This window comes from Rhinoderma darwinii, chromosome 6, assembly GCF_050947455.1.
Source record: "Rhinoderma darwinii isolate aRhiDar2 chromosome 6, aRhiDar2.hap1, whole genome shotgun sequence".
Lineage (NCBI taxonomy): Eukaryota > Metazoa > Chordata > Amphibia > Anura > Rhinodermatidae > Rhinoderma > Rhinoderma darwinii.
In genome coordinates, this window is record NC_134692.1 from 147,233,067 (window position 1) to 147,340,566 (window position 107,500).

A 107,500-nucleotide genomic window follows, 5' to 3' on the forward strand; every position below is an offset into this window, starting at 1 on the left:
GTGGAGGGTGGAGCGTGACGTCACTTCATCGCCAGCTGAAGCGTTCTGGCGCGAAAATCTTGTCATTGACTGAAAGAAACGATCTGAAGGAGGAGTGTGGCGGAATCTGACCGGAGAGAGAGAGAGAGAGAGAGAGAGAGAGAGGCGGAATCTGACCGGAGGAGAGAGAGGCGGAAACCGAGAACTTCTGACACGATAGGAGCGGATAGACTGAGGCGTCTGTAGTTGCCAAATGACTCTCCATGGTGAGTGCCCCCAGAAATGTCGCCTGAGGTCACGCTCTACCGGTAACCGGGATCACCGACACCCGGGAAGGTGGAGTAATGGGGAGTGACACGTTAGGGGGGAGGAGTAATGGGGAGTTGACACGTGAGGGGGGAGGAGTAATGGGGAGTGACACGTGAGGGGGGAGGAGTAATGGGGAGTGACACGTGAGGGGGGAGGAGTAATGGGGAGTGACACGTGAGGGGGGAGGAGTGACACGTGAGGGGGAGGAGTGATGGGGAGTGACACGTGAGGGGGAGGAGTGATGGGGAGTGACACGTGAGGTGGAGGAGTAATGGGGAGTGACACGTGAGGTGGAGGAGTAATGGAGAGTGACACGTGAGGTGGAGGAGTAATGGAGAGTGACACGTGAGGGGGAGGAGTAATGGAGTGACACAATATGAGGGGGAGGAGTAATGGAGTGAGGGAGAGGAGTAATGTGGAGTGACACGTGAGGGGGGAGTAATGTGGAGTGACACGTGAGGGGGAGGAGTAATGTGGAGTGACACGTGAGGGGGAGGAGTAATGTGGAGTGACACGTGAGGGGAGGAGTAATGTGGAGTGACACGTGAGGGGGAGGAGTAATGGAGTGACACAATATGAGGGGGAGGAGTAATGGAGTGACACAATATGAGGGGGAGGAGTAATGGAATGAGGGGGAGGAGTAATAGGGAGTGACATGTGAGGGGGGAGTAATGGGAAGTGACACGTGAGGGGGAGGAGTAATGGACTGAGGGGGAGGAGTAATGGACTGACTGACACGTGAGGGGGAGGAGTAATGGAGTGACATGTGAGGGGGAGGAGTAATGGAGTGACACGTGAGGGGGAGGAGTAATGGAGTGACACGTGAGGGGGAGGAGTAATGGAGTGACACGTGAGGGGGAGGAGTAATGGAGTGACACGTGAGGGGGAGGAGTAATGGAGTGACACGTGAGGGGGAGGAGTAATGGAGTGACACGTGAGGGGGAGGGGTAATGGAGTGACACGTGAGGGGGAGGGGTAATGGAGTGACACGTGAGGGGGAGGGGTAATGGAGTGACACGGGAGGGGTAATGGAGTGACACGTGAGGGGGAGGGGTAATGAGTGAGGGGTGAGGAGTAATGGGGAGGGGTAATGAGTGAGGAGTAATGGAGAGTGACGAGTGAGGGGTGAGGAATAATGGAGAGTGAGGGGGGAGGAGTAATGGAGAGTGACACGTGAGGGGGAGGAGTAATGGAGAGTGACACGTGAGGGGGAGGAGTAATGGAGTGACACGTGAGGGGGAGGAGTAATGGAGTGACACAATATGAGGGGGAGGAGTGAGGGAGAGGAGTAATGGGGAGTGACACGTGAGGGGGGAGTAATGTGGAGTGACACGTGAGGGGGGAGTAATGTGGAGTGACACGTGAGGGGGGAGTAATGTGGAGTGACACTTGAGGGGGAGGAGTAATGTGGAGTGACACTTGAGGGGGAGGAGTAATGTGGAGTGACACTTGAGGGGGAGGAGTAATGTGGAGTGACACTTGAGGGGGAGGAGTAATGTGGAGTGACACTTGAGGGGGAGGAGTAATGTGGAGTGACACTTGAGGGGGAGGAGTAATGTGGAGTGACACTTGAGGGGGAGGAGTAATGTGGAGTGACACTTGAGGGGGAGGAGTAATGTGGAGTGACACTTGAGGGGGAGGAGTAATGTGGAGTGACACTTGAGGGGGAGGAGTAATGTGGAGTGACACTTGAGGGGGAGGAGTAATGTGGAGTGACACTTGAGGGGGAGGAGTAATGTGGAGTGACACTTGAGGGGGAGGAGTAATGTGGAGTGACACTTGAGGGGGAGGAGTAATGTGGAGTGACACTTGAGGGGGAGGAGTAATGTGGAGTGACACTTGAGGGGGAGGAGTAATGTGGAGTGACACTTGAGGGGGAGGAGTAATGTGGAGTGACACTTGAGGGGGAGGAGTAATGTGGAGTGACACTTGAGGGGGAGGAGTAATGTGGAGTGACACTTGAGGGGGAGGAGTAATGTGGAGTGACACTTGAGGGGGAGGAGTAATGTGGAGTGACACTTGAGGGGGAGGGGTAATGTGGAGTGACACTTGAGGGGGAGGGGTAATGTGGAGTGACACTTGAGGGGGAGGGGTAATGTGGAGTGACACGTGAGGGGGAGGGGTAATGTGGAGTGACACGTGAGGGGGAGGGGTAATGTGGAGTGACACGTGAGGGGGAGGGGTAATGGAGTGACACGTGAGGGGGAGGGGTAATGGAGTGACACGTGAGGGGGAGGGGTAATGGAGTGACACGTGAGGGGGAGGGGTAATGGAGTGACACGTGAGGGGGAGGGGTAATGGAGTGACACGTGAGGGGGAGGGGTAATGGAGTGACACGTGAGGGGGAGGGGTAATGGAGTGACACGTGAGGGGGAGGGGTAATGAGTGAGGGGTGAGGAGTAATGGAGAGTGACGAGTGAGGGGTGAGGAGTAATGGAGAGTGAGGGGTGAGGAGTAATGGAGAGTGACACGTGAGGGGGAGGAGTAATGCAGTGTGACACGTGAGGGGGAGGAGTAATGGGGATTGACACGTGAGGGGGAGGAGTAATGGAGTGACACGAGGGGAGGAGTAACACATGGGGGGTGTTTTGGGTTGGGTGCTCCGGTCTGTGTTCTGATGTTTGGCTCCTCCCCTGTAGGTTCGGTCTCCCTCGGAGGACTCGTGGTTTCTTGTGGGGGGTGGAGTCATGCCGTTGCCGGGAGATGAGATGGGCGACTCTCTGATGACCCGCACCCCTATTCCAGTGCCAGAACATTTTAGCCAGGCAGAGCAGAGCTTCTCACACAAGAAGAGGGGCCGAGCGCTCTGCTACACTCTACCCCCAAGACCCCCGGTGAAGAGCATCCCCCCGATCAGCCGTATCTTCCCTAATAAGCAGCGTTCCTGGAGTCTGCCCCGCCCCCAGAGCGTGTCCTTCCGAAGCCCCCAACACAAGCAGCCGGTCAGCCGACTGTACGACCACAGCAAAGAGGAGACCTTCTACAAGCAGTGTTTCCAGACCCTCTGCAAGCTGGGGAGGGGGTCATTTGGGGAAGTGTATAAGGTACGAACGAGGAGCGGGAGAATTAAGAACCTACACCATATGTGACGAGTCGGCACTCGGGGGACGTGCTGGGCAGGATATGGCGGGGGATGTGCGGTGCTGGGCAGGATATGGCGGGGTATGTGCGGCGCTGGGCAGGTCATGGCGGGGGATGTGCGGCGCTGGGCAGGTTATGGCGGGGGATGTGATGCGCTGGGCAGGTTATGGCGGGGGATGTGCGGCGCTGGGCAGGTTATGGCAGGGGATGTGATGCGCTGGGCAGGTTATGGCGGAGGATGTGCTGGGCAAGATATGGCGGGGGATGTGCGGTGCTGGGCAGGATATGGCGGGGGATGTGCGGTGCTGGGCAGGATATGGCGGGTGATGTGCGGCGCTGGGCAGTTTATGGCGGGGGATGTGATGCGCTGGGCAGGTTATGGCGGGGGATGTGCGGCGCTGGGCAGGTTATGGCGGGGGATGTGCTGGGCAGGATATGGCGGGGGATGTGCGGTGCTGGGCAGGATATGGCGGGGGATGTGCGGCGCTGGGCAGGTTATGGCGGGGGATGTGATGCGCTGGGCAGGTTATGGCGGAGGATGTGATGCGCTGGGCAGGTTATGGCGGGGGATGTGCTGGGCAGGATATGGCGGGGGATGTGCGGTGCTGGGCAGGTTATGGCGGGGGATGTGCGGTGCTGGGCAGGTTATGGCGGGGGATGTGCGGTGCTGGGCAGGTTATGGCGGGGGATGTGCGGTGCTGGGCAGGTTATGGCGGGGATGTGCGGCGCTGGGCAGGTTACAGCGGGGGATGTGCGGCGCTGGGCAGGTTACGGCGGGGGATGTGCGGCGTTGGGCAAGTTACGGCGGGGGATGTGCGGCGTTGGGCAAGTTACGGCGGGGGATGTGCGGCGTTGGGCAAGTTACGGCGGGGGATGTGCGGCGTTGGGCAAGTTACGGCGGGGGATGTGCGGCGTTGGGCAAGTTACGGCGGGGGATGTGATGCGCTGGGCAGGTTACGGTGGGGGATGTGCGGCGCTGTGCAGGTTACGGCGGGGGATGTGCGGCGCTGGGCAGGTTACGGCGGGGGATGTGCGGCGCTGGGCAGGTTACGGCGGGGGATGTGCGGCGCTGGGCAGGTTACGGCGGGGGATGTGCGTCGCTGCGCAGGTTACGGCGGGGGATGTGCGGCGCTGGGCAGGTTATGGCGGGGGATGTGCGGCGCTGGGCAGGTTATGGCGGGGGATGTGCGGCGCTGGGCAGGTTATGGCGGGGGATGTGCGGCGCTGGGCAGGTTATGGCGGAGGATGTGCGGCGCTGGGCAGGTTATGGCGGGGGATGTGCGGCGCTGGGCAGGTTATGGCGGGGGATGTGCGGCGCTGGGCAGGTTATGGCGGGGGATGTGCGGCGCTGGGCAGGTTATGGCGGGGGATGTGCGGCGCTGGGCAGGTTATGGCGGAGGATGTGCGGCGCTGGGCAGGTTATGGCGGGGGATGTGCGGCGCTGGGCAGGTTATGGCGGGGGATGTGCGGCGCTGGGCAGGTTATGGCGGGGGATGTGCGGCGCTGGGCAGGTTATGGCGGAGGATGTGCGGCGCTGGGCAGGTTATGGCGGGGGATGTGCGGCGCTGGGCAGGTTATGGCGGGGGATGTGCGGCGCTGGGCACGTTATGGCGGGGGAAGTGCGGCGCTGGGCAGGTTATGGCGGGGGATGTGCGGCACTGGGCAGGTTATGGCGGGGGATGTGCGGCGCTGGGCAGGTTATGGCGGGGGATGTGCGGCGCTGGGTGTATTTGTGGTCATGGACAGGTGATTGTTCTGGTGATTTGCTGTTCCGGGATGTTCCGTCTGATCCGGGTCGCGGTTTGCCGGGTTTCCTCGTGTTCTTCCCTCTGGTGGGTGACGGGTGTTTCCTGTTTGTAGGTGCGCAGTCGGGAGGATGGCGCGGTGTATGCAGTGAAGAGATCCGTCTCCCCTTTTCGTGGTGAATCTGACCGGCTCCGCAAGCTGCAGGAGGTGAGGAAACATGAACGTGTGGGGGAGCACCCTAACTGCCTGCGCTTGGTGCGGGCCTGGGAGGAGAAGCGGATGCTGTACCTCCAGACGGAGCTGTGTGTCTGCAGTCTGCAGCAGCGTTCGGAGGAGGTGGGCGAGCCGCTCCTACCGCAACAAACCTGGAGTATAACCTGTGACCTCCTGCGGGGCCTGAAACATCTCCATGACCACAACCTGCTGCATCTGGACATTAAGCCCGCCAATGTGTTTATCTCCTTCTCTGGGGTCTACAAGCTGGGGGACTTTGGTCTGATGGTGGAGCTGGATGGAGCAGAAGGCAGTGGAGAGGCCCAGGAGGGAGACCCGCGTTATATGGCTCCAGAGCTGCTGGACGGGGTGTTCACGAAGGCAGCCGATGTGTTCAGGTGAGAGCTGCGGGGACGTCTGTGCGGTGCCGCCCGTGTCTCCTGACCCCTCCTCATGTGTCTCTCCTCATGTCTCAGCCTCGGGATGACGCTGCTAGAAGTGGCATGTAACATGGAGCTCCCTAAGGGTGGAGAAGGCTGGCAGCAGCTGCGGCAGGGTCGCCTCCCAACAGAGTTCACTTCAGGTGGGTGCTTCTTCTTGTAGTGCTGCCCGTGTGTGATAGTGACAGCTGGGTGCTGCCTGCGTGTGATGGTGACAGCTGGGTGCTACATCTTGTAGTGCTGCCCGTGTGTGATGGTGACAGCTGGGTGCTACATCTTGTAGTGCTGCCCGTGTGTGATGGTGACAGCTGGGTGCTGCCCGTGTGTGATGGTGACAGCTGGGTGCTTCGTCTTGTAGTGCTGCCCGTGTGTGATGGTGACAGCTGGGTGCTTCGTTTGTAGTGCTGCCCGCGTGTGATGGTGACAGCTGGGTGCTACATCTTGTAGTGCTGCCCGTGAGTGATGGTGACAGCTGGGTGCTACATCTTGTAGTGCTGCCCGTGTGTGATGGTGACAGCTGGGTGCTGCCCGTGTGTGATGGTGACAGCTGGGTGCTTCGTCTTGTAGTGCTGCCCGCGTGTGATGGTGACAGCTGGGTGCTTCGTCTTGTAGTGCTGCCCGCGTGTGATGGTGACAGCTGGGTGCTACATCTTGTAGTGCTGCCCGTGTGTGATGGTGACAGCTGGGTGCTTCGTCTTGTGCTGCCCGTGTGTGATGGTGATAGCTGGTTGCTGCCCGTGTGTGATGGTGACAGCTGGGTGCTGCCCGTGTGTGGTGGTGACAGCTGGGTGCTTCGTCTTGTAGTGCTGCCCGTGTGTGATGGTGACAGCTGGGTGCTGCCCGCGTGTGATGGTGACAGCTGGGTGCTGCCCGCGTGTGATGGTGACAGCTGGGTGCTGCCCGCGTGTGATGGTGACAGCTGGGTGCTGCCCGCGTGTGATGGTGACAGCTGGGTGCTGCCCGCGTGTGATGGTGACAGCTGGGTGCTGCCCGCGTGTGATGGTGACAGCTGGGTGCTGCCCGCGTGTGATGGTGACAGCTGGGTGCTGCCCGCGTGTGATGGTGACAGCTGGGTGCTGCCCGCGTGTGATGGTGACAGCTGGGTGCTTCGTCTTGTAGTGCTGCCCGTGCTCATTCATTGTATTCATATTCTGCATCCGATCTAGAACTGCCCACAGATTTCCTGAAAGTTCTGTGTGGGATGTTGGAGCCAAATTATCGCTGCCGGGTGACGGTGGACTGGCTGCTCTGTCTTCCGGTCATCCATAGGGCGGAGAGGTGGAGGAGGATGACCCTGACTACAAGACGAGTCCTCACTAAGATACTGACCATCTTCCAGGTGAGGCGTCCGGTGTGGCGGAGCCGCTGCGGCAGCCTCTACAGCGCAGTCACAGCCGTGGTTGGGAATTGGTGGCATGTTCTGTGTGGACTCTGCGGCGCCGTCCTCTTATGTTTTTTCTCTTGTTCCTCGACTCATGTGTAAGATCTTCCCTTTTCATTCCTCAGTTTTTACTGTGGCTTGTCACCTTGGTGGTCCATGTCCTGAGGCGTCCAGTGATGCGGCTTTTACACTGGAAGTCGAGCGCTTCTCTGAACTCTCCACCCTCTTCTCCATCTCCAAACTATTGCTTAGAAAGCAGCTTCTCCAGTGACTGGGAGGATGAAAGTCTTGGGGATGACGTCTTTGAAGTGCCACCAAGTCCTCTGTGCTACCCCAGGAATATCACCTACCACGGAGAGGAGTTCCCCCTCAGGTACGTGATCTGCCCCTGTAAGATTGATACCTAAGCGTCTAATGGTGCAGCAAGCAATAGTCACGCTGCCAGTCCTGCCTTGGTATATTGGGGACCAGTATGACGTGAACGTTCTTGAAATAGGAGGTTCAGTAAATAAATGCGCCCTGCGAGCTCTTCTCTACTAATCGCTCTTGTTTTTGTTCAGTAGCAGACATTCTCCAGACCTGCTGCCACGGCCATCTCTGGGCAGCACCTCCACCCCCTGCAATATGTCTCCGAAATACAACCTGAGGCAGAGGTAAGTGACATCTCACCTGGGGGGGGGGGTTCCGCTCCAATACGTCCCCTGCAGAGCTTCACAGTCGTGTGAGGTTATTTATGAAAAGCGACTGAAAGCCACGAGGGAGCCGGAGTCACCGGCGAATCTACCGGACGCTGTACTGAGGAAAGATACTGCCGCAACCAAGCATCGGCACATGAAGCCCCGTTCCTCTCGCTGGATATATTGGTCACTGTCAGTTTTCTGCCGCAGAAATGTTGCAATCGGGGCAAAATCTTTGCATCCTTTGCATTTTTATGCTGATTTTGCCATTTAAAAAAAATAAAAAAGGGCAGGGCTTAGTTGGAGTGGGTGGGTCACTGGCGGCTAGACAAATCTATAGCGTACGCCAGGCACTGGCGTAAATGACAGCGGCAATGTGCGGCTCGCTCATAGCTGGCGTAGATTTCCACTTCTGGTGCACGGACAGCCACAGATGCGCCTGATTTAATATGACGGGCGTGTGAAACTGCAGCCGTATAGGGGTTGTCCCCCTTTTTGAAATCCTAGTATAGGAAATCCTAGCCTTTTCTGATACACCTGAATATAAAATCCTTTCTTATATCGGTGTAGTTGCCTGAAACCATCGGATAAGTTATACGACATTGTAGGGAGTGAATTGAATGCAAGCAGATTTATTTTTGTGACCGAGTAGCTGGACTGTAAGAACACGTGATGTGTCATCCACAGACGAGGAGATTGGGTCAGCAGGGGTCCGGGTGCTGAGACCCCACCAACAGACCGTCTATGTGAGCCATCTTCAGGCCGATCACTGCTCCGCTTCATGTGGTGGTCTCCGGACCCCACCCATCAACGTGTCTGAGCGCAGTCTCTTATTGGGCAGCGGTGGCTTTACAGCCTTCAATAATGACTGCGATTTGGCAATTTTCGATAGTCTGTTACCATCCTGTACTGTAAATACTCGCAGGAGTGCTGAAAATGATTGTGATTGTAAGATCAGCAAATCAGTCACTCGATGATCGTGCAACCGCGAAACTGTCCACACCTTATCATGTGATCAACTTCAAATTATCGCCACCTGTAAAGCCGCTGGACATGTCCATCCCCCGCAGCCAGGTGCTTGTACTGTAGGCATTATGGAAGCGTGTAAAGTCTCCCTTATACAATGATCCTGAGCTGTAGTTATGGGGGGACTCCTGCTGATCATTTTTCCTCTGAGACCTGTTATGTGCGTTCTTCCTAGGTCGACTCGGACACCCAACGTGAGCCGGATCAGCCAGGACTCTCCATGTAGTGTGAAATCTGTGAGCCCGGACGGCAGCGGCAGTTCTGGGTTTGTGGACGCGGAGGCTCCTCGCTCTTCTTTTCTACCTCGGAACCTTCTCAATATATTTGACGAGGTGTCGGAACATTGATCGGCTGATTTCTTCATGGACCGTTTTCTCGTTGACAATCTGCAGCGTGTAAGCGATTAAGACATAAGATGTCGGTTATCGCTGGGGTTCCCTAAGGCGCCTCTCCAGGACCTGAATATAGGATGAACTCGTGTCTTGTGGACGTGAGGAGGGAGCGCCATAATCCGCTACTACAAGGTTGTGCTGGGAAGAGCCGCTGTTTCCTCTAGTGTAAGGGATGGAGTCTGACAGTCCCTTGGATTTTCTTTCTTGTATGGAGTAGGTTCTGTGCTCCCGTCTACTGGTAAGGCTGACTTCAGACCCCGCTGGAGGTGGAGTAACATAAATCTCACATGATGACCTCCGTTCTGTCTTGTTACTTTTGTCCTGAGGGGAAAGGCGGATATTTCATTAAAATTATTTTAAAGTCTCTCCACTTTGTTCTTGGGTGAGCGTTGTGCAGGGACTTGCACGGATGAGGGATTTCTGGAATGATTTGGTAAAACACCTACGTGACTCGGTGTCGCCTCCTGCCTGTGCCGAGTGGTGATGCGCTGCTGCGGTTACAGATGCAGGACTTTGGGGTGGGGGGGGATTTATATATTCAGAACCAAACACGTTTTGATAAAAGATTTATTATTGCATTAGTAATACTGGCCTCGTGCAAAGCCCTGCTCAGTATGCTCCAGCCACCCCAGGAGGAGCAGGTAAAGGCTCCTTAATCTAGAAGAGGTGTAAGGCAACTAATCCTCCTGGGCACCCGACAAAAGGGAACTACAGGCTCCTCTGATGCGGAGGTTGGTGACTGCGGCATCTCCATAGACTGGTTTCCTGTAAGAATGCCTGATGTACTGATCTGTAGACACCGCACGTGCCGCCGTCTCTGGATGATCGTTATGTTTTGGGAATCCACCTTTATGTAAGAAAAGATTTCTGCTTTTGACCTGTCCCTGAATTTGGAGGCATTGTGTGAATGCATGTGCCAAGCTTGTGTGCTACCCTCCCCCTGGGTGCCAGCGCTGCTGCCCTCCTATGACTGGAGCATATCACTGTAACAGACCATAGAGGGAGGAGCCTGTGGTATAAGCATCATCATCATCATCATCCTCCTCCATCATCATCCTGCCCATGAGCTGCTTGTGGCTTCAGCATCATTTCATGACCATCACCCCACCTTACAATCAGGGACCTGTTCTAAGGACGTCCTTCTCCAGACGTTTGTCATACGTATCGCAGAGCACACAAGGGTGTAATACTGATATGTAATACCTCCCTGGACATCCCCCTTCATATTAGTCTTTATAGTAGTCAATAATAAATACCTCTGCATCAGTTATTAAATAAACCTAGATCAATGTTATATTTCAAGTTTGGTTTTGCTGGTTGCACCCGTGTGTTCGGCTGCGTATCTCGTTGTCTTCGTATCGGCCGATGCATCACGTGTGCTTCACTAAACCTTGGAGGGGGTCCGAGCGTCACTCCCGCGGACATGGGTAACTGCTTATCCAGAAGAGGTCAGAGGCTACACCCCAGTGCAAATATAAGATGCTGATCACTACCAGGACGTGCATAATCTGGTGACTGTTGCACCAGTAGTCAAATTTTCCAGGCCGTAAACGTTCAGGAAGGCGAGAAACGTTAATTATGCCTCCGAGTAGGGCCAGACTGTCCATAAGGAGGTAGCAGCGTAGTGAGGATGGATGGCCAGAGCCCAGTCCTGCCCAGCGGAGATAAAAGAAGAAGAAGCGGAAGGCAGCTTGCCAGGCAAACGAGCAGAGGCGACTTATGTTGCTGTGAGCGCTGATTGCGCAGAAGATCACGTAACTAGACAAACCGGTGTATGCCAGGAGGGCCAGGCTCCGCGTGTAGGGATGGCAGAAGAGCGTGCAGTAAATGATGGGGAGAGCACCTGTCAACAGAGAACATGTCATAAGAACTGGCAGATTATACAGCCCTGACTCATGCAGAATGTCACCCCCCCCCCCCACACACACGTGTTACGAGATAGAGGACCGTTTTAAATCTCCCACTGCTATCACATCTGAGTGCCCTACAGATGGCACCGTGCCGTGGTGACTCCCCCCTCCGTATGCTTCAGATTGGTGCTAACCAGAGGAGATTTGAGTCTATAAAGAGAAACCTGCACAAAGGTAAAACTTACCCAAAGTGTTGACAAGGCAGATGCCGCACATGTCAAGAGTGAGGAGCTTGTGGTAGATGCGCGCCCCGCCATGGTGGTTCATGAAGAGATGATATAGCACACTGCCCAGCTGGGGGCTGACACAGGCCAGGTAATGGACCACACCGAGCCACGGTACAGACAGCTGGCGCCATGGGATTTGTAGAGGGAGCAAGAACAAGAAGCCGAGGAGCGGGATCCCTGAAAAAGAAACGTTACAGTAAGAGCTGATGTGGTATATCGGCTAATTTACTAATGTCACATATATTCCGCCGGCGACCCTCTTGCCTGCACCAGAGCCGACGCAGCCGCAGGAACGCTGTAAGAAGCAGACGTGTGTTTACATCTCACGCCACAAGTGAGAACGGTGTATCCGAAGCCCAGAGCCGTGTCCAACATGATCTCACTAAGTGCACATGTCCTATCACGCCTGTAATCTGAACCCCAGTCTTATTTACTGCCCGGAGGTATCACAATACAGAGAGCATGCCAGCAACGTTATACACCAGGCACCCCCACCACTGACTGATCGTGTGTTACAGCAACCAACATGGCAGCTCCTGTAACAATACCCTCCTAAGGCTCTGTTTACACCGCGCACTGAAAATCTGTTCCATATATCTGACTGGGGTTAAGCAGCATGTACATGATATCTGCCACAACTTACCCTTGTAGTCTCCCTGCAGCTCTAGTATTACTATTCCTACAATGCCCACTGTCCTTAATACAACGGAACACCTTCACCAAATGCTGCTTAATATAAAAGACCACCCCGACCAGCAATGCAGATGTGTGAAGAATGACGCCAGCTCGGGCAGATGTGTGAAGAATGACGCAGACTCCGGCAGATGTGCGAAGAATGACGCCGGCTCCGGCAGATGTGCGAAGAATGACGCCGGCTCCGGCAGATGTGCGAAGAATGACGCCGGCTCCGGCAGATGTGCGAAGAATGACGCCGGCTCCGGCAGATGTGTGAAGAAGGACGCCGACTCTGGCAGATGTGCGAAGAATGGCTCCGGCAGATGTGCGAAGAATGACGCCGGCTCCGGCAGATGTGCGAAGAATGACGCCGGCTCCGGCAGATGTGTGAAGAAGGACGCCGACTCTGGCAGATGTGCGAAGAATGGCTCCGGCAGATGTGCGAAGAATGACGCCGGCTCCGGCAGATGTGCGAAGAATGACGCCGGCTCCGGCAGATGTGCGAAGAAGGACGCCGGCTCCGGCAGATGTGCGAAGAAGGACGCCGGCTCCGGCAGATGTGCGAAGAATGACGCCGGCTCCGGCAGATGTGCGAAGAATGACGCCAGCTCCGGCAGATGTGCGAAGAATGACGCCGGCTCCGGCAGATGTGTGAAGAAGGACGCCGACTCTGCACTGGACAATGTGCTCATCGCTCTCATCCTCAACTTCATTTACACTCCGCCAGCTCCTCTGCCCACAGTAAAGTGATGATCAGAAGCTCTTGTTGCACGATTTTCAACCTGTTGTTCCTCTCTCCTCGGAGTAAAGACTCATGACCCTGTGGAGCAGATGTCCCGCCCATGTGTCAGAGAGACCTCTCACCATCCATGGTCAGCCTAAAGCTTGCCCTACATGTCGCAATAACTGGAGATTAAACGTGACTCACCATAATAATAAATTCTTCCCATTAACTAAGACTGGGGCTTCAGACTTCATCTAATGCTGGAGTAATATGTGCCTAGTTTAATGTGCGGGGATAGTCCAGCCTAACATGGAAACGCACATTCCCCATCGCCCTCAGGCAGCACATAATGGTTAATCTGCTTCTTCCCAGCTCGGACAGGAGAGAAAAAAAAACCACAGCGTGACGGTAACTTTATATGTGCCAAATGGCATTGTCTTTATGCCAAGCGTCTAATTACCGTTCCACAAAATTGTGCACCTTTTACACTGTGGCCAAAATCTGCAGCGCAAAACAGTAAATTCTGTGCAATTTTGCGGAGCGTTAATTAGCTGCACGGCCAAAACAAAAAGTGCCATTCAGCGAGTGAAGTGACCCTCAGTCTAAAGCATTCATCAATTATCCTAACTGGCACGCACGCTCTATAAAACACCACGCGACAGTAAAGAGCTGTGTGTTTTTTTTCCCATCTGGACAGTTTTATGTTTAGGTTTGATTTTTTGTGGCGCGCCCGCTTGAGTGGAAACCCAGACCTACTTTCTCCCCCTATGATTATTTTGACGTTTGCGGCATCCCTTTTGGGCAGGGTATGGCACTTTTTAGGGGTGAAGTTTCTGTGTTGGCGCGGAGGGCTACCCGAGTAGAGTGGACATAAAGTGCGCATCCCACTGACACGGCCGTGATAATCGTGGACTCTGCTCATACCGGAGGACATTTGGTGCATGTGTGGTGTTAGAGGTCGCGATGCTACTGTGTCTGTGAGATTCTAAGAGTTAAAATGACACAGGCGGCTCCTATGATGGCTGGTACACTGCCAGGCTGCACCTCTCCTCAGCGTTTCATGTAGGATGTCATGAGGTCCCCAACTCTTCTGTCTCTACCTGGCTTATGTAATACATTATGTAAATCTGCCTGATGAACAAGCCGGTCCAGCTTTGAAACGCATTGCACGTCACAATATTGATAAAAGGTTAACATTTGTATGACTCCAGAGGATCTTCCTTAACACCGAAAATGGGAACAGCGCCTTTGTTAAGGGTCATTTTGCGCCCTCTTGTACTCAGAATATCCTAGTGCATCTCAGCATTTGATATCGCTGATACTCTATCTGGGACAAGTTCTTCACCCAGAAAGACCCGTGGCTAGCAGTCCCCCGAACCAGCGCTTGGACTCATATATATATATATATATATATACACACACACACACACATATATATATATATATATTTTGGAGTACCAGGTTGTCGTGCCCCCAGCATGACACCGCCAGGTGAGTGTACACTTCTCACTTTCCTGCCTCTCCTATTTATCGTGAGATGATGCCCTATGTTGCGCCATCGTGTGCTTTTTGTCTTTAAAGTGATTTATATCTTTCATCGAACTTAGATGCCCTCAGCACGATGGGGGAAAGAAAGGAGGATGTCCAGACGCATCAAATGTGGAGCCTTTACCAGACCAATAGGACATATATTTGTGCACTCTGTCAACCACCGGAAGATGCTAGGGTCCAATAAGAAAACAAACATCTTTTTGTTGGTTTAAATCTCAAGTCCTGGAAGCGTTTCAGGAAGTCAAAGACGAATGTAAAAAAATTTGCTAAACACAAGAGCATTAATGTAGAGGAAGGCGATTCCTCCTCAGTGGTCTCGGATTTCTCCTCTCCACAGTGGACATTGCCTCCGACTCTTCAAACTTGGGTGTGCCAAAGATTTCTACTTATTCAATAATGGGGAAAGCTGGTGCCTTAGGTAAAGCCGTAAAAGAGGCCATGGAATATGAAAGACAATAGATCGAAGAAACAACAATAATTCTATATTTTAAAAAGTCTGGAGATGTTTTTAACCCGACCCTCCTAGCCTTAAAGAATCTTTTCAAATAGACTGGTCTAAAACTGAACAGAAACCTGACCTGGGTCACAGACTAAGTTCAGTTCATAAACTTGACCCAAAATCTATGGAAGATCGGAAAGCTCCTTTTAAGATGGATTTGCTGCGGCCCGTGTATTCCCTGTCCAAGTTGTCATTATTAAAATGGACAGTACGGCTGAACTGCTGCGGAGGAGTTACAGGTTTTCTGCAGCATCTTGTTGGGCAGCTTTAGTCTCTGTTCCAATTGCTAGGGCATTGATGGTTTGGTCAAGTCAATTGACAAGAGACCTACAGATGGAGTTTCTAGAGCGCAGATTTTGGAAAGACTTCTAAATCAAACTGGACTTTCCGGTCATGCTCAAGCTTAACTAAGGCCATGGCTCTACTTCTGATAGATGGGCACTAGAGTGGGCTGGGGATATCCCATCCAAGAATCATTTCTGTGCTTTGCCATTTCATGCTAGCAGTGTTTTCAGTCCTCAATTAGAGAAGCTTCTTAATGTGGTTTTCTCATCTCAGCCGCTTATGGAATATCTACAGGATATGCAATAAATGTCCGATAGATGCGGGTCCCAAAACGTAAGACCCACACCTATGTCTAGGATGGGGCCCCCTGACCCCCGTCTTACCTCGTCCCGCTGTCACTACTCTCCGGCCACTAAGTTACGAGGTGGCTGGGAGTTCGGAAACATTTGAGCTCAGAGAGCTGGATTTTTTTTACATACTCCCGGTTATCTGGTAACTCAGTGGACAGTGAGCAGCAACATTGGGACGAGGTAGGACAGGGATCAGTGTTCTAGGGATAGGTGGGACCTGCATCTATCAGACATTTATGGCATATCCGGTGTATAAGTGTCAGAGATCAAAATACCCCTTTAAGTTCCTTAATAACAACAAGGTAGTCACTTTTTCTCAACCAAGATATAGGACTTTTTTGTTCCCAAGCAAGGAGGTCACCAGGAAAAAGGCGTTTCAGATTATCAAAGGGAAAAAAGGAGATTCAAATGAGCGGAATAATCCCGAAAGTTCTTCCTCCTTCAAAAACAAGCCTTCAGGATCTCAGCTGGAGGTCTTATCACCAGTCATTCTCCCCAGTAGGGGCTCATCTTTTAGGGTTTTTGTCAAACTGATGTGAGCCTAATACCGACTCCTGAGTTCTGTCCACCATCATGAGGGGCTATTCTCTGAAGTTCCAGTCCTTCCTTCCAGATATATATTTTTTAAATGTAGGGAATTTTTCTGTGGTCCATCAACTTCTACAGGAGTTTGTAGAGAAAGGATTTCTAGTAGAAGCCACGATCCGTTAAAGGTAATCAGGAGTGTATTCCAGAGTCTTCCCTGTTCAGAACAAGATCAAGGCTGGAGGCCGGTCAGACCTAAAGGTCCTTTTACACGGGCCAATTATCAGGCAAACTGGCATTAATGAGGTGCTCATTCCCGATAATTGCCCTCTGTAAACAGGGCAACGATCAGCCAATGAACGAGCAAAGGGCTGATTATTGTTTATGCTGCAAGAAATATTATCGTTGTCAGCAGAACATCTCCTTGTGTAAACGACGTCCTGACAAGATAGAACTATATGGGGACGAACGATCATAGTAGCGAGCACCCGTCCTGAAACGTCACTGATCATAGTACCGAGCACCCGTCCTGAAACGTCACTGATCATAGTACCGAGCACTCGTCCTGAAACGTCACTGATCATAGTAGCGAGAACTCGTCCTGAAACCTTACTGATCATAGTAGCGAGCACTCGTCCTGAAACGTCACTGATCATAGTACCGAGCACCCGTCCTGAAACGTCACTGATCATAGTAGCGAGCACCCGTCCTGAAACGTCACTGATCATAGTACCGAGAACTCGTCCTGAAACGTCACTGATCATAGTAGCGAGCACTCGTCCTGAAACGTCACTGATCATAGTACCGAGCACCCGTCCTGAAACGTCACTGATCATAGTACCGAGAACTCGTCCTGAAACGTCACTGATCATAGTACCGAGAACTCGTCCTGAAACGTCACTGATCATAGTACCGAGCACCCGTCCTGAAACGTCACTGATCATAGTAGCGAGCACTCGTCCTGAAACGTCACTGATCATAGTACCGAGCACCCGTCCTGAAACGTCACTGATCATAGTAGCGAGCACCCGTCCTGAAACGTCACTGATCATAGTACCGAGAACTCGTCCTGAAACGTCACTGATCATAGTAGCGAGCACTCGTCCTGAAACGTCACTGATCATAGTAGCGAGCACTCGTCCTGAAACGTCACTGATCATAGTAGCGAGCACTCGTCCTCACACGTCACTGATCATAGTAGCGAGAACTCGTCCTGAAACGTCACTGATCATAGTAGCGAGAACTCGTCCTGAAACGTCACTGATCATAGTACCGAGCACTCGTCCTGAAACGTCACTGATCATAGTACCGAGCACCCGTCCTGAAACGTCACTGATCATAGTAGCGAGAACTCGTCCTGAAACGTCACTGATCATAGTAGCGAGCACTCGTCCTCACACGTCACTGATCATAGTAGCGAGAACTCGTCCTGAAACGTCACTGATCATAGTAGCGAGAACTCGTCCTGAAACGTCACTGATCATAGTACCGAGCACCCGTCCTGAAACGTCAGTCACTGATCATAGTAGCGAGCACCCGTCCTGAAACGTCACTGATCATAGTACCGAGAACTCGTCCTGAAACGTCACTGATCATAGTAGCGAGCACTCGTCCTGAAACGTCACTGATCATAGTAGCGAGCACTCGTCCTGAAACGTCACTGATCATAGTAGCGAGAACTCGTCCTGAAACGTCACTGATCATAGTAGCGAGCACTCGTCCTCACACGTCACTGATCATAGTAGCGAGAACTCGTCCTGAAACGTCACTGATCATAGTAGCGAGAACTCGTCCTGAAACGTCACTGATCATAGTAGCGAGAACTCGTCCTGAAACGTCACTGATCATAGTAACGAGCACTCGTCCTGAAACGTCACTGATCATAGTAGCGAGCACTCGTCCTCACACGTTACTGATCATAGTAGCGAGCACTCGTCCTCACACGTTACTGATCATAGTAGCGAGCACTCGTCCTCACACGTTACTGATCATAGTAGCGAGAACTCGTCCTGAAACGTCACTGATCATAGTAGCGAGCACTCGTCCTGAAACGTCACTGATCATAGTAGCGAGCACTCGTCCTGAAACGTCACTGATCATAGTAGCGAGCACTCGTCCTGAAACGTCACTGATCATAGTAGCGAGCACTCGTCCTGAAACGTCACTGATCATAGTAGCGCGCACTCGTCCTCACACGTCACTGATCATAGTAGCGAGAACTCGTCCTGAAACGTCACTGATCATAGTAGCGAGAACTCGTCCTGAAACGTCACTGATCATAGTAGCGAGAACTCGTCCTGAAACGTCACTGATCATAGTAGCGAGCACTCGTCCTGAAACGTCACTGATCATAGTAGCGAGCACTCGTCCTGAAACGTCACTGATCATAGTAGCGAGCACTCGTCCTGAAACGTTACTGATCATAGTAGCGAGCACTCGTCCTCACAGGTTACTGATCATAGTAGCGAGCACTCGTCCTCACACGTTACTTATCATAGTAGCGAGCACTCGTCCTCACACGTTACTGATCATAGTAGCGAGCACTCGTCCTCAAACGTTACTGGTTACTGATCATAGTAGCGAGCACTCGTCCTGAAACCTTACTGATCATAGTAGCGAGCACTCGTCCTCAAACGTTACTGATCATAGTAGCGAGCACTCGTCCTCACACATTACTGATCATAGTAGCGAGCACTCGTCCTCACACGTTACTTATCATAGTAGCGAGCACTCGTCCTCACACGTTACTGGTTACTGATCATAGTAGCGAGCACTCGTCCTGTAACATTACTGATCATAGTAGCGAGCACTCGTCCTGAAACATTACTGATCATAGTAGCGAGCACTCGTCCTCAAACGTTACTGATCATAGCAGCGAGCACTCATCCTGAAACGTTACTGATCATAGCAGCGAGCACTCGTCCTCACACGTTACTGATCATAGCAGCGAGCACTCGTCCTCACACGTTACTGATCATAGCAGCGAGCACTCGTCCTCACACGTTACTGATCATAGCAGCGAGCACTCGTCCTCACACGTTACTGATCATAGTAGCGAGCACTCGTCCTCACACGTTACTGATCATAGTAGCGAGCACTCGTCCTCAAACGTTACTGATCATAGTAGCGAGAACTCGTCCTCAAACTTTACTGATCATAGTAGCGAGCACTCGTCCTCACACGTTACTGATCATAGTAGCGAGAACTCGTCCTCACACGTTACTGATCATAGTAGCGAGCACTCGTCCTCTCACGTTACTGATCATAGTAGCGAGCACTCGTCCTCACACGTTACTGATCATAGTAGCGAGCACTCGTCCTCACACGTTACTGATCATAGTAGCGAGCACTCGCCCTCACACGTTACTGATCATAGTAGCGAGCACTCGTCCTCACACGTTACTGATCATAGTAGCGAGCACTCGTCCTCACACGTTACTGATCATAGTAGCGAGCACTCGTCCACACACGTTACTGATCATAGTAGCGAGCACTCGTCCTCACACGTTACTGATCATAGTAGCGAGCACTCGTCCTCACACGTTACTGATCATAGTAGCGAGCACTCGTCCTCACACGTTACTGATCATAGTAGCGAGCACTCGTCCTCACACGTTACTGATCATAGTAGCGAGCACTCGTCCTCACACGTTACTGATCATAGTAGCGAGCACTCGTCCTCACACGTTACTGATCATAGTAGCGAGCACTCGTCCTCACACGTTACTGATCATAGTAGCGAGCACTCGTCCTCACACGTTACTGATCATAGTAGCGAGCACTCGTCCTCACACGTTACTGATCATAGTAGCGAGCACTCGTCCTCACACGTTACTGATCATAGTAGCGAGCACTCGTCCTCACACGTTACTGATCATAGTAGCGAGCACTCGTCCTCACACGTTACTGATCATAGTAGCGAGCACTCGTCCTCACACGTTACTGATCATAGTAGCGAGCACTCGTCCTCACACGTTACTGATCATAGTAGCGAGCACTCGTCCTCACACGTTACTGATCATAGTAGCGAGCACTCGTCCTCACACGTTACTGATCATAGTAGCGAGCACTCGTCCTCACACGTTACTGATCATAGTAGCGAGCACTCGTCCTCACACTTTACTGGTTACTGATCATAGTAGCGAGCACTCGTCCTCACACATTACTGATCATAGTAGCGAGCACTCGTCCTCACACGTTACTGATCATAGTAGCGAGCACTCGTCCTCACACGTTACTGATCATAGTAGTGAGCACTCGTCCTCACACATTACTGATCATAGTAGCGAGCACTCGTCCTCACACATTACTGATCATAGCTCCTTGTGAAAGCAGCAAACAAGCGCCAATCATCCCGCTCACGGCCCACATCCGCCATGTAATAAGATCTTAACCTTCCTCAACAAACTCAAATATGGAATCAATAAGTTATCATTCCCATTCCCTACAAGGGTGACTGGATGGCAAATATCAAGCCGGAAGATGCTTACCTGCATGTGCCATCTCTTCAGGCCCACAGAAGTTTCCTCAGATTGGCCGCCGCTGAATCAGCTCCGAGATCCCTCCAATTTACGTCTCGGCCATTCTGACTGGTTGCACTGGCAGCTTTCCTCAGAATGAGGGGGCTGCATCCCATACCCCAGGGTGTCCTCACAGGAAGTCCTTCTAAGTCACTTAGTCCTCACCATCAAGATATTACCAGCTACGGTTTTATTGTGAATTTCAAGAAATCCCACCTGATTCCAGCGAGGAAGTTTCCTTTCCTAGACTTCCCTCTTATTCAACTCATGATTGCTGCATAACAACACGGCTCCGACTTGCTGTATGGCGCGGTTTTCAATTTGAATGTTAATGACCGCGCGGTTTTGCTGCTAAAACAGCAGTTTACCCGCAAATTCAAGCAGACATTAACAATCTATTTGAGAACTGCGCCAAAGAGTAGGTCGCCGTGGCCGCTTAGTGTACCATTACCCTCACTGTCTTTGGGAGTGTCTTATTTGGAGTGATTAGGGTAATTGTAATACTAAAGAAGCGGAATATTAACCCTTCATGTGCTGCCTTCAGACTCACGGAAAACTGATCATTTATCATAGGGACGTGCGAATACAGCAGAGCATGCCCACTACCACTCAGCACATATACAACACCCGTAATCAGGGGTGTTTGCTGCTTCCCTATGTTTGATATTTGATATTAATATGTTTCTCAGTTGAATCTAAGAAGTTGTCAGGAGACTCAAGGCTGCAGATAAGAGACAAGAAGATGTCAGAAACTCGAATCGGCAGGAATCTAAAATGCCAATACACGTGGGGTGAAAGCGGACCATTCAAGCGAATGACCCTCACCAAGAACAAAGCGCATAGTATTGTCCATACAGTCAGCCACACTGACAAGCTTCCATGAAAGTAAGGGTCACGGGCGCACAAGGCTCATTGATGTGCGGGGGAGGGGAGGCTAGCCCGTCTAGTCCGAACCCACAGAGGAGATACTGTACCACAAATTACTGATGGTTACTGCTGACTATGATAGAAAGGTTTCAGAACACGCAGAGCATCGCAGCTCGCTGTATATGGGGCCGTGTCGCTGCAGACCGGTCAGAGCGCCCAAGCCGACCCCATCCGCCATCCAATGCGTCTACAATGGGCACGTGATCATCAGAACTGGAGCAATGGAAGACGACGCCTGGTCTGATGAATCATGTGTTACATCATCTGGACGGCCGGGCGCGTGTGCGTCACTTATCTGGGGAGGAGGCAGCAGCAGGATGCATTATGGGAAGACAAGCCGTCGGCAGGGTAATGATCTGGACAGTGTTCTGCTGGGAAACCTTCTGTCCTGACATTCATGTGGATGTGACACATACCCCCGACCTAAACATTGCTGCAGGATAATGGTCCCGCCACGCCGCAGGATAATGGTCCCGCCACGCCGCAGGATAATGCCCCCGCCACGCCGCAGGATAATGCCCCCGCCACGCCGCAGGATAATGCCCCCGCCACGCTGCAGACATTGTCCAGGAATGATGAGGAACACGACAAAGACTTCAAGATGACTCCAAATCCCCAGATCTCAATCTGATCATCTGTGGGGTGTTCTGGAGAAACGTCCGATCCCTCGAGGCCGCACCTCACACCTTCCAGGATCTGCTGCGGACACATTCAGAGCACTGTGATGCCTCCCGGCCGGGTACGCTGCTTGGTCGGGCTGGAGCTGCTCAGGTTCGCTTTGCTGCATGTTGGGATTTGTAGTCTTCTGTTCTGTAGGACACAGAACTGAGGGAAATAAACGGGTGGGGCTGGCGGGACAATGCAGCAAACTGTACACACTGAGCCCACAATGCTTGGCCTTGTTTGGGGACATTTCTGTAAAACCCTTTGAGTCTATGGGCAGCTTCAGCCACGAATGTCCCTGCAGAACAGAGGGGCCGAGGTCAGGCGCAGTATTTACGCTCTGCACACATGCCAGGGATCGCTATTTACACAAGGAGTTCCCCGGGAGCTCATTCACAGGCACTTCGCTGCCTCACGCCCTCTGATAACGTGGCGGCTGGGAGCAGCCAGATCATTTGATTGCCATTTCTATATCATCAGGGTTGCCGTTTCAGCACAGGCAGCATGGTATAGAGAAGACTATGGTTACATCTATAGGTGTCCCTGAGACTGCAGGTGACGTCCCTCCAGCACTGAACTTGGCTTTTGTCAGCAGCAGGAGATTTGGGGGAAGGGGATGAAGCAGCTGAGTAAGCAATGTTCTCCCATCTTCCCAGCTCAATCCGCTTTTAGAAATTCCTCTTATGAGGAGCCGAGTGGTCACCTCACCGGAGAAGAGAGCCGGGCGGGGGTGACGTCAGTGGCAGCCGGGGAAGGTCATTATACGTAAGAACATTATAAGATTTGCATTAACAAGACTCTACCTGGAGCAGTGAGCGGAGCGAAACACCACAAGGAGCGCCTGAAGGTCACGCTGACGCCGCCACATTCCTACACCAGACGTATGCTGGATGTACATGGGATAAGGGGGTATTACTATCTGATCCCTAGAATATGCTATCACTTTATGATGGTCGGTGTCCACCGACCCCAAGAATGAAGGGGCTGAAGCTGGTTTAGCAATGCGTCCACTTAGCTGTTCTTCACCTCACAGTTGTGCCCTGGCCACCCGCAGCGCAGGCGGCTGCAGCACGGCCCCGTTCAAGTGACTGTGATTGGCTGCAGCTCCCATCACGGCCGGTGTGCAGGGAAAATCAGTGCTGTGCCCCTTTATTCTCAGGATCGGTGGGAGTCTCAGGGGACAGACCCCGACCCCTCATAACCTACACATAAGCCATCACTTTATATCATGGGAGTACTTACATATGATGCCACTGAATCAGCCTCCACTTCCACGGGACAGCATGAATGTGTAGATTTGTGAACCCCCCCCCCTCTATCACTGTCCTAAAAGCCAGAAATCTATCTGTGATCGGTCGTCCTGGAATCCAGGTCACTCATAAAGAGATTAGGACTTAGAGCTCCTTAGACGACCGTGCCCCATACTCACCTCAAAGCTTTTAAAGACTTTAAATTCTTAGGTTAACCCTCGGCTGTCGATCGCAGGTCTGGAGCCGCTCTGATACAAGACGATACTTCACTTTAATGTAGAAGTTCCCCTTGTTTGTTAGGGGAGCACGGTCCTGAGGCCGCTTTCCTGGGCAACCCAATGAAAGAGGAGTGAATGATGGGTAATCTATCAATATGTGGCCATGACAGGACAGCTCCATCGGCCGGATCTGCCGGAGAGGCTCGGTGGCCGCCTCTCCATGACATTGGTCCTGTGTGTGACGGAGCTCAGGGCACCAAGACGCTCCAAATGTATTATCAGTGGACCAAATGTCTGCACCCTGCCGACCCGGCTCCTTCCTGCAATCTTCACTAACACAAGGCTACAGAATCCAGCACAGGCACAATCCTAAACCAGCAGCCGCTGACAACACTCCAAAAGAGAAGAACAAAAGTCAGTGACAAACGGTGGGCTGGGGTCTGAAATCCATCAAATGTTATCAACCATGTGAGGGGACAGTTCTCAGCACCACCCGTCTCCCCAGCTGAAATATACTGTCCGATGTGAGCACTGGCCGTGTATAGCAACAGGGACATGAGAGGGATGGGGACCGGCCGTGTATATCAACGGGGACATGAGATGGATGGGGACCGGCCGTGTATAGCAACGGGGACATGAGAGGGATGAGGACCGGCCGTGTATAGCAACGGGGACATGAGGGATGAGGACTGGACACATGTAGGGTGATCATGGCAGGAACGCCGAGCACTCATTATGACAGACATGAGAAAATGCAACTCAGATGGGATATGTGCGGTGTGGTGTGATACATGCAGTGTGGGGGGATACATGCAGTGTGGGGGGATACATGCAGTGTGGGGGGATACATGCAGTGTTGTGGGGTGGGATATGTGCAGTGTGGTGGGATACATGCAGTGCGGTGAGGGGATACATGCAGTGCGGCGAGGGGGATACATGCAGTGCGGCGAGGGGGATACATGCAGTGGGTGAGGTGGGTGCAGCGAGGTGGGATACATGCAGTGTGGTGAGGTGCGACACATGCAGTGTGTCGAGGGGGGATACATACAGTGGGTGAGGTGGGTGCAGCGAGGTGGGATACATGCAGTGTGGGGGGGACACATGCAGTGTGGTGAGTGCAGTGAGAGGGGGGAAACATGCAGTGGGCGAGGTTGGTGCAGTGAGGTGGGATACATGCAGTGTGGTGAGGGGGGTGGTGCAGTGAGGTGGGATACATGCAGTGTGGTGAGTGCAGTGAGGTGGGATACATGCAGTGTGGTGAGATACATGCAGTGGATGGGGGGTGCAGTGAGGTGGGATACATGCAGTGTGGGGAGGGGGGGTGCAGTGAGGGGGATACATGCAGTGTGGTGAGGTGGGTGCAGTGAGGTGGGATACATGCAGTGTGGCGAGGTGGGATACGTGCAGTGTGGTGAGGGGGATACGTGCAGTGTGGTGAGGGGGAGACGTGCAGTGTGGTGAGGGGGAGACGTGCAGCGAGGTGGGATACGTGCAGCGAGGTGGGATACGTGCAGCGAGGTGGGATACGTGCAGCGAGGTGGGATACGTGCAGCGAGGTGAGGGGGGTGCAGCGAGGTGGGATACATGTGGGGGGGGGTGTGCAGTGAGGTGGTATATGTGCAGTGTGGTGAGTGCAGTGAGGGGGACACGTGCGGTGAGGGGGGGATACGTGCGGTGAGGGGGGGGATAGATGTAGTCTGGTGAGGGGGGGGATACATGCAGTGAGGTGGGATATGGGCAGTGAGGTGGGATATGGGCAGTGAGGTGAGTGCAGTGAGGTGGGATACGTGCAGTGTGGTGAGGGGGGGGGGATACATGAAGTGTGGTGAGGGGATACATGCAGTGTGGTGAGGGGGGGATACATGCGGTGAGGTGGGATACGTGCGGTGAGGTGGGATACGTGCGGTGAGGTGGGATACGTGCGGTGAGGTGGGATACGTGCGGTGAGGTGGGATATGTGCAGTGAGGTGGGATATGTGCAGTGAGGTGAGGTGGGTGCAGCGAGGTGGGATACGGGCAGTGTCGTCGGGGGGGTGGTGCAGTGAGGTGGGATATGTGCAGTGTGGTGAGGTGGGTGCAGTGAGGTGGGATACATGCAGTGTGGTCTGGGGGGTGTAGTGAGGTGGGATATGTGCAGTGTGATGAGGGGGTGCAGTGAGGTGGGATATGTGCAGTGTGATGAGGGGGTGCAGTGAGGTGGGATATGTGCAGTGTGGTGAGGTGGGTGCAGTGAGGGGGGATACATGCAATGCAGTGCGGTGGGATACATGCAGTGCAGTGAGATATGTGCAGTGTGGTGGGATATGTGCAGTGTGGTGAGGTGGGTGCAGTGAGGGGGGATACATGCAGTGCAGTGAGGTGGGATATGTGCAGTGTGGTGGGTGCAGTGAGGGGGGGATACATGCAGTGCAGTGAGGGGGGGATACATGCAGTGTGGTCTGGGGGGGTGTAGTGAGGTGGGATATGTGCAGTGTGGTGAGGCGGGTGCAGTGAGGGGGGGGGATACATGCAGTGCAGTGAGATATGTGCAGTGTGGTGAGGGATACATGCAGTGTGGTCTGGGGGGTGTAGTGAGGTGGGATATGTGCAGTGTGGTGAGGTGGGTGCAGTGAGGGGGGATACATGCAGTGCAGTGAGGTGGGATGTGCAGTGTGGTGAGGGATACATGCAGTGTGGTCTGGGGGGTGTAGTGAGGTGGGATATGTGCAGTGTGGTGAGGTGGGTGCAGTGAGGGGGGGATACATGAAGTGTGGTCTGGGGGGGTGTAATGAGGTGGGATATGTGCAGTGTGGTGAGGTGGGATATGTGCAGTGTGGTGGGATATGTGCAGTGTGGTGGGTGCAGTGAGGGGGGGGGTACATGCAGTGCAGTGAGGTGGGATATGTGCAGTGTGGTGAGGTGAGGTGGGTGCAGTGAGGGGGGGGATACATGCAGTGTGGTCTGGGGGGTGTAGTGAGGTGGGATATGTGCAGTGTGGTGAGGTGGGTGCAGTGAGGGGGGGGGATACATGCAGTGCAGTGAGGTGGGATATGTGCAGTGTGGTGAGGTGGGTGCAGTGAGGGGGGGATACATGCAGTGCAGTGAGGTGGGATATGTGCAGTGTGGTGAGGTGGGTGCAGTGAGGGGGGGATACATGCAGTGCAGTGAGGTGGGATATGTGCAGTGTGGTGAGGTGGGTGCAGTGGGGGGGGGATACATGCAGTGCAGTGGGATATGTGCAGTGTGGTGGGTGCAGTGAGGTGGGATATGTGCAGTAATGGATGAGATCTACTAATAAGCAGTGAGCTCTCGCAGGGATCATACAACGCATACGTGACTTGTCGGCTCACCCACCGTGTGTGTAGATGTTGCCCAGCTCATTGTGCAGGTAGAAGAGACTCTGCATACACTCCGCTCCGCTGGCCACCGGTCGGTATCCCGTCAGCACAAACTTATTAAACTGCAGGTGTGGGGGGGAGCTGGCCCAGTCCAGTAGCCGGGGGCCGCTTAGGAACGCCATGAAGTCACAGGACGCCTGATAGACTCAGTGAGAGGAGAGTGGTCTGATCAGCTGCACACGGTGCTCCACCTGGAGCTCTGCGCCGGGCCGGCACGTAGCACACTCACTGACTCCAGGCTCATCGCAGCAGGAATGCCGGGCAGCAGCCTCTCTGGTGTCCTGCCCCCGGCTACAGATGACACAGGTAACCTGCCCTCTGCATGGATGAAAGTCACTGCTCAGAGGGAGGCTCCGGCGTCTAATCCAACACGTCAAACTCTGCCGCCTGTAGATATGGAGACAACCTGTGAGCACAGCGTCCATCGCTCTCCTGCCACCTCCCCCAACGCCGCCGTCAGCTTCTTCCTCGATCACTGACGTATCCGACACCAACTTCTCGCATCACTTGTACCCGGAGAACAGGCGGCCGCCCACCAGCAAGTGCCCACTCCAGAGAGACGGCGGGAAGGGGGACCCCGCACCCATGTCACATCTACACCGCACCCCAACTGTGATACTGAGAGGAAGGAGGTCCCAACGGGAACGGGCGCTCTCTAATCAGACCTGAAACCACGGGACGGGGTGGGCGGGGGTCTCTTTTACTGGTGGTGTCGGTGGAGGTCTCTACGAGGGGGTCTCCTACTGCGTGAATCTCTCGCCGGTTGACGTCTCAGTCAGGGGGTCACTCGCCGGTTGACGTCTCAGTCAGGGGGTCACTCGCCGGTTGACGTCTCAGTCAGGGGGTCACTCGCCGGTTGACGTCTCAGTCAGGGGGTCACTCGCCGGTTGACGTCTCAGTCAGGGGGTCACTCGCCGGTTGACGTCTCAGTCAGGGGGTCACTCGCCGGTTGACGTCTCAGTCAGGGGGTCACTCGCCGGTTGACGTCTCAGTCAGGGGGTCACTCGCCGGTTGACGTCTCAGTCAGGGGGTCACTCGCCGGTGGACGTCTCAGTCAGGGGGTCACTCGCCGGTGGAGGTCTCAGTCAGGGGGTCACTCGCCGGTTGACGTCTCAGTCAGGGGGTCACTCGCCGGTGGAGGTCTCAGTCAGGGGGTCACTCGCCGGTGGAGGTCTCAGTCAGGGGGTCACTCGCCGGTGGAGGTCTCAGTCAGGGGGTCACTCGCCGGTGGAGGTCTCAGTCAGGGGGTCACTCGCCGGTGGAGGTCTCAGTCAGGGGGTCTCTCTGAGGGGGTCTCTCGCTCGTGGAGGTCTCTGTCAGGGGGTCTCTCGCTGGTGGAGGTCTCTGTCAGGGGGTCTCTCTGAGGGGGTCTCTCGCTGGTGGAGGTCTCTGTCAGGGGGTCTCTCGCTGGTGGAGGTCTCTGTCAGGGGGTCTCTCGCTGGTGGAGGTCTCTGTCAGGGGGTCTCTCGCTGGTGGAGGTCTCTGTCAGGGGGTCTCTCGCTGGTGGAGGTCTCTGTCAGGGGGTCTCTCGCTGGTGGAGGTCTCTGTCAGGGGGTCTCTCTGAGGGGGTCTCTCGCTGGTGGAGGTCTCTGTCAGGGGGTCTCTCGCCGGTGGAGGTCTCTGTCAGGGAGTCTCTCGCTGGTGGAGGTCTCTGTCAGGGGGTCTCTCGCCGGTGGAGGTCTCTGTCAGGGGGTCTCTCGCTGGTGGAGGTCTCTGTCAGGGGGTCTCTCGCTGGTGGAGGTCTCAGTCAGGGGGTCTCTCTGAGGGGGTCTCTCGCTGGTGGAGGTCTCTGTCAGGGGGTCTCTCGCCGGTGGAGGTCTCTGTCAGGGAGTCTCTCGCTGGTGGAGGTCTCTGTCAGGGGGTCTCTCGCTGGTGGAGGTCTCTGTCAGGGGGTCTCTCGCTGGTGGAGGTCTCAGTCAGGGGGTCTCTCTGAGGGGGTCTCTCGCTGGTGGAGGTCTCTGTCAGGGGGTCTCTCGCCGGTGGAGGTCTCTGTCAGGGGGTCTCTCGCCGGTGGAGGTCTCTGTCAGGGGGTCTCTCGCTGGTGGAGGTCTCTGTCAGGGGGTCTCTCGCTGGTGGAGGTCTCAGTCAGGGGGTCTCTCGCTGGTGGAGGTCTCAGTCAGGGGGTCTCTCTGAGGGGGTCTCTCGCTGGTGGAGGTCTCTGTCAGGGGGTCTCTCGCTGGTGGAGGTCTCTGTCAGGGGGTCTCTCGCCGGTGGAGGTCTCTGTCAGGGGGTCTCTCGCTGGTGGAGGTCTCTGTCAGGGGGTCTCTCGCTGGTGGAGGTCTCAGTCAGGGGGTCTCTCTGAGGGGGTCTCTCGCTCGTGGAGGTCTCTGTCAGGGGGTCTCTCGCTGGTGGAGGTCTCAGTCAGGGGGTCTCTCTGAGGGGGTCTCTCGCTCGTGGAGGTCTCTGTCAGGGGGTCTCTCGCTGGTGGAGGTCTCAGTCAGGGGGTCTCTCTGAGGGGGTCTCTCGCTGGTGGAGGTCTCTGTCAGGGGGTCTCTTACTGGCGGTGTCGGTACAGGGAGGTCTCTCTGTCAGGTGGTGGAGGAGGGGTCTCAGCAGGATGTGACGCTGTCCTCTTCCCCTCTGTGTCCTCCGGCCTCTTCTGACCGGCGCCGTCTCCCGGTGTCCTCGGCCGCTCCAGGCGGAGAGCGGTGTCAGGCTCCACCTCTGACCCCGCCTCCTCCCTTCAGCCGTCGCTTCTGTCAGTTGTTTTCCCGCCTACTGCGTGAATCGCGCTCATCAGCTATGCCCCGCCCATATGGAGTAATGATCCCGCCCATCGGTACCAAGGGCTGTAAAAATGAGCGGTATCCCAGCAACCAAAGAACACGCCTCATCTGGAGGGGGCGGAGCAAAAACGGAATCCCTACAGGAGGAGAGCTGCGGCGTGAACAGAGGTCTGTCACCGGAGAGGAGGCCCCGAACCCCGAGTCTGAGAGGAGACCCCGTACCCCAAGTCTGAGGAGCCCTCATGTACCCCGACTACAGAGGAGACCCCGTACCCCAAGTCTGAGAGGAGACCCCGTACCGCAAGTCTGAGGAGCCCTCATGTACCCCGACTAGCGAGGAGACCCCGTACCCCGAGTCTGAGAGGAGACCCCATACCCCAAGTCTGAGAGGAGTCCTCATGTACCCCAACTAGAGAGGAGACCCCGTAACCAAAATCTGAGAGGAGCACTTATGTACCCCGACTACACAGGAGACCCTGTACCCCAAGTCTGAGAGGAGACCCCATACCCCAAGTCTGAGAGGAGCCCTCATGTACCCCAACTAGAAAGGAGACCCCGTACCCAAAATCTGAGAGGAGCACTCATGTATCTCAACTAGAGAGGAGACCCTGTACCCCAAATCTTAGAGGAGCCCTCATGTACCCCGACTAGAGGAGACCCTGTACCCCAAATCTGAGAGGAGCCCTCATGTACCCCGACTAGAGAGAGGAGACCCCGTACACCAAGTCTGAGAGGAGCCCTCATGTACCCCGGCTACAGAGAAGAGACCCCGTACCCCAAATCTGAGAGGAGCCCTCATGTACCCCGACTAGAGGAGACCCCGTACCCCAAATCTGAGAGGAGCCCTCATGTACCCCGGCTACAGAGAAGAGACCCTGTACCCCAAATCTGAGAGGAGCCCTCATGTACCCCGACTAGAGGAGACCCCGTACCCCAAATCTGAGAGGAGCCCTCATGTACCCCGGCTACAGAGAAGAGACCCCGTACCCCAAATCTGAGAGGAGCCCTCATGTACCCCGACTAGAGGAGACCCCGTACCCCAAATCTGAGAGGAGCCCTCATGTACCCCGGCTACAGAGAAGAGACCCCGTACCCCAAGTCTGAGAGGAGCCCTCATGTACTCCGACTAGAGAGAGGAGACCCCGTACCCCAAATCTGAGAGGAGCCATCATGTACCCCAACTAGAGAGGAGCCCTCATGTACCCCAACTAGAGGAGACCACATACCCCAAATCTGAGAGGAGCCCTCATGTACCCCGGTTACAGATAGGAGACCCCGTAACCCAAGGCTGGGAGAAGGGCCCCAAGTTTGTGAGAGCTCTGTACTAATTCAATGGAGAAGCTCTATCCCCCCTGACTGCAGAGAGGAGACCCCGTACCCCAGATGTATGAGAAGAGACCCCGTACCCCAGATCAGTTCCCCCTCTTGGTCAGTGGCCTCCACAGATGATTATTTTCTGAGGGGTGTCTTGTACGTGTGACCCTGGAAGGTCTGGGGGGGGTCTTCTGGTTGCTAGAAGTCCAGTGACCCTAAACTGTGACCAAACACCCGACCCATAGACCCCCAGCGGACATGAGGAGGGGGCGGCGGGCCCTGCTGGTACCGGAGAGTGTGCAGACGGAGATGTACCCAAAGTTCCTCAGAGGTATCCCCCCCCAAAGAAATGTGACTGCGGGGGATAACAGACATCGCATCGTGACCACCCATACCATAATGCACCTGCAAAATAGTGACTGCATCTCTGGATGTGACTGGAGTATAAGACTTGATGTGACTGCATCTCTGGATGTGACTGGAGTATAAGACTTGATGTGACTGCATCTCTGGATGTGACTGGAGTATAAGACTTGATGTGACTGCATCTCTGGATGCGACTGCTTCTCTGGATGTGACTGGAGTATAAGACTTGATGTGACTGCATCTCTGGATGTGACTAGAGTATAAGGCCACTTGCACATGTCCGTGCCCGTAATCACAGTCTAATTACAGGCACAGCCGGCCGCTGACAGCCACCCGCGCTTGTGGGCTGCGCTGCCATTATAAAGACATAGAATAGAATGGGTCTAAATCTACGGCCGTGTGCATGGGGCAGAAGACTATGCGACTGCATCTCTGCATGTGACTGGAGTGTGTCTTGATGTGACTGCAGCTCTGGATGTGACTGGAGTGTGTCTTGATGTGACTGCAGCTCTGGCTGTGAATGGAGTATAATACTTGATGTGACTGGAGTATAAGTCTTGATGTGACTGGAGTGTGTCTTGATGTGACTGCAGCTCTGGATGTGAATGGAGTATAATACTTGATGTGACTGGAGTATAAGTCTTGATGTGACAGGATCAGTACATGATAAGTAAAGGTTTTACACAATCACTGGTTGTGACATGAAGATTTATGAGATTGTAGAGAAGTATTCACACACAGTCAGTGAAGCGTCTCTCCATACATAGAACGGGGGCAGTTGAGGAGACCTCCGGGACCTGCTCCGCCCGCTCTGTTCAAGGTGGAGGTCATTCTGGAATCATTACAGATGAGGATTTTTGGGTGATTTTGGGAATTTTTGTATCGGAGTCTTGGGGCTGATGATATCAGTGTGTCCTGTCGCTGATGATGACATCATTGTGTCCACGTCCAGTTCTGGAGCTGATGACGTCATTATGTCCTGTCCTGTAGCTGATGACGTCATTGTGTCCACATCTTGTCCTGGGGCTGATGACGTCATTGTGTCCTTGTCCTGGAGCTGATGAGGTCATTGTGTCCACATCTTGTCCTGGAGCTGATGATGTCATTGTGTCCACATCCTGTCCTAGGGCTGATGACCTCATTGTGTCCTGTCGCTGATTACGTCATTGTGTCCACATCTTGTCCTGGAGCTGATGACGTCATGGTGTCCACATCTTGTCCTGGAGCTGATGATGTCATTGTGTCCACATCTTGTCCTGGAGCTGATGATGTCATTGTGTCCACATCTTGTCCTGGAGCTGATGATGTCATTGTGTCCACATCCTGTCCTGGAGCTGATGACGTCATTGTGTCCATGTCCGTCCGTGCTCCGGCCAGCGTTGCGGTTGTGTGCGGTTCCTAGGGTCCGCGGGTTCCTTACAGCAGTGATTTCATGGAGGACTGGTTTACACTGGTGAGGTCTCCGCTCTGTGCATTCTTGTGTCTGTCCAGCATGGAGCAATACGAAAGTTCTGAGCTGCTTCTCAGAAGAGGAGAACACCAGCCGCACGCCTGGTACCTGAGCAACAAGAACATCGTGAGCAAAGGTCATGCCCGGCCCCAGAGACCTCCAGACCATACACACCAGATCGCCACCATAAATCAGGCCAAGCTTGCATCTTTATTTTAATGGGGAATAAGCTGGTACCAGACACCACTCGTAGCCGCTTATCTCCTGTGAGAACAAAGGATCGGGCATGGTGAAATCCAACAAGCCTAATTACTCTCCCCAACATCTGCCGTGAGAAGGCCCCTATGCACAGTACAGCGTCGACTGAGCCCACTGAAATTAACGCATTCGGACATAAGGATCGTCCAAAGATCGCGGTGTTATGACAGATAAGGAGTTCTGGCAGCCACTTAGCCCCCCCCCCCTTCATAAGAATAATTCAAGAGAGGTAGTCAGGAACGGTACCGGTCATTGATCTGAGGGCTATCTTGTGTGTATGATCTTGGGGGTGGTAGTACTTCATACATATAGTGACAGAACATGTCAGCGCTGTGCCCAAGGTTCTTACCTCCACATCAGGTATCCAACGCCAAGAAGCAACATAGACGAGCCGGCCGCCAAGAGAAGCCAAGCTGCGGAGAAGAAGGAGACGGGAAATGAGTATGACCTCCAATACTAGAGGAGACGTCTATGAATGTGGCCATGACTGTCTGATTATATAGAAATGTGCCCTCGCAGGGATAAGACACCTCGAATTTCACTTATCTCTGTTGAGAACTGGGGATAGAGCTGGTTATAATCCTTCTCACCCCAATAGCAGTCATCAGGGGACAATCAAGCGGACACCAGAGACGTGCGGCTAACGGCGGACCCCATTGATCAACATCTCATGTCTATGACCACTCACCATTCCTGGAAACCTGGTGCTCACTACTACTTTGAGCTGTATGACCTTTGTCTGCGATGGGGAAAGGAGTCGTCCCAGAATATGGCACCACAGATGACTGATGGTTTCCCAGACCTGAAACACAAGGAGACAAATAAAAGCAAGTTCTCTCCACCTGACTGCAGATCCCACAAGCCTCAGTCAGTGTCCAATCCTCCCCCCATGACGTGCAGAGCATGGCATCTACCTCTGTACAATATCACGTATCCTGGACCACTGAGCTCACGGTCAGATACAAAGGTCATCTGAAGGTGTTCCGATTGAAAGGTAATAATGTTTGGAGGTTCTTGTCCCCCTCGAATTTGAAGAAGAAGACTTCCGCTGTCTCCATCTCTCAGCTCTAGAACATCATTTGGATCTGAAATGTGAAATGACTGAAACTGTATCTCTATAGCCGTGCTGCCAGGGATGAGTATATCCCAGAGACATGAACTGTCTGCGCTGTATTCATCTGGGAAATCAGGAGAGTAAAGGACCCCAACGGGGGAGGAGAAATTTCCATGACACGTCCCGACCCATACTGCAGGGAAACCAGCACAACATAGTTAACAAGTGCGGATACTACACAACACTGCTATTCCCTGTGTCTACACACTCACCACTGTACACACTGAGCTTCCCGTCACCACCACAAAGTTCACTGGTCCTTCCAAAACAGATCTGGTCACACTGAGAACTACTAACTATCTGTAGAGCGGCCACATCAGAGGAACTGCCACAGAAGCATGCGTAGCCGGCCTCCACACCCGCATACTGCCAGGACAAAAGTAGGAACACACCATCTCAATTCTTAAGGTACTATCCATGACACGGGGAGAAAATATTATAGATGATAAACAGATGTATGGATGATATCAGGATGAGAGAAGACGCTGCACGGATGATATCAGGATGAGAGAAGACACTGCACGGATGATGTCAGGATGTGAGAAGAAGACGCTGCACGGATGATGTCAGGATGAGAGAAGAAGACGCTGCACGGATGATATCAGGATGAGAGAAGAAGAAGCTGCACGGATGATATCAGGATGAGAGAAGAAGACGCTGCACGGATGATGTCAGGATGAGAGAAGACACTGCACGGATGATGTCCGGATGTGAGAAGACGCTGCACGGATGATGTCAGGATGAGAGAAGAAGACGCTGCACGGATGATGTCAGGATGAGAGAAGATGCTGCACGGATGATGTCAGGATGTGAGATGAAGACGCTGCACGGATGATGTCAGGATGAGAGAAGAAGACCCTGCACGGATGATGTCAGGATGAGAGAAGAAGACGCTGCACGGATGATGTCAGGATGAGAGAAGACGCTGCACGGATGATGTCAGGATGTGAGACGAAGACGCTGCACGGATGATGTCAGGATGAGAGAAGAAGACCCTGCACGGATGATGTCAGGATGAGAGAAGAAGACACTGCACGGATGATGTCAGGATGAGAGAAGAAGACGCTGCACGGATGATGTCAGGATGTGAGACGAAGACGCTGCACGGATGATGTCAGGATGAGAGAAGAAGACCCTGCACGGATGATGTCAGGATGAGAGAAGAAGACGCTGCACGGATGATGTCCGGATGAGAGAAGACGCTGCATGGATGATGTCCGGATGAGAGAAGAAGACGCTGCACGGATGATGTCAGGATGTGAGAAGAAGACGCTGCACGGATGATGTCAGGATGAGAGAAGAAGACGCTGCACGGATGATGTCCGGATGAGAGAAGAAGACGCTGCACGGATGATGTCAGGATGAGAGAAGACGACGCTGCACGGATGATGTCCGGATGAGAGAAGAAGACGCTGCACGGATGATGTCCGGATGTGAGAAGAAGACGCGGCACGGATGATGTCAGGATGAGAGAAAAAGACGCTGCACGGATGATGTCCGGATGAGAGAAGAAGACCCTGCACGGATGATGTCAGGATGAGAGAAGACACTGCACGGATGATGTCAGGATGTGAGAAGAAGACGTTGCACGGACGATGTCAGGATGAGAGAAGAAGACGCTGCACGGATGATGTCCGGATGAGAGAAGAAGACGCTGCACGGATGATGTCAGGATGAGAGAAGACGACGCTGCACGGACGATGTCAGGATGTGAGACGAAGATGCTGCACGGATGATGTCAGGATGTGAGAAGAAGGCACTGCACGGATGATGTCAGGATGAGAGAAGAAGACGCTGCACGGATGATGTCAGGATGTGAGACGAAGACGCTGCACGGATGATGTCAGGATGTGAGAAGAAGACGCTGCACGGATGATGTCAGGATGTGAGAAGAAGACGCTGCACGGAGGATGTCAGGATGAGAGAAGAAGGCGCTGCACGGATGATGTCAGGATGAGAGAAGAAGACGCTGCACGGAGGATGTCAGGATGAGAGAAGACGCTGCACAGATGATGTCAGGATGTGAGACGAAGACGCTGCACGGATGATGTCAGGATGAGAGAAGAAGACCCTGCACGGAGGATGTCGGGATGAGAGAAGACACTGCACGGATGATGTCAGGATGTGAGAAGAAGACGCTGCACGGATGTGGTCAGGATGTGAGAAGAAGACGCTGCACGGATAATGTCAGGATGAGAGAAGACACTGTACGGATGATGTCAGGATGAGAGAAGAAGACGCTGCATGGATGATGTCAGGATATGAGAAGAAGACGCTGCACGGATGATGTCAGGATGAGAGAAGAAGACGCTGCACGGATGATGTCCGGATGAGAGAAGAAGACGCTGCACGGATGATGTCCGGATGAGAGAAGAAGACGCTGCACGGATGATGTCCGGATGTGAGAAGAAGACACTGCACGGATGATGTCCGGATGTGAGAAGAAGACGCTGCACGGATGATGTCAGGATGTGAGAAGAAGACGCTGCACGGATGATGTCAGGATGTGAGAAGAAGACGCTGCACGGATGATGTCAGGATGTGAGAAGAAGACGCTGCACGGATGATGTCAGGATGAGAGAAGACGCTGCACGGATGATGTCAGGATGTGAGAAGAAGACGCTGCACGGATGATGTCAGGATGAGAGAAGACACTGCACGGATGATGTCAGGATGAGAGAAGAAGACGCTGCACGGATGATGTCAGGATGAGAGAAGAAGACGCTGCACGGATGATGTCAGGATGAGAGAAGAAGACGCTGCACGGATGATGTCAGGATGTGAGAAGAAGACGCTGCACGGATGATGTCAGGATGAGAGAAGACACTGCACGGATGATGTCAGGATGAGAGAAGAAGAAGACGCTGCACGGATGATGTCAGGATGAGAGAAGAAGACACTGCACGGATGATGTCCGGATGAGAGAAGAAGACGCTGCACGGATGATGTCCGGATGAGAGAAGAAGACGCTGCACGGATGATGTCCGGATGTGAGAAGAAGACACTGCACGGATGATGTCCGGATGTGAGAAGAAGACGCTGCACGGATGATGTCAGGATGTGAGAAGAAGACGCTGCACGGATGATGTCAGGATGTGAGAAGAAGACGCTGCACGGATGATGTCAGGATGTGAGAAGAAGACGCTGCACGGATGATGTCAGGATGAGAGAAGACGCTGCACGGATGATGTCAGGATGTGAGAAGAAGACGCTGCACGGATGATATCAGGATGAGAGAAGACACTGCACGGATGATGTCAGGATGAGAGAAGAAGACGCTGCACGGATGATGTCAGGATGAGAGAAGAAGACGCTGCACGGATGATGTCAGGATGAGAGAAGAAGATGCTGCACGGATGATGTCAGGATGTGAGAAGACGACGCTGCACGGATGATGTCAGGATGAGAGAAGAAGACGCTGCACGGAGGATGTCAGGATGAGAGAAGAAGACGCTGCACGGATGATGTCAGGATGAGAGAAGAAGACGCTGCACGGATGAGAGAAGAAGACGCTGCACGGATGATGTCAGGATGAGAGAAGAAGACGCTGCACGGATGATGTCAGGATGAGAGAAGAAGGCACTGCACGGATGATGTCAGGATGAGAGAAGAAGACGCTGCACGGATGATGTCAGGATGTGAGAAGAAGACGCTGCACGGATGATGTCAGGATGAGAGAAGAAGACGCTGCACGGATGATGTCCGGATGAGAGAAGAAGACGCTGCACGGATGATGTCAGGATGAGAGAAGAAGACGCTGCACGGATGATGTCCGGATGAGAGAAGAAGACGCTGCACGGATGATGTCCGGATGTGAGAAGAAGACGCGGCACGGATGATGTCAGGATGAGAGAAAAAGACGCTGCACGGATGATGTCCGGATGAGAGAAGAAGACCCTGCACGGATGATGTCAGGATGAGAGAAGACACTGCACGGATGATGTCAGGATGTGAGAAGAAGACGTTGCACGGACGATGTCAGGATGAGAGAAGAAGACGCTGCACGGATGATGTCCGGATGAGAGAAGAAGACGCTGCACGGATGATGTCAGGATGAGAGAAGACGACGCTGCACGGACGATGTCAGGATGTGAGACGAAGATGCTGCACGGATGATGTCAGGATGTGAGAAGAAGGCACTGCACGGATGATGTCAGGATGAGAGAAGAAGACGCTGCACGGATGATGTCAGGATGTGAGAAGAAGACGCTGCACGGAGGATGTCAGGATGAGAGAAGACGCTGCACAGATGATGTCAGGATGTGAGACGAAGACGCTGCACGGATGATGTCAGGATGTGAGAAGAAGACGCTGCACGGATGATGTCAGGATGTGAGAAGAAGACGCTGCACGGAGGATGTCAGGATGAGAGAAGAAGGCGCTGCACGGATGATGTCAGGATGAGAGAAGAAGACGCTGCACGGAGGATGTCAGGATGAGAGAAGACGCTGCACAGATGATGTCAGGATGTGAGACGAAGACGCTGCACGGATGATGTCAGGATAAGAGAAGAAGACCCTGCACGGAGGATGTCGGGATGAGAGAAGACACTGCACGGATGATGTCAGGATGTGAGAAGAAGACGCTGCACGGAGGATGTCAGGATGAGAGAAGAAGGCGCTGCACGGATGATGTCAGGATGAGAGAAGAAGACGCTGCACGGAGGATGTCAGGATGAGAGAAGACGCTGCACAGATGATGTCAGGATGTGAGACGAAGACGCTGCACGGATGATGTCAGGATGAGAGAAGAAGACCCTGCACGGAGGATGTCGGGATGAGAGAAGACACTGCACGGATGATGTCAGGATGTGAGAAGAAGACGCTGCACGGAGGATGTCAGGATGAGAGAAGACGCTGCACAGATGATGTCAGGATGTGAGACGAAGACGCTGCACGGATGATGTCAGGATGTGAGAAGAAGACGCTGCACGGATGATGTCAGGATGTGAGAAGAAGACGCTGCACGGAGGATGTCAGGATGAGAGAAGAAGGCGCTGCACGGATGATGTCAGGATGAGAGAAGAAGACGCTGCACGGAGGATGTCAGGATGAGAGAAGACGCTGCACAGATGATGTCAGGATGTGAGACGAAGACGCTGCACGGATGATGTCAGGATGAGAGAAGAAGACCCTGCACGGAGGATGTCGGGATGAGAGAAGACACTGCACGGATGATGTCAGGATGTGAGAAGAAGACGCTGCACGGATGTGGTCAGGATGTGAGAAGAAGACGCTGCACGGATAATGTCAGGATGAGAGAAGACACTGTACGGATGATGTCAGGATGAGAGAAGAAGACGCTGCATGGATGATGTCAGGATATGAGAAGAAGACGCTGCACGGATGATGTCAGGATGAGAGAAGACACTGCACGGATGATGTCAGGATGAGAGAAGAAGAAGACGCTGCACGGATGATGTCAGGATGAGAGAAGAAGACGCTGCACGGATGATGTCCGGATGAGAGAAGAAGACGCTGCACGGATGATGTCCGGATGAGAGAAGAAGACGCTGCACGGATGATGTCCGGATGTGAGAAGAAGACACTGCACGGATGATGTCCGGATGTGAGAAGAAGACGCTGCACGGATGATGTCAGGATGTGAGAAGAAGACGCTGCACGGATGATGTCAGGATGTGAGAAGAAGACGCTGCACGGATGATGTCAGGATGTGAGAAGAAGACGCTGCACGGATGATGTCAGGATGAGAGAAGACGCTGCACGGATGATGTCAGGATGTGAGAAGAAGACGCTGCACGGATGATGTCAGGATGAGAGAAGACACTGCACGGATGATGTCAGGATGAGAGAAGAAGACGCTGCACGGATGATGTCAGGATGAGAGAAGAAGACGCTGCACGGATGATGTCAGGATGAGAGAAGAAGACGCTGCACGGATGATGTCAGGATGTGAGAAGAAGACGCTGCACGGATGATGTCAGGATGAGAGAAGACACTGCACGGATGATGTCAGGATGAGAGAAGAAGAAGACGCTGCACGGATGATGTCAGGATGAGAGAAGAAGACGCTGCACGGATGATGTCCGGATGAGAGAAGAAGACGCTGCACGGATGATGTCCGGATGAGAGAAGAAGACGCTGCACGGATGATGTCCGGATGTGAGAAGAAGACACTGCACGGATGATGTCCGGATGTGAGAAGAAGACGCTGCACGGATGATGTCAGGATGTGAGAAGAAGACGCTGCACGGATGATGTCAGGATGTGAGAAGAAGACGCTGCACGGATGATGTCAGGATGTGAGAAGAAGACGCTGCACGGATGATGTCAGGATGAGAGAAGACGCTGCACGGATGATGTCAGGATGTGAGAAGAAGACGCTGCACGGATGATGTCAGGATGAGAGAAGACACTGCACGGATGATGTCAGGATGAGAGAAGAAGACGCTGCACGGATGATGTCAGGATGAGAGAAGAAGACGCTGCACGGATGATGTCAGGATGTGAGAAGAAGACGCTGCACGGATGATGTCAGGATGAGAGAAGAAGACGCTGCACGGATGATGTCAGGATGAGAGAAGAAGAAGCTGCACGGATGATGTCAGGATGTGAGAAGAAGACGCTGCACGGATGATGTCAGGATGTGAGAAGAAGACGCTGCACGGATGATGTCAGGATGAGAGAAGACGCTGCACGGATGATGTCAGGATGTGAGAAGAAGACGCTGCACGGATGATGTCAGGATGAGAGAAGACACTGCACGGATGATGTCAGGATGAGAGAAGAAGACGCTGCACGGATGATGTCAGGATGAGAGAAGAAGACGCTGCACGGATGATGTCAGGATGAGAGAAGAAGACGCTGCACGGATGATGTCAGGATGTGAGAAGAAGACGCTGCACGGATGATGTCAGGATGAGAGAAGACACTGCACGGATGATGTCAGGATGAGAGAAGAAGAAGACGCTGCACGGATGATGTCAGGATGAGAGAAGAAGACGCTGCACGGATGATGTCCGGATGAGAGAAGAAGACGCTGCACGGATGATGTCCGGATGAGAGAAGAAGACGCTGCACGGATGATGTCCGGATGAGAGAAGAAGACGCTGCACGGATGATGTCCGGATGTGAGAAGAAGACACTGCACGGATGATGTCCGGATGTGAGAAGAAGACGCTGCACGGATGATGTCAGGATGTGAGAAGAAGACGCTGCACGGATGATGTCAGGATGTGAGAAGAAGACGCTGCACGGATGATGTCAGGATGTGAGAAGAAGACGCTGCACGGATGATGTCAGGATGAGAGAAGACGCTGCACGGATGATGTCAGGATGTGAGAAGAAGACGCTGCACGGATGATATCAGGATGAGAGAAGACACTGCACGGATGATGTCAGGATGAGAGAAGAAGACGCTGCACGGATGATGTCAGGATGAGAGAAGAAGACGCTGCACGGATGATGTCAGGATGAGAGAAGAAGATGCTGCACGGATGATGTCAGGATGTGAGAAGACGACGCTGCACGGATGATGTCAGGATGAGAGAAGAAGACGCTGCACGGAGGATGTCAGGATGAGAGAAGAAGACGCTGCACGGATGATGTCAGGATGAGAGAAGAAGACGCTGCACGGATGAGAGAAGAAGACGCTGCACGGATGATGTCAGGATGAGAGAAGAAGACGCTGCACGGATGATGTCAGGATGAGAGAAGAAGGCACTGCACGGATGATGTCAGGATGAGAGAAGAAGACGCTGCACGGATGATGTCAGGATGTGAGAAGAAGACGCTGCACGGATGATGTCAGGATGAGAGAAGAAGACGCTGCACGGATGATGTCCGGATGAGAGAAGAAGACGCTGCACGGATGATGTCAGGATGAGAGAAGAAGACGCTGCACGGATGATGTCCGGATGAGAGAAGAAGACGCTGCACGGATGATGTCCGGATGTGAGAAGAAGACGCGGCACGGATGATGTCAGGATGAGAGAAAAAGACGCTGCACGGATGATGTCCGGATGAGAGAAGAAGACCCTGCACGGATGATGTCAGGATGAGAGAAGACACTGCACGGATGATGTCAGGATGTGAGAAGAAGACGTTGCACGGACGATGTCAGGATGAGAGAAGAAGACGCTGCACGGATGATGTCCGGATGAGAGAAGAAGACGCTGCACGGATGATGTCAGGATGAGAGAAGACGACGCTGCACGGACGATGTCAGGATGTGAGACGAAGATGCTGCACGGATGATGTCAGGATGTGAGAAGAAGGCACTGCACGGATGATGTCAGGATGAGAGAAGAAGACGCTGCACGGATGATGTCAGGATGTGAGAAGAAGACGCTGCACGGAGGATGTCAGGATGAGAGAAGACGCTGCACAGATGATGTCAGGATGTGAGACGAAGACGCTGCACGGATGATGTCAGGATGTGAGAAGAAGACGCTGCACGGATGATGTCAGGATGTGAGAAGAAGACGCTGCACGGAGGATGTCAGGATGAGAGAAGAAGGCGCTGCACGGATGATGTCAGGATGAGAGAAGAAGACGCTGCACGGAGGATGTCAGGATGAGAGAAGACGCTGCACAGATGATGTCAGGATGTGAGACGAAGACGCTGCACGGATGATGTCAGGATAAGAGAAGAAGACCCTGCACGGAGGATGTCGGGATGAGAGAAGACACTGCACGGATGATGTCAGGATGTGAGAAGAAGACGCTGCACGGAGGATGTCAGGATGAGAGAAGAAGGCGCTGCACGGATGATGTCAGGATGAGAGAAGAAGACGCTGCACGGAGGATGTCAGGATGAGAGAAGACGCTGCACAGATGATGTCAGGATGTGAGACGAAGACGCTGCACGGATGATGTCAGGATGAGAGAAGAAGACCCTGCACGGAGGATGTCGGGATGAGAGAAGACACTGCACGGATGATGTCAGGATGTGAGAAGAAGACGCTGCACGGAGGATGTCAGGATGAGAGAAGACGCTGCACAGATGATGTCAGGATGTGAGACGAAGACGCTGCACGGATGATGTCAGGATGTGAGAAGAAGACGCTGCACGGATGATGTCAGGATGTGAGAAGAAGACGCTGCACGGAGGATGTCAGGATGAGAGAAGAAGGCGCTGCACGGATGATGTCAGGATGAGAGAAGAAGACGCTGCACGGAGGATGTCAGGATGAGAGAAGACGCTGCACAGATGATGTCAGGATGTGAGACGAAGACGCTGCACGGATGATGTCAGGATGAGAGAAGAAGACCCTGCACGGAGGATGTCGGGATGAGAGAAGACACTGCACGGATGATGTCAGGATGTGAGAAGAAGACGCTGCACGGATGTGGTCAGGATGTGAGAAGAAGACGCTGCACGGATAATGTCAGGATGAGAGAAGACACTGTACGGATGATGTCAGGATGAGAGAAGAAGACGCTGCATGGATGATGTCAGGATATGAGAAGAAGACGCTGCACGGATGATGTCAGGATGAGAGAAGACACTGCACGGATGATGTCAGGATGAGAGAAGAAGAAGACGCTGCACGGATGATGTCAGGATGAGAGAAGAAGACGCTGCACGGATGATGTCCGGATGAGAGAAGAAGACGCTGCACGGATGATGTCCGGATGAGAGAAGAAGACGCTGCACGGATGATGTCCGGATGTGAGAAGAAGACACTGCACGGATGATGTCCGGATGTGAGAAGAAGACGCTGCACGGATGATGTCAGGATGTGAGAAGAAGACGCTGCACGGATGATGTCAGGATGTGAGAAGAAGACGCTGCACGGATGATGTCAGGATGTGAGAAGAAGACGCTGCACGGATGATGTCAGGATGAGAGAAGACGCTGCACGGATGATGTCAGGATGTGAGAAGAAGACGCTGCACGGATGATGTCAGGATGAGAGAAGACACTGCACGGATGATGTCAGGATGAGAGAAGAAGACGCTGCACGGATGATGTCAGGATGAGAGAAGAAGACGCTGCACGGATGATGTCAGGATGAGAGAAGAAGACGCTGCACGGATGATGTCAGGATGTGAGAAGAAGACGCTGCACGGATGATGTCAGGATGAGAGAAGACACTGCACGGATGATGTCAGGATGAGAGAAGAAGAAGACGCTGCACGGATGATGTCAGGATGAGAGAAGAAGACGCTGCACGGATGATGTCCGGATGAGAGAAGAAGACGCTGCACGGATGATGTCCGGATGAGAGAAGAAGACGCTGCACGGATGATGTCCGGATGTGAGAAGAAGACACTGCACGGATGATGTCCGGATGTGAGAAGAAGACGCTGCACGGATGATGTCAGGATGTGAGAAGAAGACGCTGCACGGATGATGTCAGGATGTGAGAAGAAGACGCTGCACGGATGATGTCAGGATGTGAGAAGAAGACGCTGCACGGATGATGTCAGGATGAGAGAAGACGCTGCACGGATGATGTCAGGATGTGAGAAGAAGACGCTGCACGGATGATGTCAGGATGAGAGAAGACACTGCACGGATGATGTCAGGATGAGAGAAGAAGACGCTGCACGGATGATGTCAGGATGAGAGAAGAAGACGCTGCACGGATGATGTCAGGATGAGAGAAGAAGACGCTGCACGGATGATGTCAGGATGTGAGAAGAAGACGCTGCACGGATGATGTCAGGATGAGAGAAGAAGACGCTGCACGGATGATGTCAGGATGAGAGAAGAAGAAGCTGCACGGATGATGTCAGGATGTGAGAAGAAGACGCTGCACGGATGATGTCAGGATGTGAGAAGAAGACGCTGCACGGATGATGTCAGGATGAGAGAAGACGCTGCACGGATGATGTCAGGATGTGAGAAGAAGACGCTGCACGGATGATGTCAGGATGAGAGAAGACACTGCACGGATGATGTCAGGATGAGAGAAGAAGACGCTGCACGGATGATGTCAGGATGAGAGAAGAAGACGCTGCACGGATGATGTCAGGATGAGAGAAGAAGACGCTGCACGGATGATGTCAGGATGTGAGAAGAAGACGCTGCACGGATGATGTCAGGATGTGAGAAGAAGAAGCTGCACGGATGATGTCAGGATGAGAGAAGAAGACGCTGCACGGATGATGTCAGGATGAGAGAAGAAGACGCTGCACGGATGATGTCCGGATGAGAGAAGAAGACGCTGCACGGATGATGTCAGGATGAGAGAAGAAGACGCTGCACGGATGATGTCAGGATGAGAGAAGAAGACGCTGCACGGATGATGTCAGGATGAGAGAAGAAGACGCTGCACGGATGATGTCAGGATGTGAGAAGAATATAAGGGTTTGGCTTTGGGGTGGATTTTGTACCTCGTAGTCTTTTCTACGGCAGAATTGGATACAGGTCTGGATGGTGAGCTTTTTTGATGTTCCACTGGCACCTCTGAGGGCAGGAGGAGAGCCCTGATCCATAAAGCAGCCGACATATCCTGGCACTGGAGAGAGAAAAACTTCAATGACACCCACAATTCTCTCCGCCCCATTATATTGTGATGATGGAACCCTCCATGTGGGTCACCGGGCACCAGAGAAGTGCAGACAATACTGAGCTCTGGGAGGAAGCATCTGTAGTGATGTATATAATAGGGACACACGTATTATAGATGGCACATACTGTGGCATGATGGGATGTCGCAGTACTTCCAGTAGATTCCTTCTTCTGTGTCGGACACATAGCACCAGGGTTGGACGTCAGAGTCGGGGTTCCTGTAGAAATATGACAGATAAATAATCAGCCTCACGGGCGTCGGGTCGCGGTAACCCTGCGGACTGCGTGTTCAACAGAATATAATGCCATACTTTTGCATACGGTTACATATATCTTAACCCCTTAGTGACCACCAATACGCCTTTTCACGTCGGTCACTAAGGGGCCTTAGGCTAGGCTGACGCCTTTTCACGTTTGCCTAGCCTAAGTCCTGCACGGGTCTCCCGTGCAGGCTGGAGCCGGGGCTCTGCTGTCTGATGACAGCTGGGCTCCTGCTCCAACGCCCGCGATCGAAGTTTACTTCAATCGCGGCCGTTTAACCCGTTAAATGCCGCCGTCAATAGCGACCGCGGCATTTAACTTTGTTTACAGAGGGAGCGAGCTCCCTCTGTCACCCATCGGTGGCCCGCGAATGCAATCGCGGGTCTCCGATGGGGTGTCATGGCAGCCGGGGGCTTGATAAAAGCCCCCAGGTCTGCCCTGGACATATGCCTGTTAGGACGCGCCGGAGGCACGTCCTAACAGATTGCCTGTCAGATTTACACTGACAGGCAATAATGCTCCGGTATACGAAGTATACCAGAGCATTATAGCAGCGATCGGAACATCGCACAGTAAAGTCCCCTAGTGGGACTAATAAAATAAGTCATCAAAGTGAAAGATTATTAATAAAAAGTACAGTAAAAAAATAAATAAAACCATTTTTTTCCATAAAAAGTGGTTTTATTTAGTAAAAGTGTAAAAAATAAATAAAAGTACACATATGTGGTATTGCCGCGACCGTAATGACTCCATTAATAAAGTTAATATGTAATTTAAACCGCAAGGTGAACACCGTAAAAAAAAAACGCAAAAAACAATGGCGAAATTGCAATTTTTTTCCATTGCCCCCCAAAAAAGTCATAATAAAAATGAATAAATAAGTCCCATGCACCCTAAAACAGTACCAATCAAAACTACGTCTCGTCCCGCAGAAAACAAGCCCAAAAAATCACTACATTGATGGAAAAATAAAAAAATTACGGCTCTTGGAAAGCGACGATGCAAAAGCAAATAATTTGAGTTCAAAAGTGTTTTTATTGTGCAAAAGTCGTAAAACATAAAAAAACCTCTACATATGTGGTATCGCCGTAATCGTACCGACCCGTAGAATAAAGGTAACATGTTATTTACGCCGCACAGTGAACGGCGTCAATTTAAAAACGCATAGAACAATGGCGGAATTTCAGGTTTTGTTTATAATCCCCCCCAAAAAAAGTTAATAAAAAAATTATATGTACCCAAAAATGGTGCTATTAAAAAGTACAACTAATCCCGCAAAAAACAAGTCCTCATACAGCTATGTAGACGAAAAAATAAAAAAGTTATAGCTCTTTGAATGCGACTATAGAAAAACGAATAAAATAGCTTGGTCATTAGAGCCTAAAATGGGCTGGTCACTAAGGGGTTAAAGAGATTTCCACTAAAACATTAGACTCCGTTTGTGAGTGAGTCTGGAGTCAGAGCCGCAGTCCGCGCATCGTTTACTCGCAGACATGTGGCGGCTATAATGGTTGTCACCTCAAATACTGTCCGTAGCAGGTAGCAGTGCCCTGTGGCTGCCGGTTCCTGGGATGTGGAGTCTTGGGCAGCCAGGGACCACCACTGAGGGAGCTGTATTGGCGGCAATATTGGTTATCCAGCTTTCCGAGGAACAGAGAATTAAGAAACGGCTAAAGAGGATCAACAGCAACGTAGAAAAGATCGGACATGTTGTGGGGGTTGCCCGTCATCTTACCTGCAATGATTGTGGTCTCCAAGTCCTAGTTCCCCGCTGGGGTCGGAATGTGAGTTGTAGCGGTGTTGGATCGTCTGGTTCCAGTAAAGACAAGTAATCCTCTCTGACCCCGCGTGGTTTACTGACCCCCGATAATCTCTCCCGTTTACCGTAAAACATTCTGACAGCTCTGAGGTAAAAATAAATGATGATGTCATCAAGAGGAACAGTGCAGTGAAACAAAGGCAGTGTAGTATAAGAGCAGTCACACTATGGCGCCTCTACTGTAAGATCAGTCACACTATGGCGCCTCTACTGTAAGATCAGTCACACTATGGAACCTCTACTGTAAGATCAGTCACACTATGGAGCCTCTACTGTAAGATCAGTCACACTATGGCGCCTCTACTGTAAGATCAGTCACACTATGGCGCCTCTACTGTAAGATCAGTCACACTATGGCGCCTCTACTGTAAGATCAGTCACACTATGGAGCCTCTACTGTAAGAGCAGTCACACTATGGCGCCTCTACTGTAAGATCAGTCACACTATGGAGCCTCTACTGTAAGATCAGTCACACTATGGAGCCTCTACTGTAAGAGCAGTCACACTATGGAACCTCTACTGTAAGAGCAGTCACACTATGGAGACTCTACTGTAAGAGCAGTCACACTATGGAACCTCTACTGTAAGATCAGTCACACTATGGACCCTCTACTGTAAGATCAGTCACACTATGGAACCTCTACTGTAAGATCAGTCACACTATGGACCCTCTACTGTAAGATCAGTCACACTATGGAGCCTCTACTGTAAGATCGGTCACACTATGGACCCTCTACTGTAAGATCGGTCACACTATGGAACCTCTACTGTAAGATCGGTCACACTATGGAACCTCTACTGTAAGATCGGTCACACTATGGAGCCTCTACTGTAAGATCAGTCACACTATGGACCCTCTACTGTAAGAGCACCCACACTATGGAGCCTCTACTGTAAGATCAGTCACACTATGGAGCCTCTACTGTAAGAGCGGTCACACTATGGAACCTCTACTGTAAGAGCGGTCACACTATGGAACCTCTACTGTAAGAGCGGTCACACTATGGAACCTCTACTGTAAGATCGGTCACACTATGGAGCCTCTACTGTAAGATCGGTCACACTATGGAGCCTCTACTGTAAGAGCGGTCACACTATGGAACCTCTACTGTAAGAGCGGTCACACTATGGAACCTCTACTGTAAGATCAGTCACACTATGGAACCTCTACTGTAAGAGCGGTCACACTATGGAGCCTCTACTGTAAGAGCGGTCACACTATGGAACCTCTACTGTAAGAGCGGTCACACTATGGAACCTCTACTGTAAGAGCGGTCACACTATGGAACCTCTACTGTAAGAGCGGTCACACTATGGAGCCTCTACTGTAAGAGCGGTCACACTATGGAACCTCTACTGTAAGAGCGGTCACACTATGGAACCTCTACTGTAAGAGCGGTCACACTATGGAGCCTCTACTGTAAGAGCGGTCACACTATGGAGTCTCTACTGTAAGAGCGGTCACACTATAGAACCTCTACTGTAAGATCAGTCACACTATGGAACCTCTACTGTAAGATCAGTCACACTATGGAACCTCTACTGTAAGATCAGTCACACTATGGAACCTCTACTGTAAGAGCAGTCACACTATGGAGCCTGTACTGTAAGATCAGTCACACTATGGAGCCTCTACTGTAAGAGCAGTCATACTATGGAACCTCTACTGTAAGAGCAGTCACACTATGGAACCTCTACTGTAAGAGCGGTCACACTATGGAACCTCTACTGTAAGAGCGGTCACACTATGGAACCTCTACTGTAAGAGCGGTCACACTATGGAACCTCTACTGTAAGAGCGGTCACACTATGGAACCTCTACTGTAAGAGCGGTCACACTATGGAACCTCTACTGTAAGAGCGGTCACACTATGGAACCTCTACTGTAAGAGCGGTCACACTATGGAACCTCTACTGCAAGACCGGTCACACTATGGAAGCTCTACTGTAAGAGCGGTCACACTATGGAGCCTCTACTGTAAGAGCGGTCACACTATGGAACCTCTACTGTAAGAGCGGTCACACTATGGAGCCTCTACTGTAAGAGCGGTCACACTATGGAGCCTCTACTGTAAGAGCGGTCACACTATGGAGCCTCTACTGTAAGAGCGGTCACACTAATGGAGCCTCTACTGTAAGAGCGGTCACACTATGGAGCCTCTACTGTAAGAGCGGTCACACTATGGAGCCTCTACTGTAAGAGCGGTCACACTATGGACCCTCTACTGTAAGAGCGGTCACACTATGGAGCCTCTACTGTAAGAGCGGTCACACTATGGAACCTCTACTGTAAGAGCGGTCACACTATGGAGCCTCTACTGTAAGAGCGGTCACACTATGGAACCTCTACTGTAAGAGCGGTCACACTATGGAGCCTCTACTGTAAGAGCGGTCACACTATGGAGCCTCTACTGTAAGAGCGGTCACACTAATGGAGCCTCTACTGTAAGAGCGGTCACACTATGGAGCCTCTACTGTAAGAGCGGTCACACTATGGAGACTCTACTGTAAGAGCGGTCACACTATGGACCCTCTACTGTAAGAGCGGTCACACTATGGAACCTCTACTGTAAGAGCGGTCAAACTATGGAACCTCTACTGTAAGAGCGGTCACACTATGGAACCTCTACTGTAAGAGCGGTCACACTATGGAGCCTCTACTGTAAGAGCGGTCACACTATGGAGCCTCTACTGTAAGAGCGGTCACACTATGGAACCTCTACTGTAAGAGCGGTCACACTATGGAGCCTCTACTGTAAGAGCGGTCACACTATGGAACCTCTACTGTAAGAGCGGTCACACTATGGAACCTCTACTGTAAGAGCGGTCACACTATGGAACCTCTACTGTAAGAGCGGTCACACTATGGAACCTCTAATGTAAGAGCGGTCACACTATGGAACCTCTACTGTAAGAGCGGTCACACTATGGAGCCTCTACTGTAAGAGCGGTCACACTATGGAGTCTCTACTGTAAGAGCGGTCACACTATAGAACCTCTACTGTAAGATCAGTCACACTATGGAACCTCTACTGTAAGAGCGGTCACACTATGGAGCCTCTACTGTAAGAGCAGTCAGACTATGGAACCTCTACTATAAGAGCAGTCACACTATGGAACCCTCTACTGTAAGAGCAGTCACACTATGGAACCCTCTACTGTAAGAGCAGTCACACTATGGAACCCTCTACTGTAAGAGCAGTCACACTCTGGAGCCTCTACTGTAAGAGCAGTCACACTATGGAACATCTACTGTAAGAGCAGTCACACTATGGAACCTCTACTGTAAGAGCAGTCACACTATGGAACCTCTACTGTAAGAGCGGTCACACTATGGAACCTCTACTGTAAGAGCAGTCACACTATGGAACCTCTACTGTAAGAGCGGTCACACTATGGAACCTCTACTGTAAGAGCGGTCACACTATGGAACCTCTACTGCAAGACCGGTCACACTATGGAAGCTCTACTGTAAGAGCGGTCACACTATGGAGCCTCTACTGTAAGAGCGGTCACACTATGGAGCCTCTACTGTAAGAGCAGTCACACAATGGAACGCCCTACCACATGATATTGTGATCACTGCCTTGTTGAAGGATGAGTGGTATCTGTACTAGACTTCTGTCGCTGACCCGGATGTCAGATTTGGAGGTGGTATATAATGTTCGGACTCGTGGGGGTTATAGCTGCTCTGGATTGGCACTGTGGGATTATATATGAAGGAGTTTTCCCTTCCATTGTCCTATATGTAAGTCCCACACTCCTCACATTCTCCACAAACCACTAAGATTTGTAAGACGATAAATTTTGCGGCCGCTGCTACAGATTCCCTTCACTGGGACCCGTCGTCTTTATAACACAGCCGCCTCAAGGGGGTTTTACACTGGGCGGACATCGGGCAGATGATTATTTCATAGAACGCTCGTTGCCGATAATTCCTCTGTGTAATCGGATCAGCAGATGAACGAGCTCAATCATCTGCCGGTCGTATGGTTTTAAAAAAGTGAAATATTCTGGTTGTCAGCAGCACATCTTGGTGTGTAAACAGGAAACACGCTGCCGACATGATGATAATGTATGGGGACGAGGGATCAGAGTAACGAGCGCTCGTCCCCATCCATTGCTCAGTGTGACAGAAGCAAACCAGCGCCGATCAACGAGTTGCGTCGCTGCACCCGCAAAAATTGGGCCTTTATACGCTGTCCCTTTTCTTGACTTTCTCTAGATTGGAATCATCTTCCCCTATAAGAGGGTGAGGGCCGCAGTGTTTCCTGGGGAGGAACTTGACCTGACTGACTGCTGATTGGAGTGTCAGTTCTCCGGGTCAGTAGCTGCTCACGTTCCCACATCATAAGTTCAGCCCGACCACGAGTAAACCCCTCATGTCCCAGCATAAATCCCACTTCAAAGGTGTCCCGAGTGGGAGGAGCAGCTGCCTGAACATGCCAAGACCCCCGAGGCAGGAGGAACAGAACACATACATGTAACATGATTAACCCCTTCATCACTGACCTGGCATCGAGGGCTCTGACATAAGAGGAACCACAAATCCAAAAAGGAGCAGGAGCATCTTCCAAGATGTACAGAGAAATTTCAGCGGTAGAGTCAAGCACCTGGGAGAGAGCCGTAACATGATTAGACTGACAGAGACCGACCTGAGTGAGACAACCAATCTGGAGAGACTTCCCTAAAGAGACTGACCTGAGGAGCGTGGAGAAATACCCTGGACAGGAGAGACTTCCCTATAGTGAAGTGAGAGACGTCTAATATGTAGACCGCCAGTGAGAGACCCTCGGTGTAGACCGACAGTGAGAGACCCTCGGTGTAGACCGCCTTGCTTCTTTGTGAGTCAGTTGTTCGTATTGCAGTAGTTTTATAATGTGAGCAGCAGCTGCAGGCGTCTCGTGTCTGTACCTGTCCTCTCCACCTGTAGGGAGTCGTGTCTCATCTTTACCTGCAGGCGGGTGTCTCTCAGTGTCAGCAGCTGTCTCTAGACCTGTTTGCGATAATTTCTATGATGCAGTAGACACAGCAGCGGTCTTTACGACTGCCATAGAGGGGGTCCTGCTGTGCGTGATGAGGATCCTGGGTCTCTTGGCTGACTTTTTACTTGTACAGAGGTGCCCGGGTCTCAGCAGCTGTGTGAAGACTTAGATCCTAAATCAATAATAATAAATGCTCCATCTCTGAAGCAGCCACACATCGTCAGATTAAGGCCTCATGCAGACAACAGTATTTTCATCTATCCCAAAATAATTACTGATGAAAAATACTGTCTTGTGAATGGGGCCTAAGGCAGTGGTCGAGTATATAATGTGGATGGAGGCCTCTCGACTCTCCCCGATGGCAGGTGTCGGGGGAGAGAAGAATCAGTCGGTGAAATTTTAACATGCCGGATCCTTTGTTGTCAGCAAGATAAGCCGCCACCAGAGGAGAGGACAGAGGAGCCCGGAGGAGAAGTGGACAGAGGAGCCCGGAGGAGAAGAGGACAGAGGAGCCCAGAGGAGGAGAAGAAGACAGAGGAGCCCAGAGGAGGAGAAGAAGACAGAGGAGGACAGAGGAGCCCAGAGGAGAAGAAGAAGAGGACAGAGGAGCCCAGCGGAGGAGAAGAAGAAGACGACAGGAGCAGGGGAAGAGGACAGAGGAGCCTGGAGGGGAAGAGGACAGAGGAGCCCAGAGGAGGAGAAGAGGACAGAGGAGCCCAGAGGAGGAGGAGGTGAAGAAGAGGACAGAGGAGCCCAGAGGAGGAGGAGGAGAAGAAGAAGAGGACAGAGGAGCCCAGAGGAGGAGGAGGAGAAGAAGAAGAGGACAGAGGAGCCCAGAGGAAGAGGAGGAGGAGAAGAGGACAGAGGAGGAGGAGAAGAGGACAGAGGAGGAGGAGAAGAAGAGGACAGAGGAGAAGAAGAGGACAGAGGAGCCCAGAGGAGAAGAGGACAGGGGAGCCCGGAGGAGAAGAGGACAGGGGAGCCTGGGGGAGAAGAGGACAGGGGAGCCTGGAGGAGGAGGAGGAGGAGGAGGAGAAGAGGACAGAGGAGCCCCGAGGCGGAGAAGAAGAGGACAGAGGAGCAGGGGAAGAGGACAGAGGAGTCCGGAGGAGGAGAAGAGGACAGAGGAGCCTGGAGGAGGAGAAGAGGACAGAGGAGCCCGGAGGAGGAGGAGGTGAAGAAGAGGACAGAGGAGCCCAGAGGAAGAGGAGAAGAAGAAGAGGACAGAGGAGGAGGAGGAAGAGGGGAGGAAGAGGAGAAGAAGAGGACAGAGGAGCCCAGAGGAGGAGGAGGAAGAGGAGAAGAGGACAGAGGAGGAGGAGGAGGAGAAGGAGAAGAAGAAGAAGAAGAAGACAGGAGCCCAGAGGAGGAGGTGAAGAAGAGGACAGAGGAGCCCAGGAGGAGGAGGTGAAGAAGAGGACAGAGGAGCCCAGAGGAGGAGGTGAAGAAGAGGACAGAGGAGCCCAGAGGAGGAGGTGAAGAAGAGGACAGAGGAGCCCAGAGGAGGAGGTGAAGAAGAGGACAGAGGAGCCCAGGAGGAGGAGGTGAAGAAGAGGACAGAGGAGCCCAGAGGAGGAGGTGAAGAAGAGGACAGAGGAGCCCAGAGGAGGAGGTGAAGAAGAGGACAGAGGAGCCCAGAGGAGGAGGTGAAGAAGAGGACAGAGGAGCCCAGAGGAGGAGGTGAAGAAGAGGACAGAGGAGGAGGTGAAGAAGAGGACAGAGGAGGAGGAGAAGAAGAGGACAGAGGAGCCCAGAGGAGGAGGTGAAGAAGAGGACAGAGGAGCCCAGAGGAGGAGGTGAAGAAGAGGACAGAGGAGCCCAGAGGAGGAGGTGAAGAAGAGGACAGAGGAAGAAGAAGAAGAAGAAGAAGAAGAAGAAGAAGAAGAAGAAGAGGACAGAGGAGCCCAGAGGAGAAGAAGAAGAGGACAGAGGAGCCCAGCGGAGGAGGAGAAGAAGAAGACGACGACAGGAGCAGGGGAAGAGGACAGAGGAGCCTGGAGGGGAAGAGGACAGAGGAGTCCGGAGGAGAAGAGGACAGGGGAGCCTGGAGGAGAAGAGGACAGGGGAGCCCGGAGGAGGAGGAGAAGAAGAGGACAGAGGATCCCAGAGGAGGAGGAGAAGAAGAGGACAGAGGAGGAGGGGATGAAGACAGGAGGAGGAGAAGAGGACAGAGGAGCCCGGAGGAGAAGAGGACAGAGGAGCCCGGAGGAGAAGAGGACAGAGGAGCCCGGAGGAGAAGAGGACAGAGGAGCCCGGAGGAGAAGAGGACAGAGGAGCCCGGAGGAGAAGAGGACAGAGGAGCCCGGAGGAAAAGAGGACAGAGGAGCCCGGAGGAGAAGAGGACAGAGGAGTCCGGAGGAGAAGAGGACAGAGGAGTCCGGAGGAGAAGAGGACAGGGGAGCCTGGAGGAGAAGAGGACAGGGGAGCCTGGAGGAGAAGAGGACAGGGGAGCCTGGAGGAGGAGGAGAAGAGGACAGAGGAGCCCGGAGGCGGAGAAGAAGAGGACAGAGGAGGAGAAGAGGACAGAGGATCCCAGAGGAGGAGGAGGAGAAGAAGAGGACAGAGGATCCCAGAGGAGGAGAAGAGGACAGAGGATCCCAGAGGAGGAGAAGAGGACAGAGGATCCCAGAGGAGGAGGAGGAGGAGGAGGAGGAGAAGAGGACAGAGGATCCCAGAGGAGGAGGAGGAGAAGAGGACAGAGGATCCCAGAGGAGGAGGAGGAGAAGAGGACAGAGGATCCCAGAGGAGGAGGAGGAGAAGAGGACAGAGGATCCCAGAGGAGGAGGAGGAGAAGAAGAGGACAGAGGATCCCAGAGGAGGAGGAAGAGGAGGAGAAGAGGACAGAGGATCCCAGAGGAGCAGAAGAGGACAGAGGATCCCAGAGGAGGAGAAGAGGACAGAGGATCCCAGAGGAGGAGGAGAAGAGGACAGAGGATCCCAGAGGAGGAGGAGAAGAGGACAGAGGATCCCAGAGGAGGAGGAGGAGAAGAGGACAGAGGATCCCAGAGGAGGAGGAGGAGGAGAAGAGGACAGAGGATCCCAGAGGAGGAGGAGGAGGAGGAGAAGAGGACAGAGGATCCCAGAGGAGGAGGAGGAGGAGAAGAGGACAGAGGATCCCAGAGGAGGAGAAGAAGAAGAGGACAGAGGAGCCCAGAGGAGGAGGAGAAGAAGAAGAAGAGGACAGAGGAGCCCAGAGGAGGAGGAGAAGAAGAAGAGGACAGAGGAGCCCAGAGGAGGAGAAGAAGACGACGACAGGAGCAGGGGAAGAGGACAGAGGAGCCTGGAGGGGAAGAGGACAGAGGAGCCCGGAGGAGGAGGAGAAGAAGACGACGACAGGAGCAGGGGAAGAGGACAGAGGAGCCTGGAGGGGAAGAGGACAGAGGAGCCCGGAGGAGGAGAAGAGGACAGAGGAGCCCAGAGGAGGAGGAGGTGAAGAAGAGGACAGAGGAGCCAAGAGGAGGAGAAGAAGAAGAAGAGGACAGAGGAGCCCAGAGGAGGAGAAGAAGAAGAGGACAGAGGAGCCCAGAGGAAGAGGAGAAGAAGAAGAGGACAGAGGAGGAGGAGAAGAGGACAGAGGAGGAGGAGAAGAGGACAGAGGAGGAGGAGAAGAAGAGGACAGAGGAGCCCAGAGGAGAAGAGGACAGGGGAGCCCGGAGGAGAAGAGGACAGAGGAGCCCAGAGGAGAAGAGGACAGGGGAGCCTGGAGGAGAAGAGGACAGGGGAGCCTGGAGGAGGAGGAGAAGAAGAGGACAGAGGAGCCCGGAGGCGGAGAAGAAGAGGACAGAGGATCCCAGAGGAGGAGGAGAAGAGGACAGAGGATCCCAGAGGAGGAGAAGAGGACAGAGGATCCCAGAGGAGGAGAAGAAGAGGACAGAGGAGCCCAGAGGAGAAGAGGACAGGGGAGCCTGGAGGAGAAGAGGACAGGGGAGCCTGGAGGAGGAGGAGGAGAAGAGGACAGAGGAGCCCGGAGGCGGAGAAGAAGAGGACAGAGGAGGAGGAGAAGAGGACAGAGGATCCCAGAGGAGGAGGAGGAGAAGAGGACAGAGGATCCCAGAGGAGGAGGAGGAGGAGGAGAAGAGGACAGAGGAGGAGGAGGAGAAGAGGACAGAGGATCCCAGAGGAGGAGGAGGAGAAGAGGACAGAGGATCCCAGAGGAGGAGGAGGAGGAGAAGAGGACAGAGGATCCCAGAGGAGGAGGAGGAGGAGAAGAGGACCCCAGAGGAGGAGGAGAAGAGGACAGAGGATCCCAGAGGAGGAGGAGAAGAGGACAGAGGATCCCAGAGGAGGAGGAGGAGGAGGAGGAGAGGACAGAGGATCCCAGAGGAGGAGGAGGAGGAGGAGGAGAGGACAGAGGATCCCAGAGGAGGAGAAGAGGACAGAGGATCCCAGAGGAGGAGAAGAGGACAGAGGATCCCAGAGGAGGAGGAGAAGAGGACAGAGGATCCCAGAGGAGGAGGAGAAGAGGACAGAGGATCCCAGAGGAGGAGGAGAAGAGGACAGAGGATCCCAGAGGAGGAGAAGAGGACAGAGGATCCCAGAGGAGGAGGAGGAGAAGAGGACAGAGGATCCCAGAGGAGGAGAAGAGGACAGAGGATCCCAGAGGAGGAGGAGGAGGAGGAGGAGAAGAGGACAGAGGATCCCAGAGGAGGAGAAGAGGACAGAGGATGAGGAGGAGAAGAGGACAGATGATCCCAGAGGAGGAGGAGAAGAGGACAGAGGATCCCAGAGGAGGAGGAGGAGAAGAGGACAGAGGATCCCAGAGGAGGAGAAGAGGACAGAGGAGCCCAGAAAAGGAGAAGAGGACAGAGGATCCCAGAAAAGGAGAAGAGGACAGAGGATCCCAGAAAAGGAGAAGAGGACAGAGGAGGAGAAGAAGAAGAGGACAGAGGAGGAGAAGAAGAAGAGGACAGAGGAGGAGAAGAAGAAGAGGACAGAGGAGCCCAGAGGAGGAGGAGGAGGAGAAGAAGAGGACAGAGGAGCCCAGAGGAGGAGGAGGAGGAGAAGAAGAGGACAGAGGAGGAGGAGAAGAAGAGGACAGAGGAGGAGAAGAAGAAGAGGACAGAGGAGCCCAGAGGAGGAGAAGAAGAGGACAGAGGAGGAGGAGAAGAAGAGGACAGAGGAGCCCAGAGGAGGAGGAGAAGAGGACAGAGGAGGAGGAGAAGAAGAGGACAGAGGAGCCCAGAGGAGGAGGAGAAGAGGACAGAGGAGGAGGAGAAGAAGAGGACAGAGGAGCCCAGAGAAGGAGAGGACACAGGAGGAGGGGATGAAGACAGAGGAGGAGGAGAAGAGGACAGTGGAGCCCGGAGGAGCAGGGGAAGAGGACAGAGGAGTCCGGAGGAGGAGAAGAGGACAGAGGAGCCTGGAGAAGAGGACAGGAGGAGCCCGGAGGAGGAGAAGAAGAGGACAGAGGAGCCCAGAGTAGGAGGAAAAGAAGAGGACAGAGGAGCCCAGAGGAGGAGGAGAAGAAGAGGACAGAGGAGGAGGAGAAGAAGAAGAGGACAGAGGAGGAGGAGAAGAAGAAGAGGACAGAGGAGCCCAGAGGAGGAGGAGGAGAAGAAGACAGAGGAGGAGGAGAAGAAGAGGACAGTGGAGCCCGGAGGAGCAGGGGAAGAGGACAGAGGAGTCCGGAGGAGGAGAAGAGGACAGAGGAGCCTGGAGAAGAGGACAGGAGGAGCCCGGAGGAGGAGAAGAAGAGGACAGAGGAGCCCAGAGTAGGAGGAAAAGAAGAGGACAGAGGAGCCCAGAGGAGGAGGAGAAGAAGAAGAGGACAGAGGAGGAGGAGAAGAAGAAGAGGACAGAGGAGCCCAGAGGAGGAGGAGGAGAAGAAGACAGAGGAGGAGGAGAAGAAGAGGACAGAGGAGCCCAGAGGAGGAGGAGAAGAAGACAGAGGAGGAGGAGGAGAAGAAGAGGACAGAGGAGCCCAGAGGAGAAGAAGAGGACACAGGAGGAGGGGATGAAGACAGAGGAGGAGGAGAAGAGGACAGTGGAGCCCGGAGGAGCAGGGGAAGAGGACAAAGGAGTCCGGAGGAGGAGAAGAGGACAGAGGAGCCTGGAGAAGAGGACAAAGGAGTCCGGAGGAGGAGAAGAGGACAGAGGAGCCTGGAGAAGAAGAGGACAGGGGAGCCTGGAGGAGGAGGAGAAGAGGACAGAGGAGCCCGGAGGCGGAGAAGAAGAGGACAGAGGAGGAGAAGAAGAAGAAGAGGACAGAGGAGGAGGAGGTGAAGAGGACAGAGGATCCCAGAGGAGGAGGAGGAGAAGAGGACAGAGGATCCCAGAGGAGGAGGAGGAGGAGAAGAGGACAGAGGATCCCAGAGGAGGAGAAGAGGACAGAGGATCCCAGAGGAGGAGGAGGAGGAGGAGGAGAGGACAGAGGATCCCAGAGGAGGAGGAGGAGAAGAGGACAGAGGATCCCAGAGGAGGAGGAGGAGGAGGAGAAGAGGACAGAGGATCCCAGAGGAGGAGAAGAGGACAGAGGATCCCAAAGGAGGAGAAGAGGACAGAGGATGAGGAGGAGAAGAGGACAGATGATCCCAGAGGAGGAGGAGAAGAGGACAGAGGATCCCAGAGGAGGAGGAGGAGAAGAGGACAGAGGATCCCAGAGGAGGAGGAGGAGGAGAAGAGGACAGAGGATCCCAGAGGAGGAGGAGAAGAGGACAGAGGAGCCCAGAAAAGGAGAAGAGGACAGAGGATCCCAGAAAAGGAGAAGAGGACAGAGGATCCCAGAGGTGGAGGAGAAGAAGAGGACAGAGGAGCCCAGAGTAGGAGGAGAAGAAGAGCCCAGAGTAGGAGGAGAAGAAGAGCCCAGAGGAGGAGGAGAAGAAGAGGACAGAGGAGGAGGAGAAGAAGAAGAGGACAGAGGAGGAGAAGAAGAGGACAGAGGAGCCCAGAGGAGGAAGAGGAGGAGGAGAAGAAGAGGACGGAGGAGGAGAAGAAGAAGAGGACAGAGGAGCCCAGAGGAGGAGAAGAAGAGGACAGAGGAGGAGGAGAAGAGGACAGAGGAGGAGGAGAAGAAGAGGACAGAGGAGCCCAGAGGAGAAGGAGAGGACACAGGAGGAGGGGATGAAGACAGAGGAGGAGGAGAAGAGGACAGTGGAGCCCGGAGGAGCAGGGGAAGAGGACAGAGGAGTCCGGAGGAGGAGAAGAGGACAGAGGAGCCTGGAGAAGAGGACAGGAGGAGCCCGGAGGAGGAGGAGGAGAAGAAGAGGACAGAGGAGCCCAGAGTAGGAGGAAAAGAAGAGGACAGAGGAGCCCAGAGGAGGAGGAGAAGAAGAGGACAGAGGAGCCCAGAGGAGGAGGAGAAGAAGAGGACAGAGGAGGAGGAGAAGAAGAAGAAGAGGACAGAGGAGGAGGAGAAGAAGAGGACAGAGGAGCCCGGAGGAGGAGAGGACAGAGGAGCCCGGAGGAGGAGGAGAAGAAGAGGACAGAGGAGGAGGAGAAAAAGAAGAGGACAGAGGAGCCCAGAGGAGGAGGAGGAGGAGGAGAAGACAGAGGAGGAGGAGAAGAAGAGGACAGAGGAGCCCAGAGGAGGAGGAGAAGAAGACAGAGGAGGAGGAGGAGAAGAAGAGGACAGAGGAGCCCAGAGGAGAAGGAGAAGAAGAGGACACAGGAGGAGGGGATGAAGACAGAGGAGGAGGAGAAGAGGACAGTGGAGCCCGGAGGAGCAGGGGAAGAGGACAAAGGAGTCCGGAGGAGGAGAAGAGGACAGAGGAGCCTGGAGAAGAGGACAAAGGAGTCCGGAGGAGGAGAAGAGGACAGAGGAGCCTGGAGAAGAAGAGGACAGGGGAGCCTGGAGGAGGAGGAGAAGAGGACAGAGGAGCCCGGAGGCGGAGAAGAAGAGGACAGAGGAGGAGAAGAAGAAGAAGAGGACAGAGGAGCCCAGAGGAGGAGGAGAAGAGGACAGAGGAGCCCAGAAGAGGAGGAGAAGAGGACAGAGGAGGAGGAGAAGAGGACAGAGGAGCCCACAGGAGGAGAAGAAGAGGACAATGGAGCCCGGAGGAGAAGAGGACAAAGGAGCCCTGAGGAGGAGGAGAAGAAGAGAACAGAGGAGCCCAGAGGAGAAGAGGACAGAGGAGCCCGGAGGAGAAGAGGACAGTGGAACCCGGAGAAGAGGACAGTGGAGCCCGGAGGAGGAGGAGAAGAGGACAGAGGAGCCGATGAGGACAGAGGAGCCCGGAGGAGGAGAAGAGGACAGAGGAGCCCGGAGAAGAAGAGGACAGAGGAGCCCGGAGGAGAAGAGGACAGAGGAGCCCGGAGGAGAAGAGAACAGAGGAGCCCGGAGGAGAAGAGGACAGAGGAGGAGGAGAAGAGGACAGAGGAGGAGGAGGAGAAGAGGACAGAGGAGCCCGGAGGAGAAGAGGGCAGAGGAGCCCGGAGGAGGAGGAGAAGAAGAGGGCAGAGGAGCCCGGAGGAGGAGAAGAAGAGGGCAGAGGAGCCCGGAGGAGAGGACAGAGGAGCCTGGAGAGGACAGAGGTGTCTTGCAGCAGTTTATTCCCCTCTCCCTATTGAGAATACATGAATGCTCCGCCGAACTGAGCGTGTATATGTATGGTGAAGCGGTCGGCCATATGCTTTTAATGTGTATGGCCAGTCTAAGGCTAGGTTCACACGCTGCGGTTGTTTCGCATTTTTTTGTGGTTTTGGAAGGATGAAAAAAAAATCTTTAACATGTTACAGCTGTAAAAACCGCGCGGCCAATTACTGTATCACAGCTTTGGCAATTTGTGGTAAAATGAGCACTTGTAAAAAAAAAAAAAAACAAGCAAAACAACCGAAGTGAGTGAACCCAGCCGCAAACCGATCAGATCCGACCAACGACGTTCCGTTCCATGCCATCACAGTATTAGGATGCAGTCACCAGAGCGCGGGGACGTTTTATCACATCGGTAGGCTTGGTGTAAAGATCCCCCCCCCCCCGAACAACTTACATACCCTGTATCCGTTTACCATGGGAATAGCACAACCCACTTACCTCATGTACATTGTGTGTGTGTGTGTGTATATGTATATATATATATATATATATATATATATATATATACACATACACATACACACATACACAGTGAAGGAAATAAGTATTTGATCCCTTGCTGATTTTGTAAGTTTGCCTACTGTCAAAGTCATGAACAGTCTAGAATTTTTAGGCTAGGTTAATTTTACCAGTGAGAGAGAGATTATATAAAAAAAACAAAAAAACAGAAAATCTAAATTGTCAAATTATATATATTTATTTGCATTGTGTACAGAGAAATAAGTATTTTATCCCTTTGGCAAACAAGACTTAATACTTGGTGGCAAAATCCTTGTTGGCAAGCACAGCAGCCAGACGTTTTTTGTAGTTGATGATGAGGTTTGCACACATGTTAGATGGAATTTTGGCCACTCCTCTTTGCAGATCATCTGCAAATCATTAAGATTTCGAGGCTGTCGCTTGGCAACTCGGATCTTCAGCTCCCTCCATAAGTTTTCGATGGGATTAAGATCTGGAGACTGGCTAGGCCACTCCATGACCTTAATGTGCTTCTTTTTGAGCCACTCCTTTGTTGCCTTGGCTGTATGTTTCGGGTCATTGTCGTGCTGGAAGACCCAGCCACGAGTCATTTTTAATGTCCTGGTGGGGGGAAGGAGGTTGTCACTCCGGATTTGACGGTACATGGCTCCATCCATTCTCCCATTGATGCGGTGAAGTAGTCCTGTGCCCTTAGCAGAGAAACACCCCCAAAACATAATGTTTCCACCTCCATGCTTGACAGTGGGGACGGTGTTCTTTGGGTCATAGGCAGCATTTCTCTTCCTCCAAACACGGCGAGTTGAGTTAATGCCAAAGAGCTCAATTTTAGTCTCATCTGACCACAGCACCTTCTCCCACTCTCAGAATCATCCAGATGTTCATTTGCAAACTTCAGACGGGCCTGTACATGTGCCTTCTTGAGCAGGGGGACCTTGCGGGCACTGCAGGATTTTAATCCATTACGGCGTAATGTGTTACCAATGGTTTTCTTGGTGACTGTGGTCCCAACTGCCTTGAGATCATTAACAAGTTCCCCCCGTGTAGTTTTCGGCTGAGCTCTCATCTTCCTCAGGATCAAGGATACCCCACGAGGTGAGATTTTGCATGGAGCCCCAGATCGATGTCGATTGACAGTCATTTTGTATGTCTTCCATTTTCTTACTATTGCACCAACAGTTGTCTCCTTCTCCCCCAGCGTCTTACTTATGGTTTTGTAGCCCATTCCAGCCTTGTACAGGTCTATGATCTTGTCCCTGACATCCTTAGAAAGCTCTTTGGTCTTGCCCATGTTGTAGAGGTTAGAGTCAGACTGATCATTGAGTCTGTGGACAGGAGTCTCTTATACAGGTGACCATGTAAGAGCTGTCTATAATGCAGGCACCAAGTTGATTTGGAGCAGTAACTGGTCTGGAGGAGGCTGAACTCTTAATGGTTGGTAGGGGGTCACATACTTATTTCTCTGTGCACAATGCAAATAAATATATATCATTTTGACAATGTGATTTTCTCTTTTTTTATTTTTATATATAATCTATCTCTCACTGGTAAAATTAACCTAGCCTAAAAATTCTAGACTGTTCATGACTTTGACAGCGGGCAAACTTACAAAATCAGCAAGGGATCAAATACTTATTTCCTATTTCCTTTACTGTATATATATATATATATATATATATATATATATATATATATATATATATATATACACACACATACTACCGTTCAAAAGTTTAGGGTCACTTAGAAATGTCCTTATTTTTTTTAAAGAAAAGCAGTTTTTTCAATGAAGATAACATGAATTGAATCAGAAATCCACTCTATACATTGTTAATGTGGTAAATGACTATTCTAGCTGCAAACGTCTGGTTTTTAATGCAATATCTACATAGGTGTATAGAGGCCCATTTCCAGCAACCATCACTCCAGTGTTCTAATGGTACATTGTGTTTGCTGACTGTGTTAGAAGGCTAATGGATGATTAGAAAACACTGGAAAACCCTTGTGCAATTATGTTAGCACCGCTGTAAACAGTTTTTCTGTTTAGAGGAGCTATAAAACCGACCTTTGGGCTAGTTGAGAATCTGGAGCATTACATTTGTGGGTTCGATTAAACTCTCCAAATGGCTAGAAAAAGAGAGCTTTCATGTGAAACTCGACAGTCTATTCTTGTTCTTACAAATGAAGGCTATTCCATGCGAGAAATTGCCAAGAAACTGAAGATTTCCTACAACGGTGTGTACTACTCCCTTCAGAGGACAGCACAAACAGGCTCTAACCAGAGTAGAAAGAGAAGTGGGAGGCCCCGCTGCACAACTGAGCAACAAAACAAGTACATTAGAGTCTCTAGTGTGAGAAATAGACGCCTCACAGGTCCTCAACTGGCAGCTTCATTAAATAGTACCCGCAAACCGCCAGCGTCAACGTCTACAGTGAAGAGGTGACTCCGGGATGCCGGCCTTCAGGGCAGAGTGGCAAAGACAAAGCCATATCTGAGACTGGCTAATAAAAGGAAAAGATTAATATGGGCAAAAGCCACAGACATTGGACAGAGGAAGATTGGAAAAAAGTGTTATGGACGGACGAATGGAAGTTTGAGGTGTTTGGATCACACAGAAGAACATTTGTGAGACGCAGAACAACTGAAAAGATGCTGGAAGAGCGCCGGACGCCATCTGTCAAGCATGGTGGAGGTCATGTGATGGTCGGGGGTAAAGTGGGAGATTTGTACAAGGTAAAAGGAATTTTGAATAAGGAAGGCTATCACTCCATTTTGCAACGCCATGCCATACCCTGTGGAGAGGTTGGTGGTCGCTGTGGCTCTGGACCAGTTTCTAAAAGCTGGAAAAAGTTGTAAGCGGCGGTTTCCATAAAAGGGGAACTCCACCCAAACTGTGCAGCCACCCGGGCAGAGTCCGATAAACACGTTCAGTATAACAGAGCGTGAGCGGTGGCACCACATCACCATCATCAGTCTCTGCTTTATTTCATCATCATCCTTGCCGGTGACAACTCAGAAACCCCCATCATATGGATCGTACATAGTAATAACCATGAGGCTCCACCCCTGAGCACAGTCCCCGCCCCATGACAGTCCACCAATAAATAATCTTCAGGTCTGTCTCCATGTGAGATGCTGCAAAACTACAGCACAGTGGGCAGCGCTAATCTTCTCCTGAGCTGGACTCGTCTTCCGACAGATCCGCCACTGGAAATCTCAAAATGGCCGCAACCCCCGTCAGCTGGTTCAGTTCTGAAAAAGAAAACCGCGTCAAACGTCAGGACGACGCCAACCCAGTGACTCACTGCTGTCACGGCACACAGCCCCGCCCACTCCAGACCCCGCAGCCCCGCCCACTTCAGACTTACGTTCTCCAGAGACGTGTAAACTCGAAAAAATCCTTTGTGGAAAAGAGAATTGGGGAAAAAAAAAACTGTGAAAATCTGAGACTGGAGTGGCATAGCTCCACCCCCTCCCCTCCCCCGCTGCCCGCACCTCACGACTCCTCCGTTCTCCTTCACACTGTCCACAAGTTTTACATAACGGGAACGAGTGGCCACATCCTGATGTCTAAAGAAAGAGGAGAACATATGAGAACATGGGGGGGCCACACACACACACACACACACACACACACACACACACACACACACACACAGAGTACGGGCCACACACACACACACACACACACACACACACACACACGCGCGCGCAGAGCGCCGGACACACTCGCAGAGAGGGGGCCACATACAGGGTCAGGATAACGGAGGTACCTGAAGAGTTGGTCGGTGACTAGCAGGGTATCTACAGCCAGAGCTTCGTTCGCCCTCTCCACGTGTTTAATCCTAGAAGAGACAACAAGACTCAGCGAGAGGATGGAGGGAGTGGTGATCATCACCAAGGGCAGGATGGGAGTAGTAGTATTTAGGCAGCAGGAGTTACGTTTTATTAGCTGGGGGGCAGGGTGGGTGCCCGCTGTATCCGGTGCCAGGGATGAGGGTGTGAAGCGGATGATAAGGAGAGAATCCGGCTGATAACCCCGGGGGAACTGTAAACATGTCATGACCGAATTTGCGGAGAGGAGGGCGGCGGGCACAGGGCCACACCTGCCTCCAGGACCCACATACAACTCATGTACACACGGGTATAGTGAGGCGCAGAGAACGGGGCACGAGGCGCAGAGGAGGCGGAGCGGGGCGCAGAGGAGGCGGGGCGCAGTGTGCGGGGTACTCACCCATAGAAGGCGCGGTCTGGTTCGTGTTGCAGCATCTTGTAGAAGTCTCCCAGGGCTTTGATTTCAGTGGCCGCCTGTGAGGAGAGGGGAGGGGGCAGTTAGTGTTGGCACAGTCACTGGTGCCTCATATCGGGGGACACTCACCTTAGTATCTGCCAGGCGGGCGGTGACGACCGGATCACACAGAACCTCTGCAACAACAACAAAGAATAAATCCTACCAGAACGAAGTCTGAGGGCCCCCCCCCCTTGTTCTCCTCCCATCGGTCAGGGGCCCCCCGTGTTCTCCCATCAGTCAGGTCCCCCCCCGTGTTCTCCTCCCATCAGTCAGGGGCACCCCCGTGTCCTCCTCTCATCTGTCAGCCCCCCCGTGTCCTCCTCTCATCTGTCAGCCCCCCCCCCGTGTCCTCCTCTCATCTGTCAGCCCCCCCCCGTGTCCTCCTCTCATCTGTCAGCCCCCCCGTTTCCTCCTCTCATCTGTCAGCCCCCCCGTTTCCTCCTCTCATCTGTCAGCCCCCCCGTGTCCTCCTCTCATCTGTCAGCCCCCCCCCCCCGTGTCCTCCTCTCATCTTTCAGGGCCCCCCCCCCGTGTTCTCCCAACTGTCAGGCCCCCCCTGTGTCCTCTCATCTGTCAGGGCCCCCCCCGTGGCCTCCTCTCATCTGTCAGCCCCCCCCCGTGGCCTCCTCTCATCTGTCAGCCCCCCCCCCCCGTGTCCTCCTCTCATCTGTCAGCCCCTCCCCCCCGTGTCCTCCTCTCATCTGTCAGGGCCCCCACCTCGTGTCCTCCTCTCATCTGTCAGGGCCCCCACCTCGTGTCCTCCTCTCATCTGTCAGGGCCCCCCCCCCGTGTTCTCCCAACTGTCAGGCCCCCCCTGTGTCCTCCTCTCATCTGTCAGGGCCCCCCCCCCCTTGGCCTCCTCTCATCTGTCAGGCCCCCCCCCCGTGGCCTCCTCTCATCTGTCAGGGCCCCCCCGGTGTCCTCCTCTCATCTGTCAGGGCCCCCCCCCCCGTGTCCTCCTCTCATCTGTCAGTCCCCCCCTGTGTCCTCCTCTCATCTGTCAGGGCCCCCCCTGTGTCCTCCTCTCATCTGTCAGGGCCCCCCCTGTGTCCTCCTCTCATCTGTCAGGGCCCCCCCTGTGTCCTCCTCTCATCTGTCAGTGCCCCCCCCTGTGTCCTCCTCTCATCTGTCAGGCCCCCCCCCCCCGTGTCCTCCTCTCATCTGTCAGTCCCCCCCCCCCGTGTCCTCCTCTCATCTGTCAGGCCCCCCCCCCCAGTGTCCTCCTCTCATCTGTCTGTCAGGCCCCCCCCCCCCGTGTCCTCCTCTCATCTGTCAGGGCCCCCCCCTTGTCCTCCTCTCATCTGTCAGGCCCCCCCCCCCCCCAGTGTCCTCCTCTCATCTGTCTGTCAGGCCCCCCCCCCCCGTGTCCTCCTCTCATCTGTCAGGGCCCCCCCCCCGTGTCCTCCTCTCATCTGTCAGGGCCCCCCCTGTGTCCTCCTCTCATCTGTCAGGGCCCCCCGTGTCCTCCTCTATCTGTCAGGGCCCCCCGTGTCCTCCTCTCATCTGTCAGGGCCCCCCCTGTGTCCTCCTCTCATCTGTCAGGGCCCCCCCTGTGTTCTCCTCTGATCTGTCAGGGCCCCCCGTGTCCTCCTCTGATCTGTCAGGGCCCCCCGTGTCCTCCTCTGATCTGTCAGGGCCCCCCGTGTCCTCCTCTGATCTGTCAGGGCCCCCCGTGTCCTCCTCTGATCTGTCAGGGCTCCCCGTGTCCTCCTCTGATCTGTCAGGGCCCCCCGTGTCCTCCTCTGATCTGTCAGGGCCCCCCGTGTCCTCCTCTGATCTGTCAGGGCCCCCCGTGTCCTCCTCTGATCTGTCAGGGCCCCCCGTGTCCTCCTGTGATCTGTCAGTGCCCCCCCTGTGTCCTCTCATCTGTCAGGCCCCCCCCCGTGTCCTCCTCTCATCTGTCAGGCCCCCCCCCCCCGTGTCCTCCTCTCATCTGTCAGGCCCCCCCCCCCCGTGTCCTCCTCTCATCTGTCAGGGCCCCCCCCCGTGTCCTCCTCTCATCTGTCAGGGCCCCCCCTGTGTCCTCCTCTCATCTGTCAGGGCCCCCCGTGTCCTCCTCTCATCTGTCAGGGCCCCCCGTGTCCTCCTCTCATCTGTCAGGGCCCCCCGTGTCCTCCTCTAATCTGTCAGGGCCCCCCGTGTCCTCCTCTAATCTGTCAGGGCCCCCCGTGTCCTCCTCTAATCTGTCAGGGCCCCCCGTGTCCTCCTCTCATCTGTCAGGGCCCCCCCTTGTGTCCTCCTCTCATCTGTCAGGGCCCCCCCGTGTCCTCCCCTCATCTGTCAGGGCCCCCCCCCCCCCGTGTCAGTCCGACACAGATGAGAGGATATCGGGGTATATTACTGGGAATTCCTCATTATACCCCACCCTGCGGACAAGTCCTGCCAGGGGCACTAGTATGCTAATTAGAGGGCGGAGTCAAGGCCTGCAGCATTCACTAGGTTAACCCTTCACAGTCAGTGTCGGGACGGTCAAATAAACAGAGGAAGCAGAAACACAGAGAGCTGAGGCTAATGAGAGTGGAAGGTGCAGGATCCCCACAGCAGCACAGAGGATCTCAGTGCACTAGGTGAAGCCGGTTTAGGGGCCACGCACCCTGCATTACCTGTCAGCGAGTACTTGTGTCCGGACGAGCTGTGCACCTGCAGGAACTTCACCCGGTTTTCCAAAATCGTCTTTAAATCTTGTTTCACAGCGCGAAGGAAAAGGAATTCACAGAACTGCTCCCGGACGAACCCCGGCGACGCCACCAACACGACTTTCACCACTGAGAGACAGTCACAGGAGACACCCCCGGGTTAGAGAGAGAGACAGTCAGACGAGACACCCCCAGGTCAGAGAGAGTCACACGAGACACCCCCGAGTTAGAGAGAGTCACACGAGACACCCCCGAGTCAGAGAGAGTCACACGAGACACCCCCGAGTCAGAGAGAGTCACACGAGACACCCCCGAGTCAGAGAGAGTCACACGAGACACCCCCGAGTCAGAGAGAGTCACACGAGACACCCCCGGGTCAGAGAGAGTCACATGAGACACCACCGAGTCAGAGAGAGTCACACGAGACACCTCCAGGTCAGAGAGAGACAGTCACACGAAATACAATGGAGCGGACCTCAATAGTTGGTGGGCGTGCAACAGTTAAATTCAAAAAAGGCTGCCTGCCGGCAGAAATAAGCCCTGTTTTCCAACCATTATTAAAGAGTAAAAATAAAATAAAAAAGTCTTTATTCAATTTGCAACAAGGACAGACTACATGAAATTTAAAAGTTAATGTCCATTTCTGACAGCAATTAGCACAGTGCCAGACGTAAGAGCTCTGTCTAGAAAGGGTTAAGTACCACAACCACAGAGAACTAGTTATTAGTTAGATTCCAAGGTGTCAATAGGACAATTATTAAAATAAAGGTAGAAGCCCCCCCGACATGTTTCGCTACGATGTAGCGTCCTCAGGGGTATCGGGGCCAATGACAGCGAGCGGCGGTGTCAGTCTCATTAAGTATTCACTGCAACTAGCTGAACATGTGTCCACAATCAGTCGATAGCCTATCCAAGGAGGAATAGAGGACCGAGCCTCCTCCTCCGTTGATTGACAGATTCTGCCACCAATCACTTACTAGTTAGATGCCACCAATGAACAGCACTCAAGTGCACAAGCACACCAGGCTGCTTGATGGTAATCGCTGTACATATAATTATAACATTACTATAATACAAGAAAGAGGTCACCGATGAGTTTATAGATAAGTGCACAGAGGCACAAAGTGAGAAAAGTGATGGGATAGTAACGAATGTGATTAGTAATAGCACCATTCTAGGTACAAACGCTGTGCCCTGATTAAAGACGATATTATAGTTGCTGTGAGCGGCACAACAATATTACTATGATCTAAAGAAGTTATTAGTGGGCTTATAGATCAATACGTTTATAGGGTAGAAAGACATAATAGGCAGAGTTATCATGGACACTGTAGATAAGTGTACGAGTCTACACACGGAGACAGACACACTGGTGTACTGGCATGACTGAATCAGAATGCCGTATATGCCGGACAGCAAGATAATCGCTATACACAGTATCGGGACACTGCTACTATGCAAAAAATTAATTAAAAAAAAAAATAATTAAAAAAAAAAAAAAAAAAAAAAAAAAAAAAAAAAGTTTACTAGAGAGTTTGTAAAACGGTGCAGAAACGCACAATGTGAACAGAGTGATACAATAATAATACAATTTTAAAAAAAAAAAAAAAAAAAAAAGTTTACTAGAGAGTTTGTAAAACGGTGCAAAAACGCACAATGTGAACAGAGTGATACAATAATAATACAATTTTATAAAAAATAAATAAAAGGTTTACTAGAGAGTTTGTAAAACGGTGCACAAACGCACAATGTGAACAGAGTGATACAATAATAATACAATTTAACACGCTGGCGCTGTGAGGTGATTAAAGGTGATGTTACAATTACTGTAAGCAGCACAAAAGATGTTACTGTGATCTGGGAAGGTTATCAGTGGACTAATAGATCAATGCGCTAATAAACTAGGGTAAATCAAAATGAGCAGATTCATGATAGGCATTGCAAATTAGTATACACGCTGAAATACCAGAGATATACGCGCAAAGGTGTACCAGAACGGCATAGTAAGAATGCCATTTATGTCAGACAGCGATATAAGTAGTACACAGAATAATACAATAATATCTATGGATAGATAAAAGGTATGAGATATTACACTCATCGGGCTTAGTAGAGACCAAGCATTCAGAGTCAGTTGCTATCAAAGTGACTCATAAAGAAACGCAGTGAGTTATAATTGATCAAAATATTCAAACCGCCGCTATGTCGCTTACCAAGCTGTAGCCTGGGGGGTACCTGAAGCAAATACTAAGTATGATTGATAGTAGTATATTCATATAAGAAATGTGGATAGTAAGGCAGATTATAAAGAGTTTAATGACTACATTGTCAGTACAGTACCAGAATAATCACACAAACTGAAGTCTAGTTCCAGTGTTTGGGTAACGTGTAGGATTCACAGAAAAGCAGCAAACGTAAATCCCTCATTGAGGCCTCCTGGGCTGAGAGATCCAAGGCGATGGATCCAACGTGCCTCCTCCTATAACAACTTGCGGTCAAGGTTACCTGCTCTAGGGCCAAGTTTGACTTGCGTAATGCCCCAGAATTTCAAGGAGCGAATGTCCCCATCATGTACAAGACGGATGTGCCTAGACAGTGGTGTATCCTCTTTTTGGTTTATAGTGCTTAGATGTTTAGAAATTCTCCTCCGTAATTCTTGTATTGTCTTCCCTACATATAACTTAGGACAAGAGCAGCTGGCTATGTAAATAACTCCCTTGCTACGGCAATTAATAAATTGTTTAATCCGATAGGATCTGTTATCAAGTGGATTGGTAAATTCTTTTGTAGTAGCCATTAAGTGGCAAAAAGAACATCGGCCACATGGATGAGAACCAGTGACCGATGTCTTCAGCCAATTTTTTGACACAGAAATCACTCCAGAATGATGACTATGCACCAGATAGTCACGTAGATTTCTACCTCTTCGATATGTGATGTTTGGTGTGGAAGGAACAACACCCTGTAAGTCAGGGTCTGCCAGGAGAACCGGCCAGTGACGTTCAAGAATATCACGAACCTGTTTGGAGCCAGTATCAAAGGTCCCAATGCATCTTACACTGGTCATTACAGCAGATTTGCCAGTGACTGTTAATTGTTGATCAGTAACGGATTTACGTTCACATAATAGATCTCTTCTATCAGTGGCTCTCGCTCTGGCATACGCTTTGTGTAGCCATTTTTTGGGATATCCACGTGCCAAAAACTTAGTGAAAAGCCCATTACACTCCAATTCAAAAGACTGCTCGTCCGAGCAGTTACGTTTGGCACGGAGATATTGCCCTATTGGGATTCCCTTCTTTAAGGCAGGGGGGTGATAACTGTCCCAGTGCAGCAGGCTATTAGTGGACGTTGGTTTACGTGAGATATCCGTGTGGATACCACCAGCAGGATCCAGAGAGATTTTTAGGTCCAAAAAGATGATCTCCTTTTTATGAATGACGTGGGTAAATTTCATGCCTATATGATTAGAATTGAGTGTGTGCATGAAGTCGTGAAATGTGTTTAGGTCCCCATCCCAAAGGAGGAGAATATCATCAATATATCTCCCCCAGAACAGGATGTGACAAGTGTATGAAGCTAAAGTGTCAGTGAAGACCAAGGTATCCTCCCACCACCCCAAAAATAGGTTTGCATAGGTAGGTGCACAAACAGTGCCCATAGCTGTTCCTTTGGTCTGCAAATAAAATTTGTGATCAAATAAAAAATAATTGTGAGTGAGAAGAAACCGGAGTAGTGATAGTAGGAATTTGTTATGAGCATGAAATTGAACTCCCTTGGTACCCAAAAAATGTGCAACTGCTGTGAGGCCAAATTGGTGTTGGATATTAGTATAAAGTGATTCTACATCTATACTGGCAATAAATGTAGAAGAGGTCACATGAATCTCCTGGATCCTGTTGATGGTATCCTTCGTGTCCCTTAGAAATGAAGGCAGGGAGGTGACAAATGGCGAAAGGATTTCATCCAAGTACATACTAATGCCTTGGGTAAGACTATCATTGCCAGACACGATTGGTCGACCCGGTATTGGGCGAGACATCTTGTGGATTTTCGGCAGTGCGTAGAATGTCGCTAGTGTAGGAGTAGGGTTATAGATGCGTTTGAATTCTTCATTACTAATCATATTCTGTGTCTTGGCTACATCAAGTAACGTGTATAATGCACTGAGGAACAGATCAGTCGGATTTTTCTCAAGGATCATATATGTAGTGGTGTCATCTAACAGTCTATGGACCATGGCAACATAGTCATCCTGGTCCATGACCACAATGTTGCCCCCTTTATCGGAGGGTTTTATGGTTATTCTATCATTGTGACACAATTCGTCCAATGCTATTCTTTCCATTTCACTGAGATTAGCTAATGCTCTTTTTTTATCTGGTCTGATTTTCTTCAAGTCAGCACATACTAGCTTGACAAAAACGTCTATATGGGCATATTGTGAAAATGGTGGGGTAAGCCTGGACTTAGGACGTAATGAGGAGAAGGGACCAACTGCTGTAATGGGTCCAAATTCATTTTCATATAGGAGAGTTTCGAGATCTCTCAGTGTATTCTGTTCTGTACTGTCAGTTCCTCCCATATTCAGGGTATTATTTTTAAAGTATTTATATAAGGCCACTTTTCTGGCAAATAGGTTCACGTCCTTGGTCCAGGTAAACTCATCATACAATGGAGTGGGGGTAAAGGATAGACCCCTGCGTAGAAGTGTCAATTGAGAATTATTTAACTGAACAGAGGAAATATTAAACACTTGCATTTGATCACTCTCAATATGGGTTAGAGACATAGATGGTACTGCTGTTAGGTCAGATTCCACCGTGGATTCGTGATTCCTAAAAAAGGAAAGGTGTTGAGTGGGCCACTTGTGTGGGTCGTATTGCCCGTAGGGCATTTGCTTACTAGAGATGTTTGACTTGAACCAGTGCCAGTTGCACGGGGGGTTAGAGGTACACTTGAAGTAGCTGATACAACAGGTACTGAGAAAGATGATAGTGAGGCAGAGTGTGAGGAAGTAGTGGCATTCTGATGAGAATGGCATTTTGTGTTGGATCTGGTTTGCACCGTACTTCGTTTAGAGGAGTTAAATCTATTATTAGTATTCTTACGTTTAGTACCCGGTTTAGAATTAGGAGATTGTGCCGTCTCATCAATCCCAGATGCCTCTGAATCAGAAAAATCAGTAAAGATTTGTACACGTCTGGGGTTGTATTGTGAGTGTGTCTTATATGTATACGCTTGACCAGTGTCAAAATCCCTGCGGTCTCTGACGTATTTGCGATGCTTTCGCTCTTTTATCTCGGTCTGCAATTTCTCAATATTTTTTTGTAATTGGGTTTCACAATTGTTAAATTCAATCAGGGTATTAAATCCCTGAATATCACCAATTTCTTTCTCAAGTTGCAGAGCGGTTTTGTTATAATCACGCTTCTCAAAGTCCAAAATGTATTGTAGTAATTTCAATGAACTCTCAGTTAGGAGTTCCTCCCACCCCTTAATGAATTCTGGATCACTGCGGTAGGAATTTGGGGTAATATTAATGCGAAGACCCCTGTATACGATTTTTTGTTGTATATATGTCTCTAGACTGACAATCTCCCAGCAAGATCTAATATATTTCTGGTAGGTTCTCTGCAAATCCCTGAAGGCAGTATGTATGTCAAATTGATGCAGTGGTACGTTATCTCTAGAGAACACGTATGCTGCTTCTGTGGAGAGTGTTTCTGAATTGATTCTCTTATTCAAAAAACCTGCCATAATCAGAGTATAGTATATATATATATATAATTAAATATATAGAGTGGGTCCTGGCGATTGGGTGATTAACCCTGCAATTTAGCAAAAAATACAATGGAGCGGACCTCAATAGTTGGTGGGCGTGCAACAGTTAAATTCAAAAAAGGCTGCCTGCCGGCAGAAATAAGCCCTGTTTTCCAACCATTATTAAAGAGTAAAAATAAAATAAAAAAGTCTTTATTCAATTTGCAACAAGGACAGACTACATGAAATTTAAAAGTTAATGTCCATTTCTGACAGCAATTAGCACAGTGCCAGACGTAAGAGCTCTGTCTAGAAAGGGTTAAGTACCACAACCACAGAGAACTAGTTATTAGTTAGATTCCAAGGTGTCAATAGGACAATTATTAAAATAAAGGTAGAAGCCCCCCCGACATGTTTCGCTACGATGTAGCGTCCTCAGGGGTATCGGGGCCAATGACAGCGAGCGGCGGTGTCAGTCTCATTAAGTATTCACTGCAACTAGCTGAACATGTGTCCACAATCAGTCGATAGCCTATCCAAGGAGGAATAGAGGACCGAGCCTCCTCCTCCGTTGATTGACAGATTCTGCCACCAATCACTTACTAGTTAGATGCCACCAATGAACAGCACTCAAGTGCACAAGCACACCAGGCTGCTTGATGGTAATCGCTGTACATATAATTATAACATTACTATAATACAAGAAAGAGGTCACCGATGAGTTTATAGATAAGTGCACAGAGGCACAAAGTGAGAAAAGTGATGGGATAGTAACGAATGTGATTAGTAATAGCACCATTCTAGGTACAAACGCTGTGCCCTGATTAAAGACGATATTATAGTTGCTGTGAGCGGCACAACAATATTACTATGATCTAAAGAAGTTATTAGTGGGCTTATAGATCAATACGTTTATAGGGTAGAAAGACATAATAGGCAGAGTTATCATGGACACTGTAGATAAGTGTACGAGTCTACACACGGAGACAGACACACTGGTGTACTGGCATGACTGAATCAGAATGCCGTATATGCCGGACAGCAAGATAATCGCTATACACAGTATCGGGACACTGCTACTATGCAAAAAATTAATTAAAAAAAAAATAATTAAAAAAAAAAAAAAAAAAAAAAAAAAAAAGTTTACTAGAGAGTTTGTAAAACGGTGCAGAAACGCACAATGTGAACAGAGTGATACAATAATAATACAATTTTATTAAAAAAAAAAAAAAAAAAAAAAAAAAAAAAAAAAAAAAAAAAAAAAGTTTACTAGAGAGTTTGTAAAACGGTGCAGAAACGCACAATGTGAACAGAGTGATACAATAATAATACAATTTTAAAAAAAAAAAAAAAAAAAAAAGTTTACTAGAGAGTTTGTAAAACGGTGCAAAAACGCACAATGTGAACAGAGTGATACAATAATAATACAATTTTATAAAAAATAAATAAAAGGTTTACTAGAGAGTTTGTAAAACGGTGCACAAACGCACAATGTGAACAGAGTGATACAATAATAATACAATTTAACACGCTGGCGCTGTGAGGTGATTAAAGGTGATGTTACAATTACTGTAAGCAGCACAAAAGATGTTACTGTGATCTGGGAAGGTTATCAGTGGACTAATAGATCAATGCGCTAATAAACTAGGGTAAATCAAAATGAGCAGATTCATGATAGGCATTGCAAATTAGTATACACGCTGAAATACCAGAGATATACGCGCAAAGGTGTACCAGAACGGCATAGTAAGAATGCCATTTATGTCAGACAGCGATATAAGTAGTACACAGAATAATACAATAATATCTATGGATAGATAAAAGGTATGAGATATTACACTCATCGGGCTTAGTAGAGACCAAGCATTCAGAGTCAGTTGCTATCAAAGTGACTCATAAAGAAACGCAGTGAGTTATAATTGATCAAAATATTCAAACCGCCGCTATGTCGCTTACCAAGCTGTAGCCTGGGGGGTACCTGAAGCAAATACTAAGTATGATTGATAGTAGTATATTCATATAAGAAATGTGGATAGTAAGGCAGATTATAAAGAGTTTAATGACTACATTGTCAGTACAGTACCAGAATAATCACACAAACTGAAGTATAGTTCCAGTGTTTGGGTAACGTGTAGGATTCACAGAAAAGCAGCAAACGTAAATCCCTCATTGAGGCCTCCTGGGCTGAGAGATCCAAGGCGATGGATCCAACGTGCCTCCTCCTGTAACAACTTGCGGTCAAGGTTACCTGCTCTAGGGCCAAGTTTGACTTGCGTAATGCCCCAGAATTTCAAGGAGCGAATGTCCCCATCATGTACAAGACGGATGTGCCTAGACAGTGGTGTATCCTCTTTTTGGTTTATAGTGCTTAGATGTTTAGAAATTCTCCTCCGTAATTCTTGTATTGTCTTCCCTACATATAACTTAGGACAAGAGCAGCTGGCTATGTAAATAACTCCCTTGCTACGGCAATTAATAAATTGTTTAATCCGATAGGATCTGTTATCAAGTGGATTGGTAAATTCTTTTGTAGTAGCCATTAAGTGGCAAAAAGAACATCGGCCACATGGATGAGAACCAGTGACCGATGTCTTCAGCCAATTTTTTGACACAGAAATCACTCCAGAATGATGACTATGCACCAGATAGTCACGTAGATTTCTACCTCTTCGATATGTGATGTTTGGTGTGGAAGGAACAACACCCTGTAAGTCAGGGTCTGCCAGGAGAACCGGCCAGTGACGTTCAAGAATATCACGAACCTGTTTGGAGCCAGTATCAAAGGTCCCAATGCATCTTACACTGGTCATTACAGCAGATTTGCCAGTGACTGTTAATTGTTGATCAGTAACGGATTTACGTTCACATAATAGATCTCTTCTATCAGTGGCTCTCGCTCTGGCATACGCTTTGTGTAGCCATTTTTTGGGATATCCACGTGCCAAAAACTTAGTGAAAAGCCCATTACACTCCAATTCAAAAGACTGCTCGTCCGAGCAGTTACGTTTGGCACGGAGATATTGCCCTATTGGGATTCCCTTCTTTAAGGCAGGGGGGTGATAACTGTCCCAGTGCAGCAGGCTATTAGTGGACGTTGGTTTACGTGAGATATCCGTGTGGATACCACCAGCAGGATCCAGAGAGATTTTTAGGTCCAAAAAGATGATCTCCTTTTTATGAATGACGTGGGTAAATTTCATGCCTATATGATTAGAATTGAGTGTGTGCATGAAGTCGTGAAATGTGTTTAGGTCCCCATCCCAAAGGAGGAGAATATCATCAATATATCTCCCCCAGAACAGGATGTGACAAGTGTATGAAGCTAAAGTGTCAGTGAAGACCAAGGTATCCTCCCACCACCCCAAAAATAGGTTTGCATAGGTAGGTGCACAAACAGTGCCCATAGCTGTTCCTTTGGTCTGCAAATAAAATTTGTGATCAAATAAAAAATAATTGTGAGTGAGAAGAAACCGGAGTAGTGATAGTAGGAATTTGTTATGAGCATGAAATTGAACTCCCTTGGTACCCAAAAAATGTGCAACTGCTGTGAGGCCAAATTGGTGTTGGATATTAGTATAAAGTGATTCTACATCTATACTGGCAATAAATGTAGAAGAGGTCACATGAATCTCCTGGATCCTGTTGATGGTATCCTTCGTGTCCCTTAGAAATGAAGGCAGGGAGGTGACAAATGGCGAAAGGATTTCATCCAAGTACATACTAATGCCTTGGGTAAGACTATCATTGCCAGACACGATTGGTCGACCCGGTATTGGGCGAGACATCTTGTGGATTTTCGGCAGTGCGTAGAATGTCGCTAGTGTAGGAGTAGGGTTATAGATGCGTTTGAATTCTTCATTACTAATCATATTCTGTGTCTTGGCTACATCAAGTAACGTGTATAATGCACTGAGGAACAGATCAGTCGGATTTTTCTCAAGGATCATATATGTAGTGGTGTCATCTAACAGTCTATGGACCATGGCAACATAGTCATCCTGGTCCATGACCACAATGTTGCCCCCTTTATCGGAGGGTTTTATGGTTATTCTATCATTGTGACACAATTCGTCCAATGCTATTCTTTCCATTTCACTGAGATTAGCTAATGCTCTTTTTTTATCTGGTCTGATTTTCTTCAAGTCAGCACATACTAGCTTGACAAAAACGTCTATATGGGCATATTGTGAAAATGGTGGGGTAAGCCTGGACTTAGGACGTAATGAGGAGAAGGGACCAACTGCTGTAATGGGTCCAAATTCATTTTCATATAGGAGAGTTTCGAGATCTCTCAGTGTATTCTGTTCTGTACTGTCAGTTCCTCCCATATTCAGGGTATTATTTTTAAAGTATTTATATAAGGCCACTTTTCTGGCAAATAGGTTCACGTCCTTGGTCCAGGTAAACTCATCATACAATGGAGTGGGGGTAAAGGATAGACCCCTGCGTAGAAGTGTCAATTGAGAATTATTTAACTGAACAGAGGAAATATTAAACACTTGCATTTGATCACTCTCAATATGGGTTAGAGACATAGATGGTACTGCTGTTAGGTCAGATTCCACCGTGGATTCGTGATTCCTAAAAAAGGAAAGGTGTTGAGTGGGCCACTTGTGTGGGTCGTATTGCCCGTAGGGCATTTGCTTACTAGAGATGTTTGACTTGAACCAGTGCCAGTTGCACGGGGGGTTAGAGGTACACTTGAAGTAGCTGATACAACAGGTACTGAGAAAGATGATAGTGAGGCAGAGTGTGAGGAAGTAGTGGCATTCTGATGAGAATGGCATTTTGTGTTGGATCTGGTTTGCACCGTACTTCGTTTAGAGGAGTTAAATCTATTATTAGTATTCTTACGTTTAGTACCCGGTTTAGAATTAGGAGATTGTGCCGTCTCATCAATCCCAGATGCCTCTGAATCAGAAAAATCAGTAAAGATTTGTACACGTCTGGGGTTGTATTGTGAGTGTGTCTTATATGTATACGCTTGACCAGTGTCAAAATCCCTGCGGTCTCTGACGTATTTGCGATGCTTTCGCTCTTTTATCTCGGTCTGCAATTTCTCAATATTTTTTTGTAATTGGGTTTCACAATTGTTAAATTCAATCAGGGTATTAAATCCCTGAATATCACCAATTTCTTTCTCAAGTTGCAGAGCGGTTTTGTTATAATCACGCTTCTCAAAGTCCAAAATGTATTGTAGTAATTTCAATGAACTCTCAGTTAGGAGTTCCTCCCACCCCTTAATGAATTCTGGATCACTGCGGTAGGAATTTGGGGTAATATTAATGCGAAGACCCCTGTATACGATTTTTTGTTGTATATATGTCTCTAGACTGACAATCTCCCAGCAAGATCTAATATATTTCTGGTAGGTTCTCTGCAAATCCCTGAAGGCAGTATGTATGTCAAATTGATGCAGTGGTACGTTATCTCTAGAGAACACGTATGCTGCTTCTGTGGAGAGTGTTTCTGAATTGATTCTCTTATTCAAAAAACCTGCCATAATCAGAGTATAGTATATATATATATATAATTAAATATATAGAGTGGGTCCTGGCGATTGGGTGATTAACCCTGCAATTTAGCAAAAAATACAATGGAGCGGACCTCAATAGTTGGTGGGCGTGCAACAGTTAAATTCAAAAAAGGCTGCCTGCCGGCAGAAATAAGCCCTGTTTTCCAACCATTATTAAAGAGTAAAAATAAAATAAAAAAGTCTTTATTCAATTTGCAACAAGGACAGACTACATGAAATTTAAAAGTTAATGTCCATTTCTGACAGCAATTAGCACAGTGCCAGACGTAAGAGCTCTGTCTAGAAAGGGTTAAGTACCACAACCACAGAGAACTAGTTATTAGTTAGATTCCAAGGTGTCAATAGGACAATTATTAAAATAAAGGTAGAAGCCCCCCCGACATGTTTCGCTACGATGTAGCGTCCTCAGGGGTATCGGGGCCAATGACAGCGAGCGGCGGTGTCAGTCTCATTAAGTATTCACTGCAACTAGCTGAACATGTGTCCACAATCAGTCGATAGCCTATCCAAGGAGGAATAGAGGACCGAGCCTCCTCCTCCGTTGATTGACAGATTCTGCCACCAATCACTTACTAGTTAGATGCCACCAATGAACAGCACTCAAGTGCACAAGCACACCAGGCTGCTTGATGGTAATCGCTGTACATATAATTATAACATTACTATAATACAAGAAAGAGGTCACCGATGAGTTTATAGATAAGTGCACAGAGGCACAAAGTGAGAAAAGTGATGGGATAGTAACGAATGTGATTAGTAATAGCACCATTCTAGGTACAAACGCTGTGCCCTGATTAAAGACGATATTATAGTTGCTGTGAGCGGCACAACAATATTACTATGATCTAAAGAAGTTATTAGTGGGCTTATAGATCAATACGTTTATAGGGTAGAAAGACATAATAGGCAGAGTTATCATGGACACTGTAGATAAGTGTACGAGTCTACACACGGAGACAGACACACTGGTGTACTGGCATGACTGAATCAGAATGCCGTATATGCCGGACAGCAAGATAATCGCTATACACAGTATCGGGACACTGCTACTATGCAAAAAATTAATTAAAAAAAAAATAATTAAAAAAAAAAAAAAAAAAAAAAAAAAAAGTTTACTAGAGAGTTTGTAAAACGGTGCAGAAACGCACAATGTGAACAGAGTGATACAATAATAATACAATTTTATTAAAAAAAAAAAAAAAAAAAAAAAAAAAAAAAAAAAAAAAAGTTTACTAGAGAGTTTGTAAAACGGTGCAGAAACGCACAATGTGAACAGAGTGATACAATAATAATACAATTTAAAAAAAAAAAAAAAAAAAAAAGTTTACTAGAGAGTTTGTAAAACGGTGCAAAAACGCACAATGTGAACAGAGTGATACAATAATAATACAATTTTATAAAAAATAAATAAAAGGTTTACTAGAGAGTTTGTTCTTTTTGCCACTTAATGGCTACTACAAAAGAATTTACCAATCCACTTGATAACAGATCCTATCGGATTAAACAATTTATTAATTGCCGTAGCAAGGGAGTTATTTACATAGCCAGCTGCTCTTGTCCTAAGTTATATGTAGGGAAGACAATACAAGAATTACGGAGGAGAATTTCTAAACATCTAAGCACTATAAACCAAAAAGAGGATACACCACTGTCTAGGCACATCCGTCTTGTACATGATGGGGACATTCGCTCCTTGAAATTCTGGGGCATTACGCAAGTCAAACTTGGCCCTAGAGCAGGTAACCTTGACCGCAAGTTGTTACAGGAGGAGGCACGTTGGATCCATCGCCTTGGATCTCTCAGCCCAGGAGGCCTCAATGAGGGATTTACGTTTGCTGCTTTTCTGTGAATCCTACACGTTACCCAAACACTGGAACTATACTTCAGTTTGTGTGATTATTCTGGTACTGTACTGACAATGTAGTCATTAAACTCTTTATAATCTGCCTTACTATCCACATTTCTTATATGAATATACTACTATCAATCATACTTAGTATTTGCTTCAGGTACCCCCCAGGCTACAGCTTGGTAAGCGACATAGCGGCGGTTTGAATATTTTGATCAATTATAACTCACTGCGTTTCTTTATGAGTCACTTTGATAGCAACTGACTCTGAATGCTTGGTCTCTACTAAGCCCGATGAGTGTAATATCTCATACCTTTTATCTATCCATAGATATTATTGTATTATTCTGTGTACTACTTATATCGCTGTCTGACATAAATGGCATTCTTACTATGCCGTTCTGGTACACCTTTGCGCGTATATCTCTGGTATTTCAGCGTGTATACTAATTTGCAATGCCTATCATGAATCTGCTCATTTTGATTTACCCTAGTTTATTAGCGCATTGATCTATTAGTCCACTGATAACCTTCCCAGATCACAGTAACATCTTTTGTGCTGCTTACAGTAATTGTAACATCACCTTTAATCACCTCACAGCGCCAGCGTGTTAAATTGTATTATTATTGTATCACTCTGTTCACATTGTGCGTTTGTGCACCGTTTTACAAACTCTCTAGTAAACCTTTTATTTATTTTTTATAAAATTGTATTATTATTGTATCACTCTGTTCACATTGTGCGTTTTTGCACCGTTTTACAAACTCTCTAGTAAACTTTTTTTTTTTTTTTTTTTTTTAAAATTGTATTATTATTGTATCACTCTGTTCACATTGTGCGTTTCTGCACCGTTTTACAAACTCTCTAGTAAACTTTTTTTTTTTTTTTTTTTTTTTTTTTTTTTTAATAAAATTGTATTATTATTGTATCACTCTGTTCACATTGTGCGTTTCTGCACCGTTTTACAAACTCTCTAGTAAACTTTTTTTTTTTTTTTTTTTTTTTTTTTTTTTTTAATTATTTTTTTTTTAATTAATTTTTTGCATAGTAGCAGTGTCCCGATACTGTGTATAGCGATTATCTTGCTGTCCGGCATATACGGCATTCTGATTCAGTCATGCCAGTACACCAGTGTGTCTGTCTCCGTGTGTAGACTCGTACACTTATCTACAGTGTCCATGATAACTCTGCCTATTATGTCTTTCTACCCTATAAACGTATTGATCTATAAGCCCACTAATAACTTCTTTAGATCATAGTAATATTGTTGTGCCGCTCACAGCAACTATAATATCGTCTTTAATCAGGGCACAGCGTTTGTACCTAGAATGGTGCTATTACTAATCACATTCGTTACTATCCCATCACTTTTCTCACTTTGTGCCTCTGTGCACTTATCTATAAACTCATCGGTGACCTCTTTCTTGTATTATAGTAATGTTATAATTATATGTACAGCGATTACCATCAAGCAGCCTGGTGTGCTTGTGCACTTGAGTGCTGTTCATTGGTGGCATCTAACTAGTAAGTGATTGGTGGCAGAATCTGTCAATCAACGGAGGAGGAGGCTCGGTCCTCTATTCCTCCTTGGATAGGCTATCGACTGATTGTGGACACATGTTCAGCTAGTTGCAGTGAATACTTAATGAGACTGACACCGCCGCTCGCTGTCATTGGCCCCGATACCCCTGAGGACGCTACATCGTAGCGAAACATGTCGGGGGGGCTTCTACCTTTATTTTAATAATTGTCCTATTGACACCTTGGAATCTAACTAATAACTAGTTCTCTGTGGTTGTGGTACTTAACCCTTTCTAGACAGAGCTCTTACGTCTGGCACTGTGCTAATTGCTGTCAGAAATGGACATTAACTTTTAAATTTCATGTAGTCTGTCCTTGTTGCAAATTGAATAAAGACTTTTTTATTTTATTTTTACTCTTTAATAATGGTTGGAAAACAGGGCTTATTTCTGCCGGCAGGCAGCCTTTTTTGAATTTAACTGTTGCACGCCCACCAACTATTGAGGTCCGCTCCATTGTATTTTTTGCTAAATTGCAGGGTTAATCACCCAATCGCCAGGACCCACTCTATATATTTAATTATATATATATATATACTATACTCTGATTATGGCAGGTTTTTTGAATAAGAGAATCAATTCAGAAACACTCTCCACAGAAGCAGCATACGTGTTCTCTAGAGATAACGTACCACTGCATCAATTTGACATACATACTGCCTTCAGGGATTTGCAGAGAACCTACCAGAAATATATTAGATCTTGCTGGGAGATTGTCAGTCTAGAGACATATATACAACAAAAAATCGTATACAGGGGTCTTCGCATTAATATTACCCCAAATTCCTACCGCAGTGATCCAGAATTCATTAAGGGGTGGGAGGAACTCCTAACTGAGAGTTCATTGAAATTACTACAATACATTTTGGACTTTGAGAAGCGTGATTATAACAAAACCGCTCTGCAACTTGAGAAAGAAATTGGTGATATTCAGGGATTTAATACCCTGATTGAATTTAACAATTGTGAAACCCAATTACAAAAAAATATTGAGAAATTGCAGACCGAGATAAAAGAGCGAAAGCATCGCAAATACGTCAGAGACCGCAGGGATTTTGACACTGGTCAAGCGTATACATATAAGACACACTCACAATACAACCCCAGACGTGTACAAATCTTTACTGATTTTTCTGATTCAGAGGCATCTGGGATTGATGAGACGGCACAATCTCCTAATTCTAAACCGGGTACTAAACGTAAGAATACTAATAATAGATTTAACTCCTCTAAACGAAGTACGGTGCAAACCAGATCCAACACAAAATGCCATTCTCATCAGAATGCCACTACTTCCTCACACTCTGCCTCACTATCATCTTTCTCAGTACCTGTTGTATCAGCTACTTCAAGTGTACCTCTAACCCCCCGTGCAACTGGCACTGGTTCAAGTCAAACATCTCTAGTAAGCAAATGCCCTACGGGCAATACGACCCACACAAGTGGCCCACTCAACACCTTTCCTTTTTTAGGAATCACGAATCCACGGTGGAATCTGACCTAACAGCAGTACCATCTATGTCTCTAACCCATATTGAGAGTGATCAAATGCAAGTGTTTAATATTTCCTCTGTTCAGTTAAATAATTCTCAATTGACACTTCTACGCAGGGGTCTATCCTTTACCCCCACTCCATTGTATGATGAGTTTACCTGGACCAAGGACGTGAACCTATTTGCCAGAAAAGTGGCCTTATATAAATACTTTAAAAATAATACCCTGAATATGGGAGGAACTGACAGTACAGAACAGAATACACTGAGAGATCTCGAAACTCTCCTATATGAAAATGAATTTGGACCCATTACAGCAGTTGGTCCCTTCTCCTCATTACGTCCTAAGTCCAGGCTTACCCCACCATTTTCACAATATGCCCATATAGACGTTTTTGTCAAGCTAGTATGTGCTGACTTGAAGAAAATCAGACCAGATAAAAAAAGAGCATTAGCTAATCTCAGTGAAATGGAAAGAATAGCATTGGACGAATTGTGTCACAATGATAGAATAACCATAAAACCCTCCGATAAAGGGGGCAACATTGTGGTCATGGACCAGGATGACTATGTTGCCATGGTCCATAGACTGTTAGATGACACCACTACATATATGATCCTTGAGAAAAATCCGACTGATCTGTTCCTCAGTGCATTATACACGTTACTTGATGTAGCCAAGACACAGAATATGATTAGTAATGAAGAATTCAAACGCATCTATAACCCTACTCCTACACTAGCGACATTCTACGCACTGCCGAAAATCCACAAGATGTCTCGCCCAATACCGGGTCGACCAATCGTGTCTGGCAATGATAGTCTTACCCAAGGCATTAGTATGTACTTGGATGAAATCCTTTCGCCATTTGTCACCTCCCTGCCTTCATTTCTAAGGGACACGAAGGATACCATCAACAGGATCCAGGAGATTCATGTGACCTCTTCTACATTTATTGCCAGTATAGATGTAGAATCACTTTATACTAATATCCAACACCAATTTGGCCTCACAGCAGTTGCACATTTTTTGGGTACCAAGGGAGTTCAATTTCATGCTCATAACAAATTCCTACTATCACTACTCCGGTTTCTTCTCACTCACAATTATTTTTTATTTGATCACAAATTTTATTTGCAGACCAAAGGAACAGCTATGGGCACTGTTTGTGCACCTACCTATGCAAACCTATTTTTGGGGTGGTGGGAGGATACCTTGGTCTTCACTGACACTTTAGCTTCATACACTTGTCACATCCTGTTCTGGGGGAGATATATTGATGATATTCTCCTCCTTTGGGATGGGGACCTAAACACATTTCACGACTTCATGCACACACTCAATTCTAATCATATAGGCATGAAATTTACCCACGTCATTCATAAAAAGGAGATCATCTTTTTGGACCTAAAAATCTCTCTGGATCCTGCTGGTGGTATCCACACGGATATCTCACGTAAACCAACGTCCACTAATAGCCTGCTGCACTGGGACAGTTATCACCCCCCTGCCTTAAAGAAGGGAATCCCAATAGGGCAATATCTCCGTGCCAAACGTAACTGCTCGGACGAGCAGTCTTTTGAATTGGAGTGTAATGGGCTTTTCACTAAGTTTTTGGCACGTGGATATCCCAAAAAATGGCTACACAAAGCGTATGCCAGAGCGAGAGCCACTGATAGAAGAGATCTATTATGTGAACGTAAATCCGTTACTGATCAACAATTAACAGTCACTGGCAAATCTGCTGTAATGACCAGTGTAAGATGCATTGGGACCTTTGATACTGGCTCCAAACAGGTTCGTGATATTCTTGAACGTCACTGGCCGGTTCTCCTGGCAGACCCTGACTTACAGGGTGTTGTTCCTTCCACACCAAACATCACATATCGAAGAGGTAGAAATCTACGTGACTATCTGGTGCATAGTCATCATTCTGGAGTGATTTCTGTGTCAAAAAATTGGCTGAAGACATCGGTCACTGGTTCTCATCCATGTGGCCGATGTTCTTTTTGCCACTTAATGGCTACTACAAAAGAATTTACCAATCCACTTGATAACAGATCCTATCGGATTAAACAATTTATTAATTGCCGTAGCAAGGGAGTTATTTACATAGCCAGCTGCTCTTGTCCTAAGTTATATGTAGGGAAGACAATACAAGAATTACGGAGGAGAATTTCTAAACATCTAAGCACTATAAACCAAAAAGAGGATACACCACTGTCTAGGCACATCCGTCTTGTACATGATGGGGACATTCGCTCCTTGAAATTCTGGGGCATTACGCAAGTCAAACTTGGCCCTAGAGCAGGTAACCTTGACCGCAAGTTGTTACAGGAGGAGGCACGTTGGATCCATCGCCTTGGATCTCTCAGCCCAGGAGGCCTCAATGAGGGATTTACGTTTGCTGCTTTTCTGTGAATCCTACACGTTACCCAAACACTGGAACTATACTTCAGTTTGTGTGATTATTCTGGTACTGTACTGACAATGTAGTCATTAAACTCTTTATAATCTGCCTTACTATCCACATTTCTTATATGAATATACTACTATCAATCATACTTAGTATTTGCTTCAGGTACCCCCCAGGCTACAGCTTGGTAAGCGACATAGCGGCGGTTTGAATATTTTGATCAATTATAACTCACTGCGTTTCTTTATGAGTCACTTTGATAGCAACTGACTCTGAATGCTTGGTCTCTACTAAGCCCGATGAGTGTAATATCTCATACCTTTTATCTATCCATAGATATTATTGTATTATTCTGTGTACTACTTATATCGCTGTCTGACATAAATGGCATTCTTACTATGCCGTTCTGGTACACCTTTGCGCGTATATCTCTGGTATTTCAGCGTGTATACTAATTTGCAATGCCTATCATGAATCTGCTCATTTTGATTTACCCTAGTTTATTAGCGCATTGATCTATTAGTCCACTGATAACCTTCCCAGATCACAGTAACATCTTTTGTGCTGCTTACAGTAATTGTAACATCACCTTTAATCACCTCACAGCGCCAGCGTGTTAAATTGTATTATTATTGTATCACTCTGTTCACATTGTGCGTTTGTGCACCGTTTTACAAACTCTCTAGTAAACCTTTTATTTATTTTTTATAAAATTGTATTATTATTGTATCACTCTGTTCACATTGTGCGTTTTTGCACCGTTTTACAAACTCTCTAGTAAACTTTTTTTTTTTTTTTTTTTAAAATTGTATTATTATTGTATCACTCTGTTCACATTGTGCGTTTCTGCACCGTTTTACAAACTCTCTAGTAAACTTTTTTTTTTTTTTTTTTTTTTTTTTTTAATTATTTTTTTTTTAATTAATTTTTTGCATAGTAGCAGTGTCCCGATACTGTGTATAGCGATTATCTTGCTGTCCGGCATATACGGCATTCTGATTCAGTCATGCCAGTACACCAGTGTGTCTGTCTCCGTGTGTAGACTCGTACACTTATCTACAGTGTCCATGATAACTCTGCCTATTATGTCTTTCTACCCTATAAACGTATTGATCTATAAGCCCACTAATAACTTCTTTAGATCATAGTAATATTGTTGTGCCGCTCACAGCAACTATAATATCGTCTTTAATCAGGGCACAGCGTTTGTACCTAGAATGGTGCTATTACTAATCACATTCGTTACTATCCCATCACTTTTCTCACTTTGTGCCTCTGTGCACTTATCTATAAACTCATCGGTGACCTCTTTCTTGTATTATAGTAATGTTATAATTATATGTACAGCGATTACCATCAAGCAGCCTGGTGTGCTTGTGCACTTGAGTGCTGTTCATTGGTGGCATCTAACTAGTAAGTGATTGGTGGCAGAATCTGTCAATCAACGGAGGAGGAGGCTCGGTCCTCTATTCCTCCTTGGATAGGCTATCGACTGATTGTGGACACATGTTCAGCTAGTTGCAGTGAATACTTAATGAGACTGACACCGCCGCTCGCTGTCATTGGCCCCGATACCCCTGAGGACGCTACATCGTAGCGAAACATGTCGGGGGGGCTTCTACCTTTATTTTAATAATTGTCCTATTGACACCTTGGAATCTAACTAATAACTAGTTCTCTGTGGTTGTGGTACTTAACCCTTTCTAGACAGAGCTCTTACGTCTGGCACTGTGCTAATTGCTGTCAGAAATGGACATTAACTTTTAAATTTCATGTAGTCTGTCCTTGTTGCAAATTGAATAAAGACTTTTTTATTTTATTTTTACTCTTTAATAATGGTTGGAAAACAGGGCTTATTTCTGCCGGCAGGCAGCCTTTTTTGAATTTAGACAGTCACACGAGGCACCCCCAGGTCAGAGAGAGAGAGACAGTCACACGAGACACCTCCAGGTCAGAGAGAGAGAGACAGTCACACGAGACACCTCCAGGTCAGAGAGAGAGAGACAGTCAGACGAGACACCTCCAGGTCAGAGAGAGAGAGAGAGAGACAGTCAGACGAGAAACCCCCAGGTCAGAGAGAGAGACAGTCACACGAGACACCCCCAGGTCAGAGAGAGTCACACAAGACACCCCCGAGTCAGAGAGAGTCACACGAGACACCCCCGAGTCAAAGAGAGTCACACGAGACACCCCCGGGTCAGAGAGAGACAGTCACACGAGACACCTCCAGGTCAGAGAGAGAGAGACAGTCAGACGAGAAACCCCCAGGTCAGAGAGAGAGACAGTCACACAAGACACCCCCGGGTCAGAGAGAGAGATAGTCCCAGGAGACACCCGCTGGTCAGAGAGAGACAGTCACACGAGACACCCCCAGGTCAGAGAGAGAGACAGTCACACAAGACACCCCCGGGTCAGAGAGAGAGATAGTCCCAGGAGACACCCGCTGGTCAGAGAGAGACAGTCACACGAGACACCTCCAGGTCAGGGAGAGAAACAGTCACACGAGACACGGAGAGAAACAGTCACACGAGACACCTCCAGGTCAGGGAGAGAAAAGACAGAAAAAAGAGAGGAGAGAGAGTAACAGGAAACATGTGCCAACACAAAACACCCCCAGGTCAGAGAGAGTTACAGGAGACATGTGCCACTGCGAGACACCCCCAGGTCAGACTCACCCTCAAAGTTGATGTGACGAATGATTCCCTGCATAACCTGCTCATAGAACTTCTCCAAAGCCTGAGGAAGACGGAAAACAAGACTGAGACAGAGAGCGCGCCGGCCAGACAGAGAGCGCGCCGGCCAGACAGAGAGCGCGCCGGCCAGACAGAGAGCGCGCCGGCCAGACAGAGAGCGCACCGGCGACTATGGTGGAGGTGCACCCACTATTATTCTGAATGCCTCTAGAAGGGTTAATACATTTGAGGCGCCGTCTCTCTTTCTGTGGCATAGATGGAGGCTGTGCAGCAGCAGCTGGAGGTTGAGGACACAAACCTTCTCATGTTGGGAGCAGTTGCCACGTCTCTTTCGCGGGATACTGGTCTCGATCTTGGCGCGGAGTAAGGTCATACTTGGCGTGACGAGACAGATGTGGGCGAGACCTTCTTGCATGACGACTGCAGCCACGTCCGCACTAAACACGGGGTCACAGGCCTGCTCTAAAGGGGAAGATGGTGGATACATCAGAGGCCGCATCCACTGCTGAACCTCGTGCCAATGTATAAGACGTCTCAGCGCCCCCTCAGGGTCCGCCCCGGCGCCGCAGCCTTACCGATCCTCTCCAGCACAATGCTGTCCCACTGCTTTTTTGCCAGGGTGAACTTGCGGTTCAGCTCCAGCTCTATGGTGTGATAGGCTCTCATCTGGAAACAAAGCGGAAAATGAGGCGCGAGGTGCGAGGCACAGCTCCATACTCACAGCACGGGCCCCCCACTGAGCCGCACAGCACTGCCCCCCGCACTGACCTTCACATACTGGTTCTCCTGGATGTTGATGCCTTTGACCCGCAGCTGACAGGCCTGGGAGTCAAAGTCGATGTTCTCCACACAGATGGTGAGGGTGGTCCGGACACGGTTACTGCCCACGCTGCCCGTCACCGACTCCGTCTGCACCTTCCTGAAGGAAAAGAGCGCAAAGGATATGAAACTTCCCCAACACACTATAATAATACCAACAGCGCCCCCACCTGCCTAGTAAAGTCACCCAACAGACACAGCAGTACCCCAACATCAAGACAGCGCCCCTTATCTCACCTGATAGTTGATGCCTGCAGACTGTCTCCCACTTGTAGCAGATTGTACGTGTGCCACATGTCCTCAGCCTCCTCCGGGACCAGTGTCACCTGTCTAATGAGAGGACGGCATGTCAGCAGAGAAGTTGTACTGTGCACGGCCCGACACCGAGAAGTTGTACTGTGCACGGCCCGACACCGAGAAGTTGTACTGTGCACGGCCCGACACAGATAATTACACCAAGTATACAGGACAGGAGAAGTGGTACTGTGCAGTGTATATATATACAGAATAATACAGATACTGAGAATTACACCCAGTATACAGGACAGGAGAAGTGGTACTGTGCAGTGTCCATATATACAGAATAATACAGATACTGAGAATTACACCCAGTATACAGGACAGGAGAAGTGGTACTGTGCAGTGTCCATATATACAGAATAATACAGATACTGAGAATTACACCCAGTATACAGGACAGGAGAAGTGGTACTGTGCAGTGTCCATATATACAGAATAATACAGATACTGAGAATTACACCCAGTATACAGGACAGGAGAAGTGGTACTGTGTAGTGTCCATATATACAGAATAATACAGATACTGAGAATTACACCCAGTATACAGGACAGGAGAAGTGGTACTGTGCAGTGTATATATACAGAATAATACAGATACTGAGAATTACACCCAGTATACAGGACAGGAGAAGTGGTACTGTGCAGTGTATATATACAGAATAATACAGATACTGAGAATTACACCCAGTATACAGGACAGGAGAAGTGGTACTGTGCAGTGTCTATATATATATATATACAGAATAATACAGATACTGAGAATTACACCCAGTATACAGGACAGGAGAAGTGGTACTGTGCAGTGTATATATATATACAGAATAATACAGATACTGAGAATTACACCCAGTATACAGGACAGGAGAAGTGGTACTGTGCAGTGTATATATATACAGAATAATACAGATACTGAGAATTACACCCAGTATACAGGACAGGAGGAGTGGTGCTGTGCAGTGTATATATATATACAGAATAATACAGATAGTGAGAATTACACCCAGTATACAGGACAGGAGAAGTAGTACTGTGCAGTGTATATATACAGAATAATACAGATACTGAGAATTACACCCAGTATACAGGACAGGAGGAGTGGTACTGTGCAGTGTCCATATATACAGAATAATACAGATACTGAGAATTACACCCAGTATACAGGACAGGAGAAGTGGTACTGTGCAGTGTCCATATATACAGAATAATACAGATACTGAGAATTACACCCAGTATACAGGACAGGAGAAGTGGTACTGTGCAGTATATATATACAGAATAATACAGATACTGAGAATTACACCCAGTATACAGGACAGGAGAAGTGGTGCTGTGCAGTGTATATATATACACAGAATAATACAGATACTGAGAATTACACCCAGTATACAGGACAGGAGAAGTGGTACTGCGCAGTGTCCATATATACAGAATAATACAGATACTGAGAATTACACCCAGTATACAGGACAGGAGAAGTGGTACTGTGCAGTGTATATATACAGAATAATACAGATACTGAGAATTACACCCAGTATACAGGACAGGAGAAGTGGTACTGCGCAGTGTCCATATATACAGAATAATACAGATACTGAGAATTACACCCAGTATACAGGACAGGAGAAGTGGTACTGTGCAGTGTATATATACAGAATAATACAGATACTGAGAATTACACCCAGTATACAGGACAGGAGAAGTGGTGCTGTGCAGTGTATATATATACAGAATAATACAGATACCGAGAATTACACCCAGTATACAGGACAGGAGAAGTGGCACTGTGCAGTGTATATATATACAGAATAATACAGATACTGAGAATTACACCCAGTATACAGGACAGGAGAAGTGGTACTGTGCAGTGTATATATATACAGAATAATACAGATACTGAGAATTACACCCAGTATACAGGACAGGAGAAGTGGTACTGTGCAGTGTCTATATATACAGAATAATACAGATACTGAGAATTACACCCAGTATACAGGACAGGAGAAGTGGTACTGTGCAGTGTATATATATACAGAATAATACAGATACTGAGAATTACACCCAGTATACAGGACAGGAGAAGTGGTACTGTGCAGTGTGTATATACAGAATAATACAGATACTGAGAATTACACCCAGTATACAGGACAGGAGAAGTGGTACTGTGCAGTGTATATATATATACAGAATAATACAGATACTGAGAATTACACCCAGTATACAGGACAGGAGAAGTGGTACTGTGCAGTGTCCATATATACAGAATAATACAGATACTGAGAATTACACCCAGTATACAGGACAGGAGAAGTGGTACTGTGCAGTGTCCATATATACAGAGTAATACAGATACTGAGAATTACACCCAGTATACAGGACAGGAGAAGTGGTACTGTGCAGTGTCCATATATACAGAATAATACAGATACTGAGAATTACACCCAGTATACAGGACAGGAGAAGTGGTACTGTGCAGTGTCCATATATACAGAATAATACAGATACTGAGAATTACACCCAGTATACAGGACAGGAGAAGTGGTACTGTGCAGTGTCCATATATACAGAGTAATACAGATACTGAGAATTACACCCAGTATACAGGACAGGAGAAGTGGTACTGTGCAGTGTATATATATACAGAATAATACAGATACTGAGAATTACACCCAGTATACAGGACAGGAGAAGTGGTACTGTGCAGTGTATATACAGAATAATACAGATACTGAGAATTACACCCAGTATACAGGACAGGAGAAGTGGTACTGTGCAGTGTCCATATATACAGAATAATACAGATACTGAGAATTACACCCAGTATACAGGACAGGAGAAGTGGTGCTGTGCAGTGTATATATATACAGAATAATACAGATACTGAGAATTACACCCAGTATACAGGACAGGAGAAGTGGTACTGTGCAGTGTATATATACAGAATAATACAGATACTGAGAATTACACCCAGTATACAGGACAGGAGAAGTGGTGCTGTGCAGTGTATATATATACAGAATAATACAGATACTGAGAATTACACCCAGTATACAGGACAGGAGAAGTGGTACTGTGCAGTGTCCATATACAGAATAATACAGATACTAAGAATTACACCCAGTATACAGGACAGGAGAAGTGGTACTGTGCAGTGTATATACAGAATAATACAGATACTGAGAATTACACCCAGTATACAGGACAGGAGAAGTGGTACTGTGCAGTGTATATACAGAATAATACAGATACTGAGAATTACACCCAGTATACAGGACAGGAGAAGTGGTACTGCGCAGTGTCCATATATACAGAATAATACAGATACTGAGAATTACACCCAGTATACAGGACAGGAGAAGTGGTACTGTGCAGTGTATATATACAGAATAATACAGATACTGAGAATTACACCCAGTATACAGGACAGGAGAAGTGGTGCTGTGCAGTGTATATATATACAGAATAATACAGATACCGAGAATTACACCCAGTATACAGGACAGGAGAAGTGGCACTGTGCAGTGTATATATATACAGAATAATACAGATACTGAGAATTACACCCAGTATACAGGACAGGAGAAGTGGTACTGTGCAGTGTATATATATACAGAATAATACAGATACTGAGAATTACACCCAGTATACAGGACAGGAGAAGTGGTACTGTGCAGTGTCTATATATACAGAATAATACAGATACTGAGAATTACACCCAGTATACAGGACAGGAGAAGTGGTACTGTGCAGTGTATATATATACAGAATAATACAGATACTGAGAATTACACCCAGTATACAGGACAGGAGAAGTGGTACTGTGCAGTGTGTATATACAGAATAATACAGATACTGAGAATTACACCCAGTATACAGGACAGGAGAAGTGGTACTGTGCAGTGTATATATATATACAGAATAATACAGATACTGAGAATTACACCCAGTATACAGGACAGGAGAAGTGGTACTGTGCAGTGTCCATATATACAGAATAATACAGATACTGAGAATTACACCCAGTATACAGGACAGGAGAAGTGGTACTGTGCAGTGTCCATATATACAGAGTAATACAGATACTGAGAATTACACCCAGTATACAGGACAGGAGAAGTGGTACTGTGCAGTGTCCATATATACAGAATAATACAGATACTGAGAATTACACCCAGTATACAGGACAGGAGAAGTGGTACTGTGCAGTGTCCATATATACAGAATAATACAGATACTGAGAATTACACCCAGTATACAGGACAGGAGAAGTGGTACTGTGCAGTGTCCATATATACAGAGTAATACAGATACTGAGAATTACACCCAGTATACAGGACAGGAGAAGTGGTACTGTGCAGTGTATATATATACAGAATAATACAGATACTGAGAATTACACCCAGTATACAGGACAGGAGAAGTGGTACTGTGCAGTGTATATACAGAATAATACAGATACTGAGAATTACACCCAGTATACAGGACAGGAGAAGTGGTACTGTGCAGTGTCCATATATACAGAATAATACAGATACTGAGAATTACACCCAGTATACAGGACAGGAGAAGTGGTGCTGTGCAGTGTATATATATACAGAATAATACAGATACTGAGAATTACACCCAGTATACAGGACAGGAGAAGTGGTACTGTGCAGTGTATATATACAGAATAATACAGATACTGAGAATTACACCCAGTATACAGGACAGGAGAAGTGGTACTGTGCAGTGTATATATATACAGAATAATACAGATACTGAGAATTACACCCAGTATACAGGACAGGAGAAGTGGTACTGTGCAGTGTCCATATACAGAATAATACAGATACTAAGAATTACACCCAGTATACAGGACAGGAGAAGTGGTACTGTGCAGTGTATATACAGAATAATACAGATACTGAGAATTACACCCAGTATACAGGACAGGAGAAGTGGTACTGCGCAGTGTCCATATATACAGAATAATACAGATACTGAGAATTACACCCAGTATACAGGACAGGAGAAGTGGTACTGTGCAGTGTATATATATACAGAATAATACAGATACTGAGAATTACACCCAGTATACAGGACAGGAGAAGTGGTACTGTGCAGTGTCCATATACAGAATAATACAGATACTAAGAATTACACCCAGTATACAGGACAGGAGAAGTGGTACTGTGCAGTGTGTATATATACAGAATAATACAGATACTGAGAATTACACCCAGTATACAGGACAGGAGAAGTGGTACTGTGCAGTGTATATACAGAATAATACAGATACTGAGAATTACACCCAGTATACAGGACAGGAGAAGTGGTACTGTGCAATATATATATATATATACAGAATAATACAGATACTGAGAATTACACCCAGTATACAGGACAGGAGAAGTGGTACTGTGCAGTGTCCATATACAGAATAATACAGATACTGAGAATTACACCCAGTATACAGGACAGGAGAAGTGGTACTGTGCACTGTATATACAGGGGAAGTTGTACTGTCCCTTCTTACCCGGCATTGTCTTTCTCAATGTCTTTACTGATGAGTTTCATTTTCGGGCCTCGGTTCTCTGGAACTTGCTGGACAGCTCAACTTCTGACTTCGTCCTCACAGAAGCCGCATTCAGCATGGGAGGTGAAGACTTTTCTCCGCCATGTTGCTACACCCCAGACCAAAAGAGAAAACCAAAACAATTAACCACATAACTGCTTTTACTAAAGACCCTGATACTGCAAATTATTCGCGGTATTTCTTTATTTCTCATTACTCCTCGTTAGCAATCCCGGATGGTATAAAGTAGTGGGTGTAGCAACATGTCGCCTTTCCAGTAAGCGGTCACATGGTCTTTAGCTTCCGGGATCAAAGGGTAAAATCACAATTGATGTAGTGCGTTGTTAGCAGCGGCCAGGAGGGGGAGCACTTCTAGAATAAAGCCCAAGGTACAGCGTTCCCTGCCCCCTGCAGATCTGCAGATTATTACACCACTGACCTCTCTAGAGATCTGCAGAACATCGCTCCTCCACCTCCTGACAGATACATAGTGATATATCCTGCAGATTATTACACCACTGACCTCTCTACAGATCTGCAGAACATTGCTCCTCTACCTCCTGACAGATACATAGTGATATATCCTGCAGATTATTACACCACTGACCTCTCTACAGATCTGCAGAACATTGCTCCTCTACCTCCTGACAGATACATAGTGATATATACTGCAGATTATTACACCACTGACCTCTCCAGAGATCTGCAGAACATTGCTCCTCCACCTCCTGACAGATACATAGTGATATATCCTGCAGATTATTACACCACTGACCTCTCTACAGATCTGCAGAACATTGCTCCTCTACCTCCTGACAGATACATAGTGATATATCCTGCAGATTATTACACCACTGACCTCTAGAGAACTGCAGAACATCGCTCCTCTACCTCCTGACAGATACACAGTGATATATCCTGCAGATTATTACACCACTGACCTCTCTACAGATCTGCAGAACATTGCTCCTCTACTTCCTGACAGATACATAGTGATATATCCTGCAGATTATTACACCACTGACCTCTCTACAGACCTGCAGAACATTGCTCCTCTACCTCCTGACAGATACATAGTGATATATCCTGCAGATTATTACACCACTGACCCCTCTACAGATCTGCAGAACATTGCTCCTCTACCTCCTGACAGATACATAGTGATATATCCTGCAGATTATTACACCACTGACCTCTCTACAAATCTGCAGAACATTGCTCCTCCACCTCCTGACAGATACATAGTGATATATCCTGCAGATTATTACACCACTGACCTCTCCAGATCTGCAGAATATTGCTCCTCTACCTCCTGACAGATACAGTGATATATCCTGCAGATTATTACACCACTGACCTCTCTACAGATCTGCAGAACATCGCTCCTCTACCTCCTGACAGATACAGTGATATATCCTGCAGATTATTACACCACTGACCTCTCTACAGATCTGCAGAACATCGCTCCTCTACCTCCTGACAGATACATAGTGATATATTCTGCAGATTATTACACCACTGACCTCTCTACAGATCTGCAGAACATTGCTCCTCCACCTCCTGACAGATACATAGTGATATATACTGCAGATTATTACACCACTGACCTCTCTACAGATCTGCAGAACATTGCTCCTCTACCTCCTGATACATAGTGATATATCCTGCAGATTATTACACCACTGACCTCTCTACAGATCTGCAGAACATTGCTCCTCTACCTCCTGACAGATACATAGTGATATATCCTGCAGATTATTACACCACTGACCTCTCTACAGATCTGCAGAACATTGCTCCTCCACCTCCTGACAGATACATAGTGATATATCCTGCAGATTATTACACCACTGACCTCTCCAGATCTGCAGAATATTGCTCCTCTACCTCCTGACAGATACAGTGATATATCCTGCAGATTATTACACCACTGACCTCTCTACAGATCTGCAGAACATCGCTCCTCTACCTCCTGACAGATACATAGTGATATATTCTGCAGATTATTACACCACTGACCTCTCTACAGATCTGCAGAACATTGCTCCTCCACCTCCTGACAGATACATAGTGATATATACTGCAGATTATTACACCACTGACCTCTCTACAGATCTGCAGAACATTGCTCCTCTACCTCCTGATACATAGTGATATATCCTGCAGATTATTACACCACTGACCTCTCTACAGATCTGCAGAACATTGCTCCTCTACCTCCTGACAGATACATAGTGATATATCCTGCAGATTATTACACCACTGACCTCTCTACAGATCTGCAGAACATCGCTTCTCCACCTCCTGACAGATACATAGTGATATATCCTGCAGATTATTACACCACTGACCTCTCTACAGATCTGCAGAACATTGCTCCTCTACCTCCTGACAGATACATAGTGATATATCCTGCAGATTATTACACCACTGACCTCTCTACATATCTGCAGAACATTGCTCCTCTACCTCCTGACAGATACATAGTGATATATCCTGCAGATTATTACACCACTGACCTCTCTACAGACCTGCAGAACATTGCTCCTCTACCTCCTGACAGATACATAGTGATATATCCTGCAGATTATTACACCACTGACCTCTCTACAGATCTGCAGAACATCGCTCCTCTACCTCCTGACAGATACATAGTGATATATCCTGCAGATTATTACACCACTGACCTCTCTACAGATCTGCAGAACATCGCTCCTCTACCTCCTGACAGATACATAGTGATATATCCTGCAGATTATTACACCTCTGACCTCTCTACAGATCTGCAGAACATCGCTCCTCTACCTCCTGACAGATACATAGTGATATATCCTGCAGATTATTACACCACTGACCTCTCTACAGATCTGCAGAACATCGCTCCTCTACCTCCTGACAGATACATAGTGATATATCCTGCAGATTATTACACCACTGACCTCTCTACAGACCTGCAGAACATCGCTCCTCTACCTCCTGACAGATACATAGTGATATATCCTGCAGATTATTACACCACTGACCTCTCTACAGATCTGCAGAACATTGCTCCTCCACCTCCTGACAGATACATAGTGATATATCCTGCAGATTATTACACCACTGACCTCTCTACAGATCTGCAGAACATTGCTCCTCTACCTCCTGACAGATACATAGTGATATATCCTGCAGATTATTACACCACTGACCTCTCTACAGATCTGCAGAACATTGCTCCTCTACCTCCTGACAGATACATAGTGATATATCCTGCAGATTATTACACCACTGACCTCTAGAGAACTGCAGAACATCGCTCCTCTACCTCCTGACAGATACACAGTGATATATCCTGCAGATTATTACACCACTGACCTCTCTACAGATCTGCAGAACATTGCTCCTCTACTTCCTGACAGATACATAGTGATATATCCTGCAGATTATTACACCACTGACCTCTCTACAGATCTGCAGAACATTGCTCCTCTACCTCCTGACAGATACATAGTGATATATACTGCAGATTATTACACCACTGACCTCTCCAGAGATCTGCAGAACATTGCTCCTCCACCTCCTGACAGATACATAGTGATATATCCTGCAGATTATTACACCACTGACCTCTCTACAGATCTGCAGAACATTGCTCCTCTACCTCCTGACAGATACATAGTGATATATCCTGCAGATTATTACACCACTGACCTCTAGAGAACTGCAGAACATCGCTCCTCTACCTCCTGACAGATACACAGTGATATATCCTGCAGATTATTACACCACTGACCTCTCTACAGATCTGCAGAACATTGCTCCTCTACTTCCTGACAGATACATAGTGATATATCCTGCAGATTATTACACCACTGACCTCTCTACAGACCTGCAGAACATTGCTCCTCTACCTCCTGACAGATACATAGTGATATATCCTGCAGATTATTACACCACTGACCCCTCTACAGATCTGCAGAACATTGCTCCTCTACCTCCTGACAGATACATAGTGATATATCCTGCAGATTATTACACCACTGACCTCTCTACAAATCTGCAGAACATTGCTCCTCCACCTCCTGACAGATACATAGTGATATATCCTGCAGATTATTACACCACTGACCTCTCCAGATCTGCAGAATATTGCTCCTCTACCTCCTGACAGATACAGTGATATATCCTGCAGATTATTACACCACTGACCTCTCTACAGATCTGCAGAACATCGCTCCTCTACCTCCTGACAGATACAGTGATATATCCTGCAGATTATTACACCACTGACCTCTCTACAGATCTGCAGAACATCGCTCCTCTACCTCCTGACAGATACATAGTGATATATTCTGCAGATTATTACACCACTGACCTCTCTACAGATCTGCAGAACATTGCTCCTCCACCTCCTGACAGATACATAGTGATATATACTGCAGATTATTACACCACTGACCTCTCTACAGATCTGCAGAACATTGCTCCTCTACCTCCTGATACATAGTGATATATCCTGCAGATTATTACACCACTGACCTCTCTACAGATCTGCAGAACATTGCTCCTCTACCTCCTGACAGATACATAGTGATATATCCTGCAGATTATTACACCACTGACCTCTCTACAGATCTGCAGAACATTGCTCCTCCACCTCCTGACAGATACATAGTGATATATCCTGCAGATTATTACACCACTGACCTCTCCAGATCTGCAGAATATTGCTCCTCTACCTCCTGACAGATACAGTGATATATCCTGCAGATTATTACACCACTGACCTCTCTACAGATCTGCAGAACATCGCTCCTCTACCTCCTGACAGATACATAGTGATATATTCTGCAGATTATTACACCACTGACCTCTCTACAGATCTGCAGAACATTGCTCCTCCACCTCCTGACAGATACATAGTGATATATACTGCAGATTATTACACCACTGACCTCTCTACAGATCTGCAGAACATTGCTCCTCTACCTCCTGATACATAGTGATATATCCTGCAGATTATTACACCACTGACCTCTCTACAGATCTGCAGAACATTGCTCCTCTACCTCCTGACAGATACATAGTGATATATCCTGCAGATTATTACACCACTGACCTCTCTACAGATCTGCAGAACATCGCTTCTCCACCTCCTGACAGATACATAGTGATATATCCTGCAGATTATTACACCACTGACCTCTCTACAGATCTGCAGAACATTGCTCCTCTACCTCCTGACAGATACATAGTGATATATCCTGCAGATTATTACACCACTGACCTCTCTACATATCTGCAGAACATTGCTCCTCTACCTCCTGACAGATACATAGTGATATATCCTGCAGATTATTACACCACTGACCTCTCTACAGACCTGCAGAACATTGCTCCTCTACCTCCTGACAGATACATAGTGATATATCCTGCAGATTATTACACCACTGACCTCTCTACAGATCTGCAGAACATCGCTCCTCTACCTCCTGACAGATACATAGTGATATATCCTGCAGATTATTACACCACTGACCTCTCTACAGATCTGCAGAACATCGCTCCTCTACCTCCTGACAGATACATAGTGATATATCCTGCAGATTATTACACCTCTGACCTCTCTACAGATCTGCAGAACATCGCTCCTCTACCTCCTGACAGATACATAGTGATATATCCTGCAGATTATTACACCACTGACCTCTCTACAGATCTGCAGAACATCGCTCCTCTACCTCCTGACAGATACATAGTGATATATCCTGCAGATTATTACACCACTGACCTCTCTACAGACCTGCAGAACATCGCTCCTCTACCTCCTGACAGATACATAGTGATATATCCTGCAGATTATTACACCACTGACCTCTCTACAGATCTGCAGAACATTGCTCCTCCACCTCCTGACAGATACATAGTGATATATCCTGCAGATTATTACACCACTGACCTCTCTACAGATCTGCAGAACATTGCTCCTCTACCTCCTGACAGATACATAGTGATATATCCTGCAGATTATTACACCACTGACCTCTCTACAGATCTGCAGAACATTGCTCCTCTACCTCCTGACAGATACATAGTGATATATCCTGCAGATTATTACACCACTGACCTCTAGAGAACTGCAGAACATCGCTCCTCTACCTCCTGACAGATACACAGTGATATATCCTGCAGATTATTACACCACTGACCTCTCTACAGATCTGCAGAACATTGCTCCTCTACTTCCTGACAGATACATAGTGATATATCCTGCAGATTATTACACCACTGACCTCTCTACAGACCTGCAGAACATTGCTCCTCTACCTCCTGACAGATACATAGTGATATATCCTGCAGATTATTACACCACTGACCCCTCTACAGATCTGCAGAACATCGCTCCTCCACCTCCTGACAGATACATAGTGATATATCCTGCAGATTATTACACCACTGACCTCTCTACAGATCTGCAGAACATTGCTCCTCTACCTCCTGACAGATACATAGTGATATATCCTGCAGATTATTACACCACTGACCACTCTACAGATCTGCAGAACATCGCTCCTCTACCTCCTGACAGATACATAGTGATATATCCTGCAGATTATTACACCACTGACGTCTCTACAGATCTGCAGAACATTGCTCCTCTACCTCCTGACAGATACATAGTGATATATCCTGCAGATTATTACACCACTGACCTCTCTACATATCTGCAGAACATTGCTCCTCTACCTCCTGACAGATACATAGTGATATATCCTGCAGATTATTACACCTCTGACCTCTCTACAGATCTGCAGAACATTGCTCCTCTACCTCCTGACAGATACATAGTGATATATCCTGCAGATTATTACACCACTGACCTCTCTACAGATCTGCAGAACATTGCTCCTCTACCTCCTGACAGATACATAGTGATATATCCTGCAGATTATTACACCACTGACCTCTAGAGAACTGCAGAACATCGCTCCTCTACCTCCTGACAGATACACAGTGATATATCCTGCAGATTATTACACCACTGACCTCTCTACAGATCTGCAGAACATTGCTCCTCTACCCCCTGACAGATACATAGTGATATATCCTGCAGATTATTACACCACTGACCTCTCTACAGACCTGCAGAACATTGCTCTGTTGCCTCGGAAATCTACGCCAGCCTCTAGTTATGACTTCAGTTTGCGGCGGAGGCTACGAATACGTTTCCGTACGGCTTGAAATTGCGCAGCAGAGGAGGATTTGTTGGCGTGATTTGCGGCGCGGTCACGTGCGGTTTATGATGATTAACCCTTCGTTGTGTTGAGATGATTTCACTTTTCCCTTGTATTGTTCCTCCTGTGATGATGACACGAGAACGTTGCGACCGGCGGCTTTTCTGCGACATTTTTCTGCGTTTTTTATTTCGCACCCAAAAACATTTCATGTGAATTCACTGCAGGGGCTTCTGTTTGGGTCTGAATGTCCCTCTCCCCTCCCCCTGGTATCAGTGATACTGCCCCCCCCCCCCAGGTGTGTCCTGCACCTGATGGTGATGATGAGGAGGGGGAGGGGAGGGGTATATAGATCTGGCTGGAGACTTCTCACTAGCTCTTCTCTGCGGTGCGGCTCAGGTGAGGTGGTCGGGTGGTGCTGTGGCTGTAGTAGTGGGGTGTGCCTGGGGTTTGGGGTATTCCTGTGCTGTTAGGTTGGGGGGAGGTACTCATGATTTGGGTGGGGGATGGTTTTCTTTCTTTGGGTTAGTTATTGGGTCTGCTCCACCTGCAGTGTGTAGTGGGGACTTCTTGGGTTGATACTCTCTCGTTGGGGGTGACTGTCCCCCCTGGTGTGGGGGATGGGCCTCCTGGTTTTGGGTGATAGTTCTGACTCCTGGGAGGGGGGAGTTTTGGGCATTGTTTGGGGTGGTTGGTGAGCGCTGATTAGTGGGGGGGGGGGCCTTCGCCCTTCGCCCTTCGCCCTTCGCCCTTCGCCCTTCGCCCTTCGCCCTTCGCCCTTCGCCTCCGTTAAATATCTCACTTTTATAACACGATGTGATGAGCGGATCCGGTGCTTCTTCCTCCGTCTGCTGATCACTGATCTGTGTACAAAGGGAAATTATTGGGGGATTTATTATGATGGGGGGGGTCCTACTGCAATTACTGGGGGGGGATGTATTATAATGGAAGGTCCTGCTGCTATTACTGGGGGGGGATGTATTAGAATGGAGGGTCCTGCTGCTATTACTGGGGGGGGGGATGTATTAGAATGGAGGGTCCTGCTGCTATTACTGGGGGGGATGTATTATAATGGGGGGTCCTGCTGCTATTACTGGGGGGGGATGTATTATAATGGAGGGTCCTGCTGCTATTACTGGGGGGGATGTATTATAATGGAGGGTCCTGCTGCTATTACTGGGGGGGATGTATTATAATGGAGGGTCCTGCTGCTATTACTGGGGGGATGTATTATAATGGAGGGTCATGCTGCTATTACTGGGGGGGATGTATTATAATGGAGGGTCCTGCCGCTATTCCTGGGGGTCGATGTATTGCAATGGAGGGTCCTGCCGCTATTCCTGGGGGTGGATGTATTGCAATGGAGGGTCCTGCCGCCATTACTGGGGGGGGATGTATTATAATGGAGGGTCCTGCTGCTATTACTGGGGGGGGGGGGATGTATTATAATGGAGGGTCCTGCTGCTATTACTGGGGGAGAGGGATGTATTATAATGGAGGGTCCTGCCGCTATTCCCTGGGGGGGGGATGTATTGTAATGGAGGGTCCTGCTGCCATTACTGGGGGGGGGGATGTTTTGTAATGGAGGGTCCTGCCGCTATTACTGGGGGGGATGTATTATAATGGCGCTGTCTAACCCTCGTCCGTCTTTTGCAGCTCTCACGTCGGTCATGGCTTCTGCTGGGCTCCAGATCCTGGGCATGGCGCTCGCCCTCGTTGGCTGGGTTGGCTCCATCATCACCTGCGCGCTGCCCATGTGGAAGGTGACAGCGTTCATCGGTAATAGCATCGTGGTGGCGCAGATCATCTGGGAGGGATTGTGGATGAACTGCATTGTCCAGAGCACCGGTCAGATGCAGTGTAAGGTCTACGACTCCATGCTGGCGCTGCCCCAGGACCTGCAGGCTGCCCGCGCGCTCACCGTCATCTGCATCCTGGTGGCGCTCCTCGCCATACTCATCGGCGTCCTGGGAGCCAAGTGCACCAACTGCGTGGAGGACCCCAACACCAAGGCGCGGGTGAGCCTGGTGGCCGGCGTGGTCTTCCTGGTGGCCGGCGTCCTCCTGTTGATCCCGGTGTGTTGGTCGGCGAACACCATCATCCGTGACTTCTACAACCCGCTGGTGGTGGAGTCTCAGAAGCGGGAGCTGGGGGCCGCCCTGTACATCGGGTGGGCTGCTGCCACGCTCATGTTGCTGGGTGGGGGTCTCCTATGCTGTTCATGCCCCAAGAAGTCTGATATCCCGTACACTGCCCGCTATACGGCTGCCCCTTCCCAGGCCCGCAGTGACTACCCCAACAAGAACTATGTGTGAGGAGCGGGCATGGGGTTCCCTACTGACTGTCTATGGGGGGGGGGGGGTCCTCTGGGTTTTTACTGCGTCTCATCAATTGTCTAATAAAATCATCATTTTTTTTCTAAGTTGGTGAGCGCTGCTTTTCTACTACGGGGGAGGGGAATTTTCGGTATTTGGTGCCACCAGGGGACTGGTCAGAATCATCGAGATGGGACAACGTGGTGGGTGAGCCGGACCTCATGATTGGTCAGTGTCCCTCTTACAACTATTTAATACATGACTGAGATACTGGGGGGGGGGGGGGGGAGGGGCGGGGTGAGGTCGCCTTTCCAGACCGCTTTGTGTGATTGGGGGGGGATATTTTTGTATAGTGGGGTCAGGGGATCTGTCAGTTCTTGGTTGTGAGGTGACGGCGCCTCCTTCCCAGCGCGGGACTGAGCTCTCTGGACTCGCATAGTTGCAGCATTTTATCCCCCCCCCCCCTCCCAGGGACATTGGGGGTGGGGCTTATCCCGGGGGGTGGGGCTTATCCTATAATCTCTGCATACAAATAAGGGAACACTTCTGCGCTGATCGGTCTGACTACGATGGCGGCCGCTGTCTCCGGTTTACAGGCCGGTGATGTTCTCCTTTATCAGTAGGGCGAGGTGATCTGTGCTGACCACGACTGCAGCGTAAAAACCTGTGAAGATGGAGGGAGGCCCCCCCCCCCCCCCCCCCCCCCGAAAAAGAGCCTCAGTCCTGCTGCTTATGAGGCGCTGGGTCCTGGTTTAGGCCGGCGCGGTTTATAGGCTGCAGCTCTGATGACAAATACACAAACCGCCTGGAAATGGCAAAACGGTGGATTGTTAATATTTCCGTCAATTACGCAGCGTAGTCCAAAAACTGTCCGAGCGGGGATCGGAACCAGAAGAGACCGCGAGACGGAAGAAACGTTGTGACAGGATCACCTCACACTCCTCTCTATAATGCCCCCCGAGATACACTGCCATAGAATGCCCCTATATACCCCCATATATATAATGCCCCCGAGATACGTCATGTAGCGCCCCTATATACCCCTCCCATATATATAATGCCCCCGAGATACACCATGTAGCGCCCTTATATAACCCCCATATATATATAATGCCCCCGAGATACATCATGTAGCGCCCCTATATACCCCCCATATATATAATGCCCCCGAGATACACCATGTAGCGCCCCTATATACCCCCCATATATAATGCCCCCCGAGATACACCATGTAGCGCCCTTATATAACCCCCCCATATATAATCGCTGCCACTAGAATGAGAGAGAATTTGTAAACCCTTTTTTTTT

At 49.4% G+C, this 107,500-nt stretch overlaps 5 protein-coding genes across 8 annotated transcripts; 2 read left to right on the top strand and 3 right to left on the bottom strand.

Annotated features, from left to right (window-relative positions):
- Window positions 1-6: 6 nt before the first annotated feature.
- On the top strand, window positions 7-9,608 carry PKMYT1 (protein kinase, membrane associated tyrosine/threonine 1). Of its 3 annotated transcripts, XM_075831000.1 has the most exons (9): window positions 7-245; window positions 2,928-3,332; window positions 5,230-5,322; window positions 5,596-5,726; window positions 5,805-5,911; window positions 6,935-7,107; window positions 7,275-7,522; window positions 7,710-7,802; window positions 9,028-9,608. In XM_075831000.1, exons 1-9 carry the CDS (start codon window positions 243-245, stop codon window positions 9,197-9,199), a joined length of 1,425 nt encoding a protein of 474 aa, XP_075687115.1. In that variant the 5' UTR covers window positions 7-242; the 3' UTR covers window positions 9,200-9,608. The 3 variants fall into 3 exon arrangements, with proteins under 3 accessions (XP_075687115.1, XP_075687113.1, XP_075687114.1); XM_075830998.1 differs by having other exon boundaries at window positions 5,230-5,726; XM_075830999.1 differs by having other exon boundaries at window positions 5,230-5,726; window positions 7,713-7,802.
- A 189-nt stretch (window positions 9,609-9,797) lies between these two features.
- Window positions 9,798-29,645, bottom strand: PAQR4 (progestin and adipoQ receptor family member 4). Of its 2 annotated transcripts, XM_075831003.1 has the most exons (4): window positions 29,444-29,533; window positions 26,902-27,332; window positions 11,340-11,558; window positions 9,798-11,087 (listed from the first exon to the last, which is right to left on the bottom strand). In XM_075831003.1, exons 2-4 carry the CDS (start codon window positions 27,065-27,067, stop codon window positions 10,654-10,656), a joined length of 819 nt encoding a protein of 272 aa, XP_075687118.1. In that variant the 5' UTR covers window positions 27,068-27,332; window positions 29,444-29,533; the 3' UTR covers window positions 9,798-10,653. The 2 variants fall into 2 exon arrangements, with proteins under 2 accessions (XP_075687118.1, XP_075687119.1); XM_075831004.1 differs by lacking the exon at window positions 26,902-27,332 and having other exon boundaries at window positions 29,444-29,645.
- Window positions 29,646-32,042: 2,397 nt separating this feature from the next.
- Window positions 32,043-53,118, bottom strand: KREMEN2 (kringle containing transmembrane protein 2). Its single transcript, XM_075831001.1, has 9 exons — window positions 52,248-53,118; window positions 47,651-47,819; window positions 45,781-45,872; window positions 45,477-45,601; window positions 34,386-34,539; window positions 33,974-34,306; window positions 33,748-33,861; window positions 33,409-33,472; window positions 32,043-32,909 (listed from the first exon to the last, which is right to left on the bottom strand). Exons 1-9 carry the CDS (start codon window positions 52,366-52,368, stop codon window positions 32,768-32,770), a joined length of 1,314 nt encoding a protein of 437 aa, XP_075687116.1. The 5' UTR covers window positions 52,369-53,118; the 3' UTR covers window positions 32,043-32,767.
- An 11,570-nt stretch (window positions 53,119-64,688) lies between these two features.
- PELO (pelota mRNA surveillance and ribosome rescue factor) lies at window positions 64,689-96,749 on the bottom strand. The gene is made up of 13 exons (XM_075831005.1): window positions 96,622-96,749; window positions 91,044-91,136; window positions 90,756-90,906; window positions 90,563-90,653; window positions 90,286-90,449; window positions 89,970-90,030; window positions 68,623-68,784; window positions 66,107-66,153; window positions 65,963-66,036; window positions 65,502-65,573; window positions 65,224-65,298; window positions 65,097-65,128; window positions 64,689-64,980 (listed from the first exon to the last, which is right to left on the bottom strand). Exons 1-13 carry the CDS (start codon window positions 96,660-96,662, stop codon window positions 64,892-64,894), a joined length of 1,152 nt encoding a protein of 383 aa, XP_075687120.1. The 5' UTR covers window positions 96,663-96,749; the 3' UTR covers window positions 64,689-64,891.
- Window positions 96,750-96,995: 246 nt separating this feature from the next.
- LOC142656565 (claudin-4-like) lies at window positions 96,996-106,192 on the top strand. The gene is made up of 2 exons (XM_075831495.1): window positions 96,996-97,049; window positions 105,534-106,192. Exon 2 carries the CDS (start codon window positions 105,548-105,550, stop codon window positions 106,190-106,192), a length of 645 nt encoding a protein of 214 aa, XP_075687610.1. The 5' UTR covers window positions 96,996-97,049; window positions 105,534-105,547.
- Window positions 106,193-107,500: the final 1,308 nt, after the last annotated feature.

Bases quoted from the DNA above. Each gene is read 5' to 3' on its own strand.
- PKMYT1 (XM_075830998.1), top strand. The intron at 3,333-5,229 runs GTACGAACGAGG...TCCTGTTTGTAG, and splicing joins CATTTGGGGAAGTGTATAAG to GTGCGCAGTCGGGAGGATGG. The intron at 7,523-7,709 runs GTACGTGATCTG...GTTTTTGTTCAG, and splicing joins GGAGAGGAGTTCCCCCTCAG to TAGCAGACATTCTCCAGACC.
- LOC142656565 (XM_075831495.1), top strand. From the start codon at position 105,548: ATGGCTTCTGCTGGGCTCCAGATCCTGGGCATGGCGCTCGCCCTCGTT.
- PELO (XM_075831005.1), bottom strand. From the start codon at position 96,662: ATGAAACTCATCAGTAAAGACATTGAGAAAGACAATGCCGG. The intron at 90,031-90,285 runs GTTTGTGTCCTC...CGTCTTCCTCAG, and splicing joins ACTGCTCCCAACATGAGAAG to GCTTTGGAGAAGTTCTATGA. The intron at 64,981-65,096 runs GTAAGTCTGAAG...TTTCTTTTTCAG, and splicing joins TTTACACGTCTCTGGAGAAC to AACTGAACCAGCTGACGGGG.
- PAQR4 (XM_075831003.1), bottom strand. From the start codon at position 27,067: ATGGCGTTCCTAAGCGGCCCCCGGCTACTGGACTGGGCCAGCTCCCCC. The intron at 11,559-26,901 runs GTGGGTGAGCCG...TTTCTTTTTCAG, and splicing joins GGGCAACATCTACACACACG to GGATCCCGCTCCTCGGCTTC. The intron at 11,088-11,339 runs GTAAGTTTTACC...CTCTGTTGACAG, and splicing joins CTGCCTTGTCAACACTTTGG to GTGCTCTCCCCATCATTTAC.
- KREMEN2 (XM_075831001.1), bottom strand. From the start codon at position 52,368: ATGTTACGGCTCTCTCCCAGGTGCTTGACTCTACCGCTGAAATTTCTC. The intron at 45,602-45,780 runs GTATGTGCCATC...TTCTCTCTCCAG, and splicing joins CGACATCCCATCATGCCACA to TGCCAGGATATGTCGGCTGC. The intron at 34,307-34,385 runs GTGAGTGTGTAG...GTTTCCCTGCAG, and splicing joins GAAGCTCAGTGTGTACAGTG to TATGGGTCGGGACGTGTCAT.